At 25.0% G+C, this 136,343-nt stretch overlaps 8 protein-coding genes across 11 annotated transcripts; 4 read left to right on the plus strand and 4 right to left on the minus strand.

Moving 5' to 3' along the window:
- The first annotated feature begins 10,936 nt into the window (after positions 1-10,936).
- LOC145834839 (uncharacterized) lies at positions 10,937-16,232 on the plus strand. Its single transcript, XM_082942353.1, has 5 exons — positions 10,937-11,139; positions 12,570-12,764; positions 13,237-13,445; positions 13,748-13,871; positions 15,507-16,232. The coding sequence occupies exons 1-5, from the start codon at positions 10,946-10,948 to the stop codon at positions 15,670-15,672; spliced, it is 888 nt and encodes a 295-aa protein (XP_082798479.1). The 5' UTR covers positions 10,937-10,945; the 3' UTR covers positions 15,673-16,232.
- A 4,959-nt stretch (positions 16,233-21,191) lies between these two features.
- On the minus strand, positions 21,192-45,255 carry LOC145833370 (tyrosine-protein kinase receptor Tie-1-like). Its single transcript, XM_082940548.1, has 12 exons — positions 45,236-45,255; positions 38,706-38,851; positions 38,005-38,151; positions 37,217-37,326; positions 31,049-31,266; positions 26,751-26,892; positions 26,284-26,364; positions 23,561-23,674; positions 23,091-23,275; positions 22,854-22,991; positions 21,512-21,617; positions 21,192-21,263 (listed from the first exon to the last, which is right to left on the minus strand). Exons 1-12 carry the CDS (start codon positions 45,253-45,255, stop codon positions 21,192-21,194), a joined length of 1,479 nt encoding a protein of 492 aa, XP_082796674.1.
- A 5,675-nt stretch (positions 45,256-50,930) lies between these two features.
- On the plus strand, positions 50,931-54,006 carry LOC145833802 (engulfment and cell motility protein 1-like). Its single transcript, XM_082940992.1, has one exon. It carries the CDS (start codon positions 50,939-50,941, stop codon positions 53,240-53,242), a length of 2,304 nt encoding a protein of 767 aa, XP_082797118.1. The 5' UTR covers positions 50,931-50,938; the 3' UTR covers positions 53,243-54,006.
- A 752-nt stretch (positions 54,007-54,758) lies between these two features.
- LOC145834307 (mitochondrial nicotinamide adenine dinucleotide transporter SLC25A51-like) lies at positions 54,759-56,019 on the plus strand. Its single transcript, XM_082941706.1, has one exon. It carries the CDS (start codon positions 54,795-54,797, stop codon positions 55,611-55,613), a length of 819 nt encoding a protein of 272 aa, XP_082797832.1. The 5' UTR covers positions 54,759-54,794; the 3' UTR covers positions 55,614-56,019.
- An 8,494-nt stretch (positions 56,020-64,513) lies between these two features.
- Positions 64,514-70,580, minus strand: LOC145834480 (uncharacterized). Its single transcript, XM_082941918.1, has 8 exons — positions 70,464-70,580; positions 69,938-70,080; positions 69,306-69,471; positions 68,215-68,301; positions 67,652-67,771; positions 67,323-67,406; positions 67,003-67,125; positions 64,514-65,280 (listed from the first exon to the last, which is right to left on the minus strand). The coding sequence occupies exons 1-8, from the start codon at positions 70,494-70,496 to the stop codon at positions 65,137-65,139; spliced, it is 900 nt and encodes a 299-aa protein (XP_082798044.1). The 5' UTR covers positions 70,497-70,580; the 3' UTR covers positions 64,514-65,136.
- A 7,199-nt stretch (positions 70,581-77,779) lies between these two features.
- Positions 77,780-89,196, minus strand: LOC145833743 (RNA-binding protein FXR1-like). Of its 4 annotated transcripts, none has more exons than XM_082940908.1 (15): positions 89,139-89,196; positions 88,124-88,176; positions 86,494-86,599; positions 84,634-84,851; positions 84,320-84,536; positions 82,950-83,064; positions 81,808-81,996; positions 80,503-80,651; positions 80,173-80,314; positions 79,876-80,085; positions 79,584-79,682; positions 79,271-79,342; positions 78,976-79,026; positions 78,791-78,828; positions 77,780-78,257 (listed from the first exon to the last, which is right to left on the minus strand). In XM_082940908.1, exons 1-15 carry the CDS (start codon positions 89,181-89,183, stop codon positions 78,186-78,188), a joined length of 1,776 nt encoding a protein of 591 aa, XP_082797034.1. In that variant the 5' UTR covers positions 89,184-89,196; the 3' UTR covers positions 77,780-78,185. The 4 variants fall into 4 exon arrangements, with proteins under 4 accessions (XP_082797034.1, XP_082797033.1, XP_082797036.1 ...); XM_082940907.1 differs by having other exon boundaries at positions 77,780-78,260; XM_082940910.1 differs by lacking the exon at positions 78,976-79,026.
- Positions 89,197-89,287: 91 nt separating this feature from the next.
- LOC145834347 (protein PRRC1-like) lies at positions 89,288-90,766 on the minus strand. Its single transcript, XM_082941758.1, has one exon. It carries the CDS (start codon positions 90,714-90,716, stop codon positions 89,931-89,933), a length of 786 nt encoding a protein of 261 aa, XP_082797884.1. The 5' UTR covers positions 90,717-90,766; the 3' UTR covers positions 89,288-89,930.
- A 21,176-nt stretch (positions 90,767-111,942) lies between these two features.
- LOC145834487 (NADH dehydrogenase [ubiquinone] 1 alpha subcomplex subunit 13-like) lies at positions 111,943-116,673 on the plus strand. The gene is made up of 3 exons (XM_082941925.1): positions 111,943-112,125; positions 112,287-112,462; positions 116,272-116,673. Exons 1-3 carry the CDS (start codon positions 111,943-111,945, stop codon positions 116,393-116,395), a joined length of 483 nt encoding a protein of 160 aa, XP_082798051.1. The 3' UTR covers positions 116,396-116,673.
- The last annotated feature ends 19,670 nt before the right edge of the window (positions 116,674-136,343 follow it).

A 136,343-nucleotide genomic window follows, 5' to 3' on the forward strand; every position in this document is an offset into this window, starting at 1 on the left:
GTGTTATGCTATAAATATGTACTTTGTGAAAAAACACTAAGTATGCTCATCCCATTCGCGACTAGCAAGTCTTGATTTCGTTCTCTTTTGTCAATCAAAACAAAATCGATAAAATGCTTAAATGCACAGGCAGACTTGCGGATTGCTACGTTTTGAGAAAGTCTTGTGCAATAAACAGGACAAAAGAGTTACTAAATTTAAAATGGATTTTAAATTGAATTCTTAATCTTTTCAATATAGTATTGTATAAACAGAAATTTATTTTTTTGTTAAATACCTTGTGAGTTTTTGCCAAACAACGTGTCATTAAAGTTTTTTTCATTAATATATAAAATTAGTTTTTTAGTTTTGTTTACGTTAGTTAAAAAAAAATTGTTTAAGGATAAATTAGTTATTATTTCGTTTGATTAAAAGGTAATTAAAAAAAATTGTAGATAGGGCATTAGAATTTCAAGTGATAAGCTCAAAACTTGCTTGACATTCAGAAAGCATTGATCGTTGCAAAGGGGAGAGTGGGTTCTGATGTTTTCTACCTTGGAAAAAATAAATAAAATTTGTTTTACTACAGTTTGTTGTATTTTTTAGTTTCCATATATTTATTTTTTATGAATATAGTACAGTACACTATCAAAATTAACTGTATTTGTTAAAAATTTTCATCGTTTTATTTCAAATTATTCTTAGAAAATTTATTGCAACTATTGCAAGGGGTGTGAGAACAAATTTAAATAATTTATGGGTGCGGGGCATCAAAAAGGTTAGGAACCATTGTTTTAAAGGGTGTATATAATGCAACAGTCGGAGATATAGAATACATTGGTTCTACGGGAGTTTCTTTCAAAACAGGATGACAACAGTACAGGTACAGCATTCTCAAGAAATTACAAGCAAAAGCCCTGGCTAAATTCACTATATCAAATAACATCGAATTCTCCAAAATTAAAGGGCAAATGCTATTTAAAATCAACTGCTCAGTACCCAGAAAGACAGATAATTGCTTTATCTGCAATCTAGAAAGAATGACCATTGCTAAAGCGGATAGAGTCAAAGCACTTAATGTAAGAAAATAACTAACTTCTACATGTTCCATTTTAGATCTAGTTATTTTTTGTTTATTGTTGTAAATTCTTGTTTATTATACCATCCTCAGTACTATTTATTATTTTTAGTTTATTTATGTATGAGTATTTACCTAGCTTTCATTATGTTTTCTTGTACAGATTTTATCATTCTTGTAATTAGTTTGTGAATAAACTCAACCAAGAAAGATATATTTATTTATGATAAAATCTTATTTAAATAGATTAGCAGTAAAGGCCTCTAAACGATTGTTAATGGAACATGTAGGTTCAAATGGATAAACTAAATAACGATAGAATGGTACAAGCTTTACTTACGCAGAGAAATACGCCTGATCCAAGATGCAAACTATCCCCTGCACAGATCCTTTTGGGACGAAATTTAAAGGACTCATTGCCTTACACCAGGAAGAGTGTTATGGTTTACAATAAGCCGCAGATCTTAAACATTTGGTGAAAGCATAGAAGAAAAAAGAAGAAGCTCTTAGGTCTCGTTATGTTAAGTCTCTCGAAAATTTAAGTGAGCACACAAGATCATTGCCACCACTGAATTGCGGTGATCATGTCATGATACAGAATCAAGCAGGTAACTTCCCTAACAAGTGGGAGAAAAGTGGTATAATAGTATAGCTGAATGACTATCATCAGTATGTTGTCAAGATTGATGGATCAGGTCGCTTAACTGTACGTAATCGCAAGTTTTTAAGAAAATTTAATCCTCCTGTTTGCAAATCTAGAAATAGTATCCCTTATCTATCAGAAAAGCAAACATACCACTGCAGAAGTTTGTCTTTTCTAACAATGATGAGAGAAGATATTCCAAGGAAAGTTTTGATGGTGTGCGCTCCCAGAAAGGAATACGTTTCAAAGCTGGAGATAACTTTGACAAGATTTGCAAAACAAAACCAGCTACCTCCATTTCACCTGAGGAATCAAATTGCATGGATGAAAGCTAATCCTCTACAAATCAGAAAAATGGCGTATTGTCTCGTTTGGACCCTAATGATAAATATAGGGTATCTAAAAGAAATTTTGTTGACGATGGAGTGTTTCCAGAGAACGAACTGCGTCGTTCCGGTCGTGTAAGAACCTTGAGAAAGATTCATGATGCCGAAAGTGGTACATACAAACCTGTTTAAACTGCTGTTTAAATTAATGGTTTTGATCAATTGTATCTATGTTAAATGTAACATTTTAGTGGTTTTAGTTCTTTTTGAGTTTTTTTTCGTTGATTTTAGCACAGAAAACTGTATTTAAGTTTGCAATTTTTGTAAATGATATGTTTTGTTAGCTAAACGTGTCGTTTAATCTCCTTCGTAGATAAAGTATGGGGGATATGTATAAGTATTTACCTAGCTTTCATTATGTTTTGTTGTACAGATTTTATCATTCTTGTAATTAGCTTGTGAATAAACTCAACCATTAATGATATATTTATTTAATTTATAAGTACTTTTTTATTTTGTCGAGTGTTTTTGCTTATTTTTTATTTTACATTTAATTAATTTCCCTTATATTTACTTAAGTACATAACTACAATGACTATTAAGCTCTTATGTATTGACTAATCTAATTTATACAGTTTTTTAACGTAGGTAGTAAATAAAAAAACAAAGTTTTGTACTTCGAAATTACAATTAGGCTATAAGTTTAAAAATTACTAATTACGAGTGATTTATTTTAGTGTATATTATCTTTATTTTGTTTAAAAATTGATTTTTTTTATTGATCCTTTTAATTACTCTTAATTACTAAGTCGGGGGTCGGGAAAATTTTTTTTTTTAAATGTAGCTCGCGAAGAGTTTTTTATGAAAATTGAACGTAACTTATAAAAGACTGCTGACTCCTGAACTGATGTACATAAGCTTTTTATTTATTTTTTAATAAAGTTTTTGATAATTTGATTATTTTTAGCAGACTCAGACACTCTTTTTAGAAGAATTTTTAATTTTCAATGTTCGATAAAAAAAACTATATGAAATTAAAAACAAAATAACTATTCAACAAGATATACTTGATATAAGAAGCTATTTTTTAATAAGATTTAATACTAAACAAAAATTGGATCAAAATGCCTAATAATGTGGTTACAAGCATTGAATGCATTGTAAAAGCTCTTATAAAAAAAAAAAAAACTCTTGTACTGCTAAGAATCAAGATTATGATAATGTTAAAAATAAAAAATATAACTATTAAAAAAAAATTTCTTAGTTACTTAAAACTTATATTTTAAACTTATTGTATCAATACCTCAAAGAATAGTCCAAGTTCTTAGAAGATACAAAATGCCCATGTAGATCTAATTAATAAAATTATGATGATGCTAAAATACTGTATTTATTTAAGATTTATTTGAAGATATATGAACAACAAAATTATTAAAATTTGAATTGTCAGATTCAAATTGTCCGAATTCGAATAGTGTGGTGTGCCAGGGACACCTCATGGAATTGAGCATTAGAGCAGATGCTCTTGTAAAAAATTAATAAAAACTTATTATATAACTGTTAATTTTTCTAAGTAAACTTTTACTTACAAAAAAATTGTTGTAATAGAAATATTTTATCTTGCTCAATTAGGTTTAATAAATATCAAATTGAGGTGTTTTTATATAAAACAAATTTAAATGTAAATTTACTGCAATCCATAACCTGCCACTTGGCTAGCTTTAAAAATCTGAGAATAGTTTGCATAAAATAAAACAAGATTTATAAAAAAAATTGTGTTATATTGGTATATGTTTAGGTATGATTGGTTTTAAGATATGGCTAAAGATTTTTTAAAATTATAAAAATAATATATATAAAATAAATTTTGTTAGATATATGCAAAATATTTACATATTATTGAAGCTGCTCATAGTAAAATGTATAAAATTATAGTTGCGAATTTGCTCTTAATTAAATTCTATAGTAACTGTTTACAATCTTCTTTTTATTTTTTATACTACAGTATTTTTATTTTTTACTGAAACAAAAGAAAGCACTTAACATAATTGGTTCAAAGACCAGTGTACAAAAAACCTTTTGGTTACTAGTTGTACACCACTTACTTCAAACAATTTAATCTTGTCTAGGACTGAGTACTAAGTATTTTTACCAAATACAAAGTATGGAATGTACAGCTACAATATTAAAAAAAAGTTTTTGAAATTTTTAGAATTAAGAGTATGGTGTGATAAGACAAGGTTTTTTATGCATATATATTAAATGCAGATAAGATGTGGTTTTATTCAAATTTGGTTCAAATAACCAAAGCAGAGCCACATAATTAACAAACACTAGTTTTACATATACTTTGGACTTCATTTTTTATGAATTACAAAACACAGGGTTGCCAAAAAGCTGGAATCCTAGAAAAACCTGGAATTTGACAATTTAGGTAAAAAATGTGGAATTTGAGAAATTTTGAACAAAAAATACTAAATAACCTTAAAAGACCTTAAACTTTTAGGAATTTTTACTTATGAAGTAGTGAGATTTTGATTAGATACAAAAAATCAATCTTTTAGAACAGGGTTTCCCAAAGTGGACGGTATTGCCCCCCTGGGAGCAATTTTAGTAAGTCGGGGGCAATAACTATTAAAGGGGGGGAGTCATTTTTGAAACTTTGGGCAGTCATAAAATTTTGAAACTTACAATATTCTTGAGTTTCAGATGAAGAGCAAAAAAAAAGTTTTAGGTGTTTTTAAATGGTAGTTTTTTGAGTAGTCTTGTTTGAGGGGCCATAGCCTTTTTAACTTTGGTTAGGGGGCCATTTAAAAAAAAGTTTGGGAAACTCTGATGTATATATAACTTATCATAAATTTTCTTTTATAAAAAAATACATTTTAAGTAGCTTTACAGCATCTTTCCAATGTTGTTATACTATTTAAGACAGTTTTTTGCTTAAATTTAAATTTAAACTAAAAATGGACCAAAAACTTTTTTTTTTAACTTGGAGGATACTCAGAAAACCTGGAAAAATATTCAAAAAACCTTTGGCAACCCTGAGTACAGTATATTATTTAACTTTGTGTGGCTTGATAGTGTAGGAGTCCTAATAAAACTCTCTGATATCAACTTTGCAAGATTAATGCCCAGTCGTAAACTCATAATCAAAAAAAGCAAGTTTTTTTCAGAAAATGTATTTATATGAGGTGAAAATAAAGAATAAAACTTTAAGTAATATGACATAATTATCTATAAGTTGAGTTTTTTTTAGTGTGTGTGCTGACCACTTGGTTTGAACTTGCCGTTTCAACTCAGATTGTTTTTCAAGTCATCATTTGTGCTTCTAGACCAGGGGTCGGCAGGCAGTGGGTGGTCGCGGGCCAAATTTAAAGTTTACGAAGTCCTCGCGGGCCGCAGTTTTAGTTTTGGTGACATTTGAATAATCTTTTGGTTTTAGTTTTAGTCACACGAGAGAAAAGTTTTACTTTTATTCACCTTATCATTTTAAATGACTTTTAGTCATACATAGAATGCTTATTTTAATAAACATTTATTAGAATAAAATTTACATTGACAAATATACTTAAGTGTTAATAACTATGTACTTTCATAAGCATTAATAAGTTAAACTTAATACTTTTGTAACTTTATTAACAACCTAACTCTTTACAAAAAACAAATTTGAAAGAATATTTATGGGTTACTTTTCTATATGTGTTATACTATTAACCCCTTTTTTCTTATTTCTAAGAATATTTACTTCAAAAAATGTTTTTGCGTGTTAAATAGTTTACATTCATTAAAAAAATTAGTAATTAGTTAACTTAATAAAATTAATACCTGTTTGTATTCCAGAAAGCTAAAACAAATTCTTTAATATAATTAATTCTCGAATACTTAAATAAAACATCTTATTAGTAACTAGTATTTTACATAGTTGCCACTTAAAAAGCAAAAATGTCTGAGTTGTATCAAACCAGCCTAAGTTTATTAAAAGTTGAAAAAACTAATAAATCGTTGTTAATTAAGCTTAAATACCTAGTATAAATATCATCATCATCAAAATGTACACATAGTGTAAGAAAACAAGAAAAAACTACAATTAGTAAACTACACTACAATCATAAAAACTATTCTGGGAATTAAAAGATTTCTTTAAAGTGTTTGAAACAAAAGTTTCACACAAACCTAAGTTTTTAAGCTTTTAAAATAGCCTGTTTGTGTAGCAACCCAGTTAAAACAAAGTTCACAGCATAAAGAAATAACGAAAGTTATTAACAGTAAATAAATTACATGCCGAAAAAACTTACAAGTCAGCTGGAATGGACAATTAAGTTTCTTAAACAATTTTAACAAAAGTATTAAACTTTATTGAGTCATTAGCGAAATAGAAAAACTTATTTTTTATTAAGCATTATAGCAATTCTTCATCTGCAATAAAAATATTGCATTTAAAAATATTAATTACAAAATATAAGACGAGAGACAAAAATAAAAAAAAAGTTAATTAGGAGTTATTGCGAGAAACGATAAAAAAACAAATCATCAAAATCAGTTCCAATAAAGCACACGATTATCTTTAGTAACAACAGAATTATCAGAAAAAAATTGTTAAGGAAAGTTATAAAGGAGCAAAATTTATTATTTAAAATGAGATACCTTTTATAATTGAAAACTTTTTTAAAGAATTTATGTTGGTAGTAATGAAAAACTTTTGTTTATTTCTTCAATGACAACAAAAGGTCGTATTTAGGAAATGCATTAAGGTATTAAAGTCGCATAAATCAAATTAAGACTTTAATCAATATGTTAACAAGAGAACACTGATAGAAAAATTATTGCTCATCTGAGAATTTTATTAGAGATGTTTTACTAACTTTGACATTTTAGTAGAATTTCTTGGTTTAGTTCCAACACGAAGCACAACAATCAGTGAAGTTTTACAAGTAAAGCTGCAATGCACCAATACAAAGGTTTTAGAAGTACAATTCCTTCTTTTTATTTTATTATAAAGTTTAATTAAAGTTTACAATGTGTTTTAAAAATATATCAATATTAAAAAACACTGTTAAGCTACTTAAGTATATTTCTTAATAAAGAAATGTTTATTTGCTAAATTTTTTGTGTCAAATCGAAATATCATTACTTTACATTAAAAAATTGTTTGAAATTCCAGGTTTATTCAAAAAATCTCAAATTCAATTTTTTTTCCAGAACTTTTAAAATTAATTTTCAAGTTCAAAGCTTTTCCGGGATTCAAGTTTTTTTAGCAACACTGATTGTTCACACTTATATGTACACAATAATATAAATAATATATTGAATTATATCAGCTGCAAGACTTAAAATTTAACATATATTATAACTTTAAGTAACACTGTGGATTGAGCAAAACATACATCATAAGTTTAATTTGCCACTTTTTCAAGCAAAAAGCCAGCCTAAGTCAACAAAAACATTTATGATATTTTTGTATACAAAATACAGTTCTAGCCAAAAACTTATAAAATTACTTAGTTGGCTTAAGATTTGAAGTCTACAAATAGCGATAGTCTAAGTGTGTGTCAATGTTTAGTTGTTTCTTAGCTTGAATTTGAACTATTTTGATTAACAGTGTACGACCTTGATAAATTTACCATCCCTAAGTCTAGTTTATATTAATTAGGTAGCTCCAATAATCAGCAAATGTGTGTATTGATATGCAAGGCATAAAAGTTAACTTAGTTTTACAAAAACAATGTTTGAAAAATGAAAATGTATACCTAACAAAAACTATATTAATTTATATCATATATACTGTTTTAAATATGACTGTACAAATTTAGATGATACATGTAGAAACAACAATGTTAGATAATTATGCATAAACTAAACTTAGACTAACTAAAGCATTAAATAAAAAGTGGTTTAAAATATGAGCATCTTTCTAAGTTGGTGTGCATTTAAATTAATTTAAGTGCAAAGAAAACTTCTAAAAAATTAAAATGTTTCAAAAGCAAAATTAAAAAAAACCTTATTTCTTATTACTATGTTATTTTAAATGTTTTTACACTAAAATATAACATTTAACAATTAAAAAATCTATAAAAGAAACTTAAGTATAAAAAACAGTGAAAAAGAATATCTAAGCTATAAAGAAATGACACTTTAGTTAATTACTGTGAATTACTTTTGTACAAAAAAAGGAAAACACTTGAATTTAGTTTATTTAATAAATAGATATTATATAACTAACTTATTAAGTTCAACCACTCTTTACACTGTTTTTTCAGATAATTACTTGCTGTTGTAAAAAAGAATTTATTATGAAACTCAGAAAAATATCCTGTTAAAATGCTAATTTGTATTTTTCACATTTTTAAACTAAAGCAGTAATTTCTTCTAACTATTTTTAAATATTATACAGACTTAAAACCAAACTAATCAAATTAAATCGAGTTACCGAAAAAAATTTAAATTGAAACATATTTTTGCTCAGCGGGCCACATTTACATGCTCGCGGGCCACAAAATTTTCTTTCGCGGGCCGCATTCCATTCAAAAAAATAACGTGCTCACGGGCCGCAGATTTACCCTTCGCGGGCCGCAATTGGCCTGCGGGCCGCAGTTTGCCGACCCCTGTTCTAGACCATCAGGACACACTAAATTTTTAAATACAATTTACATTTTAAAGTTTATGTTTTTTTGGTAATATGTTATAGAAATATTTAATTAAAAAAAAGCTGTCTAGTAACAAGGCTGCCACACACTCAATCAGGCTACTCAGGGTGGATAGCTGTCAAATTTGCAGCAGCGTACAAAATTGTACAAGGGGACAAAATTGCACAAAGATATTTTTGCACAAAGATATAGTTGCACAAAGATACATTTGCACAAAAAAAAGGTCACTTTTGCACAAGCACACAATTTTGTGCGGAGAAATTTTGGCATGGTTTTTTTTTAATCTTATTTATTTATTTTTTCTTCTATCACTGTTACCCCTAACCCTTACCCTCCGTCGGTAGGTTTTTTTTATTTATTAGTTTCTATTTTTAATATTTATTTTATATTTTTTACTATCACTGTTACCCCTAACCCTTACCCTTGGTCGGTAGTTTTTTTTTATTATTATTTTACTTACCGATTTGTTTATTTTTTTTTTTAAGTTTTTATTAGTTATTTTTAAATTTTTTATTTTTACTATCACTGTTACCCCTAACCCTCGGTCAGTAACTTTTTTTTTTTAATTATATGTAGTTTTTTTTTCGGTTAGTTTTAATTTTACTTTTTTTTTTTCTTGTAAAAAAATGTAACTCGTGCAAAATTGACCCTTGGTGCAATTTTGTTCCCTTCCCTAGTGCAAATTTAGTTTTGTGCACTCATGCAATTTTGTTCTTGTGCAGTTTAGTCCCATTGTGCAATTTAGTAATCTTGTGAAATTTTGTTGTCGTGCAATTTAGACCTGTTCCCACTCAGAATAGCTTAGGCTGTTATTCAATCAAGGTTGCCACACATTCAGAGAAACTCTGGGTATTTTGACTTTTTTTTAAACTCAGGATGACTCAGGGCTTTTTTGATTTTTTATAAAAATCTCATGATAGTTTTTAGATTATCTATAATCTCAGGGAACATTTTTTATTGATCTAGAATGAGATTTAGTTGAACCAGTTTTATATTTTGTTATTTCATATACCCAATTTTGTCTAAAAACATGATTTTTATTGATTTTGTAATGCTTATGTAATTTTTTTAGCCTTGCAGCTAGCTCTTTACTGTTCTTAGAATTAACATTTTAGTTTTTGTTTTAAATCTGAAATTATTATTTATCATGATTTGAGTTTATGTTGAACAGAAATACTTTAGAGATATTAAAGTTTAACTATGCTAAAATTTTTAATATACATTATAATTTTAGTTACTTATTCAAAAAATTTTATTGTTTTATACATTCTTAATTCATAGATAAAGTTGTTTTTATAACTTACATGTACTAGTTTTTAGTTAAAAAACTAAAAAATGAGTTTAGACTAGTATTGTCTAATCTTTGAAAACAGTATTTCTCATAAGTTTAGTGAACATCTAATGCAGAAGCATACACATGCAATCTTCATTTTAATTATTAAGAAGAAAACTGAACATGAGGTATAAGTATTATATGCGCCTGAGAAAAAAAAAACAATTTGAAAACAAAAACTCACGTTAACTCAGGTCAGTTTTTGTTCACTCAGGAATTTTTTTTGAGTCAAAGAGTGGCAACTCTGTAAATGTTTCTATAACATTGTACTAAAAAAGCAACATAATTTTTTTCAAATGTACAGTGTATCATCAAACTCAACTTATATATTATTTAGTAATTTTTTTCAAAGTTTTTGAATATATTTAAATTTGTTCCAAATAAGGTACTTTTTCTTAGGAAAATGAGACTAATGTAAAATCAGTGTTTGTTTTAATATTTAACTATACACTACACATATATAAATATAAAAAAATCATAAAATTTTTTGTAACAAGTTTGTTCCACTGTAAAATTAAGTTTGTAAAATTGTACTAGCTTATCAGTCACTTTATTAAATAAAGCAAATGTATTTCAACATTATCTAAACAAAAAGAAGTTTATAAATGTATTTAATATATTTTAAGTATAACTTTATATTGAAAGTTGTCATAATTCTTCATGCAAGTTTTGTTGCTTAGGTAAGTATTTATTTTAAATAAAAAAACTACTTATTTCAAAATTTCTGCCAGCTGTTTCAACGCTAATAACGTCAGGTATCAAAACATGTAATATTATATATATAAAAAATGTTTATATAGAAGAAATTTAAGGTTATGTTTATATAACAGCTGTCATCAATATTGAAATAAGTTGTTTTTTATTTTATAATATATTAAACTGCTATACATATATGTGTTTATGTTTCACAACCAACAATAAATGCACAGGAATTAGCTTAATATGACAAATCTTTTTTTTCTTAAGCTTTGTTTGGTATTTTTGACTGTTCAAGTTTCCAAAGCTTCAGAAGTAGCTACAGAGCTAAGTATAAACCCAACTATTGTTGTAAAATCACAAGACTTCAGAAATACTCAAACAACAAAATCATGTATCCTTGCTTACTTAAACATGACTTTATTGTTAGAACTCCATAAGTAAGCTGTTTTTAAATACTTTTATAGTTTTCAAACTTAATAGTTCAAAAACTTGATTAGTGAACAATTTTTAGTTAAAAGTTTAGCTATAATTGTAAGTTTTTTCTAAAATAAAGCCACAGGTACAATCAGTTTTATCCTAAATTAATTAAATTAGATTTTTATAGAAAACTTACAATATCCACTTAATTTTTGTTTTTACATGTGTAAAATTGTATTGTGATTAATCTAAGAATTAATTATTTTGTATAAAAAAAAAAACTTTTTAAATGTTTATTTTTAGAATTGAGAGAGATTTTTTAAGCATAACTAGTAATATAAAAATAAAAAAGATTCAATTTACTTATGAGATACAATATTTTTGCAAAAAGTAAGTTTCCTTAAAAGCATACAATATGCAACATTTTCTTGTTATTTTCTTTTAAATTTAATTTTTAATTTAACTTCTATATCTTTTTAGACTTACCTAGTGAGCTGAGATTTCATAAAATATTACTTGAATAGTTTAAATTTAATAAGATAGAATTTAAAAAGTTTAATAGTTCTCACAGTTTTTTTAGTTTTTTTTATTAAAACTGATTTTAAGAAACTTTAAACATTTAAAAACTAAAAAATAATAACAACAGGGTTGCCATAAAACCTGGAATTAGACAATTTAGTCTAAAAAACCTGAAATTTGAGAAGTTAAATAAAAAAACTGGAGTTTTTAAAAATTTTAACATGTTCAATAGTAAAATTTTGATTTGACACAAAAAAAATATCATATAGATAAGAAAAATTTTGTCATCATCAACATTCTTTTTATTAAAAAACACATTTAAAGTAGCTTTACACTATCTTCTAAATGTTTTTATACTATTTAACTAACTTTCTTACCTTTAACTTAACTCTAAACTAAAAATAGACCCAAAAATGTGTACTTTTAAAAACCTGGAGGAAGTTATGAAAACTTGAAGAAAATTTTCCAAAAACAAATAGCAACCCTGATACAAATATATTACTAAAATTTCTGATATATGTTCAAAAATTAAAAAAGAAATTGTCTTTTTGTTTACATCTTCAACAAGATACCCATTGTGCTGTTCAGTTTTGGTCCCATGTTTCTTAAAAACAACTTTGATGTTGTAGAGCTAAAAAGGTATCTAGTAGCTAAGATAAAAATCTTCCAAGTAAATTTTTTTTTTTTAAAGAAGGCCTATGTGGCCTTAAAATTTTGTTTTAGTATTTATCTGTTTATGAATTTGAGTGTACTGCCTATTTATCTTTTTATATAACACTTGAATAGATTGCCTACAGTTTTATTTGCATTCAATTAGTTTTTATAATAGTTAGTTTACATAATTTATCAATACTTTAAGTGTCATGCTTATGTATTTATTATACCATTAAAATAAATGAAAAAAAATAAGAAAAAAACTTTTTATTTTTAGAAATGGAAAACCTACATCAATTATTACGCACAATTTAACTGAAGAAGACCAGTCAACAGTCTCAACTAAGGGCAGTTATTGTGAACAAGATTTTAAGTCTCTTCTTGTATTGAACTTCCGTTATTCTCAAATGAGTATTTTGTTTGAAAGAGAAGAAATAAAAACTAACCATAAAGAAGCCAGTTACTGTGACGGGTGTGTTTTGTGTCTGAAATTGTTAAACTAGAATAAACAACAATTTTAAAATGCTAAATTGAAACTAACAACATTTTTATATTTTTAATTAGTAACGTAGTTTGATAGAGTTCTAAAATAAATATAAGTATTACAAAAAATAGATGATGTAAAGAAGTTATGCATAATTTCGTGTTTTATATTTTTAACTACAGGAATGTAGAAGTAATTTTTTTTTTTTTATAGAATCAATAAAACTTTATTATTTTATTCTGTTATAAATTTCACTCATGTTTATTTTAGGATTTTAGTTTCGATAAAGCTTAAAAATAAGATTAATACACTACATTACAATTAAACATTAATTTAATTTAAGCATCAGAGTTGTTTTTCTTTGAAACTACAAAGCTTCTCTGAGTCACTCAAAGTAGGAGAACATTTAAGATATTAGTTACTATATATATTGAACCTGGTTTTATATGTTTTTATTTAGATGTGCTGATGGAAAGTGGAATATACCAGAAGTATTGATAAAAGTGCCAGATTTAAATAAGTTGCCTGGATATATGAGCAACAAAACCGGCGAAAAACTAGAGTTAGTTGCAACAGCTAGCAGTAATGATTTCAGTGATGAAGCTGGAACTTTAAAGGGAAAAGGTGTAGCGGTTAAAAGGTCTTATTTTTGCAGCAATCTCATTACAGGTAATCCTAAGATTTGTAATTTAAGACTTTTTAAACAAAATTATACCTAGTAAAAGTAATTTACTTCATTTAGTGCTGTGTTCTTCACATTTTCTTACATACTGAAAGAAAACAGTTTTTTGAATCTAAAAGTCACTAATAAGGGATAAATCTGTTAACAAGAAAAAGGCATTTGTTCTAATACATCTTTGAATAAACTTAAACACTTATATAAACATGACTGAGTTTAGTCTAGTACTTTGCAAAACTAAGTAGATTACTAGAAAGAAAAAAGAGAATATTATGTATCAAATATAAAACAGTGCCTATGAAAACGCAGAAGTTAGATGAATATGAAGTCACTGCTACTTTGCAACTGCATGCTTTTAAGGTACAGCCGTTTTTGGTTGGCAAAACTGAAAAGTTTGCACATCCTCAATTTTGCAAGTTAGTTATTACTAGTATTTTTTATTAGCTGATAAGTTTAATTTAGATATTTAAATAGTACAAAACCACAAGTATTTATAAGAATTACTGATCATTGAAGTGATAACTATGTGCCTATATAAACTTTTAAATTAAATCAATTATTTTCTATATAAGTTTATAAAAATTAGTTATCTATGTTTTTAAATATCTAGATATAAATTTTGAAGACTTTCTTTTATATTTAGGTTATTTAGTTTTGACATTGTAAAAGTTTATAAATATTGAAAACAATTTTTTTTTATTCTATTATCAGAAAGGATTTTGTTGTATTTAAAAACCATTTTCAACTTAAAATCACTAACTCTTACATTTAAACAAGATTTATATATTGAATATAACGCTTAAATTAGTCCAGGACACAGTAGTTTTTTTATTTGTAATTTTTTTATGGCATCACTAATTAAAAAATATCAAATGATTGTTTAGAAAAAACTACAAGTTTTTATTGCACAACATATATTTTGTGTGTAATAAATATGTTATGCAATAAAAATTTGTAGAATTTTCTAAACAATCATTTTATTTTTTTCAATTAAGATTTTCAATTAACTTTACATTTAAATAAATTTAACTAGTACTTTTAATTTTATGCTTTTGAATTGTACTTAAAACGGTTATAAAAAAGCAATCTGAAAAAGAAAAACCGAAAATAAGCAGACAAGTAGCCGCAAATGGAATGATTTCTTTATTTACAATATATTAACTTACTTTCGGTTTTAAATTTAGTTTAAACAGATTGCTTTTTTATAGTCTTGTATAATTACGTTGAAAAAATTAAAATGATTAAAAAGTTAGGTAGTTTTTTATTAATTATTTATACTTTTTTCTCTCTATTTTAGTGTTTTATTTAGAGTTTTTTTGCTGTTACTAAGGATTTCAGATTAGTTTTGTAATTTTGTTTTATTGTTTTTCATATGACAAAAACAAGAATTGAGTTAAAGCCACCAAAATCAAGTAAACTCAACTATAAAAAAAGTTTCGAGCTTTTCAGCAGTCTAATTATTAATTAAGCTGTCTAAACATACTAATTAAGTTACAAATTAACAGTGCTATTCCAGCATACCACATAGTAGTTGGTCCAGTAGTATTCATGATAGCTTATATGCTAGCTACTCAGATTTATACAAGTTTTCATTATAAAGAGGAACCATTGAAATATACAAAGCAGTTAGAAGACACAGCAGTGTCATCAGATTTGTACGAAGTCTAAAGTAAAGTTAGAATATTTTTAAAATAGTTTTGAGAATTCAGATAGAAGTTTAGTGACCAAAAAAGATGTTTAGTATTTTAGAGTTTGCTTTTTAGTTTATGACAGAATAATATGAATTTATTTTATAGTTCGGAAGTGCTCTTTACAGTTAAAAAGTCTGCACTTTTCGATGCTGGTTTAAAAAAATATATTATTATTATGTTTATTTTATACAATTGTGCTAAATTTGAAGCTTAAGAGCTTTATGAAAATTAAAAGTTCTAATTTTTTTTATTACGACTAGTTTCAATAAATAAAAAATATTTATACTGTTAGAATTTAAATAACTAATTATGTTAATACTGTTTCAAATTTTTTCAATTAAAAATTAATTTCATTAACAGTGTGGATCGCTTATCTCACTTGTTGATAATATTCGTTCCTATATGTTACTTTGCTGTGTTTCTCATCATCAGTAAGTACAATTTTAAGCCTAATTGCAAACCGCGTAATGCAAGGAATCACTGTGAACAAATGCAATCGCTTCAAGATAATGCTGAAGTTTGTTAATTTAAATAAGTTTTCAAAGTTTCAAAAAACATTCACAATAGAATAACCGTTGTTATTATCAAAGCTGTTTTTATTTTTGTTTGCTCTCTCAAACTAAATTACTCTTTGTTTTTTATAAGTTTAATGATTTAGTTTTATTATAAAATTTAAACTAGTTTATCAGCTCATTTTTCACATTTACTTCCACATTTTTAACACGTGAATTATAAGTTTGAAACATGAAAATCAAATTCAAATTCTCGAACTTAACTATAACTTGCATAACTAGTTTTCATTAACCAAGGGTTTTATAGTTTATACTTTTTCTGTGTAATAAAAAAATAATTGTTATTTACATCACATGAAAATACTTAAGCTGCAGTTTTATATTTTGCATTATATTTTTGAGCCGAATTGTATTCTTAAAGAATTCTAAAATTCTTTATGTGTTTTGTAGTTTATATACTCAGATATTCCTATTTTGAAATACAATCGTAACATGTTTGTCTGCTAAACAATCATATTTTTTTCAATATAAATTAAATTCAATACTGTTCTTTCTAACTAATTTAAGAATAAAAGCTTGTATATTTTGCACAGACTTCTCGTAAATCCGTTTTTTATTTTAAACTATATTTATTATTTTTATAAGTTATAAAGTATAAAATGTTTTTGTAATACTTAAGCATATAAACTTAAGACTAATATAAGCTTGAGTAAAATTTCATAAAGATGTTTCTTAATTCATTACTATTTTATAATTTTTATATTTATTTGTTTGCATAAAGCTTTAATAAAATTTGTAATTTTGGTGGTTTGCTGTAGTTAACAATCTTTATTTTGTTCTAAAAAAAATTTTTATGAAAATTGTTGAACCGCAAAGACATGAAAAGTCTCAAGTAAAAAAATTGCAACTAAAACATAATTCATGTTTATTATACTGTTTATGATCAACTTATTAAATATTAAAAAAATTAAAAAGTTTTTCTTTTCAAAAATTGTAAAGTGATGTATTAGTTATAATAAATTAAAGTATTCGATATTAATAACAAATAATTATATTTTTATTAGTTTTTTGTTGTTTTAACTGTTTATATAACAATTTTACTACAAATATTTTTCTCAGTTGTACTCGCTGTTTTTAATATCCTATTGAGTCAAAATGATATAACAACAGTTCAAACATTTAAAAAGTAAAATAAAATTATTGCTCAAAACTAAAGTAGTTTCACTATACGTATTATGTTGTAAATTTTTATAAGAATTAATTGTTTTTGGTTCATCTTGATGTAATTACTACGTTTTTTTAAAAATTATGATCTTTGTTCGTATACTTCTATTATTAAAAATTATATTTTAAAATAAATAGTGTTTTTGTGGTAAAAACAAAATAATTTAATATTGCCTTTTTTAGATATAAGAATATGTAAAGTTTTTAAATTTATAGCTTTGTTATAGTTTTTAAACTATGTAAACGCATAAATTCAAAGTATTTATTTTAGTTTAGTTTGGTAACAGAAACTTCTTGAGTTGATAGAAAAAATCCTTTAGCATTTTTGTGGTAGATTTAATTTGAAAATTTATTATTTTGTTGGAAACTTTTCAGTTAACAATAGCTTAGATTTCTCTAAATAGATAAGTTCTTAAAGTCATTTTGTTTTAATGCAACTAACTTTAAAATTTATATTAAATATACGTTGCTGCCGCCAAATTTATTAGTTTTATTTAACTGTTTTAAAGTAAGAATTTAAAACTGAAAATACGAAGTTTTAAGTTTAAGCATAACAAATGTGTAGATATGAAAAGTTAAAAAATCAACAAACTATATTAAAATAAAAAACAATTAATATCACAAAATATATACTTTTTGTTTTTGTGCATATTTTTTTTCTTGTTTAAAAAATTCATAATCAAAGTTTTGTCAAAATATATAGCTATTTTGAGAAACCATGATAAGTATATTTTGATTTTATAATTTTCAAACATTTCTTTTTATGTGATTTAAAAAGTACTAACTTAATTCATATTTTTTATTCGGTTTTACATAATACTAAGTGTTTTTACTGTTAGCATAAGACTGATATGCTTATTTAGATTTTTCTTTGACAAATGTCTAACTTGAAATTCATTATTGATATTGTTTTTAACTTTTATCCAATGTTATCGTTAGTGCTTTGCTTAGTAATATAGTTTAATTTTTGTTAATTTAGTTATTTTATATAACGTAACACTTTATATGAAGTTTATTTTTAACCAGAAAAAGATTGTTTTAAATTTAAAGTCTTTTCCCTATGGACGGTATAAATTTTTCATGTAGCAAAATTAATAAAAAAACTAAGCTTTCTTTTAACAAAAAAGCTTTAAAAATTAAATAAAAGAGAAATCTTTTGTTCTCAACTTTTAGTGTAAATACTTTGAAATTACCTGTGAAAATCTATTCTAGCCCGCAATACAAGTAATTTAAAATAAATAATACAAGCATGATTGAAGTTTGAACCAGTTAATTAACAGCCATTTCGGTTTAAAATTTGCTGAGTTTGGTACGAAATAAATAAGCTATTCTTGTGAAAAATCAGTTGTTAAAAGTATGATAGTTAAAATTTGTTTTAATCACTTTTTAAATTGTAAATGGTACAAAAAAGGCCTAAATTTGTTAATTAAAAAATTAAATTATATGCTAGTGATTTTGAGTATTTCTAAATTAGCTTGTGGTAAATTTTTTTTCTACATACGTCGAAAATTTATAACAGGATGTAGTTTCGTGTAAGAGGGTAGGGCATTTTTGTTTTATGCTAAAAAAAGAGTTTATTTGTTAGTGAAATTCTAAAAATACCTAGGAAAACACTAAATCAAAATTTAAGTACTTAAAAAAAACGTTATTTCAACTACTCCTAATGTTTACCAACTACTAATAGTTATAGTATCCGAACGCCCCTCCTTAAAATATTCACGTATTACATCATCAACTTTATAAACATTTTTTTTCAAGATCAAAGCTTCTAAGTATTTTTAATTAGTTAGCCTTAAAGTTTGTTTTGACTAAGGGTAATATGTTTTTTATTAGTGTTTTTATAAATATCTGTAAACCTTAATATTTTATGCATTTTTATAACGTATTAAGTTTTTGTTTATTTTTAAATGCAAAAAAAAACATGTATTTTTAGTTTTGACTTCTTTATTTTAATGAAAATTTTTACTTAAGTGTCTACTATGGTAAAAATTAGACTTCGTTTACTCTTCATGTGTCTTCTGTTTTAACTGGCTTAGGTTTTGATGCCGGAGTAAAACGTTTCACAATAAACAACAACAATTTATTGTAGAATATACTCAGTATAGTAAGTAACTTAACTTTATTATAATAAATCCATTTAGTTTGAATGTATTAAAAAGTTAGTCTATACCGAGGTATCCAAAACAACTTTCTTAATCGCTCCTCAGCACAAAAAAATCTCCTTTTATTAAATATCGACCATTTGCTGTTTATTTACCCATTTAATTTTTCAGTACCTCACTAACTATTACTTCATGATAGCCCAAATCTCCAATAAAGGTGCGATTTTACTTACTTTGCGAAACCCTAATCTATTATTAACCTATAAGTTCAATGTCAACAAAGACATGTGAGTACGTTGTACAAAAGTAGTATTTATTTTACAACTTCTAAGCTATGTAGGACGGTCTCTAAACTACAGTAACCTCTCGCATCTTTACGTACTCGTGACGTTACGCACTCTCGTTTAGTTACGCATTTTAGAATTCTAAGACATTTAAAAATTAAAATTTTAATTGAAAAAAAAGGGATGATTTTTAATGAGATTAATACTTTTGTTTTTTTTGTTTGTGTTTTCCATAAGGAGCCTATTGTACTCAATGGCTTTGACCTTTATAGCTTAAGTGTCTTTACACCCCTCCTTTTATACCTTTAAATAAATAAAAATTTTCAATTCCTCAAATTCTTATGGAATGAAATTTCATTCCTACTCAAAAAATTTATTAAATATATTTTTAATACAATGCAAGACAAGCTTATCCTTACGTGGGCAAAGGTCAAATTAAAAAAAAGTTGTAGTGACATAAACAATTTTTTTTAAACAGTGTTCTTATATTTTATATACTTTTGTTTAAAAGAAGAAATCCATTACAGCACCAAATGCATATTTTTGTAAAAGGCTATAAAAACAAATTTTAATATAGACACCACACCATTTCTTAATTGTAAACAAATGCTTAATTATAAAATTAATTTGCTAAGTAGAATAGAATATAAATGTAAAGTATCAAATAAGTCACATTTAGATAAAAATATAATTAGTAAAAATTTTCTACAAGTATTATTATTTTATACAAATTTAAATCCTTCTTTTTTTTTATATATGTTTAGTTTAATTTTTTGTTTTCATATTTATAAATAAAGTAAACAAATTTGTAAAAGTGGGAAAGTCCCCAGTTTGCTATTAACTAGAAGCAATATCAAAAAGCGGCCATTATAGTAAGTATATTTGGAACCTCTCGTATCTTTACGCACTTTTTCTATGAACACAATGTGCGTAAATAAGCGAGAGGTTAATGTACATCTAAATGAAATATTTTTTAAATCCAACTAATTTTTATAGTTTATTTGTTCATGTTTATTAAAGTATGTAGAGTATAGTAGGTAGAATAATTTATAAAACATCTTAAAATATTCAAGAGAACAAAAGTTTTCTTACCTTAAAGTTTAAAAACTCTCTAAAGAGCGCAGTGAGATTTAATAATCTGTGTAAGAGAAACTAAAATTTTGTAATAAAAAACTAAGAAAACTTCAAAAAAAATGGAATTAAAATATTTTTTTTACAAAACTAAAACTTCGATATATATACATATTTAATTAATGAAAAACCTAATTTAGTTTTTAAGGTTTTTATTGCTAGCCAATAAGCGTAAAATGTATTAGCGTTGATAATAATACTTTAGTATTAAAGTACTTTAGCAAAAACTGTAATAAATTTTACATTAAAAACTAAATCCTTACAATTTGTGAAGTTTTTGTACTGTGAGTTATTTTTGAACGAAACAAAAGTTATTCACGTTTATACAAGTGATTGAAAAAACCTCTACAAAGTTAGAACTGTTTTAGTGTGTATCATTTATTGATAAGTTCTTGAATAAATGTTTTCTACTTATAAACTTGAATATAGAGTATTTTAATTACTTACAAAACTATTTGTTTGTAATAAGAAGCAAAGGAAACTTGTAGATTGTAGAAAAAAGAGTTTATATACTTAAAGTAAAGTTCTTTAAAAGTTGGTATTTAAGATAATTCTTTTTTTTTTAATTTACAAATTAGCTTCCTGTTCTTGAAATATTACTTAATTTAAATATACATATATAAACAATAGTATTTACAAATACAATTTTACATTACAATTATTAGGGATATATTTACATGAAAAAACTACTGCAAAAGTTTTTAAATAACTCAATTTGTCTTTATAATTGGTATACGCACCTACACATTCTTATAAAAATACAAGGAGTTATAGTCTTTACTGTAGCCTTTTCTATGCTTGCTCTTCATTAACGTCTATACTCGCAAAGTTAAAGTCTTCAAAAATAGCAAGGTTCACATAATTCTGAAATTTTTCGTGAAGTTTTTCAATTTTATTTAAATTTTGTCTTTACTGATAAGTTTAATATTAATATATGTTTATTGATAGAAAATAAATACATATTTAATATCATTATATGTAAAATAAATATTTTTTTACTAAAAAGTTATTTTTTCACGGATTGAAATTAATCAAAAACAAGCCTTATTCATTGTACAATAATAAACTTTTAAGAAAACTACAAAATCATACAACTTTTTATAAAAGCTAACATGAGTGCTTTTGGTGTCAATGATTCTTTCTAGCGCAACGTTAAGTTGAAAAAATGAAGGTCGATCAAATGGGCGATCTTTCCAACATTTACACATTATAGTGTAGCTGTAAAATTTTGTAACAAAATTTTTAAAACATAAGCTGATATGAAAAATATTTAGTATGAATCAAAGAAATCAATTCTAATAAAAAAACTCTAATTATTGAACTTTTTTTCAAATTTGTATACCTAGTACGAACTTATTTAAGTTCTCAAAAAACAGGACTAAAATAAACTGTTGGACCATCAAAAACAATATATGTGACTTTCTTTAACCTAGTTAGTCCTCATAAGAATACATTAGGCCGAAAAATTGTCCCAATGAATCGTCTATTAAACCGTTGCTAAGCACTTTCGTACTATAGCTCCAGTTTGTGGGTCAATAAGAAAAAAATACACAACTCATATTTTTTTTATTTTTTTGTGATTAGTGGTCAAAAAACAAGATCTTAGCGCATTTATAGCTTAAATCTTAATTTATAAATTCTGTTTAGAACAGATATTATGGCGCGAGAAAGGTTTGTGCATAGATCAAACTATGGTGTCTAAAAAATAGAGAAAAAAAATTTAATAACTAGTTTTGCTTAAAAGTATTTTACTCCTTTTTCCATAGTTTAAAAGTGTATTTAAAGAAAATGTTTAATAAGTTTATAAGCAGTTTAATTTTTTTTTGAATTTTTAGCAAAAGTAAATAAAAATTCACTTTTTATTGTTATTAACCTAATAAACGTTAAATAATTAAAGTACATACTTTGCAAAAAATTGCGGAGATTATATGTATATACTTAAAAAAGCAACAGATTTAGAAGATATTTTTGTAAAAAAAAGTTATAAAACAGTCTGATATAATCTATAAATTTATAATTTAATAATAAATAACATAAATATATACTTAATTTTTTTTTTAATTTAGCATGTTTCATAAGTTAATAGAAAATAATCTTTTTTGTTATCAAAAACTTATATTTACTAACACTTACAAGCTGTTAGAGCAAAAAAATTTTAAAGTAAAGTAGCAAAAAAAAAGTAAGGAAGTCTGTTAATTTTTGCTTTAGTAGGAATTTATTTTACACAAAATTTCACTCCCTACTTCCATTTAAATGCGTAGCCTGATTTGGGCCCACTGTGGAAAACTTTTAAAATACAAAACGTTTATTATACTTTACAGTAAAAGTTTTGATGTACATAACTGCGTAAAATGTTATTTCAATTTAAAGTGAAAAGATCTAAGCTTCTAGCTATAAAACTAAAAGTAAGTTAAAAAAAAAACTAATGACTTTTCATATTTTATAACTACTAACAGCTGGTCGTTACAATTTTGAGGTTTCTGCATTCGGTAACCAGTAGGAAGCCGTTCGTATAGCTCGGCGCACGACATGCCACAGTAAGGTGTTCCACCCAAACTAACTATTTCCCATAGCAATACACCGTAGCTCCACCTTGCAATTGATTTAAGTTTTCACTTTGTTACTTTAGATTATTGTTTTATGAATTTATGTTATATGTTCTACACAAGATTTGAATACTTGTAAACTCACACGTCCGATTTCGAAGTGTACACATTGTAATTTAAACTTTCTATAGCCATCCAGCGAATAGGTAGTCTAGAAGCTGTTTGTTTTACATAAATTCCTTCACCTCTGCTCAAGCCAAAGTCAGCCACCTTACAAACGAGGTCATCTCCTAAGAGGATATTTCTAGCTGCTAGATCACGATGGATAATCTGAAAATAGTTAAAGTTTATCTTTTTATACTCTTTGAAGCTTTAGAAGTAGAATATATAAAATACTCATTAAAAAAAAGCAAACTCGTTGATATGATTGTAAGGTTTGTAATATGTTTTACGATTAAATACTATATAGTTTATTTAACGCCAAAAAAGACGCTTAAAGTATTTGGTCCTAAGAACTGGTGTACGAAGAACCTTTCGGTTATCGAGTTGCACATCACAGATACCTTTTAACGTCATGTGCAGGACAATAATGATAACTTTAAACTTAAACAAAACCTGTTTATCGCTTAGATAGCTCATTCCTTGAGCAACTTCATAAGCAAACTGTAGAATTTGAGATTGTGAAAGTTTTGTGTAAGTTCCAAGAGTTACTGCTTCTGTTGAGTCTACCTAATTTAAGTATATTTTTGCGCAAAGTGGTAAATTATGCATGTATACTTGGATTATGAATATTTTTACCAAAAGACCTACCAAAAAATGATAAAGAAAAAAAAAACATGTATTTCTAAAACTTTGAGGTTTAATTAAACCATAGTTTTTCTTACTAGTCTACTTCTTCTTAGATACTGCAGCAAATTTCCATGACTACAATACTCTGTACACAGAAACATGTTACCATCGTGCTCACAAGCACCAACTAGCGACAACACATTCTTATGCTTTCCTATTTTAATCATTGTTTCCAGTTCAGTGGCAAAATCACGTCGATCCTCTAACGTACAACCTTCTGTAGAAACAATAAAAACTTTAACAACTTTATACATTAGCTAGCATTTAAAATGTCGGAAAGCAGAATTGCTATTTTAGTTGCATTTAATTCATAAAAACTACTCGAGCATTAAATTTTAAGCTTTAACAAACTTTTATTAAGTATTTAGTGTTTATCCGCAAGCAACCCTCTATTTCGCGCAACCCTACTGGAAAGTATAATTGTATGCTTTTAATAATCAAGCTACTTTTAAATCTTTGTTAGTAAAACACGACTAGCTATTTTGCATTACCTTTGCTATTAGTTTATAAAACTTTTTAGAGCCATCAGTTTGAATACAAAGTAATCATAAATTTGTTACTTCTTATTTGTTATGTTCTTTAGAAAAAAAAACTCTTTATTGTAATAAAAAATAGTATTTATAAATGATTAAAAATTCTACTCTCAAATTATGTGTACTTTCGATATACGCAAATAAAGTAGTTACTTACTTATAAAAAACAAGTGAATACTAATTAGTCTTCATCTATTTTACAAAATTTTTAAAGTATCGGAAACAATACTCTGAACACTTTTATTGCACATACTTTTTAATTTGTAGTATTAAAATAAAATTGTTTATCTAATACACAATCAGCTTCCAAACTCAAGACAAAAAAAAACTGCTGTTTTAATGTTGAACTGCTTGTTTTAATGAATTTGAAACTAAGAATAGTTGAAAATCGCTTTCTGTTTTTAAAACTTACATGAAATTTTTAAACAGTACAGTTTTTATATATTACTCAAAATACTTTAAGAAATTCTACCTTACGAAATATGACTTACCATTAAGATTAATAAAACTTAAATACTTAAACAGCAATATATTTTTTATTGAACGGTAAAACAAAGGCGCTCAAAAAGTTTAATCTATGAACCTGGTGTACAAAGGAACCTTTTGGTTATGGAGTCGTACACCACGTTGTTAAAAATAATAAGGTTTTATAGAAACGATTAGCTGTTATGTAATAAATTTTACAACTTATTTATACAGATATTACTTTTTTAGATGTATAAAGAGTTAAGTTGCATTAAGTTTATTTTTATCAAAACAAAAAAACTTATAAATTTTTTTAGCTTGACGACCGAGATGTTATTTTGACCATACTTTTTAGCGTCGACTTTTTTATCGTGTTCAAAAAACTTTTTTTTTTAAGTTACCAAAACAAACTTGTATTTTTATTAAGCACCAACAGTTACGCTTTTTTAATGTTTGTTTTTAACAAAGACCTAACCTTCGTTTACCATCTGACACTTTAAATAAATTAATCTAGGAACCAAAGTAAACTTTAATAATTATTTACGATTAACATTTTTGTTTAATATGAAACAGTTCTTACTTATAATGAATAGAAAATGTAAAAAATTAATCATAAAATCCAAATAAAAATCAGTTCTCAATTATTTATTTTATTAGTTCGTAGATGTTGGTTATACTAAAACATATTGCTATGCTATTTTTGGTAAGTTTATATGAAACACTTTGAGATTTAGTTAAGTTTTTTTAAGGTTAATTTTTCTAGTAATAAAGATCTAAAAAAATTTTTCATTTAAAAAGTTTTCTAATAGTATGAACTATGAAGCTAATAAAAAGCTTTTCCTGTATCAAAAAAAAAACATTATTTTTAAAACTACTAAATGAAAGAAACGATGAAAGCATTAGTATTCTTATTTGTAGTACAATTAACTACTAATTTTCTTTCTTAATGCAAAATAAAAAAGAATAAATAAAAAACTAGTTACCAATAAAATTAATTAGAAATGCAGAAGTATATTTATGAAAAATTACAAGTTAAAATATCAGCACAAACTGACTTTTACTTGTACCTTTTTTTTATTTGGATATTTTTTTAGTGTATGTCCATAGGGACTTTAAATCATATTTTACTTGTTTTTCTATAAAGTATATTTCGGTACTAGTTGTATGTAAATAGCGTGAATTTTAAAAACCAAACGTCTATTTTATTCAAATAAAGTTATTACTCTATCAATAATTGAACTTATTTTTTTGACACAAAATCGTTTTAATAACTTAATTTCCAGGATTTAATACTATTTAAATAGAACATATATTCAATAGTTAACTTCATTTAAAAAAGTAGTTTAATTTTAAAGTCCTTTATTTTTTCAAAGTAATTTTTTAGATTGCTAATAAGTTTCAAAGTAAATAAAAAGTCTATTTTTTACCTTTTAATGTCTTCACAGCACTCGGTATTATTTTTTTGTTTTTTTGTATGACAGCTTTAACAACTTCGCCAAAGTTTCCCTCACCGAGAGGAATATCTTCGAACAAAATATCTCGCCATTGTACTATTATATCCTCAGGTACGTACTGAAAATAAAATGGTTATTGGATCTTTAATTTTATTTAAAATAAATACAGAATTTTCTTTTCCATACTTAAAGAAAAAAATAGTTTTTCATTTACTTTTAGTGAACTTTTTTGTACTTAAAAAGCCTTAAATTAATTATTTTTAATAAAATTTTGTTTAAGTATATATAAGTTTTAAAGTTTTAATGTTAAAGTTTAGTTTTTTTATTATTAAAACATAAAAATTAATTTATACAAACAACACAATTTTTAATGTTTAAAACTAATTAAAAAAAAACTTCACAGTAATTAATAAACTTATTTTGGTAAAAACTAAAGAAAAACAAGTTAATTATTTGGCTTAAAAACAAGCCAAATATAAAGCTAGTTTTTAAAACTATGTTTACCTGACAACTGTTGGAATCAAGAGAACCCATCGTACTGTTTTTAAATGGCAGAGAAGAGTTGTAAGTCGACCCATTGTAGTTTGTTGACAGAGTATCTAAGCGCAAGTGAGTACCAGGGCGGTGGGATTCACTGCAGTAATGTCTGTTGTGATGTTAATAAAAACAGTTGACAAAAAACTATTAATTTAGAGTTTATTTATGCAAAAGCTGTTTACATGCAAAAAGCAACGTGCTTTTTAGTTGTAAACTTGATTTTTAGTACACAGTAGTCCTCTGATCATTTAAAGAACGTTTAACATCTCTGACGCAAAAATTTTTTTTATGGTATATCAAGCCCACCGGCCAAAAAAGTTGCCCAACCTTAGTCTGAACCCAAAAAAAACATGCAAGTTTAAAAAAGCTCTGTATTATTGTTTTATAAATTATTCATCTTTGAAAAACTAATAATATTAGGTTTAATATGACAGTTAGTTGTACTTGTAGAGTTTTTAAAATGCAAAATATCAGCTGATGACAAAATATTTTTCAATTTAAAGTATAGAAGTTGTGAATCTTTACAAGATTAATGAATTTTATTAGGCCTGTTTTTAATTTTCAAGGTTGGAAAATAAAGTAGTTTGTACAAACATCTAAGTAAAGGTTAGTGTAATAGCATGAAACATCATATAGTTTTATGTAAACTTTTGCTATTCAAAAACATTCTGCACTTTAATACAGATTCTTTTAATTAAGCTTTAAGAAAATTAAAACTATTACAAACTAGTTTCTTTAAATCTTAGCGTCTAGAGCAGGGTTTCCCAAACTCATTTACTAAATCGCCCCCTTTTGAGTAACTTGAAAAAAAATCGCCCCCCACGATTTTACAAAGTAAATTTTCTTTTGAGTACAAACTTTTGAGCTAAAAAAAGTTGTGTTCGAAATGTAATTTGGTCTTGTACTTCTCATGCACGCACTTTTGTGTTCAAAGTACTTTACAGGGCTTGAGAAAATAATTTACAGTTATTTTCTTAGAAGCCCAGTAAAGTGTATTAAAATAATTAATTATTAAAAAGCCTTGAGTAATCTGTAATCAATCCTGTTTAAATATGATCTGTTTTGAAACTATTGAAACTTTTAGGTCAGTGGTGGACAACTTTTGTAGTCAGCAATTCATATTTACTAAAAAATATTTTCTATTTTCAACTCGTTAGAAAATGTAATTGCGGGCTGCATGATTTAGAAAAATTACAAATAAGAAAGTTAAAAAACTCGAGCAAAATTGTAATAAAATAATTTAGTATTATTGTGATGTAGGAAATACTTTTGTGAACTGAAAACGAAATGAAAGCGTATATCAAAATATTAAATATCAAAAAACTAAATTTTATTTATTTTGCACAAGTAGTTTTCAATTTACTTAGCGGGTCGAAATTCGACTGGATCTGCGACTGGATCTGAGCCGTACGTTATCCACCTAAAATCTTAACTTAAACCTGACATTTTAATAATTTCTCATATAACAAATTTCGGACATTAAGAAGTTAATACTAAGTAACTTATTTAAGCCGCAAAAAATAATTAAATTACTTTATAAATAGGCTTTTTTAAAATATCTATACCAGAGATTAAAAAACTATAAAAGAATTAATAGTTTCTTCTACACATAATGAAATAAATCTTAAATTTTTTTTTTCTGATCTAGTTAAATGAAGTTTGACCGACTGGTTGATTATCTCACATGAAAAGTGGCTTCATCAACTGCTTCAGTTAATGCAGTAGATTTACTAATTTCAATGCTAAGATATATTGTAAGCAAGTTAGTTGTAAAGTTAAAAATTTAATTTTAAACTTTTTAAACTACTATTTGTTTTGTAGTAGATTACCATGAAATAGCATTTGACTTTGAATAATCTTTAGGGAACTAAACCTTAATTCTAACAATTTTTTTTAATTTAAATTCAAAAAAGAACATCCAATGTTTTACAGGTAATTCTGAGAACAGAAAGTAATCAATTAAAAAAACTTTTAGCTAGGTTTAAATTTTGTTTTGTAACTGTAGCAGTCTTTTTGATGGCTTATTTAATTCTGTTTAAAAAGTTTTTTTTTTCTAGCTTTTAGCTTACAATAATTTAACAGAGGAAAATAGTGAAAAACTAAAAGCTAGTGTTGAAATATTAAAATAAACTAAGTATGTTCTAATTGCTAATAAATATTGAATTAACATAAAACAAAAAACAGTTGTATTAATAGTTTAAAACTCCTTATATTATAATAAACTTTTGAAAAATAATAAATCAAGTTAGAAAATAAAATTGTGTTTAAGAAACTTTTAAATGAAAAAGAAGAAGTCATTTCAAATAGAGACCTCAAATTTATACTCTTTTAAAACTAAAAACATCTTTATAGAAATAAAAACTTTAATGGTTGTCAAAATATTACAATCAGATAATAATTTTATAGTAATATAAGTTGTATACAGATTAAACTAGTAATAACAAAAACCTGTCAAATAGAGGTCTTTCAAACAAATATTTTAATCACTATGCTAAAAAAAGTTTTAGTGTAATGTAAAACAACGATTATCAAATACAAAATTAACCATGTCAAAATAAAATTATTAAAATCCTTAAAACATAAACCATTTAATAAATATAGTAGACTTCCGCTTGAGTTTGCATTTTGAAAAAAATCATTAAAGTACAAACATAAAAAAATTATTACCATATTTTTTTTACAAAATGACAAATTTCAATATGTTATATGCAATGATGTTAAGAATAAACATGAAATCCACAAAAACATAAAACAAACCTTCATAAAAAAAAAGATCTATATAAGCTATTAAATATTATATATTTTTTGTTTTATTAATATTTAGTTAGTAATAGACTTTACTTTAGTTAAATTTAAGAAAATATAAATTTGCACTTTTTTTTGGTAAAAAGTGCGAACTCAAGAGGAAGTCTACCGTAAATAATATTTATTAGGCATTATTCAAACCTGTTGCAGAATAAATAGCTTAATAAAGTTGTTATTATAAAAAGACTACTCAAATTCAATACAAACCAGGTTAAATAAAAAATACTTCAAAAGATCAAATAAAATTAAAAAACTTTCATAAAATAATGTTTGTTACTGAAGTCTAATATAATGTGAAGGATGAGGATTATGACTGCTTGCAAGTTTTTCTAATCTGATTCTTAATTAGTAAAATAGAGCCTTAAGTCACCTCCTTTATAAATATCTAGATTAGACATTTTGCTCAAGATGTTGATAACTGAACTGAAAGCTTTTTCAACAACATAGCTAGAAGGAAAAGCTATAAACAACAATCTTAATTCCTCTAAAATGATTGGATACTTTTGCCTTAGTTTTTGTTGAGTCCAAAATCTTTCATATCGTTCTTCTGAAAAACTTACTTTAAGTTCAAGGTCAGTTTGTAAGTCTTAGAAGGTTTCCTATAAGTCGTTTACTTCAAAAGTATTTGCCTCGAAAGGATCGTTACTTTTATCTATTTGATAGCTTTTTTGTGTCAAATCTAAACTTTACTACTTAATATGTTAAAATTGTTAATAATTCTAGATGATTTCCAGGAATTTTTTTGCTTTAATTATCAAATTCTAGGTTTTTCCAGGTTTCTAGGTAAATTGGCAACCCTGTATAGTTTTATTTCTTAGTCTAACTTAGTGACTTTTCAAAAAGCATCTGGAAATATCATGAGGTGATAGTTAGTAATAAATAACATAGATTTTTGCAAACCATTTGTAACCCCAAATAATATATATGTCAGGTTATAAAATAGTGAGAGGGATTCCAATCGTCTATGATATATGTAATTGTTAAATATGGAAATATATAAATGAAAGTATAGTATTTACTTGAAAGTAGGAGTCATAAGCACTAGATTTTTTTTCTTTTATTTTCATAAATAAAATAAATTTTTTTGTTTAAGCTTTACCTCAGTGTCAAATAATAAATAGCAAGCTAAAAATATTAATTTAGCAAGAAAAAAAGTAAAAATCTTATGACAACCCAAAATTTTTAAATCGCCCCCTTTTCGCCCCCTTACTAGTTATCGTCCACCCTTTCGCCCCCTTACTAATTATCGCCCCCCAAAATACTAAAATCGCCCCCAGGGGGGCGATATCGCCCACTTTGGGAAACCCTGGTCTAGAGCTTATTAAAATCAGTTTGGGTACTTTCAATTAACTTTTTTCTGAAATATTTACCTTTAAATAATAAACTAATGCTTTAAAACAAAAAACAAGTACATATTTCTTGATAATATTTTTTCACTGTTAATTCTGTAACTAACGAACTTGTAAACAAATACAGAAAATCCTATCAAGCAGAGAATAGCGATGCAGCCGAGGACAAGAGCAATCCACTGGTACTTGTCCATATCTTCCGTGTTAACCTTCATCGGGTTAGTTTGAAACTTGACTGTCGGGTTGTTAGAGCTGGGGAGGGGATTTGAGTTTCGAAGTCTGATAACTGCTTGGTACTTTCGACCGGGTTCTAGTCCATACACCGTTCTCTGTATTCAGTTGTTTTATTAGCAAACATTTTAAGATATTTTTATACTTAAAAAGATACGAATAAAAAATTAAGTATTATATAACATTTGGTAGTAGCTTATTTTTTAGATTTAAATTTTTTTTACAACGTTTGAATTTTAAAGCTTCTTTGTTTACAATTTTAAACAGTTTTAAGACAGTGCATGTTTTAAAAAGCAAAAAAAAAGTAAGTTATTTAAGCCACTGGAAGAAGATAAATAAAACTTTAAGTATCAAGCAATATAAAAAGTCTGAATAATGCGACAATTTTTATAAGTAACAAAATTTATAGTTCTAGTTTTGTATATTTTCAAAAAGCATGAAGTTTTAAGAGAATTCCAGGTAGGAAATAATATGATTAGTTTAAAAGTTTTGTAATGAAAGTTAGTTTTGAATTTAGCAAAAGCAACTTAACTAACTTTTTTTTTACTAGTATCAAACGAATAGTCCTGTCCGTTTATATTTATATTAACTGCAGTGACTTTATCTTGGTTATTGAAATTCCAAAAAAAAGTGGCAGAATTGGAAGTTGTCTTTGTACAATTAAATGTTGTTACTGGCCTTGGTGGTGCTACAGTTTAATTTAAGTAATTACAAGTTCTATTTTAACAAATATGATCATTTTAATTTAAATTAAAGTTATCAAAAAAATATATATTTATAATATTTTTTTATTCTAATGCAGACTTTAAAAAATATTTTACAACCAAAAGTTTTGTTTAAATTATCATTATATTTTAGGAAAATTTCTGTTAATCGTAATCAGACTTTAATCATTAGATATTAAGAAAAAATTGACTATCTATGGTAAAATGTCTTAGAAAACTATAAATATACACACTTTAATAAGCAATAACTTGCCCAATTGATAGTTCAGAAAGCTGACCTTTATTGAATTATTTATTTTACTCTTGAAAAGTAATAAAATTTTAACCTAAAAATAAAATTGCAGAAAAAACAATCATTGGAGTTGAACGTACTAACGTATTAAAGTTTTGGAATTATTTGCTATTTTACTAAGTTTAGTTATTTTTTTGTGAACAAAAAACCGTTAATTATTTTACACAATTTTTATTTATATAAAACAACAAAACAATGACACGAACATCGAAATGACAATTAGCAAGCTAAAAAAGATCAACTTAAAAAAAAAACTTTTTTAGCTTTAATACTTATTCTTAGATTTTTCAAATTTTTAGATATGTACTATTTGATTGCTTACTAACGCAACTGTGGGGTTCTTATTGTCCTCTGTTCGCTATAAGGACCTATATTTTCGGTTACAGCTGCGACTTTGAACATGTAAACTGTCTCTTCTCTCAACTGATCTAATATGATACTAGTTTTGCTTCCATTTACAATCTAGTTTAAAAAGTTAGAACTTTATGGTTTGATCATAAGGGTTATGTTATTAACACTTTTATAAAATGGCAATTTAGTTTTTGATAAAATTAAAAAAAAATTAAAGTTAAAATTCTTATTATTTACCGAAATAATTAGTTTAACTAGAATTTGTAGTATCTTAAACAAAAAATAAAACTTTTATCATCTAAAATATGTTAATTAGTTTTTACATCTAATAATTTTATTTCTAATCTATTAATTTTAAATAAAACTACTTTAACATTTAAGTTTTAAATTAAAGTGTGAAACTTAAAAAAGTGTTTTAAAGAGTTTAAATAGATAAGCTAAGTTTAATAAAATTTATGATTTTTATTCAAAACATTTACAGCTTTAAGCAACGATTTTTATGGTGCTTTATACTTTTATCTGTTTTTTAATTAACTTCCAATAAATTTTCATTCGGTTTTACTATAGTCATGACAATACGTAAATTTTATTTTTATTTAAAAACACAAAATTATAAGTTACTAAAATTTTGAGTTAAACTAAATAGGATTTTTACTAAGTATATACCATCAAGTTTTTAAGCTATATATTTTCAATCTAAGAGCAGCACATTATTTTTTAAGAGAAGCTTTGAGTAAAAGTTTATAATTTATTTAATAAATAAAAAAACCTATACACTGAAAGTAATAAATAACGAACATTATAGTACCAATTTTCAAAGTTAACTGCGCTGTTGTCGTGATATATTACTCTATATGATTTAATATTACCCCAACTTGGATCGTTTTTCACAGCTTTCCAGGTAATATTAATACCACCACCAACATTTGATGAAGACACTTTAACCTATAAAGTCTAAAGTTGAATGATATTATTTCTATAAAGCTTTAATCATAGCTTTTTAAAATAATAAAAAAGCGAACATCAGGGCTTTTACATAAAAATAATATGAAAACTGTTGCATTTTTTTGACAAAAGTTAAAATATATTAACAACTTAAATATTAAAATGATTTTTCAATACTTTAGTGAACAGTAATCAAACCTGTGTAGGACAATCGCGTGGTTTAGAGCTTTTGGTTTTAGTTTCTAATATTTTAGACCATGGACCGGGTTTTATTGTAAACGCTCTAAGCCTAAAACGGTAATCAGTATACTCTTCTAGTCTCTGCATTAGTACTTCATTTAAAACATGTTCGTATAAAATAAAGCTTTTTCTTTATATTAACTGATTTTATTGTTAACTTAAAAAATATTGACAAAAGCTAAAAAAAAATTATGGTCTTCTAACTGGAGTTTTAGTAGTAGTTTTATAAATATAAAATACTAATATTTACTGTTAAAAAGTTGCTGTACAAAAATAAAAACTAAATTTGTACAATGAGATACTACTAATTTGATTAAATGCATATTGATTTAGTCGTTATAAAAAGATATTTCAGATGTGTTTTTTTCATCTGCATAAAATAATTTGTTTTTATTTTGTATAAAGTTTTTATTATTTATTAGTTCTACGTAGAAATATTTAAAGACTTTAAAAACTTTAAAAAATGGTAAAAAAGATTTTCTGATCTTAAACTATTCGTTAACATTTGAGAAAACTAGCATGATGACTTTGACATACTGAAAAAAATATTAAAAGTAGTTTTCAAACTACTCAAAGCTTGGAAAAGCTTAGTATATTAAAAATAAAATAAAGTTTTTACAAAACTAAGAACTACTTTTTTATACTTTCAATTAGATGCACAATTTTTTTTAAGTTTTAACAACAATTTAATAATTTTAGATAATTTTCATTTGATATGTAAATTTTTTCTTTGATAAATTAAAATGTTTTATTACTACAAAGCTTTGTAAAACCATAGTTCTAATTTAAAGAAAATATTTACTAATCTTTAAAAGTTTTTCTTGTTATCTTATTATGCAACTTATCATAGTTTTTTTTTTATTTACTAAATTTTTTGTTAGCTTTCTTTGAATAAACAACGATATTAAAATTAACATACATCGTAGTTCTTATGATCAGTTAACATAGCTCGGGTAATTTTATATAAGTAACTATTTAAAATCATAAAACTTTGTAGTTGTTTGGACCTTAAATGCTAGGTAGAGTTTATAACTTTTACAAATTAATATAGTTGGTGTATCTTCTTAAACATTAAAAAATAATTTTTTTAATAAAAGTTATATACATTACTCTGATTCAACAATTTCAAAAATTTGGTAGTTTTTTTTTTATAAAGCACTTGATAATGCTTTAAAAAGTGTTGGGAAAACTATTGAAATGGATCTGAATTAATAAATACCAAAAACAAAAAATAACTTCTATGTTGCAGAATAAAAAGCTGTGTTGACACGTTTGATTCTTCCAAAATGACCATTCTTTTTCCCACATTTGTAGCTGATAATTCACAATAAACCCATTTGAACGGCAGGGTTCTCGCCATTTTATAGTCAGCTCATTAATGTCAAACTTGGTAATTCGTAAACTTAATGGAGCAGTTGGAGCTGTCAAGCGTTATTTACAAATATGCAACAAATTTGATACAGCATTAGTTATTAAAAAAAACTTAAACCAGTTATTGTTCATGTTGTTATATATAAAATAAGTAAACTGCAAGTGTCTGCAATCATAATTACGCTTAAAAAAGCTACGCATAAACTTCAATCTTGATCTTAATTGAAAAAAGAACAATTACATTCAAAATGACAGCTATCGCAGCAATAGAACTGAACAACTCAGAGACTTTAGCTAGTATATTATTCAAAAACTTTGTGAATTTTTAAGATAAAAATTTTAGTTTTTGGAATTTACAACAGTAGGTTTTAAATCTTAGCTGTTCAACAGAACGGTCATTAGCTTGTTTGCTAAACTAAATCAACAAATATTAGTTAATAAAATGTAGTACTACTTTATAAAACTTTCTAGTTATAAACTTATAATTTACAAATTTTGTTGTTTTATTTATTTATACTTAGATTTAGCAACTAGAATTAAGACGTCGGCATAAAATCAATTTAAGAAGATAAAACTTTAAAAAGATGAAGAATTATTAGCCTAGACCGTTTTAATAGTTTATGTCATATTAATTCACTAAATTACTTCTGATAAAAATACAAGTTTAACTACAAAGAAACATGAAACTAATTTAAAGCATATTTTGTGTCATAAATATACTAAAACTTTAGGTTTAATGAATAAAGTATCCAAAAAATATAGGTAATTTTTTTTTAAATATTAACTTTAATATAAACTTTAAGTAATATATATTTTTTTTCTTTACTGATACAAAAACGCTTACTTTAACCTTTTAATATTTTTAATTAAACCAAAGATTAGTTTTAGTTTTTAAATACAACTTAGTTTGATTAACTTAAAATGATAATCAAAGCATTAATATTGTTTTTTTTTTTTTTCTTTCGTTTTAGTTCAGATAAACATTGAAACTAAAAAAAAACGTTATATTTCAAAAATAAATTAAAAATTAAAAAATCAATATTTCAAAAAAAAACTTTTTTTTAGAATCTTGTTCTACACTACTTTTTACTGAATGAACAAGCTTTAAAAAAACGTTAAGTCCTTGTAAAATTGAGCTTAATTAAAAATTTTCCAAAACTGAAAACTATTTTGATGATGTTTGAAATGTTTTTTTAAATTAACTTTTAATTAAAGTTTTTTTTTGTTTTATATTTTAATCAATAAGCTTAGTTGTCGAAATCTTATTTATCCAGATACCAATGAAGAATTAATAAAAAAAAAATTAATAAGAGTTATGAATAATTTTACATATTTTTTTTACATATATAATTTAAGATCATTGTCTTTTTTCCCGACCATTGATTGGTTTATAAAGTTTGACTAAACTTATTTGTTGTACAAATGACTGTGTTAACGACCTGACTATATACAACTTTGAATAATATAAATTATTTCCTTTTGAATGTTTCTTAATCGTTATTTTTAACTCTAAATATTATAAAAATTGTAAAAACTGTATATGTAATTAATTGTAAAAACTGAAAAAAATCGTATAAAAACTACGAACTTCTATTAATGTAACTTACGTTTTAAAAACTTAAATGCTTTTATTATTTCCAACTTACTAGCTTTAACTTATTAATAAAAAATGTGTTTTTAAGATATCTTAAACAGATTGTTAAACTAAATTGAAAACTGTTGAATCAAAAGTTTTTACTATATAAAAGCAAAAAAATTATACAAAAAATTAATTAACCAGTTTGAAGCGTTGTGTTAATAATATCTTCACTATAGTATCCAGGTTCTTTGTAGTTCCAAGCACGAACTTTCATTCGATAAGTAGTGTAAGGAAGCAAATTATCAAAAGATTTTGTCAGACTACTCACGTTTGCAGATTGTGTTATTGAAAACTTAGTCTCATTTGATTTCATTGTTGACAGCTCATACTTTATATTTATTTATTATAAAATAATTTGCTTCGTTACTTAATTCTATTGAAAAGGTTGTAAGTAAGCACTTTAGAAAGTTCTAGTTAAGTTTGTTAACCTTATATAAAAAAAAACATACTAGAATTTTTTTTTATTAAAAATAACTATGATTAACTTCGAAATGGAGTATAGAGTAAGACCTAGAATTTCGAGGAAAATTCCATTTGTAAGAAATAGCTGATGATGTTACAGCAGTTGTTGTGGCTAAAGGACTAGATGGTTTCTCTGTTTTTGTATCATTTTGTAATTGTTAAGTTTTAATACTTTGTAGCTTTTATGTAATTAAATCTAAGAAAAAAAAAAGTTAACCTTATCTCTTTAGAGTATGTATATGAATTGTGTTTAGAAATTTTTTTTTTCTTTTTTCAGCATGACGAATTTTATACAAAGATTAGCTTTTTATAAATAAAACTATTCAACATTCAAAATGAACCAACGAAGTACTCCCATGGTAACTTTGACACTAGGTGAGAACATTGAATAACGGTTATTGCAGTTAACTAGTCTGATTCTCACTAAGTAAATTGCAGGAGATTTCAAGTTTTTAAGAACTGTTGAAGTCGCTCCAGTAATTGAAACAGTTTGCTTTAAACTTTGGCCTTTATAACAACAAATAATAGATAAAACAAATTGCGCTTTTATTTTAAACAAGTTTATTAGGTTCTTAGTGTTGATTGCTTAAATGTTGATGGTAAGTTTTTGTGATTTACAACAAAATAACGTTTAAATTAAGTTAATTAAAAAAAAAATACTTATATTTCAATTACTTTACTTTACTTATTTTATTGTACTGATCATTCTGTTCATTATTTTATTTAAACTTTGTTTGTAAATTCTATTATAAAATAAACGGTTAAGTTTTCATTAAATTCTTAGCTTATACACAACATTCTTTGATACAACCTGCTTGGTTGTAGACAATATTGTACTGTTTCACTGTCCCTTGTATTTCTTTCTCACTTGGAGACTTCCATGATATGTACATTTGACTTCTATCTCCATCAACAACAATTGCATACGAATGGATAATTTTCGGGAAGGTTTGTGGTGCTGTTTAAACACATACAAAGTTGCAGTCTTACTTTTGTTTTACCAAAATTTTTAAGATTTTTTTTTCAAACTAAATTAGTAAGTAATAAATTTTATAGCTATATAGATTACATAATTTACACAACAACAGCTAAAATTATAATCAGACTTATCAAAGATTATTAAAAATATTTTAAACAATAAAAAAAAAGTTCATTTATAAGTCTTCTAAAAACAGTCTTCGACCAAAAAAGTAATCTAAAGAACTAATAAACTCTTTTCAATTATCAAAATATATTTTTTATAATACAGTTAGTCATCAAAGATTTTGAAAAAAATTAAAAAACTATAAAAATGTTCTTTACAAAAATAATTCTTTAATTCATACTTTCAAGGTATAAATCTGAGTGATAAGTAATTAAACCAATAAAATTTAGTGTTTTTGTTATAATTAACAGGTCGTTAACAAAAATTGTCTTATCAATATAGTTTCTACAAATCTTTCTTCCAAATTAGTTAAAAAGTACACGAAATGGTAGTATATCAGAGTTCATATAATATTATCAAATATAAACTTCCGCAATTAGTTCGTAAGATAGCAGCAGGTCCGTGCTGGTCAGTTTTTTTAGATCCTGGTCTCAACAACATCACACAAAATTCATACTCTGTGTAAGGTTTCAGACCTTCTACAAGAGCCACTGATTTATTGTTAGTGAGCTCACTGTTGATAAAAATATTATTCAGCTAAAAGAACTATATAAAAACCTTTAAGCAGTTTGCAAACAAGTGTATAAGATCTTAAATGTATAAAACTATACTAATTAAAGTATTTGATTATTTATAAATCATTTAATATTTTTCAATTAGTTATTTAAGAGTCATACTCTTTGGTAAAATTAGAAAAAAGCACACTACCAAAAAGTGCAAAGAATTTGATAACTACTAAACTTTTAGCAAATTACTTATAAGCTTTGAATATGATGTTTTACTTTTCTAATTGTTTTTTTAATAAAGAACTTAAGCCTTAAATGTTTTATAAATTTATCTACATTTAAAAGTTTTTGATAAAGATAATTATGTTTTACTTAAAAAATTTTTGTTCTAAACATACACTTTTTTGTAGTTTTATAGTTTTTTTAATGTTAAAACTGATTAAATGTTGTGAAAAATTAAACTAGCTTTTATTAAAGTTTATGCGTAGCTACTTTTTTCTTAATTCGTTTGTTAAAAGTTGGTTTATTTGACTTCGCTATGTATTTTATAAGACAAGTTTTTTAAATTTTCATTCTTTTATCTTGTCGTTAAGTTTATTATATAAGTTTCATAACATATTACTTTGTTTTGTTTATACTTTTGTCATCACGTAATTTCATTTACAGCTAAAAATAATTTATTATAAAACTCAACGTTAGCTATAAAAGTTTAAAAAAACAATTTTATGAACTTAAAATAAATTGTTTGGAGGTAGTCTGCCTTTTTTATAATTATATTTTTTTTAATAGTAGAAGTTCTATTTGAATAAGAATTTAAAATATTTATATAATAAACGAAAGATCTCTGACTTTTTTGTATAATAATTTAGACAGTTTTTTTATATGGGCTTTTTAAACCAATTTTATTAAGTTCTAAATTTTATATCATATTTTTTAACATCAGTTATACAATTTTATTTAAAACAACTATTTAAGAAGTTTTTATTTTATTTAACTACTCTTAGTTTTACGCAGCTTTAAAATTTATAAAGGCATATAAGTTTTAGCCTAACAAAAACTTTTTTGTTATTTACATTATAAGGCCTTTTTTTTTATTTAGCTTGTTTGTAAATTGTACAAAAAAAGATTTTCAAAAAAATTAATCCTTTGCATAAATAATCACATAGATTTTTAATGCATGAAAATAAATCACTTACCCAGTAAAAGAAATGTAAACTTTTTTACTACTACGAGTAAAACTTCGATAGAGTAAAGAAGTTTTAATGATGGGACCATGGCCACTGTAAGCTTTATTTAAGTTTATTTTCAGACTTGTAGATCTGTTAAATCCTGGTACAAGAAACGGTGCATTCTTAGGAACCGGTGGTACTAAAACCAGTTTTATAACATTAGAGACATAAAAAACTAAATGGATAACATTAAACTGCTGTACAACCATAATTACCTAAGAAAATTGATTTTTTTTGTTTCATATATTTACACAAAGTTACTAAGGCAATACTATTGAAGTAGAAAAAAAAACATGTTTTATGGTTGATCAGTAGCTAAATAGTATAAAAAACAAAAATTTAGACTATGAATTGTCTGTTTCATTTTTCTTTAAAATATGAAAATTGTATTTTAATTTTTGTTTTAGATATATTACAAGAAGTTTAAAAGTCTGTAACATAAAAAAAGAATTGAAAAATATAGTTTATTAAAGTATTGAACATTTAAAAAAAAAAATTTTTTAAGTAAACTTCTACGACACGAAATATCTCTGAGTAAAGTTTAAATATGCTAACTAACTATAATGAGAGCTTTAAGAAAATTGTTATACAAAAAATACTTAAAAAAAACTAATACTATTCAATAAACAAAATATAAAGCTTAGTTTATTTTAAATGTATGAGTAAAAATTCAAAAACAAACATAATATTGTGAAGTTGAAACTTTTGACAATATTTGTATTATCAACGTTCCAGTGAATGAAGTAAGGACCAGGAATTTGTGAGTCAACAGGAATTATAAAGTGCGAAACAGTAAAGTTACTGTTTATTTTTGTAAGTGGGAGTACTTTCTCATCGCTTATACTCGACTGTTTGTAAGTATTGACATCAATTTTTGATAATAAAATTTTTACATTAAATATTACTTCTTAACTTTATACAAAATTTTGAATTCTAGTAACCTAAAAAACGTAAAATTTCAAATACACTTAAGTAACAATATTTTATTTTAGAAATTTAAATCAAATATAAGCTATATTCATATAATTAATTAAACTTTTACAGTGTTGAAATCTAGTTTGCTAAAGTAAAACGGAGCTGTTTATAATTTGAAAGATATAAAGTCTATAAACTTTATAGTTTTAGTATTTGAAATTTGCAAATGAAAACTGTAAAGGTTTTTTGAAGTTAATTCTCATTATTTTAATTGAGTTTTAGCTAAAACTTTAAAAAACTTATCAAGAAATAAAATAATTAAACAAAAAAAGTTCTGTAACTAAAATAGTTATATATAGTTTTATACTTTAAAAACTAGGAAAGCAGTTATTACATTAAAAATAAAAAATTAAAATTTTTAAGAACAGAATGTAAAAAATAAAAAAAAATTAATCTCTAGGGTATATATAATAAATAATTAACTAAACATATTTTAGGCAGTTTAAAAACTAAAAGCCTAGTCTTTTAATCTAAAACAATAGCATAAAATTGCTTGAAAGAAAAACTTAATTTTTAGTAAAGAAATTTTTAACAAACAAATTTTTTTTTGATTAATGGATATAAGTATAGGTTCACAGTTTCGGTTAAAATTAAAAACAAACCGTTAAGTATATTTCACCATGCAAAATTCTTCTATTGACTTTGACTTCTACTTTTGCTTCAGTTCCAGGATTTACCTCAATTTTTAAATATAATTTTATTTATTTTGAAAGCAGAGCGTTTATTAAAAAAATAAGCTTTTACTTAAATGTGTGGTTTAAAGAAAACTTTATCATTAAGTTAAAATAATTTAAAAATATTTCTTTTTTTTAAAGACTTTAATTATTTATATTAAGAGTATCAAAGCAAGCTCACTTTAAAAAGTAGTTTAATTCTATTGGGTTTTTATTATTTATACTACGAGTATTAAAGCAAGCTCACTTTAAAAAGTAAATTAATTCTATTGGGTTTTTATGAACTGTTTTAAAACGGGTAGCTGTCTAATTTGCAGGAGCGTACAAAATTGAAGACAAAATTGCACGAGGGGTCAAAATTGCACGAGTGCACAAAATTGCACGAAGATACTTTTTCACGAAAACTAATTTGCACAAGGGCATAAAATTTCACGAAGATAAAATTGCACTAAGATACTTTTGCACAAAGGGTCACTTTTGCACGAAGACACTTTTGCACGAGCAAAAAATTTTTCACGGAGACATTTTAGCACGGGTTATTTTTAAATTTCTGTATTATTACTATTTTATTAATATTTTTTTTTAGTTAAGCATTTTTCTTTTTCTACTATCACTGTTACCCCTAACCCTTACTCTCGGCCGGTAAGTTATTATTTATTCTTTTTATTTTATTATCTTATTTTATTTTTTATTGCATTTTTGTTTACTTTTTAATTTTTTTTATCATTACTATTACCAACCCTTACCCTCGGTCGGTAGCTTTTTTTTTAGTATTTTTTTAATTTTATTTTTAATAAATTTTTTTATTAGTTTCTAACTTTTTCTTAATTTTTACTATCACTGTTACTCTTAACCCTTACCTTCGATCAGCAACGTTTTTTTCTTTTTTTTTAATTAAATATTTTATTTTTATTTTTTGTTTTTGTTTTTTTATTTTTCTTTCTCTGTATTTGATTACTCTAGTGCAAAAATGTAACTCGTGCAAAATTGACCCATGGTGCAAAATCGTCTTCGTGCAATTTTGTGCACTCGCGCAATTTAGTCCCCTGTTGCAATTGAGTAGCCTCGTGAAATTTTATCTTCGTGCAATTTAGGCCCGTTCCCTTTAAAACAACTACTTTTACATACTTACCATTAAAGTCTTTTTGTTGATTACAATTCTTGGAGAGTTAGTTTTTTCATTTTCGTTCGTTTGAGTTGTATGCGACACAAAAAATACAGAAATGATGACTAAACATTGAAAAAAAGACATTTTTAACGAACTATGTTGTTTGTCTTCAAATTTTTAAAGAAATTCATGACTAAAATTGAAAAATCTGTAACAAACAACAAATAAATAAGTCTTATAGTATAACCCATTTGTTATTTGATAATTTAAAAACTACAGAAAAACTAAACTAACAATTTTTTTTGTTATACTACCGTATATAATTATCTTTACAAAAGTGAATAATGATTTTAATTTTAAATTTAGCTGTACGTAAATGTATATGACAAATAAATTTGTAAATTCTAAATTATCAATAGTTTTATATGAAGTTTAGAAATTCATGCCACACCGTTTTAATTTTATAAAACAAGTTATTTTTCAAAACGTCAAAAGTTAGAATAGTTTTTACACGAATTTAAACATTTAAAAATTAATAAATCAAAAAAACTCTGCAAAAGGCCCCTTTTCAATTTTCAATTCTAATATTGTAACATAAAGCTCAAGCTGTGTTAAACTACTGAATTAAATTTATATCACAGTAATTTGGCTAGGATTTAGTGTAGTTTGTTGAATATTTTGAACCTTTTTAGAAAATAACTAAAACATAAAATTTATTTTTGAAAAATTAAAGTTCATTACTTCAAGAGGTTTTGCGTAGGGTCTCATAAGTCCTGAGAAAGGATCTTTAACAATATGCTTTTAACAGTAAACATTGTTTAAATATAAATTACCATTAAATTAAAAAATTTAAACTAGTAGTGACTATCTGATTAATACTTTTAAATGCTTTTATTAACTTTACTTTTATTATTTAAATCTAACAGATATTTTATTTGCTTTTACCTGTTATAATTTTTTTCATTTATGTTGTGAAATATATATAACACCTTTAAAAATTCACTAGTATCCATAAAAAAAGTCAACATAGTTACATAAGTAAATTCAATTCTACTAGTACCAATCACTAAACCAATAAAATCTAATAAATACTTTTTTAAGATTTTAAACATAAGGTTTTCAACATTTATAAAGAGCGACGAAAATGTCTTTATATTAAAATTACTTAAATTACGCAGGTTTGAGCTTTTATTTTATACAACTTTAAACATAATAAGTAAAACAAAAAATAATAATTTTAATTCAGTTCAAGCTTTCAACCATAAACTTATTTTTATTAAGACTTTAAATTTACTGATTTAAAATGAAGAAAAGATGACGAACTTAATAATAGGAAGCACGTCATGAGCAATCGATTACTTTTAAATTTCTTGGTGAATATAATGCTTTTCGAGTATCTTAAATTCTAAAACTTTCAATAACAAAGTTGCAACGTAAATAGTTCAATTTTTAACTAACTTCAGCAGGTGAAAACAGAACACTAAACTTTAAAAAATTTGAAAATGAAAAGAACTTGACCAAAGCATTATAAAATGAGTCGTTAATATTTAACGGAATACATTTATCAAATATTTTTATAAAACTTTGTAATATTCTAGTCTCAAACAAGTGAAGCCTTTTAGTTTAAAAATGAGAAAAAAAAACAACCTTGTCCTGTGTAAATTAAAAACTAAAGTAAACGTTAATGATATCAAAAATTTGTGGCGTTTTTCTATCAATTTTTTAAGCACTATTTGTTTAATTAAATGTAGCAGAAACTTATAGGAATTAAATGTTAATTATAAAACAAAGTTGTTACTTTAGTACTTTATGTACTTTAAAAAGTTGTAGTAAGTAAAATCCTTTTAACATTTTTTACATTTTAGCAAAGTTTTTTATTAAATAGTACAAACATTAACATATATGTTAGATATAAAGAAACTTGCGACGTATAAGTTTATTCTAAGAAATTAAACAAAACCAAAATAAAAACAGAACAAGTGCTACAACGTTTTCACACGGCTTTATATTTATATTTCCTGTGTATGGTTTCACTTAAGTGCTATTTTCAGCTTCTGTTAAACTGATGTGTATAATTAAGATTTATACAGTTTTTATGTAAATTTCTTTTTCAAACCATACCAAAGATTTTAAATTTTGAATTAATCAATCAAGTATCTAATTAATTTTGATTTAAAATTCAATGCTGAAAAGATTTGTGAAGAACTTTCAAAATTCTCTTGTTTCGTATAGTTTGAAAAAGTCAGCATTTCTTACCTAAATTATTTATTTAGGTACATTTAAATGCTTCTAATTAATTAAACAGTTAATAGTTGTAATACCCAACCCGATGAAGAAATTGACACTCAAGAGTTTGGTCAAATGACCTGATGCATAGAAAGACCTTTCAGTCATCGATCGACACACCACTTATTTACTTTAGCCATTTTGAACTATAAAAGCATAGTATTTTAAAATAAAACACATAAACTTAACGAATAAAAAAAAATAGTTGATAAAAATACAAACTATTAAATTTTAATTAAAATAATTTAAATTAGGGAATACATGGTAGTTAAATAATATGCTTATAATAACAAAATCAGGCGTATTAACTTGTTATAAATTGTGAACATATAGACAAAGTAAATTTGTATACTTATATTTGCTACAAGATATATACAGCTCATTAATTATTCAATAATTGCACAATTTATACTAATTTTAATTTCTTAAATCATTATCAACTTGTTAGTTCTTTGACTGTATCGTTTGTTGTTTTTGATAAACTAGAAAAAAAAAATATAGTTCAACATACTGTTTAAATTATAATTGCAAAAATTAGTTGATAAAGTGAAAATATATAAATCTTTATTTGTATAAAAGACAGTTATTAAACAAGCTTAGGCATAACTAAATTTAAAACATTAGTATAGATAAAAATAAATTGTAAGTAAAAATACTAAAATCAATATAATTTGAAATTTATAAAGACTTGAGTTCGAATCACAAAAACTAACATGACAGTAAAAATTCTTCCGACTTAATTTAGAAAAAAAAACTTATAATTTAAGATGATATATCAGCAGGGGAGGCTTAAGTTTTTTTAGGTTGGGTCGTTTGTAAGAAAGCAAAAAGTAACTTTTAAAAAACCTTCTAAAAAAACGATTCATTGTTTACTGTGTAGTCGTTTTATTTGTTCATTTATATTTAAAGTTACTATTTATTGTAAAAATAAATATAGAATTATTGACTACATTTGTTTTAGTTAAATATATTTTTTAATTCGATATTAAGTTTTTATATTTACAGTTCATTCAAATGTAATGCCATTTTAGTTGTAAACTATTTTTGGCATAACTTAAGTACCGCTTTGTAACTTTATTAAAAATTGGATTTTAACTTAATTTAGATTTATATAAATTTACTTAATAAATATGTTTAGTTTTAAGTACAGGTGGTAAGTAGCTGAATAAAAGTTAAAGATTTTATCATTGTTATTATTAAAGGTAATGCTATATGGATTACATATGAAAAGTTTTAAGAGAATGTTGGAATGTCACTCTAATATTAAGGCTGATGAGTAGTTTAAATATCTAGTCAGTTTTAATTGAACTAAAAAAAAGTTTAAACATCTTGCTAAGAAGGATACGGAAATCTACTTCAAAACAATATAATTTTCAAAAACTACTCTCTAAAAAAAGTGCTACCTGTTTACATTTTGTAATATTTACATTTAAAACTACAACATTAGCAAAAAAGCACAATCAAGTCTAGTATTATTTAAACTTAACAAATTTTTTAAACAAGAAAAATGTTCTAAAATGATCAAGTTGAAAAAAAAAGTTTCATACGATCGATTTTATAATGTCCGAGTTAAATATCAACGTCCGAGATCTTGTTGAAATTTATTGAGTTAAACATGATCGAGTTTAATATGATCGATTTAGAAAAGTTAAAGTTTAAAATGATCAAGTTCGAATAAATCGCTAGTTAGAAATAATCTGATCTGCTCCTAAAGTTAAAATAAGTATACTTCTTGAACCTAGAATAACTTTATTTATTTGTTGTGTCACTAAAATGTTTCTCTTTTTAACTAGAAATCTCCCAAGATCGCCTTGGTTTTGAAAGTTGTTAGGGAATTCATTTTAAAGTTAATATTTCGAAAAGTTAGTGATTTTTGTCCATGTTGATTACATTTAGGTAATAAAAATCTAAACATTGCTATACTTTATAAAATTCAGATGTAAAGATAATGGTGTTAAAAAATTAAGTATAATTAAAATTTCTGAAACTAGGTTTTAGATAGAGTTTAGAATAATTTTAAGTACATACCTACTAACAATAAATGTTTGGACATTCTTCAAAAAATTAATAAAGTTTATTGTTTTTGTAATAAACTAAGTAGATAAAGGATATAAATACTTAAACACTAAAAATATATAGTTTTATAAACTTACTTTTTGTATTATGTTTCTTAAGTTTGTAGTTACAATAAACAACACCAATTTATACAAATGCTAAATTTTGTTTTAATTTTTATCGTAATTTTTTATTTTAGAATGATCATAAGATGTTATAATAAACCTTATAAAATATATGAAAAATTAGCGGAATATTTCTATTGATTATTATAAAGTTTGCTTCATTCATTGCTTATAACAAGATCTGTTTTAAAACACGGAATATTAGTTTAAAAAAAAGTGTTTTATACTATTCAGTAAGGTTTAAAGAAAATATAAAAGCTTCAGAAGACAAGTTGCTGTTTTTTAATTGGTTATAGTTATTTTTTTTTTAGTTTGCTATCTAGGAAAAAAACATTAAACTGATTATTTTAAAGATATTCTTAATGATAATTAGCTAGATAAATAATGCTATTAATGTTAATATAAGTTTGTGTTAATCTATCAAAAGGCATTCTATAAAAATTAAAATTTTAGAAATAACTTTAATTTTATCATAAAATTTGAAATATTTTTATTTTATTTATTTATTTTTTCTGTGTATCAACTTCCATAATAGAAGATTTTAAAATTATGTTCATTTAGACTTTTAAATTATCTTTTTTTTTTGTACTTTTAATAAAAGTTATTTTATTCAATATTAGTTACACGAAGTATTTTAGAATAACAGAAATAAAAATTTTTTGTTTAAGATATAAAAATTATACGTTTTTTTAGACTATGATTAAAAAAATTTGTACTAAGAACAAAAAAATTTTAAGTAAGAAAAAAAAGGTTGTTAACGTTAAGTTTTTTGCTCTATTGATATAAACTTAATTGTTAATTTATAACAATACTCTATTTACTAACCATATATAAAACTTTACAGTTTTACTTGTCCGTTTTATTTTCTATAAACTGTAATTGAACAATCTTTAAGTATACTACTTTCGTAGTATAGTTCTATCACTAATAAGAACATTAATTACATGTTTTTTGGTGAAATTATTTAAAAAAAAGTATAAGAAAATCAGATTTTATCTTTTTTTTTTTTAAACTTTAAATTTATTATTATTATTTTTGTTTACTGCTGAAACTCTATTTTTATATTTAATGTAGTTCTTGAATGTAAAACAAAAATTTCCCCATTTTGTAATAAACTTCGCCCTTCTTTGTGTTTACTATCTAATAAAAGCCAGCTGCATTTAGTGAAAAATAATTAAAAAATTTAAAGAGGTCTAGCCAAACACTTTTTCAAACAAGGCCACAACGTATTTTTTAGCTTTAATAAAAAATAAGGAGTATGATCTTGTTCTCTTTTAGACTAAAATGTTTTACCAGTTATATGTTTGTTTCATTACATATCTGCTGTCATATGTATTTTTTTAAGTAAACCATTGAAAATTATTTTGACCTACAAAGAACTTTTTCCTTTAAAATTACCCTTAATGAGTTTTCTTTGGTAAATCTGAGTCACTGTTTATAAAAGGCTACTGACCCTACTATTGAAATAACAAGTTTAGTTGTTAGCATGCTTAAATATGTTATTTAAGTTGAATTGAATATAGAGTTTATTTATGTATTTACTCAAGATGGCTACTTAAAATAGATTTTGATAATAATTAAAAAAACTTTGAAATTCAAACTATGAAAAAACTTGGAGTTTTGAAACATCCTTATATGTAAAATAACCAAATTTAGATAAGGAATAACTATGATATAGAACAAAAAATTCTATATAGTTGTATATATTTACTTTTAACCACATTTAATGTAAAATTGCACTTTTTTTAGGTTATATTATGTAGGAAAATATATTTTTGAAATTAGTTTACTTTTCTACTAAAAAGTGACAAGAAAATTATAATAACAAAAACCTTAAAGAAAATCAGAAAACCTCTAAAAAATTACTAAAACACCAGTGGCCGCCCTGATTACTTATTTTTGGCAGTAGTAGTTTTTTAAATTGGGTTCACGAAGTGGCTGTAGTAGTTTTTATAAAGGATGCTTATATAATTTTTTTAGCAAAAATTTATAAATTTTTAACTATAAAATTAGTTAATGTATATAATTCACAAAAACCTTCATTATTACTCTATCATAATATTTATTAGATTTTTAGATTCTAAATTTTTTTAAACATGTTTAATAAACTTTAGCTTAACTGAGGAATATATGAGATAAAAAAATCTCATATTCGAAACAGCTGTATAAAACTTTTGTTTATAATACAAAATAAGTATTTAGCTCTAATTTAACTAGTTGAACACTATTGACCAAAACTTTTCAAAAAACTATTAGTATATTTAATTTTAATTAATTTTTAATTTATTATTAATTTAAGATATATTAAAATTGTGTTTACAAAACAAACAGTTTGCAGCTGGATGACCAAAAGGTTTTTTCAACCATAAATCATAACCATAATTATGAGCCTTTTTATTTTCTTTCTTTATATCATTTATTGTATGTACTGTTTACCAAAACCATTTAGTAACTCTATGAAAAGTTTTTTAAATCAAACCATCTTTCAATACAGTTCAAAACTATAAAAGTTTAATTTAGTTTTTAAACATTATGAGAATGATAAATTGGTTATTACCTAACTAGGTAATTTTTCTAAACTTTAAAAAAAATCAAAAAACTATTCAAAAATCCCGGACACCCTGGTAATGAAATCTAAGTTTATGACTTAAATACTGAAGTTTGGGTTAGATTGATCACAAACAAGGGTATATAAATAGAATTTAACATATTACATGGTTGCAACACATTCAAGCTAAAATGTGCGTTAAAAAAAACTAAATTTAGTTTGTTATACACAGGTGGCTTTTTATGACCTTATTATAAGGTTTGTTTCTAACTAGAATTTTCTATACTTGGGCTGTGTCAGCCTGTGTGACCAAATATAGAGGAAGCCACCTTTAAATTTTCAGTTGGAAAAACTTTTACATGTGGCAAATATCACAATAAAACCATATGCTATTTATAAATGATTTGAAAAATGAAGAGCAAAGATATTTCAAATTTTCTGATAAGACCTCTTTGTAAATTATATATTCTACACATTTTAAGAAAATTTAATAAAAGTTTCATGGAAGCAATTTTTGATTTTCTCAAAAAAAAGAAAGTTAATGAAAAATATTTTAAAAATGAAAAAAAATATCTATGAAACTTTAATTAAAGTTTCTTAAAATGTCTAGAATCATTTTTAAAATGTGTAGAATGTTTTTTTTTTGATAATTGCTACATGTAGAAAAATTCCTACTAAAAATTTAAAGATCAAATTTTAAAGGTTCCACACAATTTACATAGGGGTTGTTTTCAGAAAAATTGACTTTGCATTGCTCTCCACTTTGTCAAACCATCTAAAATTTAGCACATGGTGTTTTTGTGATATTTGCCATATATACAATTTTTCCAGCTGAAATTCAAAGGTCATCATTTTTATAAGAACCCTCCCAGTGCCCACTAATTTCCAAACTTGAACAGATTTATCTCAGAAGTATTTTTTTTTATGAGAAAGCAGTAAAAAGCATCTGATGGCTCATTTAAAAATATGCTATATCTACTAACTTAAGATAACTAACTACATAATGACATACTAACTACATATGTTTATGTTTAGATATTTATATTCTTAATTTTTTAATCTTTGATATTTTCCTTTTTAGGTTTAGTCTACAAAATGAACAAACAAAATACTAATGGCTTACTAGCAACACCTAACCAATCAAAACGCCTGTCAACATCAGATGGTAAGTTTGGTGGTGTTCAAATCAAAGTTGCTGTAGAAAATCCAAATTCACAGTCTAAAGATGTTTTTAAAGTTGCTATTGAGGTCAACTATAATCAGCATTTGTATGAACTTAATAAGCAAGACAGCCTTTTAATTAATATACTTGACTTTTGTAAAAGACACCACATTGCCAATCCTGAGAAGTATGCCCTTAAAAATGATGACACAAAGCTATACATAACAGAGTCAAACAGATTCTCTTTAAGAGATGGTTTACTTTTGAAGTTGGTTCTTTCACCTAGTAACATGGTCAGTGATATTTTACAAGGTTTAAAACCAGGTAACGGTGATAATAAGAGAGCAACTGCAATAAGTAATCTTATTAAAGAGTCAAAGGATCCTACCTTCTCTGAAGTTTTTATAAGAAATGGTGGACTTAAGTATCTTGTAGATCAAGTAGAGAGTGGAAAATTACCAAAAGAAGACATAAGGTATATTTTATCTGTTATTCTAGAAATTATTGAACAAAACCTTATAGATCTTGATTTGGTTTTTACTTCTAAGTTTGTAAAGTATGTTTCTGGTTTAATAACAAATGAAATAACTGGACTTAATGTTGAAAATAGTGACAAACTAAAAACTTCAATTCTATCTCTCAGTCTTGGAATAGTTGAAGTAGTTGTTATTAACAGTAAAAATCTGTTTTCTGCTGTTGCAGAAGAAATAAAAATACCTGTACTAGTATCCCATTTGCATAATTCAGATGTTGATGTTCAACAAGCAACTGTTGCATTAATAAACGGAATACTGTTGAAATCAAGCACTCATAATTCTAAACTTGGTGGAATAAATCAGATACTAGACTCAATGGTGCAAAAACAGTTCAGAACAATAATAAAAAACAACATAATAAGAAGTGGCAACCGACTAAACACTGAAATGACTCATCAGTTGTATGTACTTCAGTGTCTCACTATAAACACTATGGAACAACGTATGCAAACAAAAATAACCTCTCAAATGTTTTCTGAAACAAAAAATTTGCATGATATTTATTTACTTGCATGTGATTCAATTAATCAAGAGCTCCCTAAAAAGCAGTCTAATGCAATAAGTTTTGATACTAAAAACTTGCGTAAGTTAGGTTTTACTAATTTAAGTAAGCCCTTACAAGATTTTGAGGAAACACCGCCAGGTCTACTAAGTTTAGATTTTATGCATCATTTTGCTTTTAGACAAACAGACGTTTTTAATAAACTGATTCTTGAAAATAACTCCAGAGAAGAAAAGCTTAGTTTTCCCTTTGTAAAATCTTCAATTTATATCACAAAAGTTTTGTGCAACCTTTTAAAAATTGGAAATAAACCTACAGAGGTTGGAAATGAGTTCCATGCTATGCTATTTAGTCATGATCATCCTGTTAAGGAACTGTTTTGTCTTTGCATTGTTCTTTTCATGAAAACCTGGAAAGAAATGAATGCTATTAAGGAAGACTTTCAAAAAGTATTAGATGTAGTGGAGTCACAAATAAAAAGTAGTCTAGAAGTAAAGCCACAGACACTAGAACAATTTCGTCAAAAGCTTCCTTCATACTCTGATATTTTAAAAAAGAGAGAGCAAGAGCTTGCAGACAAAGAAGATGAATATTCAAAGTCTGCTTCTGTGAAAAGCTTACGTAAGAAGTTAGAGCTCACTATACTTTCAACAATAAAGAGTAACAGAATGTGCACATTGCGAAAAGGAACATTGTTCCATAAGATAGATAGGAAGCGGAGGGAACATAAAAACTTCTGGAGATGCAGACTTTCAGAAAACGGGAAATACTTGCAGTATGGTGATGCTAAAGACAATGCAAAAGATGATATTTCACAGTCTGACATTCTTCCTGAAAACATTGCTTTGAGCAACATTTCTCAAATTATAACAGACAGACAACATCAAGTTTACAAAAACATGAAAAACTTCAAAGTTAACAATAGTGAGTATCTTTTTTCACTAGTTTACAATAACAATGAGCTTATCCATTTCCTTGCTCCTAACATGTCAGTGTGTGCAGACTGGATTGATGGTCTGAAAGCTTTACGCAGAGAACCAATGGACAGCTGGAAGTTCAAACAAGACTATGAAACTCTGATGCGTATGGATGTTAAATTACAGCTTTTAGAACTTGAAGGTGTTAAAATTCCTGACAAGTCACCTAGTATTCCAAAAACTCTTCCTAAAGACTACAAGTTTGCTCTTACAAACTTTTAAATGTAAAGTAATTAACTGTTTTGTTCTATTCCTACAAGTTTGTTTTTTATGCAAGCCATTTTAAAAAAGTTTACATTATAAGCTTGTTTTAAATTCCTAAATTATTAAGTTTTATATAAAGTATTGATTGTTTTAAAAAATGGATTTTTTGCTTTATCATGTGTTTTTAGCTGCTTTTTAAAGTTAAAGCTTTGTAACCAATTTATTCGTTTTTCTTTTAAAAATCGTGTAATTTTATCAAAAAACTAAATTTGTATATGTCATATATTTTTTTCACTTAGCTTTTATTGTTTTTGCCTTAAAATCGTCATTATGTTTGTATACGTCTTAAAAAGAATGTTATCAAATAAAGAGCGCACATAATCTTAGTAGTGTGCATAGTTTTTTTTTGCCAGTTTCTATTTTTTTTTCAATTAATCAGAACAGTTCTATTTAGGCTTTCAGGGCACAAAGTTTATATAAATCTAGACAATTAGTATATGGTAAGACTAGTTTTAATGAAAATAAATAAACGATTTAAAATATAATAATAAAAAAACAGCTAGTTTAAAGCTTTCTTAAACGTAAACAGCTTGTTGTTATTTTAGTAAGTGTTCTATAACTTGTATTTAAAAAAATTTATATTATACTCGTGACCTTAAAATTGACTTTTTTTTTTTTTCATTATGCTGCTATCTTTTTTTCAGTGTTTATTATTTTTATAACTGTATGATTCGTAGCGAATATATAGTCTTTAAAGTTTTGAAACTTTACACTCTGTTTTATTAAGCAAATAATATCAATACGTAATTTTTGGCTTCTAAGTTAAATTAATTTCTAACAGAATAGTTTACGTATAAGGAATATATCAGTTCAAGCTTAGTTTGTAAAAGCTAATTTTGATGTAGAAGTTAAATAAATTGTTTTTTCAAACTTTTTTGTTGTATATTTAAATAAAAGATAAATAATTTCTGCAAACAAAAATTTTTGTAATTATTAGACGATTTACTTGGTTGATTTTTCGAAAAAGCTAAACACATTAAATATAAAGATTATGGCTTGTTTAGTTTTTAGAATTCTTATACTTTAGACCATGTATTAATTAATTAAATTAAAACACCGAATTTTACTGCAACACCAAATTATTTATTTTTATTAATATTTTTACTCTATTACAAATTTAAAAGTCGAAAATTTAAGTTAGTATACCTATCTAATCAATGTTTACAAACTAAAATCAAACAAATACGCCGAAAATGTTACTTTTTTATTAGTTCAGACACTACTAAAATAGTTACTGTACTGTAATAAAAGAATCTTTTTTTATTAACATCGTGTTTTATATATATATCAGTCTAGTTTTTAGTATGTATCTAAAATATTAAAAAAATAAGAATACTTTTAATCGAATCTCGATGTTTACAAATATCTTCAATAGTATTCATAACAAGCATAATTTAGTTCCTTACCATATTAACATTTCATTTTTGCGCTAAAAGCTGACAACAAAATAAACTTGCTCATTTTTCATGTTGTATTGTAATCAGAACGAAAAGGAAACAATGAAAATGCAATGAGTGGAAGGTTAGTGAGCGACAGTACGGTGCACTTCATATGCGGCGGAGGTTCTTCCGTGGTCAACATCGTGCTCACCTTCCCCATCAACAAGCTCATGTTCAGGCAGCAGTTGCACGGAAGCACCACCATGCGCGCGCTCAAGCAGCTTTCGAGGGAAGGGGCGTTCACGCTGTACAGGGGACTGCTTCCACCGCTCATACAAAAGTCAGCTTCCGTTTCCATCATGTTTGGAAATTTCAATTTCTTTTCCAAATCCCTCCGCGAAAACTTAAACTTTGGGAAATTTTCCTCCACGCTGTGTGCTTCTTGCATCGCTGGTTCGGTTGAAACGTTGCTCACGCCGTTCGAGCGAATACAGACTTTACTACAAGATCCGAAGCACAATCTGGTTTACAGAAACACCAATGATGCCTTTACAAAAGTTGTGCGTGATTACGGTGTGAGGGAACTTTACAGGGGAGCCACGCCAATAATATACAGAAACACTTCATCAAATGTGATGTTCTTTGGGTTGAGAGAGTTTGTAGAAAACAATGGTGCCAGCGCAACTAGTCATTTTATTTCCGGTGCTTTAATCGGAGCAATATGCTCAACCATCGTTTACCCTATCAATGTAGTGAAGACTCGAATGCAATCAGGTGTGGGTGGGGAAATGACAAGCTTCAAAGACACTTTCACGATTGTGTTCAACGACAGAAATCGTAGCTGGCGAAAAGTTTATAGAGGTTTGCACTTAAACTTGATTAGATCAGCTCTGAGCTGGGGTATTATAAATGCAGCCTATGAGAAATTGCTTAATTTCTTTAAGGAATAGCATTAGGATAAGTTTTATTAGAAAATTTAACATTTTTTCAATTTATTTATTTTTAGCCTTTAAATTTTATTAGCTAGTAAACGTTTTTATGAAATTTTATTTTTGTTTTACTTAAACCTTAAGTTACATCAAGTTTATTTTTTCTATGGTTAGTTGTTTTACAAAAATAAGTACACATTAAACTAAAAAATGTTTTATTAAAAAGTTTTTATACTTTAAATCAAAAAGATATATTTAATTTCTATAAACTATTACAGTCAGAATTAAACACTAGCTCAAAATTACCTAGTTTAAATTTAAGGCTGCGAAATTTTACCTGTGTGCATTCTTTATCTTAAAATTTTATTAATTTTCATGAGTTTGTGCTTTAGTTTTTTAATAAATTATAGTGTTTTGTTCAATTTATGCGAAGTATTCTTGAACTATCAGCAATTTGGTTTTTAACAAAATTTATACAAAATATTATATTTCTTGTAAATTAAGTTACAGTTTATCTACGAAATTCAAATTGGAAAACTTATTTTTTGTTTAGTTTATTATCTGTGTTTAAAAAATTGGCTTGGGATTTTAGTAATAGTCAGGAAGAATACATGTTTTACAAAAATAGAATTTGTTTTGTTTGTGACTTTTCCTAAGAACGATACTTTTATCTTTAACAACTTTATAGTAGTAGTGTCTATACGTTTTTAAATACTTTTTACCTCTAAGATTTTACAAAGGTTTTTAAAGTTTTAGACAACAATACAAGAAAGGTGCAAATATCTGATTTATTCACAACAATTGATCTATAGACTAATGTTAATCTTAAACAATTACATATATCACAAAAAATCATTCATCCGTAAATAAAAGTAAATTGTTATTTTTATTTAATTAAAATTTTACTGGATTTTTTGTTTACTTTGTAAAGTTAAATAAAAACTAAAATAACTTAAACTTTTTGGAATTTTTAAATAATAATTAGAAATATTGAACACAAAACATATTAATTGACAAACGCAAAACGCATGACATAATAAAAACCTAGTTTACAAAAATCTAGTTATAGAAACGATTGTCTGATTAGCTTATTTGGTTTTTTTAATTCATCAATAGAAGTATTCCTGTGTCTGTAACTTCCCATGAGTTCTGATCTTATATACAACCTCTTTTTACTTGCAAAATCGGTAGTTCTTCTTTTAAACAAAACCTACGTATATTTTTGCCTGGTCTAGACTTGTTTTCTAAGTATATTTTTCTCTTAATTGAAATAATTGTTTTGAATAAATATGATATTTTCATGTTTATGTATTGTATTTAGCTATTTACTCGTTGTAAAGATTGTATGTTGTAAAACAAATACACTCAATTAAAGTTTTAACTTGTAATTGTAAAAATAAATACATTTTTGTTAAACTTTAAATTAAAAAAAGCTTTGAAAATTTAAATATTTAAAACATCAATGGAATAAGTTGTCCGATAGCTCTAGATTTCATAAACAAAATTTTTAAACTAAATACAAAAAATCTAGTTTTAAATTTGTTAGACTTTTAGTACTAACTTCGTGTCTACATATTCTTACGGTTTGCCCATTAAAGATAGCTTTATGAAGCTGGACTATAAGGCAGACTTAGATAGATTTGAATAAAATATTGTAAATGATTAATAAGTATTGTTTATACAATAGTTTTGAATATTCATCATATGAGAATTTTTATTTTATATAGGCTTAACAAATATTTTGAATTTTCTACGCTCAAAAAAATACTATAGAGAATGTGAACTACAATGGTAATCTCAAAAGCGAAATAATATATTTTTTAAGAATGCTTAGATGTTACTAAAAAGTAGTAGTGGGAAACTTGATTATGAAATAAAATTTTTTCTTAAGGTTTTAACGAAATGTAATGGAAGTATTTATGCTTATATTAGTATAAAATTTTTTTATTACAAAGCTAAAAATGAAACAATTAATCTCTATAGTTTATTATGTTTTAATTTAGACATGTAGTAACTAGTTATTGTTGAACATAATAATGTTTTTTTTGTAATGCTAATGGCATTTTCTCTTTTTTGAGAGAGCATATTTGTATAAAAGCTCACTCTACGCTCGAACTAGGCTTTATGTTTTGGCTGCGTAGCCGTAAGCTTTGAGCCGTTGCGGCTTTTCGCTGCACTTAGTTGTAAATGGTTTAATCTTTAAATAGCGAATTTAGTTCGCTTCTATATTGCTTTATGGGTTTAGTTTAAACGAACGCTTAGTTTTCAGCTTCTTTGATTCATGTATTTAAGAATTGATAATTTGATTTATTAGTTTTATGTTGTACAGTATTTTATCATCTTTTCGTTTCGCAATTTCATTGTAAATACAATTGATCACCACAGACTCGAATTACGTTTAACATTAGTATAAGTTATTTATTTATTAAACCTTTAGTAAATAATAAGTAAATCATATTAGTTTATTCATCAAATACGCTTTAAGCGTTAGCTTGGGGACATCTATTATACAAGTTAAAGCGCACGTTGCGTTATAAACCAGGCCCCTAACATTGTTTAAGTAGAACACTCCCCGTTAGCGATATTTTAAATGATACAAATTTTTTAAGTAACTTATTTTTTATGTTTATGTGTCAACCATTCGATTGAGCAACGTTTATCACAGAGAATTTTAAAAGCCGTCATTAGGACCCTACGCAATCAGGCCACAGATATTAATAATTTTAATCCTTTTAAAATAAATTAATATCGACATTTTTTGAGTCTTATCCTGTGTTATATAGTTCAAGCAAAGTACAAAAACAGTTATAAGATAACTTTTTCTTACTTAGTCTGTTGTCGTTGCCAACAGTTCTATAAGGTTCCTTGATATTTTCAAAATTTTTGAAGCGGTTTAAGTGTTGTATAAATTTTATAAAAGTTTTTTAAGCCTAGTACTGTATAGCTTTACATAAACTTTTATAAATACTACTAATACATTTATTACAACTTAGTTTAAAGTATTTATTTAAGACAGGGGTTGGCAGATTCTATGAGGAGCAGGCTAAGGTATTTATGATTTTTTTACTTAGACTTCATGAACTTTACTAAATGTATATAAAATAAGATGTGTGATTAAATAAACATAAATTACAAAGCAGTTGACTCATAATTTAAGAAAAATTATATTTGTAAATTATTAAGATTATTTAAAAGTTTGAACTCGTTTACTTTTTTTTTCTTAAAAGGTTGTCCTGGACTTAAGTTTTTGTTTTGCGGAACATATGCTACCACTAGTTTAAGGCATAAGCTTTTTTTTTTTTTTTTTTTAAAGTAAAATGTGTGCTTTAACATTGGTACTTTGTTTTAAAGTTTCGTAAAATTAATGTTAATATCTTTAAAAAGTTTTTGGTTTGTACATTTCAAAGTAAGCCTTTAAATTTATTAGTGTGTTTTTTAGGTGTTTTTTCATTTATTTTAAGATTTTTAAACAAATTGTTGTGTTTTCAAAAAAAAATTATTTAATTAATTTTTTATACTCTATTTGTATCTAATAAATGTAATTTTTATACTTACTTAATGTGATTTTTTTTGTTTTTGTTTTAATTTAACGTGTAGTTAACAACATTTTAAGAAAAATCATTCAGAAATATCGAAAATTTTGTATAAACTTTTTTTTTCTAGAAAATTATTATTTTTCTATAACTTATAAATCGTAAAATCTAAGCCTATAGTTATAATTGTAAATTTTAAAAACATAAAATAGCAAAAAGTTGAAATAAAAACAGAAAACACCACCATAGAGTTTTTTATGATTAATATAATCTTTTGCGAATAATATTTAATCAAATCGTCAAGAAAGTTTCGAGTTTTTTAATATGCTTTCTGACCTCTAATGTTTGAAAAGCTTACATCGCATTGGTTCAGTCTAGATTGTAGAAAGTTGTAATATGTTTTTGTTCTGTTCATTGTTTTTGGTTTTATCAGTCAACAACTTATTCTAATAGCAAGCATTTGTTTTAGTTGATGAAAATTAATAACAATTTTGTACAATGTATCAATAAAGTTTAATTAGTTAATTTTCAAACATATTTCCTTAATACCTTATTTCGTTTAAAATAATAATAAATAGAATTGTTTACTGATAGAATATAAATTTTAAAACATTTAAGATTATAAAGGAAATTTTAATACACAATTCAATGAAATTTTATGTGTCTTTGATGTCAGATAATCTCGACTATTTTATTATAAGTCAAGGTATAATTCTAAAAAAATATTTTACATCTATCATATTTTTTACAGTTTTTTTTACTTATTTATTTTAAAATTTAAAATTTGATAAGTTAAAGCATCTAGAATTTTCTATAATGTATAACTTTATGTACTACTTTTTTTTTTGAAAATTAAAACAAGTTTAATATGGTTTAGTGTAAGACTTTAGTCAGCTTTTATTTATTATTTAAATGTTTTTTAGTCATATAAACTTTTCAAAAATTAAATTATAGCTAAAATTGCTGATAAAAACGGAAATTGATAATAACTTACCGATTGGTGTTATTATATTTTATAAATAAACTAATATTATTAGTTTATTGAACGACAAAAATTACGCTCAAAATATTTGGTCCCAGGACCTGATGTACGAAGAACCTTTCGGTTATTGAGTCATACACCACAGATACCTAATAACGTCTTGTCAAGGACGTAAGTATTTTAATAGATAATAAATATTCTAGATGTATGTTATGTCCTTTGTTAATGATTTTTTTCTAAAAGGTAAAATTTAATACCTAGATAATTATTTACAGTAGTGAAATTGACAGTTTGCATAGAATCTTTAAAAGTTAGACAAGTTTTAATATTTTTTTCTTTTTAACTGTTGTACTATATACTGTGTTTTTTTTTGCGAAAATTTTAAAGCGTAACGTTCTATTTTTCAATTTGTTTTTTGTTAGAACTAATTTACTCATGTAAATTTATTTCCTGGACAAGACATTAGACTGCATTCTTAGAATATGACTCGATAACGATTTTTTTTTGGTACAACAGGTCCATAAACCAAATTTTTAGAATGTTGTTCTATCGTTTAATAAGCAATTATACTAAATTTATTGTGTCATTAGTAATTTTTGTTAAGGTTTTAAAAAACTTACACTTTTTAATATAAGGTGAAAAAAAAAATACAATAAAACGTTTGATGTCTTTTAATGTTATATGTATAACTTTTTTGTTTTAAAAATCAAGCATCTCTAAAATAACTTTTTTAAATTGTCATTTGAATTATCTAAGTACCTGTTTTATTTTTTTTATTTGGAAAATTTCTAAAACCAAACATTTGAATAAATACTTATACTTTTCGGGTTGTTTTGAATTAGTAAAAGATCTTCAGTAAAACTTTAATTTTAAAAAAATCTCGTTTTTTTTAACCTGACAAGCTTTCTATCAATAAATTTTATAAAAAACCTACCTGTACTAAAAATGTATATGGTCTTCAAATCCAGCATGCATTTTAGAATATGACATAGTTAGTACTTTTGTTAACAAAAAAAATTATTATTTCCTAAATTTATAAACAACTTTATGTTTTTACAATAAAAATAATGATGCTTGTTTAAAACCTAGCTTAGTTATAAAGACAGCAAAGACAGCTACTTACATATAAACTTGATAGTTGCAAATTATTCTCAAACCTTGCTTTAATGTCAAGATGTATTTCGTAATAATTATAAGCAATTTTGTACAAGTTATTTTTTTGAACTTAAATTATAGGAGACATCTTCTGTACTTGAATTTTAAGTAAAGTTTAATTTTTAAAATTTGATTTAAAATGTTATACTTAAACAATTTTAGTTAGTGTTTTTGATAGCCAAATTTTAAGCTCATTTTAGTTTTTACTTATTACGGACAAAAAAAAAAAAAATTACTATTGATGCCAATATTCGGAGAATTTTAATGTATTTTTAAAAACATACACTTAAATATTTCTTTTATAAACCAAGTTTTTAAATAAATCTACATGACTTTATCTTTTTTTAAGTAATTCTTTAATGATGTGTAACCATAATTATAGACCACTAGAAAGACTTAAAACTTTGTAAAACTAAAAAAATAGTCTAATATCAACACTTTTTTAATATATTTTATCGTTGTGTTTTATTTTATCTTAAAAACAGTTGAAGATCGTATCTTTATAAGTACAGCAAGTTTAGTTTCTGTTGGTAGTGTGACTTTTCTAAATTCCAGAATCTTTCTTAGAATTATAAAACTTAAATTTAGAAAAATTTATGATACAATAACTTTTTTAATACTTTTTGCTTTTTTTTTCATTATAACTATGACCTTATTTACAACTTCAATAATTTGTTACTTTTTATTGTTTTTTTTTGTAGTGGAAAAGGACGAAACGCTTTAAACATTTACTAAAGAATAAAAGCTAAACTTTTTGTTATGTTTTAATTTGACCTAAGTTGATTTTTAAATCAATTTTTAAGATTTCGCGACATAGATATTTATCATTTTGTAACAAACTTCGATACAATACCTGTATGCAGTGTAAAAAGAATCTATATTGTAAATTTTTTTTTTTTGTAAAATACAATTATTGTAAAACTTATATTTATTTTTGCTTCCCTGCTTTTTGTTGTTGCTGCGTAAAACTTATCAGGCTAAAATTATGTTAAAAAATATTTTTTTGTAAAGGATTTTTTTTTTAGATACCTAGTTGCTATTGCGTGAAAATTGTTAGGTTACCTTTAAGATTTTATATAAAAGTTTTGCAAGCATTGATATAATAAAATTTCAGAAAAAAAAATCCTATTCAAAGTTTAGCATCTTATAGTCCTACTGCGTGCTTAATAAAACATATATTTTAAAAAATATTTGAAAACAATATGTAAAATAAATCTATTATAAACTGAAATAGTTAGACCTTTCTTTGAATGTATTAAAAATAAGAAGAAAAATAAGAAGAAAATAAGAAGAAAAATTCAAAATTAATGTCCCTATATTTCATCGTTGAACAAAATAAAATTAATCATCGGCCAGCGAAATAAAAACAAAGCTCAATGTAAAAGCTAAAGGAACATGTAAATAACATGTACTAGAAAAATAACTCAGAAATAAAAAGAGTACAATAAAACTATATTTTAAATAAACTGGTTTTTACACAAAACTTTGACTTTATAAAACCATTAAATAGCTTATCATATTTTATAAACAACACTTAAAAGATATTAGAAGCATTACTATTGACTTGAAGAAAAACCATATTTTCGAATAGTTCGGCCAGCCAAAGCTAAGTTAATGTCCTATCTATTTTTATGTTGTACATTTTTGGTTTAATTTCTCAATTTTGACCTGAACTCTCATATTTAATCTAATTCTTATCTTTGATCTGTTGATATGCCTGGTTATAGACAAAATCAGCTAGTTTAAAATAGGTTTTTTTCAAAGTTTTACACTCAATCTAAGAACAAAATATATAGTGATTCTATCAAAATAAAACGATTAGTTCAAACAAGTTCTGTTTTTTTTTAACTTGTTGTGGCAGAAGAGTTATTGAACGTCTAAAAAAGTACAAACAAAATAAGTTGTTTCATGGACTTGCGTTGTTTTACTTACTTATATTAAAGATTCAAACTTTGCAAACATAAAGTGTACTAACAAAAAATGTTTACCGTCAGTTTTTATCAGTTTAGAATAGGGCATAACTATAAAGAAGCCGAAAGTAAACTTAAAATGCGTTAAAGAGAAAAATATATCTTAAAAATATTTTTAAACGCACACGTTTTACAACGACTCAGGTTATTTTTCAGCTAAGTCTTAAAGTTTATCGAGCATCCGTTCCAACACGCGACCGGCAAGTTACATGTGAGTGACAACCCTGATAACATATAAAGTAATAACAACTTTCTGACACATTTAATTGTCTATATTTTTTATTGTATTTATAAATACTTTTTTGCTGTTGTTTTTAGAAAATGTTATAGTTTACAAAATAATTAATCAAAAAGCTAACAAAATTCAGACGCCTTTCTTTTATATGTGGTTTAGGACAATGCTAAAACACTACATTGATAAAAATTTAGTAATATTTCAGGAAACATAAATTTATAGAGAAACCAAAGTTTTTAACATTAATTTTATATAAATAACATTTGTTTTAACTATATTTCAGAACTTGGATTCCTCAAAATAATCATGTTTAAAAATACTTTGGCAATTAAGTATACAAAAATATATTTCCTGTTTTAAAAAACTGTTAGATATTAAAGTGTTTTTTTAACTAGTAAAGTTGCACAATTTTAATGCGAAAAGTTTTTAAACTACTTACTACAAAAACATTAATTAAAAAAGTCAGGTTATATTTGCTTTTAAAATAAACTTAAGTACTTTTTATTGCTCTTTTGAGAAGGGTTTCCTAAAATCATTTTCATAAACGCTCCCTTTTTTAGAATTCGCCACTTTACTAGTTAATTAAATAGCCATTTACTTTTGCGTCACCTTACTAATTTCCGCCAACCTGTAGCTAAAATCGCCATGTTAGGGTTAATGTTGTCCAATTTAAGAAAAAAAATTTCAGAAGACTTTTCTCATCAATGAAAAATAATATTATTAGAATATTATATCCGGTACAACTGGAACACTGACTAGCATAAGATTAGTGTGACTTTTTATTTACCCCTAGTCCTTTTTAAGCTTAAAACTTCTTATTCAGTATTAAAAAAAAAAATTGATTAAAAAATTCCAAAAAAAAAAAATAATTACCCACGAGGATTAACTTTTTTTTTTGATGCCATAAAGCTTAAACGCAAAAAAAAAACAGAAACTTCAAACGTTGTTGTTCTAAATTACTATTTTAAACGTTAAAAAAGTTAAAGAATTTGGTTTTTGTAGTTTAGTTAATACTTTAAAATTTTAACAAAATATTATATAACCAGTTGTACAATAATTTTTAATTTTCAAAGACCACTGATGTGCGAAATTTTACTTTGTTTCGAAAATATGTGTAACACAATTTCACATTTTTCCAAGTATAAACGGATCTTTACAGATTCTCTCAAGTTATTTATAATTTTAAGCGGAGACGCTGTTACTATATTTTTAAAAAATGTTTTATAATTACTACACTTAAAAAAACATTATAAAACTACATAAAAACTATTATTTTTAGATAAAACAACAAATTGATAATTTTTTTTTTTAAGTTAAAAAAAGATATAATATCATACACAAACAATAAACTTTGATAATAATAATAGTATTATTTCAATAAGGTATGAAACAGTAAAGCGCCATAAAAATGATTTTTGATTTAAATAATTTCGATCAAAAAAGCAGTACGAAACTATAATTGCAATATGAGTATAAGATAATTCTGAAAAAAAAACTTAGTCATTCATAAACAAATTTCAAGAAAAAAAAAAGTAGAGTTTTATAAGACTGCTACACAATTGAATGATGATGAATATGTCAGGGTGTAGAATATTTTTTCTGAATATGCTGCGAAAATGCAAACAAAAGACAGGAGCGTACTGCATAAAACATCCTGCAGAACATTTCTCTAAAACTGATGCTTGTCAAACAAATACTCGCCAAGTCCCTGGTGGTTCTTGGTCATTCCCATAACTGTGTTTGTGTGATCTTGAAGCGTTTTCATGGACTCCTGGATCTTGAAAACTAGATCATGGCCAATATACTCGGCTAGCTGAATAAAGTATTTAAGAAAATTATAGTCCATTGATTTGCTTTAACTTAAAATCATTCTAACTGATTCACTAAAATATTTTCAAGATTTCTTTAATTTACCTAATAGAGCAAAGCAAACATTAAGATAAAAGGTGTGCTACCTTAGGGAAACTTGAAAAAATGTGAATAAATTTTTGAGTAAATTAAAAGTTTATTTATTTTCTTAACTGTAATTCATTCTGTTTGTAAAAAGTGAATAAAAAAAGGCGTTGGAAATATTTTTTATTCAACTTTTTTCAAGTTTAAAAGAAGAAAACTATAAAGTGCAAACATTTTTAAAATTTTACTGACATAAATTAAATTTTATTTTTTTATTATAGCATAGATGTTAAAAGAAATATCTTCAAAATAAAAACAACTAAACAGTTCAATGTTCAGCCTACAATTCATTAAAGTTGCATAACAATTGTCAATTCGTTGCAAATGTATTTATTTGCTAACAAACTAATGTTTGTTTTGCACAAATAAAACTTATATTTTAAATTAAACTGTTGAACATTTTTTAAATACACAGCGTTTTATCGATTTAAAAACTAACTTTATAAATATAAGCTAAACGGTATGACAAAATTTTTCTTTACTGCCTTTAAAAATATCATAAATGTGGGTTTAAAATATGTATCTTTTAATTTGTATAAGATAGTTAAAATTTTTACACAATGCTTCCTATAGAAATTTGATGGCTTTCCTTAAATTATTTAAACCATATAAGGAGCATACTAGACACTTTGAAAAATACAATATTGGTTGATAAGAGGGATGGATATAAGGCACTTTTACTATAATTTGAAATTATTTAAAAGCTATTAAATTTAATAAAAGTTTAAATTTACCGTGTTTTGCAATCAAACTAATTTTTGAGATATAAAGTACAAGTCGCAGATTTCTATAGCTACCCTAGGGAAGGACCAAATTATAAAAGCAATAAAAAACTGTATTATTAAAGTATTCGTTTTTTATTCTTCTACACCTTTAAGCTTTTGTTCTACAATTTTTTCACATTATTATTAACAATTTCTTAATAATAAACAATAACATTGTAAGAATTTATTAAGTTTTTAGTAAAAACTTTTTATTCTTGATAAAAAAAACAATTACTCTTTACTTTTGGCCTTTTTATTAAATTGTTACAATACTTTCTCTTAAAATTCAAAACAATCCCAAAATTTCAGTTTAGTTGCTAAAAAATTGAATAAAGAAGATGATGTTTAGTGAAATTTCCAAATTCTGAGACAATTGACATAAAAAAGATGTTTTAATTTGGTTGAACCTCTTAAACATTCTACTAAACTGACTATATTAAAATGGTGAATTAACATTTTTAAGTTATGTAATAAATATTTTATTATATATTATTTGAGCTTTTAACTAAGGGTCAACGTTTTTTTTAAATACTTGAAACCCTTTAAATAGGAGAACACATCCTTTATGCTACCAAACATGCTAACTTTTGATTAAAGGGGTTGTATAAGGGCTTGAAAATCAAAGAAAGAGTACTATGAACATAAGGAGTGTAAACTATTTTTATAAACTTTAAAAGATATTAATCCATCACTTTAAGAATTATTAAGTAATTCTTGAGAATTTGTACAAAACTAATAGTCGTAAATAAATATATAACGTTAAGTAACTACAAATTATTTTTATAAAAAAAACTTAATTTAATAAGTTAAAAAATAACCTCACTATCTCCAAATCCATCTGCAATTTCAACAATTTTGGTCAGTTCACTTAACAATTTTGCCTCATTTGTAAATGCATAATCCAAAGACTCTTTGATATTCTTTTTACCTAATGTTTCCACCTACAAAGCAAGATTTTTAATAAAATCAGAGTAGTAAAGTTAGATAAAAAAAACTGTCCTTTGTGAAATTAAATACAAGTTTAGTTTTTCAACTATGAATATGCTATTTTTGACTCATTACATACAAAAATAAAAAACAACAAAACACAGTCAAGTTCTAATAATAAAACTTAGGTCTAATAAAAGTTAAAACTAACTACTACATGATGTTTTAACCCACTCTTCGAAAACAATGAGCAAGAATAGTCCATGTGAGCTTCTGGTTTCATTGATGTTGTTGCCTGTAACGTAAAATAAACTTTTTTAAATATGATAATCAAAACAGATTTGTATGCATGTACTTAACCTGGTTTAACATGTTTAAACTTTAAAATTTTTCATAGCACTAATTAAGCTCATCAGTTACTAAACAAATACCATCAAGTATATCAAGCTTAAAAAAAGGAGCTGATTTAAAAAAACTAATTAGAACAAAACAACTAAAACAATCTTATTTAAAAGAAAAGAAAATAAAACAAAAACCAACATATTTTTGTAGCACGTATGTAATTACTTCATCCCTGATATTCTGAACAAACTCCTGTTTTGCTTTAAAGAAATTCGCAACATTTGGAAGATAGTTGTCAAAGCTCAAAAAATTATGCTTCTGTAATTTTTTGTTTTATTAAATTTTAGTTTATTTATATGGTTGAAAAACCAGAATAAATTGAAATATTTACAACTGTTTGAGATATAAACATATAATCATAACTTTTGTTAAGAACTAAACACAAATAGTTTTAAATTTAATTAAAAATAATAAACAAAATAATTTTTTTTATAAATGATTGAATTAATTTTATTAGTAATAAATAAAAACATTAAGAAATTGAAAAATAAAATATTAACATTTGTACTATTTTAAATACCAGGCAAACAATTTGGACTAATATTAAAAAACTTTATACTTTGATTTAAAAAAGTATTTATCTAGTAATAGTACATTTTGTTTTGTAAATAACTATTTTCAGTACACTATTCAGGGTGTAATAAAACAAAATTTTAAATTATTTTTTAAATCATCTGTCTAATTGCTTTAAAAAAACAAACCAGGTAAAGATATTCGTATGAATCTGACATAAGCTGTCTCACTACTTTTGTTGCCAATCTGTGTATTGGAATTTCGTCCATATGGTGCTGTTTTTAAAAAATAAAAATATGAGCTACTTATAATTTAAATGTCATCTAGATTATTTGGTTTATTTTATTATTCTATTTAAAATTACTTGTTGAACTACATAAAATCTTAATATAGTATACCAATTAAGGTATCTATTAAAACATACAATTTCTAAACAATTAAAAGTTTTGTTACAAATCAGTTCTTAAATGCTACGAAAATATAAAAGTATTTTGTTGGAAATTAGGTACAGTAATATGTAATTTTTAAGTATTTTAGGTTTTAGCTTTTTCTTTTAACTTGTGTACTTTTGGTTTTAAGTGTAAAAATTCTAGTGTGAAATTATAATCAGTTCTCAACTTGGTTTCAAGCAATAGATACAAATATTATATTTTAAGGAAGTCTGTAATAAAATAATGTTTAACTCTACAAGAGATCTTCAGTTGTAGTTAAAATTTCATTCAGTAGAATTCAGTTTATTTGTAAGACTACATCATAAATAACTCCTTAAAAATATTTTAAATATTAGCAATGTAAAATAAACAAAAATAGACTATACCCTTATCTTGGATAGTTGTATTTCGCACAACTATTGAGATCTAACGCTTACATTATGACAGTAGACTAGGAGTCAGCAAAGTACGCCAGGACTCATTTAATATTTTATTTCAACTAATTTAATATACTTTTTTGTTCAAAGAAGTTAGTGAAAAATATTTTTTTTTTAAGTACAGTAAAATTGTTCATTTTTTGACATGCAAATCCTGCAGTAAGCAATTGAAACTGGTGGCTTAATTCAAAAAAACAAAAACATTTAAGCTAAATATTGAAAATAGAGGTAATAGTATAAAAAAGTTCAACTTATAACTAAGTTTTTAAAAAATTTAAATAACTGAAAAAAATGCACACAAAACATTAAGTCAATACTTTTTTCAATAACAAAATTATTTTGTAAAAAAAATAAAAGTGACCTAAAATATCTTAACAATTAAAGAATATATAAATATTTTGAACAACTTACCTCAGACCTTACAACTTTAGTTGATGTAGTCTCACCTCCCACAATGTAAGACAACTCAAATATGTAGGAATCTTTTGGTCCACGTTTCGGAGCTTTAAACTGGGCAAATTTTTCAGTTTTGTTTACCCACAAATCTTCTAGTTTTAAATAAGCAAATTCCTCTTCACTAAGAAAATTAGTTTTATTTTAATAACAACCTTTGAAAAAAATAATAGTAAAATTAAAATTTAGTAAACAAATTTTGAAAATTGTTCATGTCTTTATTTATATTAAACTTTCTTTAAGTATAACCTTATATATTGTTTATTTTGGTAAGATATTTAAATAGTATTTCAATATTTCATGTAAATAACCCAAAAATTTAAGTAATCTTTATAAAACAATAACTTAAAGATATATAGTTTGGTAAAGTTTAACATATCTTGTGGTTATTACATAGAGTATACAAATAGTGTTTTAATAAGAAATGATATATGTTTTTAAAAATATGAAAAAAATTATATACTTAACACTTTTTTGCATATCTATTATAATAAAATGTAAAGTGTTTATTTAATTCAATCTTATTAATACAAAATAGAAAGTTACATTTTTTGATACAAAATATTCTTTCTAAATTAACTTATACAAACCAGGTAACATCGCCACTATTGCAAATCCATTGGCCATCATCAGACAGAGAACTATCACCAAGATTAACTGTAAACTGCTCCTCTTTCCTATCAATGCCATTACACATTTTTGAAGTTAGCAGTACGTCATGACCCATACATACCTATAAATATAAAAGTTTACTTCAGTAAAAATAGCCTTAAAATAAGTTGATTTAAATATTTTACAAACAATATTTATTCTTGTAAGTGCTAAAAATTTTTAATAACTTTTAAAAGGTTAACTATAACTAAGTCAAACTTTATAAAAAATATAAAAACTTTTAAGCATTTTATATTTAAAAATATATCCCTGAATATAATTGAATTTAGCTAATGTAGGTAAACTAAAAAAAATTCTCCAGATTTTTTTTTATAAAAAGTAAATGTTACTGAAAACATCAAACATCAACTTTGATAGTATATATTTCAATTTTAATCTTAAAACTTAAAGTTTTTTATAAAAAATATTAGTGAAACTAAAATGTTAATATTAATTAAAAAATACCTTTAAAATTGCCAAAATTAACAAAATCTTCATTTTGATTGTTTAAATCTGTTGAGATTAACAACTTTATTCGTATTGTAAGAAAATGAAAAAAAATTCCAAACTTTACAATTAACTCCTTTTTATCAATAAAATAACTAATTCTAGGCTAGCTTTTAAAACAGTAGTCAGCAAGTTAGACCTGCTAAGCAGAAATGTATTGTCTTTTTAGCTTTAAAATAATTAGTTTAATGAAGAAATATGTACAGCCTGGAATCAATATTAATTGACGAAGAACGACTTAAGTTAAATACGCAAACAGCATTAAATAAAAAAGCAAAAATATTAAGAATCTATTAATTAAAATACATTTACTTAAGTTTTACTTGCTAAACTCTAAAGTTTGTATTATTTGAATTTATTCATGCATCATAATTTGAACTTACATTTTAAGTTTTTTACTAAGCAAAACTTTTCATATTCATTTAACATTTACCACTTGAAAATGAAACTCATACAGTTTTGAAAACGTTTGTGAAATAAAATAAAAATGAGCAATCTCTATATACTAAGATGCAAATGGTATATAAAATCGTTTAAAAACCTTCCTATAATAGTACAAAATATAAATAAATTCTGATGTTACTTTCTTTTTGATCCAAATAAGCAAGTAAAAAACTATAAGTAGTAAAATAGGTAAGCATTAGAAAAAAGAATTTGTAACAAATTAGTCTTAGTTTTTTAAAAGTTTTGTAGTTAATAAATGTTTCTTCTCTTTCTAATTAGTAGTATGTTAATTTTATACACATCAAAAAACTAACTGAGCTTAATTGTAAGTAAGTTACTTTACTACTTGAATGATATTTTAAAGTTAAGTTTTTAGCAAACTATCAAAAGATAAAAGCTATTTTATTTTTAAAGTAAATTTTAAATATGTGTCACCATTGGGCTTTGATCTTGCAAGGTTTAGGTAAAGTTTGCAATACTGTCATTAGGACCCCTATGCCAGCAGGCAACCAAATATGTTTTATCAACTTTAAAATTATAAAAATTTTATGTAAAAACTAAATAAAAATATTTTTTTGTTTAATTTTTACATAAAATTTTTTTTTTTAATATTTTTAAATCTGTTCTGACAGAATTTTTTAAATATTGCAAGGAAAATTTCCTGAAAATTTGAGGTTTTCGTCTCAAAAAACGTAGGAGGATATATATTTTTAGTGATTTCTAGTTGTTTGCAGTTTTAGTTTGCGCCTCCCATAAGGAACCTATTGTTGCCTCAGACTTTGACCGGCTATATCTCAAAAATTAATTTGATATTTTTAAATCTGTAAAAAGCATCTTGTAGCTTAGTAAAAACTATATAAAATAAGATCAAAAACTAAAAAAGGGTGTTCACCCCCCTATGCCCTTAACTAAATTTAAAAACTGATTATCTATTTTGATGGCTTAACTTTTACATGTTATTAATAAATTTTATGATTTTTTAACTACTTGATTTGTAGAATACTTAAAAGCAAACAAATTCTTAAACTTTTAAATAAAAACATACATTAATGTATGAAGTGATATATTTTAAACTCAGAAATGCACTTTTAAATAAAAAATTAACTTTTTGAAATAAAGATTAACACTTTTTTGTACATGTCTAAAATGCAGATTTTGATTTTATAATTTTTATTTCTATGACTCACTATGTCTTTTTTACATAGATTTAAGTTTTACCTTAACAAGTAATAAAATTTTTAGTAATTCTAACATTTTCAAAAAGTAATAAACTTAAACTGATATAGATAAGGCCTTTTTGCCAGAATAAATACTAACTGTAAATTTAGTTCAACACTAACAACTTAAAATAATGTTTACTGTTTTATTTACTTTACTTTAAACAAGACCTTATAGAGTATTTACCAAAGTAAAGTTCATGTGAGCTTTATTATTGCTACAGCTGATAACATGTCACATGATTTCAACAACTAACCAATAGTATATCAAATAGTTACCTAACTTAAAACTTTTAAGGCTTGTTGCAATTAGTTATGCGAAGTACACTTAAGTTATATGTTTGTAATGTTATTCCAAACTAAAAAGTATCTATTTTTTTTATAGTACTTAATATATATTTCTTTACTTATGGTTTTATTTCAACTTTCCGTCAATAGTGCTCGATAAATAAAATGTGAGCTAAATATTTAATTATACAATTAAGGACAGTTTTTTACAATTGTTTCATATATCAGATATAAATATCTTACATGTATGTGGTATTTATTAGTGTGAGAACTAGTTATTGTAACCGAGTAATCTACATAAAAAAAATGTATTAGAAAATACTAAATATTTCTACTCTTTTGTACTTATAAGCACATAGATCTGTAGATTTTTTTAGAATAGGTTATGCTCTATAGTTAATGCTTATACTCATGTTTGTTTTTACGTATATAAAAGGAAACATATGTTATTTTAGCAATTTTGCCACTTTTTTCTTTTTGTTTTATTATTGACCTTTTTATTGCACTTTTCAGGGTTGCTCTGGTAGAGAGAGCAACAAGAAAATGTGAACGTACGTGATCATAAAAATCGAAGTCTTGTGACGGTGTGGTCACCAGTCACCACACCGTCTCTGTCACTGTGGTGCCCATGGTACACTATGGTTTTCATAGTTAGTATTGACTGTAATGGGTTTAAAAAAGTGCATATAATTTTTCCTTTTAAAACTAATTTCTTTATTTAATTTAAGCAAAAAAAAATATTTATAATGATCTTAAAGTTTAATTTCATTAAAGTTCTAATTAAAACTTGTTAAAGTTATTTACAAAATATATGGTGTGAGGTTCGATGACCGAAAGGTCTTTCTCCTTACCAATTCATTGACCACAGTTGTGAGCGTTCGATATTTTATTTTTTTCTCATACATGAAATTACTGTAAAAACTCTCGTTTATTGTTAAATAAAAAATGTATATATGAATGCGTGTAAAGCTCTCTAAAGTGACTACATTTGTATAATTATAAATATTTTTCGCAAAAAATGTTTTTACAACTAATTGGAGGAGAAACCGCTTAAAGCCTACAAGCAAATTTTAAATGGTATGTTCTTTTATTTTTATCAATTCTCTTATAAATAAGTTAACTTAATTCTTTTTAAATCAATTGTTTTTTTTTGTAACTTTTACCTCTAAAAATTGTTATCTTTTTGTAAAAAAAACTCAAATTAAATTATTAAAATACTACAAACAAAGAAGGACAATCATTAATCAACAATTTTAAATCTTAAAACCCCAAAAAAAAAGTTTAGTTACTCTTAATTTTATACTGCTATTGTAGGATTTATACTTTCTAATAGAATATAGATAAATATCCGACTTTTAGCTTTTCTGTTTTTTGATCCCTCTGTTTTATCCTTAGAATCGGATTGCAACTGAATATCACCAACAAAGAGTGTAAAATATTGATACATACTGGTCTTACCACCATGTACTTTATCCTCAGCCAGCGCAGGCTTCGCTCGCTTTACCATGTTTTTAGGATGGGCAAAGAGCAAGTAGCAAAGTTTCTGCTGTATAGTTAGTGATTGGCAAACGCAACTACATTTTATATACGTCTGCAAATGGGACTTAGAGAGCTTAGATATTATCATTGATTTAAGGAGTGAGCTTGCTGATAATTGCGATAAATTGCAACCTTATAAATACAAAAGGCTAATATAGTAGGAACAAGAACACTTGATTAAATTAAAGCAGGCGAAAGTAGAGAAATCAATATTTCATTTTATTTATTTATTTTTATCTGTTTTAAATAATTATTTTGTTGATAATTTTTTTGTATCACTGTTGTAAGACTTTTTACTTTTGTGTATTCTGTACATATTTGATCTTTTTAAATCGCAATACTAATATTATCATGTTATACAAAAATTTGATAAGTAATAAAACTTATATTTATGACATTCTTTATGTAAATAATGATCTATAATTTAATCTATAATACAACATTTAGAACTATTCATAATTTGCAGTACAAATTTTTAATTAATTTATTAATGCAGTGTGCATGTAAACCTTCACAACAGGTTAACATATAATAAATAACTCAGAATGCTTTAACAGTTTGGTTACAAAATAATACTATTGTCCTGGAAATGACTTAAAACTGTATCCTGGTGTATGACCTGATAACCGAAAGGTTTTTTCGTACATCAGGTCCTTGGACCAAATATTTGAGCGCTTTTTTTTCGTTCAATAAACAATATTGTTAGTGCTTGAAAACGATGTAATAAACTGGTTCAAATAGCTATTCTAATTTGAAATATCGTTTGTTATCGTAATATATTATAGTTGTTTTGCAACTTCTCACTAACTCACTTAAAAATATTGTTGTCTTAATGTAGCCAGAATCTTTAGTATGACTTAAATCTAAGTCCTAGAAATTTAGGTCTATATAACCTAATACTAAGTGTTAAAGCAATTGTTACGGCTAGTTTCAAACGTTCGACTGAAAAGTAAGAAACACAAAGATTTAATTAAAGTCAAGCTATGAGCAGTAATCAAATCTTTTTTTGAGTAATAATAGCACTGTACCCTTTTCAATAAGTAAAAGTAGTTCCCCCATATCAGGATTAAAAGGTGACATTTTTGTTTCCATATCGGGTGATGTTAGTTTGACACATTTAAACATATGATTCGGATGTGTTTCGGCTCCATTAATAACAAAAAAAAATTGAAAACGAAAAAAAAATTTGAAAAAAAAAACTCTGCACCCCAAAAAATTAACTTGAACCCCAAAAATCACATAGTTTTTGATTTTTGACATAAGTAGTAATAAAGTCACTTTTACATATTTAAGACTTCTAATTTATATCTTAAATTAAAGCTTATACTTAGACGTACATTTAAAGATAATTCAACTGTTCTTGATGTATTATGACATCATAATCATACAAAATATGCAAGTTTTGTCTGTAAAATGGTGCTTTTTTAAAAATTATAAAGCATAGCTGGTTGCTTAATCTAACTAACTATTTTTATTGTAAAATGAAATTTTGTAGGTATACTTACTTACCTTTAGAATTTAGGTGATGTGGTAAAGTATTAGTAGGATATTTGATGTCGTAATTTTTTTAGCTGTAAACGTTTAAAAAAACCTTAAATAACTTTTCAATTTGCATTACATCAAAATATTAAAAAGTTTTAAAAAATTCATGGAATATAATGTTGTATGGCATTAAAAATTAAGTTGAAAATTTCAAAATAAAGACTATAACAAAGATTTAAAGATCATTGCAAATTAAAACGAACATTGCACTGTATCATTCAGTATTAACAATAACACTTGACATAACTGCAAAATGATTAATACTTTTAAAAATAATACTATAAAGTAACTATTACATGATATCTAAAATCTAATGGACTGTCCGTTTGAAATAATAAAGTGAACATAATATTTATTAAGATACAAAAAACTATCACTCAAGTGTCTTTAAAAGACGTATTTTGATTAGCCAACTAAGTACCGCTTGAATCAATCAACAACTCTTTAAGAACTAGTCTGACGTACAAGCACAAATATGTTAGTCTATTACATTAGTTCAGGGTTGCTACTGATTTTTGGAAAACTTTCTCCTGGTTTTCAAAATTTCGTCCAGGGTTTGGTCTATTTTTAGTTTTAAGTTAAATTAAAAAACTGTATTAAATAGTATAACAACATCGAAAAATACTGTAAAGTTACTTTAAATTTGTTTATTATTATAAAAAAAATTGATGATGACAAAAAGTTTTTATCTGTATGATAATTTTTTTATGTCGTAGCAAAATTTCACTACTAAAAATGTGAAGATTGTTCAAAATTCCAAGTCTTTCTTAAAGTTAATCTAATTTCACGTTTTTTGGCCTAAATTGACAAGTTCCAGGTTTATCACGGATACCAGGTTTTGTGGCAACTTATTTTTGTAGTTTAGTTTTATCAAAAATATTTTTTGAAACTATACCTATGCTGTTTTTTTTTTTTTTTCTCTTCACATTTACTTATTTTAGGAAGTTTTTTTTTGGATCTATTTACTTGATAATACTTCAAAGTCATTTGATGGGATTTTTTTTTAAATTTATTTATAAAAAAACTGAATAGTGTTTTGCAATAAGTAAACCAAACTATTAATGAAATGCTTTAAAACTTCATAACTGTTTATTGTAGTAACTATGCTTTTTTAAGTAATGTTGCTATTTTTTTAAGTTTAAACAATAGCTCTTAAACGAGAGTTGATTCAAAGTAAACTTAGTCATTTTAATAATGAACTACTGAAATAAAAAGCAGGAACCTTCTCGTCTGCAGTCCATTTTCAACGGAAATATTTTCGTGGATTAAAATTGTTTTATAAAAAGACCATGCTGGCAGTTTAAAATTTTTTTACTACATACAATAAAAGCAAATTGTAGTGAAGTGATCATTAAATAAGCACTAATTTGTATTAAAAACTTCACTTTAAGGGCATTATTTATATTTTACAAAAGAGTCAATTGTGCTGATTTTGCATGAGTAGTTTTTTTAATAGACCTAATCCGAGCCGTACGTTACCTTTACTTTGATGGTAGTTATACAATTTTGCACGATTAACATAATAAGGAACAAAAATATTGCTGAAGTTTTCATCTGCTAAGGTCTTAGTTTAAACACCTTATTTTTCAAACTTTAATTAATCGAATTTGTTATATCACTTATCTATTTGCTCAAATACTTAATAACTGAATTAATGAAAGATTTAAACTAGACCTAATTAGTTAATATTTTAATGAAAAAGATATAACTTCTAAGAAAATTTTTCTCGATTACAACTGTTTAAATCATCGATGCGAATGTTCACTGGCACATGTTATAATACTTAAGTAATTCATGCGTAAACACTAAATACTTCAAAACTGCTGCACAGTAGTAAGTAGTACTGAGCTTTTAAAATTAAGAACATATATCAAACTATTTAACTTACACATTTTAATTCTGTTATTGTTGTTACATGAAATTATAGCAAAGTGAAACAGAAATTAGATAAATAAATTTGGTTTATACTTATTATTCAGGAGGTAACTTTTATAATACTTAATTGCTTTCACTTCCTCTACACTTGACAGCTTAATAACTTATGTTATTAATTATCATTATAACTTAAAAGCTTACATCTTGGTTATTTAATAAAAACTTCTTGGTTAGATTTTGGTTTTTCAGTGTTTTTTTTGCAAAACTTAACGATTTGAAAATTGTACATTTACTCAACATATATTTATTACTTGTTTCAATATACATAACAAATAACAAGGAGTTCCAATTGTGAAATTTATAGTGTGAATCAGTTCATGCGATATAAAAGAAATAAAAAAAGTTGGATATATGCGGAAAGCCCATGGGCAAAACAAGTTTCTGTTTCGGGGAATACCACCCGCTCATCAGCTACGCTGGGGCCAAACACAGTAGAAATATTTTGATAAGTACATCTTCACACAAACTTACTTTCTTTGCTTAATTTCTAGTCAGACTTTAGTACAGAGACGACTTATGATTTAACCAAAACAGAACGTAAGTTGATAAACAAAACAAAACAGTTTTAAACTATGCTAAAAACAAACTAAAAATACAGAAATTAAATACAAAAAAGCATTTGCAGGTACAAAAATCGAAGCACACTTATGAATGAAGTACCGTAATGAAATTTTCCTAACTAAAAGCAAGCATAAATACAATTTCTTTATACAGATCACTTGCTGGACTTTTTATCTGCAATTTGAGGGGATTCACCGTTTTTTGATGGCTTGGCTTGGTTGGAGTTCTGCTAAATATTTATGCATTTAAATATTTAGTTCTTTAAAAAACATATATACTCATAACTTATGGCCGTTATTCAAAGGGGGTTTGTAATTCTAATTTTTTATCTGTTTGAACAAATACTTAAAATAGCAGTGTCGAAAATTTGTTGAGTATACTATATTTTTACTCTTCTTTGTTAGTATTTATCCTTAACAGTTTTATGATTGTTTTTCTTTAAACTTTCTTTTAAGTATATTAATATTAGTAATAATTACTTAACCTTTTATGTTAAACAATAGAATCGGAAAATTTAAAAAATATCTAATGTGCTAATTTATTTTAAATTTATGCACAAGTTGTAAAAAATAAATTAGACAAATGAGATTATAGCTTAAGTTTAATATTTAGACATCAAATACAAAAAAAAATGTTTTAAAATTATCAAAGAGTTGTTGAAAAATATTTGCTAGCTTATTTTTTTGTTTTTAACCAAACTTTCGATATAAGCCAACTTTTTTTTTAATAAACTAACAGATGTTTTATAAACATACTAACCTTTTTGTCTGAAGTTTTTTGCTTTTTGTCCAAAGTTTCTGAAAAATTTACATGCTTATTTTAAATTAATAAATAAATAAAAATAAACAAAAATCAAATCTTAATCTTTAAGCAAAAACTAAAACGCTTGAATATTATTAGTACAACTAATAATCAATTTATGAAAAAAATTAAATAGTACTAACTTTCAGAACTTTTATCGAGTAATTGTGGAAAATCGGCTTCACTTGTGAAGTCTGTAATTTTTTTTAACCTTTTTTTATTCTAGCTCAGCTAAATCACTTAACTTGAAATAAACTTAAAATTACAAAAGCAATAACACAATATATTAATTTATATCAAAAATATAATTAATTATAAAAAAAGAAGCGACCAATTATTCATAAATTAATACCAGTTGTTTTGTTTAAATTTTTCTACTACTAAGATATATAGTTAAAAATTACTTTAGTATAAATACTACATCAACTAACAACATACCAATATTTTTGTCACCATTATTTCCAGCTTTTTGGTTACTTTGTGTATTTTTGTTACCACGCATCCTACGCCCTTAATTTTATAAAAATTATATCGAACTTTTAAAATATGCAGAGATATTTTATTACATGTGCAAATAACGAAAATTAATATTATCGTTAATAGAATTCAAGTAGACTTAATACAACGTTAAAGCTATGATATTATTAAAATTTGTTTAATTCATTGTCCTCAAACTCATTAAGTTTCTTTAGTTTACTGTCTAAACATATTTTTATTAAAACAAATGCATGAATGAAAACTGGCTGCTTACTGTTATATTTTCCACCTCTCTTTCCTTCAGATCTGTCCATAACACCCTCTTGAGGTTCATCATGGTTTAAAACATTAAAGGGATTGTAGTTCGAATCTCCTAGAACGATAATAAAATTTAAAAATTTTAGTCTTTTTGTTAGTTGAAAATAGTTTTGTTACAAAACTAAATATTTAATACTGTTAAAAAGTCAAACAATTTTGAATTTAGCTATAATATGATAAATCATATATATTTTTAAACAACTACTTTTAAATAAATTTAATGATACTTTAATGTTTTTATTAATAACTTTGACTTCTGTTGTTGCCACGGCCTCTGTTATTCCCACCACGATTAGAAGGGCGTTGCGTGTTACCATGGTTACCGTTCATATCTTGCTGGTAACCACCCCTGCCCCTTCCATTGTTACCCCGGTAAAAGCCTCTTCTTCCATTTCCCTTTTGTCGAATGCTTTCTGCCTCGCTCCCGGAAAGGTCTGAAACATCCGTGCTGTAGTATCCTAGTGTAACGTTCGTTTGTGTGATATGATAAACAAATTTTAATTATAACCTTAAAAATATACAAAATAAAATTCTTATTGATTTACCTTGCTTTCCACCTCGGTATCTTTCTCTGCCAACAGGTCTGCTGCTACTAATAGAATTTGAACTTTGGTAACCTCCATCTACGTTCAGCTTTTTGATCTTGTTGTTCAATTCTAATAGTTCTAATCTGTTCTTTTCCACTTCCTAGTAATGACACGTAAAATTTTAGAAAAAGTATCGCATGGTAAATTATACAAAGTGAAATTTGAGTACGTTTCAAAAAATTTCAGCTATATGTTTAAACCTTTAGAAACTATAAATGCATCAACATATTTTCAAAAATTAAAAGAAATTTTGTTTTCATTAAAACATTTTCATTAAGTTTCAAATACCTTGAGGTAATTTATGTGGTAACTGAGAAGGGCAAATACGCTTTCAATAGAGTGTGAAGTTCCAATAAATCTGAATGGTACATTACCATCTTCCTTTAGCTCTTCCTTTGGCAAATCTTCATCCCCTATCACCCGCACTCTCATCACACCTAATTTAATTAATCAATTATTTAGATTTTAAGTAAGCATCTATGTTAATCAAAATTTGCAACTATAATAGTAGACTTTTAGAAATAAGAAGTAAATTTGTTACATGACAACAATAAATACTTTTTGTATTAATACGGTCACCAAACAACACGATCAAATCCGCACGTTCTACAAATTTGTAACCAGAAAACTTAGTATGTGGTACCTTGAAAAGATGAGTTTCTACTAAAGAATACTTTCTTACTTTTCCCTTTAAATCAAATTAAAACTTGAAAATTATGTTGTGTAAAATACTGTTACTTCGTATGCCGCGAAGCTGCACACCGTTAACGTCAAGAATGCGCAGTTATACGGCAGAAGTTATAAGTAGCTTTACACTTTAGCTTTAAAAATAAGCTGAGTTGTAATCAAATTTATAAACAATTTAAGTACTATAAATTAAATTGGATAATTTGAATATACAATTTTTTTTACTGTTTTAATAACTTGTAATATAATAGAACCGTTTTAAATGACGTTTCTAAAAATTAAAATCAACATAATTAATAAAAACTATAAGTAAATATGAGAAGAAGAAAAATGTTTGCAAAATCCCTGTAATTTAACTAAAAATGATTACCATACACTTATTTTTTACAAAAAACTAAAACTTATGTTTTATAAAACAATTTAAAAAGCTAAGTAATTTTATGTATTATTTAATAAATAAAGAACGTCACATTTTGTTACTAAAATTTATAAACAATATCTAGAGACATGCTTTTAATATTTGCAGCAAAGTAAATTTTGATGAATTAATATAATATTTATTCTAATAACTTAGGTTAAGATAAAACTGTTAAGATTAATAATAATAACTAATTATTATTAATTTAAAGTTAAACCCTTAATTTTTGGAAAAAAGTATTTACTGATGCGGCCTCATAGTACACAGCAGGTAACATGTTCTATTTAATTTATTATCATTTCATTTGAGTTCCTATAATTTAAGTGTTTTTCAATTATACCTATACTTTGTACTTTTTTTACAGTGTGTTTTCTAATAACTTTAAAAGTCAGTATAAATAGTATAATTTTTTTCATTTCTTTATTGAATTTTCCATACAAATAGCACATAGTAGCGAGCTGCTAAGATTTTTATAAAACAAAACAAACCAGACTTGTCGATGATGTCTTGTATGGTTATACCCTTCTTACCAATGACCTTACCAACTAAACTTCTAGGAACAAGGAACTCATCTTCTCTAAACTCTAAAAGTTTTCTGGCTTGTGTGCAAGCATCTAAACTTTCTCCATATATTGTGAACTCATGCGTATCATCATTTATCACTATGTCTTTCACACCTGTTGGGAATATTAGATTTTTGCTATACGTTCAACAGATTTGTGAATTTTGTACAAGTTTTATTTCAATTGAATACTTTTAAGATTACAATTTAATTTGATTTATTTCAAAACATCTTCTATTTAAAACATTTTCAGCAGATAATTTTTTCTTTTTTAATTTTTTTGCATGCCTATCTTATTAAGGGCATAGGGGGGGGTAAACACCCTTTTTTGGTTTTTTATCTTATTTTATATAGTTTTTCCTAAGCTACAAGATGCTTTTTACAGATTTAAAAAATTCAAAGTAACTTTTGAGATATAGCCGGTCAAAGTCGGAGCCGACAATAGGTTCCTTATGGGAGGCGCAAACTAAAACGGCAAAAATAGACTATTTCACTAAAAATCTATCTTCTCCTACGTTTTTTGAGATAACTACCTCAAACTTTTAGGAAGTGTTCTTTGATATATTTAGAAAATTCTGTCGGAAGGAATTTTTAAAAAAATAAAAAATAAAAAAATTATATAAAAAATAAACAAAAAAAACAGTTTTTTTTTTGTTTTTTTATTATAAATTTTTTTTTTTATAATTTTTTTTAAATTCCTTCCGACAGAATTTTCTAAATACTGCAAGGAACATTTCCTGAAAATTTGAGGTAGTTATCTCAAAAAACGTAGGAGGAGATAGATTTTTAGTGATTTCTAGTTATTTGCCGTTTTAGTTTGCGCTTCTCATAAGGAACCTATTGTTGGCTCCGACTTTGACCGGCTATATCTCAAAAATTATTTTGAATTTTTTAAATCTGTAAAAAGCATCTTGTAGCTTAGTAAAAACTATATAAAATAAGATCAAAAACCAAAAAAGGGTGTTTACCCCCCCCTATGCCCTTAACTTTTAACCCTTTGCTTTGTATAAAAACTTAATTTAAACTGTAAAAAATTTAAATTATTTTTTAATTCACTACAACTTAAACCTTTAATTTGTCTCGCAGCTTGAATATTTGCTCCATTAGCACCAATGGCAAGACCCATTAGAGGTGCATCAACTACAAATGAAACCATATTTGAATTTTTTAGTTCTTTTGTTACCTAAAATAAGATTTATTATTAAAATGCGATGGTCAATTTAAACAACTTAAAATTTAGTATAATATTGATAATAAAAACCTTATTTATAGGAGGCTATCTATTTAAAAAAGCTTTAACCTATATACTTTTCAATCATTTTTTTAGTTTCAATGTGATAATGATAAGAAAGATTTTCTCAAGAAAATTATTATGCCTCTTACTATTATGCAAATTACTTCGTTATTTAAAAATTTATCTTAAGTCCAATTAAAAATTTAATTAAAAAAATTATTTTTTAACTTTGCTGCTGCTTTTTTGTTTTGACAAATTGAAAATTAGTTTTGATCGGCTTATAGAGCTGGCGTTCAACTAATAACTTATTACTATGACGTAAGAAAGAGACAGCAGTGTATTTTATTAGTAAAAGTGACATCACTTTTGCTTATCATGATGAAGAGCAGACACGGCAAATACAAGTATTCATTTAGTTGTTTTTATATTCAATTAAGTTAATTTTTCATGTCTAATTACCATAATATTAATCCATTGTCCTACATTTTAGGGCACACGTATACATAAAAATATATATAAAAGAAGCTTAAATGTTTAAAAATACGTTGTACCTTTAATGTATATTTACTACTTTTAATTACACATATATACAAATATATACAAATTAAAATGAATATAAGAATAACAAAATAATAAAAAAAATTCAATATTTTCAACTTATATTATATTCTTCAATAGTAGTAAGCATAACTATGTACTATTAAACGAATGTTGTAATTGTGTTTAAATAGTTGTTTCTATATTTTTTTCTTTAAATTTCAAGTTACAAACTTCATATCTTTTATAAGAGATATGTGAATAAAAATAACATTCGGAGTTAACAGTTTATATATTAAAGACAGTATGACGTGTACGATTATAAAATTTTAGTTTACTTAACGTAAATTAGAGTTTTTTTATATAATTAAATATAAGTAGGTTTTAATCCTTTTTAGTTGGCTATGATGTCTAACAAATTTTTTGTTTTACTCAGTAAAAAAACTTACATAAGTAGTTTTATTATACAATTTCAGTAATATTGATTTAAATCTGCATTTTACGAAACAAGTGCCACTTAACACAATCACACTTAAACTATGTTTAATAACAAAAAAAATAACGAGCTACGAATAAAAGTATTTATCTAATTCGTTTTCAATATTAAGTTTTTAACAATAATAAAAGTAAATAGTTCAATCAACAATAGTATCAATCATCATTTTACTTTAAGTTGTTCCGTAGCTTCCTTAACTTTTTGCATCATAGACTTTTTTGTTTTAATGGATTTAAAGTGCATATCAGACACAACATTTATCTGGCTAAGTTGAGAACTGTCCCGACAAAAAACTTCTAATTGGTGTGAGTCCTTGTTGTATCTAGTGAACAGTATTGTCTTGAAACTATTTTCCAAATCGCTATGTGCATTTCCGTGCTCTGCACAACTGTAAAAGTGATAGAATACTTTAATTTAAATAGACTACAAAATAAATAACTACAAATAATATATTTTTAGCTACTAATACAGTATTTTAAACTTACTAATCCCACAAATCGTCAGGAACATCAAACACCGTTTTACAGACTGGGCTTTGGGCAAATGTAGGTTGATTGTTGCATGGTCTTAGCCTGTCAACAGTCACAATCTCTGTGTGGTTAGGATTTATCAAGTAAGATATAACAATATCACTATCTTTCAGTATTCTTACAGTAGCCTGCCACCAACCACCTGGTTCCATATCATTAGCTCTAGTATTAACCTGTATAAAGTTATTTTATATTAGCTATTCTAATCTTAGTAAAAACAACAGTATTTATAAAACTACTGAAAAATAATTAACAATCTTAATCTTATCATTTTAATAATTAACTATTATGGAGTATTTAACACAAACGATTATGTGTAGTTCTAGAATAAGCAATACCTCAATCTAAATTATTTAAGCTTTATTATGTAGAAAAAACTTGTAAACAAAGTTTTAGATCATCAGGGTTTTGAACGCAAAGTTTTGCAAATGCAGACTGACATTCCTTGATTTCACTAAGGCCATAAGGGGGTAGCCATGTTTTTTACAAGTTAATCTAATATTATAGAATTTTACTAAGGTTGAAGTTGACATTCCTTGATTTCATTAACAATTGTCGATTGGCGCTCAATCGAGCTTAAAACCATATAAAACTATGTTTGTAGCTTACTAGTTTGGTTGTAATGGCTTAGACTGTAAAGAGTAGTACACTTTTTTTTCAATTTCAAACTTTACCACCCTCAGGGTTGCCAAAAGTTTTTGGCAAATCTTCTCCAGGTTTTCAAAATTTCCTCCCGGTTTTTAAAAGTACACAAATTTCAATATACTTTTAGTTTTAAGTTATGTTTAAGATAAGAAACTGTGTTAAATAATATAAAAACATTGAAAAGATACTGTCAAGCTACTTTAAATGTTTTTTTAATAAAAAATTTTTTGATGATGCCAAAAAATGTTATCTATATGATATATTTTTTGTGTCAAATTAAAATTTACTACTTAAGATGTTTAAATTATTAAAACTCCAGGTTTTTTAGCCTAAATTGTCATTCCAGGTTTTTCCAGTTTTTTTTGGCAACCCTGAATATCATAAAGTATTACTGACTAGTTACTGTTTAATAAAAACCAGGACATAATTCAATAAAATTAATTTAATTCAAGCTGTTCTCATCTGTACAATACAAAGCTAACATGAGATAAGATTTTTTAACTTATATAGTAAGAAAGAAATCATTAAGAAGTCCTGTAACTGCTATAAACATATTTACTATTCTTTTATAGTACGCCAAAACACAGAGAGCTGATCTGGAAAAATCAAAAGCTTATTTAGAAAAATATTTACAATTTATTATCTATTTAAAATAAAAATAACAAGTTCCTAAATTTCGTTTAGAAATTCAGAATCATTCTTGCTCTTGTACTGACAAATGTTGACATTTTACAAATATTACCAAAAAAAAAAGATTTAGTCTTTAGTGTATAGACCCTGATTATACTTTCAAACATAATAAATCTTTGAGGTAAGCTATTGGTATTTTAGAATAGATATAGTTTAACAACACTTGTGCTTTCTTTACATTTTATCTGGAAATTACATTAGCTCACAATGTTCAATTTAAGTTAGGAATAAATGTGAGTTTGACGTAGATCGTTTTAAGTATTTTACCTTATCTATCTTTAACAATATTTTTGTTTATTTTAGTCTTAAATTTTTTTTCAAGTTTGTACAAAATCTATGACTAAAAAACTTACTAAGCCTTGCTGTATAAACAAATATATTAAATTAAATTGTAGTAAACAATAAGTCAAAAGTTTTAAAAAAAAATTATTTACTGTTTTGAAATTACAATAAAAATTACAAATTTTAGGATATACATACTTCAACAGTCATGTTTTCTCGAAGATCTTCCAGCTCAAGGGCCTTGGTGTTGGAATTAGGAGCTGGACGAGCATCTTTCAGATCAATTTCTCGTTCTTGCTGCCAACTTAAAGAGATTTTATAGTTTAAAAAAAAAAATTTTTTTATTGTTCATTATGTTTTTATAGATATACTTAGCAACCCTAACTTGTCTCTAACTTATTCGTTTGATTTTAGTCTAAATTAAGATAAATACAGACTTGGTTTTTTTAAATACAATGAGAAGAAGTCAACATGACAATTTTATATTTTAAGTAGTAAAAAAAAGAAGACTTTCAGAAAATAAAAATATCAGGGTTTCCACAGATCAAGCTGAAAAAAAAAATTCTGACTTTTTGATCAAATCTTAATCAAAACCAATTTAAAAAATATAAAAACAGACTTGAAATTATTTTAACCTATTAATCTTAATTTTATACAGATTAAAACAACAGTTTTTTTGCTGGATTCAATCAAATAACTTCTATTGCATCATTTAAACCATCTGTGTACGATGTCAACGATGTACATGCAATAAACAGCTGAATAAGCAATAAACTTCTATCTCTACCACATAGTAAATACACACATGAGAGCATATAAGATTTTAAACTATTCCAAAAATTCAATTGGACCCTGAAAAAATAAGACTTTCAAAAGATAATTTTTTGAAAGTAACATTAGCAAAATTCAGTTTATAATGATGATAAAATTTCTTATTAAGAGTATGTTTATATCAAACTTTCTAACTTTTATCTTTTCTTTTTCTGACTTTTCCTGACTTTGTGGCAACCTTGAAATATACTCTTAAGCAACTGAAATTAATGAAACTAGTTTTTTAATTTACAATTGGTCAGTTTTGTCTTTTTAACTTGAGATGTTTTTTCACTAAAGAAATCTATATGTCAAGGTTTGATAGTAAATATGTATATAAAATAAATTAACTTATTATCAACTTTTCCAAAAAACTTAATAACACTCATGACAAAATTATTCAAGCATCACTGCTATTTCAGTTATTTTTAAATTATGTTAAAATATAGTTTTTATTTTAAAAACAGTATACCGTTTTATTTAATGAACTACCACTTGACGTTTTAAAATATTTTGATATTTTAATGTTTATATTTTTTGCTTTTGTACTTAATTTACTTATTCGTGTTCAAAATAAAGAATGATAAACTTTCGTTACTAATATTTTAACTTTATGTTATATAATTTGCAGAAAGAGTTTTTTTTATCTCAGTCATTAGGGACAACGTAGAAATTTATACATATCATAGTTACATAATGAAGGTTGTAAACATTAAAAAAACCAACAAATTTTGTTTTAAATTAGTCTTTATTTACATCAACTTTAATTACTTAAGTTTATTACAATTCTTTTATTTTTAATTTAATTGTTTTTAATTAAAATCATAAGAGAGGTTAAAAAAATGGTATTTGTATTCAGCTTACAAAATTAACTTTTATAACTACAACATTAAATGCTTATAAAGTATAAAAAAAATATCCAAACAACGTTGGATATGTAATTTTTATTAATTTAAGTTCATAAACAACTATTTTAACTTTAACACACAAAAAAAAATTAAAAACAGTTTCTACTTACTTGTTCTCAAAACTCACAATAATTCCATTTCCAGTTACATCTTTAAGGTGGGCCTGTTTAATTTTTTATATTGCGGACTTTATTATAACCTTTTTAATGTCCTAGTGAATATGAATTTATTTAGATATATAACAATGGAAACTACTTCTTGAAAATTCCTTAAACAATTTTACAACTAAATTATATTATTTCATTTGCTGCTGTGTTTGACGTCTATAACAACTTTATTCTCCTGCATTTTTCAGCATAATTCATAAAGTAAGACAAGACAGGTAATTAAATTATAATAAATAAAAAATTACTTTTAGCTTATCAAATGCTTGATAATGTTATCAATCAATTATAAAGCTATTAAAAACCTATTTTATTAAAATACAACTAGTTTTTAATTTTCTGCTTAAAAAACATATTGTGATTTAAGTCATATACATCACTTTTATTTTGCATTTAATTATCTTTATCAGAATCAGCATTTAAAAGCCAAGCTAAAAATTTCTGACAATAATTTTAACAATTAAAAACAAAGAATAACAAAGATGAATTTGGCTTTAAATAAAAATTAAATTTAAAACAGCTTTTATATTTTATTTTATATATAAGTATATCAAGGTACTCTTAAACTTTTTAGTTTTTTTTTGAGTGACTTGAAAGCAATTTAGTCTTTTAGCTTTTTTCATTGAGACTTATTAAATAATTCACAAAAACTAATAAACAAAATATCAAAAAAAAAATTTGGAAAACAAATGAAGATATATTAACCTTTAGTTTCAAAAATTTTTACTGATAATCTCAATTTCAATGTACACTACTGAGAAAAGGTGCACACTTTGAGAAAAACTACAACATATAACAGTTTACACGGGGAAATATTTAAACATACCACTACCAGTTATATAATATGTTAGTATCAGTTATAAGTTTATAATAATACTTTTTTATTTATTCCATTTAAGGACTTCATAGCAAGTCTAAACTTTAATTACCTAATTGATAAAAAGGATATACTAAAACATACTTTGTAATATGCGCTGTTACCTCCTTTAACCTCAATATCCATCATTAATTAGCCTTCTGTAAAAAGTTGTCAGTATTAACATGAAACTTTGTTAGTGATTGTTATAAAATTGAGTATAAAATGTTTTGAAACCATTCACAATAAATTAGTAGACACTTTTATTGATTAATGCTAACACTTAGTAAAGATGCATAAAAACAACATTTGTAGTGATGAATAACAATATTAGGCAAGTAAAGCAGTTATTTAATATATAAATCAAATACCTAACATAATAATGCAAAACAAAAATAATTGACATTAGATATTTAACTCAAGAATTGCACTTCAACAAAAAGTGATTATTGGAAGCTTTGGTCTACTAAAAAATAAAATAGATGATTTGCTAACTTACAAGTTTTAAAAGTTTAATTTCAAATGTTTTGATATTAAAAACGTTTAGTGCATTTCTTGACAAAATAAAATATTTTAATTTATTCATAACACTGGCACTACTATTTTGCGTAGTTATTACTCAACTATCTTCTAAAAATATTTTAACAATTTATTTAAAATATACTATTATTTAAGATATGTCTTATGTTTATCTATATTTACTAGATCTGTTAATTTTTAAGGCCACAAACCATTTAAAACATTAAAATCACTTTTTTTTTATTACAGTTTTAAAATAAAAGCAACATTTTGAAATTTTGGACTGAAAAAAGGTTTACTCATATAGTTCAAAAATAGTAGAGTTTATAAGTATTGATTATAAATTAATTTTTAAGCTATAACTATGTGTTAAATATTTTAAACATTTTCTCCACAATCTGATTCAGTAGGAAGCTTTCTTTTGTAAAGCTCAGCAAGTGTGATAGCAGAGTTATAGATTATTTCTCTTTTAGAAGTTCCTGCAAGTACCTGTTGCCAATTATCAGGTGATATCCAATTAACTTTTTTCTGAACTGCTTCACCTACAGTTACACTTAAACCAGACCACTTTAAGTCATAGTTATCCGAAGTCCCATCATGCATTAGTTTTATAATATCATTTTCAACAGGAATGGCTGTTGTAAATACCTTTAATTGAATACTGAATTCAGAGTCCTCAAGCAAGAGACAACCAAGACTATACCATTGATCAGGAAATTGCTCATTGACAAAAAATACAACTGAAATTTTAACCTTATGATCATTACTTAGCTTCTTTATTCTTTCTTGACAACTTTTTACAGCAGCCAAATATCCAACAGGCTGGGCGGCAGTGTTTGCTTCTGTTTTAACGCCTTGTAGTTTTACATTACCAAAGACTTGCTGAAATGCTTCCCTTACTGCACAACAAACAACTTGATTGTCAGTTGTTACAGTTATGTCAAGTCCTTTGTATATGTAGCCTTTCATCCCTGGATCCAATGTAACAATAACCTTGTCTACACCTTTTTTAGTGTTTGTAACTAATTTTTTTACATACTGATTTTTAGAAGCTGATTTAATCCAATCCCAAACTCCACCTTTTCCTATTTCCTGAAGTAGATCGTTATTTTCTACAGGTTTTTCTAATACAGCTTCTTCTTCTTTTACTTCATCCATATTCATTGGTTTTAATTTGAGTTGTTATTGGAATGTTACAAGCTTAAAAGTTAATATTTTACTGCAATAACATATTTAATAGAATTAAAAACCTTTTTATGTATATTTGAAATGAAAAGGTAAAGGATTATAATTTAGTTCAATAGTTAAAGAAGGAATCTTAAAGGTTTTTTTTCAACATATTCTATAACATATATTTTTAAAGCTAATGCCTTTAGCTAAAAAAGTAATTGTGGGGTGATAAAACTTGATATATGGATACAGATATGCTTTTAATAAAAAAACAAGACCTCTAACATATAATTTTTTTGAATTTATTGATTTTATAGGTTTTGTTACATAAAAAATAATAACAATTTCAGATTTTGTTTCATAATTTTATTATCAAAAATTATTATTAAAAATTAATAATTATAGATCATTATTTACAAAATTAAATTGTTTTTCAATTTTTAAGATATGTCAATTTTGTAAAAACTTCTGTAAATTTGCATATGATTATAGACCACAACTTTTTGTCAACCTTTTGTTAAACTTAAGATTGTCTCACGGCATATGAAAGTCCAGGCTTCTGCTCTGCTGACTTTAGCAGATGTATTTGTTGATTTTTTAATTGATAAGAATTTATTTATTTTTACTTACTAGACTGCAGAGCACAAGCATCAATGACAGTCCACATGAAATTCTACAACCTTAAACTTAAGCATTTTTATTTTTGTCTGGTAAATCAGGACTGAATTGGTCAAATGAGTTCTAATGAAAACAAAACCAGGATGCAGTATTAAACTGTTTTTAGTAAATGTGCAATAAGTCTAGTGGGGATTGAATGATGGTGTAAAAAATACCTGAGCTTTGGACTACTAGTTAAGTTAGCTATTTAAAAGTTTATATGATAGAGTATATTACATCATGTACAGCCACTGGTTTTTTTAATTAAGCAGGTTTAATTTTCTTCAAGGTTTTTGGAAGTACTTATTTTCTTGTACTCTTAGTAAAAAAATCAAGTTTAAGGTAAAAAAAGTGTATTTTATGTTCTTTTTAAGGTAATTAAAATATGCTGTAATGCTACTTTTAATGAATTTTATAATATTAAAAACTCATTAAATTTTTTTGTGTATAACAGTGACTTTGTATCATATCTAGATTTTATAAATTTGCATGCCAAAAACTGCATGACTACAGGTTTTTATCAAAAAATAACAAATTCCAAGTTATTCCAGGTTAAACGGCCACCCTAATTAAATTTAATATTATTGCTAAGATAAAAAATAGTATACAAGTATGTAAACACTCTATTGTTCAAAATTATCAACATTAAAATTTAGGTGCATAAAAGGCATGTATAATATTTTTTAACTTAACCTGTTTACAATTTACAGAGTTGCTATACTTCAGGAAAAAAAACTAACTTGATTACATCAAATTAGTATGAATTTATTAGAAAATTGAAAGAAAAGTTGTATAAGTAAAAACTGAAAAACATTACACTTCATCAGGGTTGATCACATAATACCATAAGGATTACAACACAATTTGAAAACAAAAAATGGTAATTACCCAGCATGATGCCTCAGCAGAATAGAGTCAAAACTATTTAGTTATATTCATATTTATTCAAATTAATTTTAGACTATGCATAATTTTAGAATGTGAGTCTTAATATGATGCTGCCAGAACAATTTCAAAAAAATAAAGACCTAAAGTTGTATTGGAGTTGCTCATTATGTAAATATATGTCAGATTGTGATAAGTCACAAGAGGAATTGTGATACAATGTAATGACAGCATACTTTCTTTTTAATTTTCTGTGTAGAATGTTTTTTGAAAATTACAATTTTTCCATCTTTATTAGAAACTAAAACAAGTTTCTGATTATAATAAAATAAATTTAAATATTTTCACTTATTGTTCAGTTTTTTTTTGTTGTATACTATTAAAATAAAAAAAATTATCTAACAGTTAAATACAAAGTACGTTTATCTTATGCTAAAAAGTAATTAGAAAGTATTGATACAGTTAGTTGAACCTAGACAAAATAAAAACTCAGTCAATTTTTCTACGTAAATCAATAGGCCGACTTGTCTTTTTAATAACAGTATTTGTTGGAAAAAAATTCATCTGATAGTTATAAAAACATAAAATATTTATTGTTTAAACTCTGAAGAACATACATGTAAAGTTTTAAAGCTTAAAAGTGATTACTAAGTATCAAAACAGTTATTTGAACCTAGACATGAACTGTTTTACCAGTATCAGATACCAGAAATGCTGCTAACTTCCTGCTAATGTCTGATATTTTGAAAATATGTTATAACTAGTCCGAACAAACAGTATAGTACAAAAAAGTCTGAATTAGCTAATAGTTAGTTTTTTTTAACTTTAAACTATCATGAATTAATAATATTTATCATATTTATCATAATAATAACTATCATGAATATTTTTAAATTGTGACTGACTGATGAGTCCTAATAAGGACGAAACCGGTCTCAGTCTACCGAAACTTGTGGTCTGATGATCGAATTGGCATGATCAACCCTTTTATCATGAATTAGACTGAATGTTTGGCAACCTTGATTTTGACATCTTAACTAATTTAAATCAAAATTTATAAAATTAAAAAAATAAATTATAAGGCTTATAAACATAAAAATCAATAAATCTACAGTTAACTTGTTAAACCTTTATTATCATATGAATTGTTTAACTAACACATTTTAAGCCATTAGATTAGAAATAAGTTAAGTTTTACTCTCGAAATCTTTTTTTATAGCAAAATTTTTTAAGCATTTATGTTTTTTTGTAGTTAAATAATTTTATTACAGTTTGTATATAACAAATAATTGAGTTATTTTAGTTCAAACAATAAATTTTGATAAATTAATTATTAAGGTCATACTTGTTTCCTATAGTTTAGTCATATATTGTTAACTTTTATACCAGCCTCAACATTCTTAACAGTCAAAATAAGTAAATAACTAAGGTAGAAGAGACTGCAGATGTAATCTTTAAAATTTTCCTATACAACAGGGGTTGACAGTCTTTCACAAGCCGCAAACCAATTTTCTTTAAAAATTACTCTCAGGCCGCTTTGTATAAATAAAGTCTTTGTGAGCTACAGTTTTTATAAATATCTTCATTAATTGCTACAAAACCACCACTACTTTAAACTAAAAATGTTATAAAGTAAGCAACAAAGAGCATTAGTATATGTTAAGTGTTTAATTTAGAGTTTAATTATAAGTTTTTACCACTAAAACCTCTGTTTATCTGTTTATAAGGTTTTAAAAAAGTATGTTTTTTGGCATGAAAGTAAGATAAGTCAAAGGCTATATTTTGGCTAAAATTGGCCACATTTAGCCCACACAACACAGTTTGTTGACCCTTTTATAGAAGATGTAATCTAAGTTAGAAAGACTCTTCACTAAAAATATATTTAGTTTTTTGTTAACTAGTTTTTTTAATAAATTCATACTTAAGTCTTAAATTTTATTTTTACTTTTACAAAAATAACTTAGTCATTTAAGAGAAAGTCCTATTTTTAAGGTTTATATTTTAATTGAAGTCTTATAATTTCCCAGAAAACTTTTATTGTTGCAAGAGGTGGAGTGTGAGACTGATGTTATTTTACCATAAAAAAAAAAATATTTATAGTTAATTTTTTATAAAGGTTAATAAATGAATGTTTTTAAATTGTTAGTATTTTCCTTGAAAACTTTAGCTCAAAGATAAGTAAGATTTTTAGTAAATTAAAATTCAATTATAAACATATCATTTTGCAGAAGTGTGAACATTCATATAATACTATAGAATATTTAAATAACTGTTTAAAAAAAAGTTTTTTATTAGTTATATAAACACTTGAAGTTCATTTAGAAAATAATTGATATATGCTCATCTATAAACAGTTGAAACATCTATGTAGATAATATTTACTAGATATTACCAGACAACTGAAATTATTTAAAATCATAAATTGATAAAACAACAGTTTTGTTTGAATGTTGAATAGTGACAAAGTATTTAGATTGCTTAATTTATTGATGTCATGATGACATCAGAAGTCAGAACCAACAGAGAAAACGGTACGGTACTATCCGAATACGTAACAAAATAAAAAAGCGATATAAGAATAAATATAATAGCTTCATGACGCTTTCCTGGTAGAGTACTATTTAAATTGTCACAGTGTGTGTTTGTATTATGGTTTTTAAACTATTCATAAACATACATGACAGTTTACAATTAATTTTGTTTATTATTTTGTTTAATATCATATTTCTTTGGAGTGTTTATTAACGATTTCAAATAATATTTTACCAATTATACGGATTAGCAGAAGGGTTGGTTAGAGTGTATAACTTTTGTAAACTTTGTTTGTTTGTTTTATTTTTAGCTTTGACGTTTTTATTTTCAGTGTATTTTAGCGTATATTTGAAGTTTGAAATCCTTAAAGCGTAGATAGTAAGCAAAATGGTTGTTAAATGTCATAAAGCTGTATGAATATTTTAAAAGTCATAATAAAAACACGCAATAAAAAGTTTTAAATAATACTAAACAAATAAATCTGAAGATAAAAATAAAACCGCTAAAATTTCAACCTGTAACTGCCGTTCTAAAATTTTATATATTCTAAATAAAAACTGCTCAATACAAAATGCAATCTACAAAACAACCATATCACCAAAAAAAAAACCGAAAACCATTTTGGATCTGCCTGTGGTACTCTAAAAACATATAGTACAACTACAACAAAAGGTTTGAAGTATATAAAGAAAACGGAACAAAGCTGTCTAAACATATTTAGTTTACAAAACAACAACAACATAGAATACAACATTAAATGAACATTCTTCACCATATCGGGGAGATAAAAACTTTTACTATACATAAACATACTTTTATATTCTATTTATATTTTGTATTATATATATCTACAGTACTTGCAATCTTGAGATGCAGGAGATAGCTAGAGTTAACAGGAGGTACAACTTGAACAAGAGGCTTGAATCATTTGCTCTAAAAATAAAGACAAATCAAAAACTCTACTTCAAAACTTAAATTACTATTGGTTAAATTATTTGTATTTGTAAATAAAAATCGTGTTTCTAAAGTAATTTTTTTCATGCTAAATTTGCTTTCATTTTTAATTTTTAATATAAATACCTATTACTATAAGCTAATATTCCAAATAGCTATTAGTTTAAAACATTACGTTAATTTTAGGCAAAACTTTTTAATTTAACTGCAACAAAATTACGTCATATTGTTAAAAGCCAGTTTAAAAGTTCTATAAATTTATAAAATTAAATTTTTAAAGTATAAATTTTCTTCCATTTAAAGATTTTAACTATAAAAACATGATACTATAAGCCAATATCCAAAACACTTGTTAGTTTAAAACGATACGTTAATTTAAATAATATTTTTTCATGAAGTTAAAATAGTACTGCAAGATAATTACGCTATGATATTATAAGAGACTTAACAATTTCTTAACTTTCCCTCCAAAATTCAAAAAATTACATCTTAAAATAAAACTTAAAAATTAAGTGGTAAAAAGTCATGTTTAAATTTGTACATAAAGACACCTATTTCGTATTTAAACAAGTTTAAATGTTTAAGATTAGATTTCTTGTTTGTTGGTATTTTACTTTTTTATCCTACCTTTTATGATATACATATCTAAGAGCTTTATTTATAAGTAAATTGATTTCGTTATGTCTATTTTCATTTGCTCTGCCCGAACACAACAGACCGTATCTAATGTGACTCATAAAGAATGATTTAATTACTAGATACAAGTATTTATAAAAAAAAAGTATCTCATTTTATATAAAACACCAATAGTTTTTGATGACTTAGTTATAAATTTTTCTACATGTTCTATCCGTTAATTACTACTAATAATGATAGTAATAATTATTATACTATAGTATCAGAGTTGGTAAAAATGTTAATAGTTGTCATGCCAATTGAGCACTAAAGCGTATAAACTTTTCTTTGTTTTATGTTATTAATTTCGTGCTTGAATAAATACAACACTACTTTTAATCAAGCCTGCTTAAATTTTCATAACTGTTTACTTCGTTTAGAATTGCTTTATTTATTTTTGTGTTCTCTAAAACTTTTGTTTTTCTGAATAGAAAGCACGCACTTTAATATGTCAACATTTAACTTAAGCTTGTTTACGATAAGCCAATCTGAAATTTTAATAAGTTTCTGTATACATAAGGCACTGTCTGGTATACATGTGTTTTATTTAAGAGTTGTATATAGTATTGTGTATCCAGAAAAGTTTAAATTGGACTTCAAAACATTAAGGTTTATTTTAGAAAATTACTTTACTTCTATATTAGTAGACTGGTTTGTAACCGTACACTTTGATGTTAAATAAGCAACAGTGAACAAAAGACTAAACTCCAAAACATAAGTAGAAAAAGACGATGAAAATCTAATTGAAAAGTATTAAGATAACTTTTAGTAATCTAACATAAAAAATGTAAAATAAAGATAATTAAAGTATCAATTTTTTTTTACCATTTAAAATATAAGTGATAACACAAGAATTTTAACAGTAATCTAGTGGTCGCAGTATTTGGAAAAGTTTTTTTTTGCATTTTTTGAAATTTCATATGATTTGGCAACTATCTATTAATGCAATGAAGCCACAAGCTATCAAATTGTAATAAAAATAAAACCTTAATTATTTTTTTAAAACTATTTTTTGGTTTTTTTTTTTGCCTGTAAATTAACTCCTTCTAAGTAATAAGTATGTAATTATAGATAAGACTAACTATGTAAAAAGTTGCAAAGATGTAAAATACATTTATTGTTGCTTGTTTAAATGAAAGTTATTAAACTGCAAAATTTTAAAGGCTTTTAGTAAAGACTCCAGAACTAATTTAAAAAATATCTTGATAATATTTACCAAAATTTTATATTTTTTATCTAACTATTGAGTAAATAATTTACATAAAACTTTTTAACAATAATTTAATACATGATACTATAAAACATATAAAATTAATAAAGTCGTAAAATATAACAATTTGTAGAATTTCTTGCAGATCGAAAAAGCTTATACCATTCCAAATAAAAGCAAAAATTTTTGTTATTTCTACTTAAATATTTAGATTATGAATTTAGTTTTAGAAAACTATGAAAGAATGTGCAACTTTCCACACAGGAATAAGTTCACTATTTCTCTAAAAAAAAAAAAAAAGAAAATATATCAAAACTTAAAACATTGGCGACTTAATACAGCTGCAGTTATAATGATTTTTTCCTTCTAACATAATTTGAAACACTTCCGAGTTCCGACCGTACTTGCTTTTCTATATTGAATGTAACACTTTTCCCAAGGTTATTTCTTTTGAAAACAGTAATTTTGTTTCCTACTGACAAACACTTTATATCTCTAGACCATTAACAGAATCTGGACATTCTATTTTGTATGCAAAATCAAACAGTCCACAAGATTTACTTTGACTAATTACGTAAAGCTTGTTTCCGATTCAGATTCCGATCAGTGAGTCGTGATTGTATTTTTTTCCGTCATGCAAAGAATTGTAGCGTTGGAAGCGTGATCATAAGCTTCAATTTTGTTAGTAGGAAGAAAACCTTGTTCTTAAATGCTACCTCCGGTAACTACAAAATTTCTGCAAAATAGTGAGCACGCAGCTTTTATCTGACATCTCTGCTTTTTCTTCTTAGGTATCAGAGTAGAGAATGTAGATTGTCAATATTCTACTTTTTGCATGCCATCAGCCTACTATGATTGTATTTTCCATAAAGGTGCACATGCAATGATAGTTTATATGTTCTTTTTTATACCTAAACTTTTCTTATCAACCAATTGTTTTGTCAATGTTGAATACGAATACATAAAGTTAGATCTAACTAAATGAATGACTCCGTTTATAAGAGTACTTTTGTAAATACAAGAATATAGTTCCTATAAGCAATCAACAAGTCGTATGTATTTAGCTTTTTTTATTAATTGCATTTTATATGTATCTTTTACTTTCCCTGCATTTTAAAAACTAGCTGTAATATGCTGACAATTTTTTTAAGCAAACTTGTGAAAGCAATGGTAAATGAATTTGTTTTATCAGTTCCTTGAAAAATTTACCTCTTTGATTGTTATTTTGTTTTATCACATAACAGCAATTACAAGTTGCATTTCTGTTGTTATGTCTAGTTCTGTACTCTATAAAACTTTTCTGAACGAATCAAAACTTAATTTGAAATGATTTTTGTTAGCAAAAAAATACAGAACCATCTTTCAATGCATTTAAAGGCACAAATTTGAAAACATAGTAAATAAAAAAGCTTTGATACTTTAAAATTACATAAAGCATTTTGTACATTAACTAAAAAGATAATACATTTTCAACTTTTTTCAAACCGTAAGAGTTGAACATGTTGCAAGTTCTTATCAATTCAAATTTTACTCTATTTTTCAATTTCTTCTTTTCTGTTTGTAAAGCAACAAAAATAAGTTAAGTTAATACTATATATCTAGAGTGAAGTAGTTAATGTTCAAATTAGATATTAAGTTTTAATAGTTATATTAAAATTGACTAATGTATAAATTTGTTTTCTTAACACAAACATTTGTTATAAATTTTCAATAAGTTATATACTGTAAACCTCTTGATTCTACTGATTGCATTATATTATAAAATTTAAATTTTTCATCCGAAGGTCGGATTCCGAACTATTGCTTCTACATCTCTTATAACTTGTCTGGGATATTTAAATCCATCTAATGGGTTGAAGCCGCTTTTTAATAGGGCCTCATTGTAAGGATGTTTAGCAGATAATTTGCAAAGGCGTTTATGAACCATGGGGCTGATCGCATTTCTTATGGATTTTCGATGTTTCAATTGATTGTGGATGTATATAATTCTACTGTTCGGTTTTCTGAAGGGTTTGTATGTGGCTTATCTTAAAGACGTTGAGGTATCAAGAAAATCGGTTTCAAACAAACCTTTTTCAATAGTTATTTTGAATCCGTTGGTGTTGAATATTTCTCTGATCTTTTTTGATGTACGTTGTTGTTCAAAATTTGAGGCTTGATTATGATGAATGTAGAGCACTCATACATGTAATAAGTATACATGTAATTTAATATCAAAAATATAAAATTTGTTAACATTAAAAAAAATAAAAAACTTTAATTTTATAAAATTAATTATAATCAGTAATGTTTATAAAGTAAACTAAAAGTTTATAACTTATTGCCATAGTTTGAAAATGTAATAAATCTAGCGAAGTTTCTCAAATTTGATATCAAAAAGAGATCCCAGATGCATTTCGTTTTGACACTTTCTCCTAGCTTTTGTAGTTACAAACTTTTGATTAAAATAAAACATAAAAAATAAAATACGCTTGAGTAAACAGCCAAAATTAGTGAGTTTAGACTTCTGTCAAGTACGTCATCAAATACCTAGTTTTATTAATTAATTCAAAAAGATTAGAAGCAGACTTGTTTAAATGCAATATTTTTATGGTAATTGGGCGCTGGAGCGTTAAAAACTTTGTTTGTTTGACATAAAAACTATACGCTCGTGTAAATGAAATAATAAATTTTTACAAGTAAGATAAGAACTAAGAACTTTGAAAACAGAATAACATATACATATATATATACATATATATCACAGATGTTCTTGTGCTAAAACTTTATTTCAACTAACGGCGTTTCACTGCTCTCAAATAAATTTAAGAACAGATCTACGGAGTCTCAAAAAGCTCTAAGAATATAGCCTATTCTTAGAGCTTTTTGAGACTCCGTAGATCTGTTCTTAAATTTATTTGAGAGCAGTGAAACGCCGTTAGTTGAAATAAAGTTTTAGCACAAGAACATCTGTGATATACATTCCGATAAGCTTAGCTTATCAGGATCTCCAGGATTTAACGCCTTATAACGTTACATCTTATATACATATATACATATGTATATATACAATTAATAATATAAGAACTACAGTCTCATTGGCATAGAAGCCAAATGTAGCTGAAACGCGGAAAATTTGTTAAAAAATGAGCTATTTTCCACAATAGCTGTTAGCTTAGCATAAACCTCTTTTAACCTAAATTTTTATTTTTGTAGCAGATCGGCCTTACGGGGCGCCATGTAAACGTAAAGGGGAATCCCGTTATACAAAACATTTTGAAAAATAATTTATCTAAGATTATAAACTGTAGTAACAATGCTTGTAACTACAAGTTGTAAGGTTTAAAATAATAAATTTAAACTGTGACAAGTTAAATCATTGTAAAAGGTTCTAAAGGAACACTGCTCTTCAAATAAAGTAAATTTGGAAATATTTAAAAAATGCTCATGCTCATAACTTTTATAAAAAAAATCATCAGTATTAAAAAGCCAATTTTTAGTATGTTTTAAAATTTCAATTAGTTATATATATTTTTCATTTTTTCAGATAAAAAATTAAATAACTTATTTAAATGTTAGTTTAAACTTATTAAAATTTTTTCATATTGTTTTACGAAAATAAGACGAAATAAGACTTTCAGCAAAATAGTAAGCTTAGTAAGTTGTTTATGAAACATTGCCAAATCCTTAATTACACTAAAAATACAAATTTTTAAATTTACAAACTGCTCAATTTAATGTTAAGAAGCAAAATAGAGGAGGGTGGAGTAAATCTGATGGTTGTCTACCATAAAAAATTAAAATATCCTAGAAATAAAATAATAAATTGTGATTAAAGTCTTAGAATACTTATAGATTTTTATCAAAAAGTTTTCTTTTTATTTAAATTTTTGTATTCTATTTTATATATTTGAATGTTATAATGAATTTTCAAATGCTTTATTTAAATTTCAAATTTTATGATTTCATTCAAGTAATATAGTTTATAACCAAAACATTACTATATTCTAATTACTATTTATTCAAACATAAGTTTATCATTTTTTCAAAAACAAAAATAAGGTTTAACATTTTTTTTTAGTTTTTAGAAATGTCTCTTTGACTTAATTTTTGCACATTTTTGCTGGTCACTCTTTACTCAAAAAAACAACAGATTGAGTCTTAATGAAATTGGTAAATAAGATTTCTTGTAACAATCTATCTGCAAATTTTAATTTAATTATGTCTTGCATTAAAAAGTCTAGGACTGTTTGTACAGTAGCCATATACAAAGTAGCCTACAAATGTGCATAATTGTGTTAACCATTGAAATGATGAAATTGGTTAACCTGTGTTATTAAATTAGTCCAGTTTTATAAGCTAACTCTTATTAAAAATATCTTTGAAGACTCTCCTTTTGTAACAACTAAATATTTTAACTGTATACTTATTAATTATTCAAGAATTATCTAAATGACTTTAGACTAGTAAAAAACACTTTACCTATTATTTTAGAACTTAACAGTTATATAATATTTTCTTTTTAATATTTATCATTTTATTTACTCTTTTTAGCTCTTCTTTGATTTCTTAAATAAGTTCTTCTGTTATTTGATAAATATTTTTGTTACAATTTTGGTTTTGATAAATTATGTTTTACAAGAATTCTAGAAGTTATGATTTTATAGCTTAAGTTTAGAAGTGTACAAATTTTTCTAAAAACAGCTGTGTTTAAATCAAAACTAAATAATGTCTTTTATTCACTAAAAACAATTAATCAAGTATTATGTAAAATAATCAGAGTTTACAGAAATATAAAATTTAAGTTTTGAATTAAATTTATTTCCTTGATTAGAACCTAAAGTACATTTAAAAATTTTACGTTTTGTTTTTTTCTAAAGTTTTTATATATTTATTTAAATACATTAGAAAAAAATTACTCAATTAAAAATAATATTTTGAAGCTTATGTTAAACTCAAATTCACTTAACTTAAAATTTAAAAAGTTACATACTAAGCAAATATTTTAAATTTAAAATCCAAACTTAAACAGCAGTGTGAACTCAAATTTTGCAAATTTAAGCGACTGTGCGAACTCAAAAAACACGAACCTAACTGATAGACTTCTGCGTTTGAAAATTTTAGGTATGAACAAAAAACTGCAAGCAACTCTCAAATCAGTTAAAGAATGATACCGGAATTTGTACTTTAAGTTTGCAAGAATTATTCTTTTAGTATTTTAGTATAAAGAAGTTATTTTCCGTAAACTGAAAGTTAATAAGAATAGCACTATAGTATAGTGTTTTAGTTGTAGACTAATTCATTTACTGAAATTCAAAAAAAGCCAAACTTAGCTCTTGGGCGATACTTAACGGTTAAAAATCTGTATATGTCAATTTTCCAATACAAGTTGAATGAGGGCAAAAATAGCAGAAAAATTCTGGCAACTATGCTCATTGGTTACGCTTTAAACAAAAAGTAGAATAAAGTGATAGGCACTATTTTTCAAAAAACTGCCTTAAGTGTTTTATGGTTGTTTTAAAAGTATCGGATATCGATGTAAATAGTTTCAAATTTAGAATATAAAACCTTATATAATGAATCAAAGTTGTAAATTAGTACATCCCGCAAAATTTTTATTGTTTTCAATGCAATTTAGTCTGAAAAATGAAATCTGTGGCTAGAAACTTGCAAGCTCGTACTGCATATTTGTCTTACAAAACTTTGCGTCCACTTACTTATAATTAAAGTTTATTTGATTTTGCTTTAGAAGTATGCATTTTGATTTATTTTAAGTCCCTTGAGAAAAAATATAAAATTACTAAGTGTAAAAGTGTGAAATTAAATTTATTTGATTTCTTAAGGTATTTCTTCTTAGATAAAATTTTAATTTGTTCAGTGATTTCGTTTAAATTTTACTGTAAATTAGTAATCAAAGCTAATTAATATATAACAAATAATTAAATATAAAATTAAATCAGGTTTTCGCTAGCATACATTTTATTTTTGCTTTTATAAATAAAATTACCTATTTTCATAATATTTGTTTTAAAAATTCTATATTTATGTTTTTTTTTTACAATGAATTATTTTTAGGTTTCTACTTATAATGTTTAATTTACTCTGGTTTGGATGTCAGGTTTTAAAAAGGTTAGTTTGACCTGTTGAAGTATTTATTTTAGCTTTTTAAAAATATTAGAAATTATTATGACTTAATTTCTATCTTTTGATTAATGTTACGTTAGAACTATTGACCTTTGGTTTTCAAGCTCTTTTGCTTTAAATTACTATTCTTTAATTGTTATTTTTTACTTTGATTTTTTAGTTATACTGCTACATAGCGCTACTACTGATAACAACAATTTAAGTCATTTATTTGTAGTATTAAACTATTTTGAAAATCTTTAAGATGTCCTACAGCTACAATGGTTATATATGACTTCAACTACCTTTTGCAACTTTCATTTGAAAAAAACTACTCACCAAGCTTAGTAAAATTAACACTTGATGTATTATATTTCTATAAGTTTTTTTCATAATTTTTAATTTTATTTATTTATATAATTGGAATTAATTGTTGAAAGAAGTTTTAAAGACTGTTATTTTTTTTTAACAATTGTATTGTATTAAGTGATGTTTAAGTTTTTGCAAATTATTACCAAAATGATATATTTGTTTGAAAAATGTTCTTCTAATCTACTGTTAATTTTTCAAAGACACAGGTAATATTGAATTATCACAATATTTTTTAAATAAACCAGAACTGTGTAAGCAGAAAGAGTTTGACTATAAGGTTTTCTTATATGTTTAAAAGTGTCTTTGGTCAATTTTAAAAAAAGTTTCCTTGGTTATTTTATTTACTTAAGAGTGTGTTTGTGTGTGTTAAAATTTTGTTTTCTTTTGTAATTTAAAAAGTTTGTTTTTTGATATTTTTGCCATTTAATATTGTATTCTTAAATGTAGGTTAAAACTACCTAAAAAAACCTGGAACTTGATATTTTTTTCAAAAATAAGAATCTAGACTTTTGATTAAAGTTATTTAATTATTGAATTTAAAACAACTTAACATCTAAAATAATTGTTTTCAGATTACTAAATGTTTATATAAAAAAAAAATCAGTTGTAGAGTGAAGAGTAAGTCTGATGTTTTTCTACCAAAAATAAAAATATAAAACACATTTTAAGAAGCATTTTAGTATCTTTTCAGTAATTTACATACAGGTTTGGTGTTGTGGCAACCAGTAGAGTCTAAAAATTCACCAACATCTAAAGCAAATTACCCCTCTTATTAGTATTTATCTTCAATTTTTTCTTGAAACTTTATGAAAGACTCATCTTACTTTCAATTTGATTTTATTAGGTAAATATTTATATTTTTATCATAAACTCAAAATTTTAAATTATCCCTATAACAAAGATTTTAATTTCATTTTGAACGCTAAGTCTGATTTTCTATTAAAAAGAAGCAAAGAGTATATTTGATACTTTTAAAAACCTGGAAGAAAATTGGTACACTTGGAAGTCAAAAAACCTGTGGCCACCCTGTATAATTGTCCAAAATTTGATGGAGTCATCAAAACCTGAGTTGTTTAAACCTTAGAAACATTAAAAAGATTCAATTATTATAATAAATGTAATAATATAAACTTTTTAATTTATAAAACCAAATCTCAGAATGCAAAACTTTATGACATATTTGTATAACTCTACATAAATTAAAAACACTTTGTTAGATAATTTATAAAATTTTTAGTGGTAATTTAAATTGCTGTGTAGAAGATGGTGTATGGCTCCTAATGACAGCTTTAAAAATTCTCTGAGATATTGCAAGATCAAAATTACATATACAAAAAAGAATTTATAATTTAATAATGATGTCCTATTAAAAAAATATTATCAAAAAATAGTATCTTAAAAAAAAAACTACATTTATAGATATTATTAGTTGACCTGTTGCAGAGAAAAAACATTTTAATAGTCAGTACACACTACTCCTTTATTTAGTTATTTTGAGCCATAATATGTTTCCCACTTAACTGACTCCCTTGATATTTTTAAATAGTTGCAGTTTTACAAGAAAAAGCACTTAGATTCCCCTTGGTCAAAATTGAAAAGCGTATAAAAAAGCACTAGTTTTCACTTTTTTGCCTTTAGTTGACCAATTTTTTATATAAGAAGAATTTATTTAAGTGACTAAAAATAATATTTATCCATTTAAAAGCATTCAAAAGACTTATGATATTTTGAATTATAAAATTGATCTACTAGAACTCTGCTTGTACTTCTATTTAAAAAGTGTTTATTTCATTTGCTATTAGTTGTATTATTATAGAACTATTTAAAGTGTTCATAAAACTTTTTTTAGAGTTGTTTTAAGGTTACCTACAAACAAAACTTTTTCAAATTGTGCTAGAGTATTGTATAAATTTCCTAAAAAAATAAATTATAAATCTAAGACTACATTACATTGTTTTTAACTACATAGGAAATTGTTCATTATAGAATATGTTCATTTTGTAATAAATTATATTACATTAATTTTAAGGTTATTTTGTTTAAAAAAACAACAAAAGGTTTTAAAGTTGAGTAAATTTAAGGATGTAAGGTAAAACTTTTTTCTTTCAGTGTTAATACGGTACTAAGATCAATTATGACTCATTAGTTATAAAAATTCAATTTTTAATAAAACTTGAAAAATTAAATATTGAAAAGTTTTTTTAAAGTCTTTTCACACACAGTCTTTAAACATATTGCTTAAGTTTTAACTTTTGTTTCAAATTATTTATAATAAGATTAAGCCTTTCAGAAGGCTCATTGATTTTATTCTATTACATTGACAAGCTAGATTGCGCCTCCTCTAAATTTATAACTGTTAATAGCAATGCCTTTTGTTTTGTTATCATAGATACTATAAACTAATTAAAATGTTCACAAATACTTAAAAATCAAACTTTATCTTAAAACAAAAAGTTAAATATGATACTATTACATGATAGGGTTGCCTCACCCTTAGTCTAGTAACTAGACTCTAGTTTATATTTTTTTAATTTCAGGCTTACTCAGGCTTGTCCAATTTTTTTCTAGCTAGTTTGATAAGTTTTATATTTTTTAATAGTTTTAAGTTGGTGTAGAATAACTAAAAGTCTGTTTATATAGAGTATAATGCTTTTAAAAACTTTGAAGATATACACTTTTTTGTAAAAAGTTTTTAATACAATCGTATGACCCATAATTTTTACACCTCCAATTTTCTCCAATGTTAAAAAATTCACTAAAAATCTGCCTTTTTATGCATTATTGAGCTAGAGACCTCAAAATTTTAGGAAACATTCCTTAAATATTTTAAAAGACTTAAAATGTTGAATTTTTAAAGATTTCAAAAACTACTCTTTTAGATAATAATTATTTTTTAAATTAGAAATTCCAACATTTGAAAGATTTAAATATTAGTAATGGACTTACTGTGAAAATTAGTAGAAGATTAATTAAAAAAGAAAAAATACATTTTTGCAAAATAGATTTTTTTCCGCGTTTTTGATTTATGCCTTTCATTAGGAACCTTTTGAGCTCACCAATTTTGTTTGCTTATTATATCTCAAAAGTTAATCAGAATTTTATTAAGATGTTTAAGTTGTCTTATAGCTATGATAAAAGTGTACGAAAATAGATCAACTTGTAAAAAACTAGATGGAGCTTCCCTATGCCCTTAATTGTTTATATAATATAACTCAAATTTTTTTTTTGTAACATAAGATACAAAAGTTTTAGTTTTACAGCATGAATTTAATTAAAGTAACAAAATATAAGTTTAAGTTTTTCAATATTTGTTTTTGTAAAAGTAATGTTATATTGAAGACTATTTTGATTAGTTAGCATTTGTGGTTAAAGGAATGGGTTTAATATATTTTTGGAATCGCTTTCCAATAATTACAATCATAGGGGGTGAGGCACTTTAACTATATCTTGTTTTAAGGTCTGTAACTCAGCAAGCAGTTGCTTTTTAACGTTTTATAAAATAAATATTAGTTTTTTGAGATACAAAGGTACAAAGTTGTGCAGTCTAAAGGCATAAGAAGGGTCAGAGTTGCCACTCGGTCAGGAAAAGTCAGGAAATCAAGAAAAGTCAGGAAAAAATGGGGGGTTTTGAAAAAAAGTCAGGAAATTTAATAAAATTAAAAAAAAAAAGATTTTGTCAGTTTAAATTTACAAAATTCCTTGCTTTCCAAAGCCTTCAAATGGTAAAAATTAATTAAAAGTCCTTTAAAGTCAGAAAAAAATTCCAAAATTTTTCTAGAAATTTACAAAAATATTTAATTTTGTTTCCAAGGCCTTCACCTGGTATAAATTAGTAGAATATCTTTTAAAAAACTTTTTAAAAGTTCCTTATATGTCGTTTGTTTATTTAGATACATTTATGCTAGGAAATGCTAAAAAATTGTGTCTTTTTTCAGACAAGCTGTGTTTATAAGGTAATAATACAAGTATTTTGCTGATAGAGCTGTTTATTACAAACATCAATCATACACAGATGGTTTAAGTGATGTACTGGAAGTTTGATGATAGTATTCAGCAAAAAACTGTTGTTTTTAACCTGTATTAAAATTAGATTGAAAGCTTTATATAGTTTCAAGTGTTAGATTATGTTTATTAGAATAAGTTTAATTTAAGAGCTTGATTTAGAAAAGTCAGGAAAATTTTGGTAAAAAGTCAGGAAAAGTCAGGAAATTTTTCTCAGCTTGATCAGTGGCAACCATGAAGGGTAAATAACTTATTTTGCAATTTGATCTTATTTTGTTGAGTTTTAACTAAGCTACAAGTTGCTTTTTACAGAATTTTAAAGTTGTTAATAGTTTTTGACATATAGCTGGTAAAAATTGGGGACTACATTAGGTTCCTTATGGGAGGCACAAGCTAAAATAACAAATAACTAGAAATCACTAAAAATTTATCTCCTACGTTTTTGAGATTATAACCTCAAGTTTTAAGAAAGTCTTCTTTTCAATATTTAGAAAATTTTGTTGTAACAAAGTAAAAAAACTAAAATATAAAATCTTTGTAACAAAATAATATTTTATTTTATTTATTTTTTTCATAGAATTTTTTTTTTTTTTATAAGTTTTGTTACAACAGAATTTTCTAAATGATGCAAGTAAAACTTTCTGAAAGATTGGGTAATTATCTTAAAAAACATAGGAAGATATAGATTTTTAGTGAAATAGTCTTTTTTCACCTTTTTAGTTTGCACCTCCCATAAGAAACATTTTGAAGTCTCTGACCTTGACATTCATTTAGAATTGATTGAATTCATTGATTTAGAATTTTAAAAATATATAACAAGCAATTTGTTATTATATTGTTTGTTATTAAATTATGTTAGTTACTTATTGTAAAAAAATTTGGATCTTTTTCTATGACCATACTAAATTTTCTTGACACAGTAAAATTAGTATTTTTTTTTTGCATAAACAAATGTAAAAAAAAACATGAAAATAAGTTAATTCTTTGCATTAAAAGAAATAAAATCAGACAGAAATTTAAATGACTAAAAACTTAGAAGAAGATTCAAGACTTAAAAGAATAATTTATTTTTATGGTAGTAGTTTTGTTTTCTTTATCTAGTTTTTGTCCTAAATAAAAGACTAACCAATCTATTCATCTTTTATATTTCTATGTATAAATTTGTGCTTTTATTAAGTCCTTTTGTTATTATTTGGTGTTTTTAGGCATTTAAACCTATTAACACCAATTTTTCAGCTTTTGGCTCATACAGTGCTTCTTTGCTAATCTGGCCAAGTTGGGCAAGATTTTTTTTCTGGATTTGCCTTTGGCTGGATAAGAACAAAATATCGCTTTTTTTACAAATTATCTACCTTAGTTATATTATGAATGTATATAACAAAACATACTATAAAATATCTGTTAATTTATTTTACTTTACTCAAAGAAAAAAGAATTAAAACAGACAAAACTAAACAAAACAAAATTTTATAAGTTCAAAATTAATGGAAAAAAAAAACTACACTGTTAACACTTTAACAAAATTAAGATTTTTTTTGAAAAAAGAAAGAATGGAAGATTGTTTTACAGTGCTTTCTCGTTTCTTAGCAGAAATTCACGAAATTGGATGAGTTTTGACACATCTTCAGGTGTGGCTTCTGGTTGGCAACGATAGTAAGCTAAGTAATCGTCCATTTTCTGCATGGCTTCAGCATGAGAAAATGGACACTTAGAAGGCTGGGAAACACCAATTTCATCTTCAAAAACTTCAACAGCCTCTTTTTTGTTATCCTCAGTAACCAGTTCAACAATTCCTTGCTCGTCCATATGCTCATATCCAGGACCATTGCAACTCATCCATCTTTTAATATCATCTTCTGTAAATGTGATATTTAATCTCGCAAATTGCTGTACAAACTTGTTGAGTTTTTTCTGAAGGGTCTATGTTTTGTATGGAAGAGCTTTGCTGTAATGGCATTAATTTCTTCCATGAGTTTCTAATGGAAGAAGGCTTTACCATACCCAAAGCAGATGAAACGGTGTTGACAACTTTTGTCATGTCAATTCTTTTAAAAAAATCTTCAATTGTGAAAGTTGATTGCGATATAAGATCTCTAAGAATCGACTTTCTATAAACCCTTTTTATGGACTCAAGTACACCTTGATCCATTGGTTGTACAAGTGAAGTAACCTTTGGAGGCAGAAACTTTGCAGTGATTTTTCCATCAGCTGATACAAGTTCGTCCTCACTAGGATGAGCAGAACAATTGTCAAGGAACAAAGTTGCCTTCTTTTCTTGCCCAAGTTCACTTAGTCTTTGTTTTGTTTCGGGAACAAAACAGTTAAAAAACCAATCGCAAAAAATGTCTGGATTGACCCAAGCATTTTTTTGACTACGATAGACAAGTGGCAGCGCTTCCTTGTTGAGGTTACGGAAACAACGCGGGTTTTTAGCCTTTCGAATTAACGATAATGGTAGCTTTATTGTGCCACTTGCATTAGCACATGCGTTTATTGTTACCCTGTCCTTTGCTTTCTTTGTTCCATCTGGCCGGTCGTTAACTGAAGCTAATGTATGACCAGGCAACATTCTGAAGTATAACCCAGTTTCATCGCAGTTAAAAATTTGGTGTTCAGAATAGCCTTCAGTTATGACAGAAAACTCATTTATGAATCTATTAGCAGCTGAACTATCTGCACTTAATTTTTTGCCACATATTTTAAGATTACGCAAGCCAAATCTTCTGCAAAACCTCCATTGAAACCCGTACTTGCTGAAAAGGGCCTTGAGTGTTTACCGTAAATTAAACAATGGAACTCGGAGGCTTTTTCTAATAGTATTGGGCCAGTTATTGGACAACCCCTTTCACATTCCTGACAAAACCAAGTGTAAAGGGCGCTGTCTAGCATGTCAAAGACGCCTCCCTCTACTTTATTTGCTGTTTTAGCAGCTCCAATTAGTCCCAACTCCTCCTATTTGGCTTTAAACTTTTTGAACTTTTCTTCGCCTCTCAAAATGTCATTTAAAGTTGACTTAACAATGTTAAACTGGCTCATTATAACAGCTTTAGGCACATTATTGTTTGCCATTTCGCAAACTTTTAACTTGTTTTCAATTGTTAGTTGAATGCGTTTTCGTTTCTTTGCTGTCTTATCCATTTTTTAACCAGATATGTTGATTGTAGTATATTAAAGTGTAACTTGCTTAGCGAAGACAGAAAAATTGCAAATGAATAATAAACAGGTTTGTTACAACTGAGCGGGAAAAGTATGAAAAAAAACTTAAGATTATACAAATGATACTTTATTATGAAGTAACAATATATTGCTTGCTTACTTATAAAACGTAAATTTAATACTTTTTCGAAGTAAAATGAAATTAAACGCTAAAAACGCTAAAGTAAATAAGTTGACTTCTCGACTAAAACCGGCCGGATTAGCAAGGAACCAAATTAGCGAGGACCAGATTAGCGAGGAAGCACTGTACTACTTTCAAACTTTATCATAAACTCAGGCTGACTTGGCTAGTTTTTGGTCACTCAGGCTGCATTTGTTGCTCCAAAGAAGGGTAAACCTGTTAATACTTAAATCAAAAATTGTCTAGGTTGAAAAAAATCTAAATTATTCTGTAACTGAGAAAGTTAGTTTCTCTTTTTAATAGTTTATAACTAAAAAAAGTTACTTTTTAAACTAAATTTAAGTATTGTTACTTACTGAATAATTTTTTTGTTTAAACATTTAATTAAAAGCTATGTAATTATAAAAGCCCTATTTAAGTTTGACTTTAATTCAAACAAACTGTAATTGAAATTTTATCTCACCTACAACATCTTAAAAGTTAGTACTTTACAGATGTCTAGTGTTAAATATAAGCAAGATTTGCCACCAAAAGGTGGTTACGGACCACTACCTTACAAAAGAAATTTGAAACCACTCAGGTTATCTGGATATTCACTTCTTGGTGTTGTTGGTGGTATTACTTATTTTGGCTTTCAGTGGTCACGTGCACAACTAAATGTTAATATGGCTAACAAAGTAAGTTGAAGTATTTATACAAAATTATACAATGATTTATACAAAATCTTAAATTAAGCTTTTGTATAAATCATTTATTTTTTTAAATTTACTTCAGTTGTTATATACATAGCAAAAAAAACTTGTAATGCTATTTTCAATGTATAATATATGTTTTTTAGTATGAAGATGATCAAGCTTGGACATCGTTAGAGCCACTGTTAGAGGCAGAACATGATCGTAGATTATTAAGATGGTCAAAAGAGAAAATTGAAAGTGAAGCTCTTAATATTGTGGGAGCTGGTTATGACCCTGAATATTTACCTGGTAGCAATGAAGTCATGAATAATAAACAAATGTAATGTTTTTTTTTATATTGTGTGCTTTACATTACAAAGTAGTTAATGTAACAGTATTATTATTATTGAAAAGTATTTCTAGTAAAGTAAAATTATACTAGCATAATTAGTCTTGGTTAGCTGTTTAGATAAAAAGTTAAGTTAAATACTTAGATTGATTTTCAAGGATAGTGATTTGAAGTTCTTACTTAAGCACAAAATAGATGCTCAAGTCTTTTCAAAATAAAAACTGACAGTGGCTGAAAAAAAAAGTCTGATCTGTGAAGTATATTTTATAAAGTATAAAGCTTGTATTTAAATATTGATAAATTGTAAATTTTCTAAAAAAGTCCTATGCAATGGTTAGTTAGTTATCTAAATGCTTTAAAATTGTATATATATTTTACTTGAAGATTTTTTAATCAAAGAACCTCTGATTTTTAAGAATCTTAAACCTTCAAAAAAAAATTTTATATATCAGGGTTGACATACAATCAGACTACTTAGGATAAACCAGACTAGTTTGAAATTTTTGAAAAGCTTTGGCTGACTCAGACTAGTATGGATATTTTCCTAAATATCTTACTAACTTTTTTAACTTGAGGTCTTTTTTTTAAACTGTGTTTTTATTACATCCTTTTCTTATCATTCTGGCATTTTTGGGCATTTAAGTTTGTTTAACTTTTTTTTTCAGTTTATAGTTCATTTTTTATCTTTCTAATTTTTATCATCAGTTCAGGCTGATTTCGGCTAGCTTGGTGTAACTTAGTCAATCAGACTGACTTTTGTCATCCTTAATTCAATATTCAAAATTTTCAGATAATTTGAAAACTAAAAAAAAATATTCAGAGAACATTACTTAATCATTGACTAATATTTTTTTTATTGAAATAGTCTTTTTTTTACCATCTTTGCAGATTGTATTGAATTTAAATAGTTAAATCCAGTGTGTTACAAAAGCTATGTTGAATTTTTTGAACTTAAAAACCTATCTAGTACTAAAGATAAAAGTCTATAGAGTAAGATACACTTGTGAAATATTTTAAGAAACTTTCTATGGCCATAATCACAATTGATCGAAAGCTTAAATGGTTCTAACAGTATTAAATTAATTTATTACATGAAAACTAAAACAAATTAAAATGTTTAAACAAAAATTTAAAGTATAATTTTTTTTAACCTAAATTTGGATTTTTATACTGAACTTTTATATTATATTAAAATTTTTGTTATCTATTTTTTCTACTTTTAATATTCTTTTAATGAAATAACTTTATAGTTAAACTATACTTTTATTATTGTTATTGTTGATGTTATTATTATTATATCTTCATTTTATTTGTTTAATTAATTATATAGTTTTTGAAAAAAAAAACTAACAAACTTTTATTTAAGTAATAAGATATTTTTTAAATTGGAAAAATTGTTTGTAAAAGGTCTTTGACAAACACATGCTTATTTTTATTTCTAAAAAATGTTATAAAATTACTTTTATTCTGGTTATAATAATTATTAAGTTAGATTTTAATATTTTAAAATTGTATTCATAAAGAATCTGATTTATATTTGATAAAGTATCTAATAATTAAAGCTTTAATATTATATTGCAGTTAGTTATTGTAATTTTTAAAATCAATAAAGTAAATACTGATATTTTATTTGCTATAAATCTAAATTTAACTATTTTTGAAATATATAATACTTAATTTTTGCTGTAAGTTAGAAGTATTTCTTATATTTGTTTCTATTTAAACATATGCATTTAAAAAAGTCACGCTCATATTATAAGTATTTCAGATTTTGTGATAAATATATTTAATTGTTATAGTTTTGATTTTAAAACAACTTTTATTTTAAGCTAGTTACAGAACATTTTATAAGGTTGCCACAAAACCTAGAATCCTGGAAAAACCGGAATTTGAGAAATTTCATATTTAGAATTTTGAGAAACAAAATTCACTAAAAAAAACTAGAAATTTAAATAATTTTTACATATTAAATTTTGAAATTTCGATACGACACAAATATTCTACCATATAGATAAAAAAATGTTTCATGATCAATTTTTTGTTATTAAAAAACATATTCAAAGTAGCTTTACAGTAATTTTTCAATGTTTTTATACTATTTAACAAATTTTTTGCCTTAAACTTAAAATAAAATGCACCCAAAAACAAGTACTTTTAAAAACCTGGAAAAATTTTGAAACCTGGATAAAATTTGTTAAAAATCAGTGGCAACCCTATATATATGTTTTGAAATATTTTAAAATAAAACTTGTATAACAAAGTTTAACTTAAAAACTGTCTATCACATGTATGTTAGGGTGCATCTGTTGCCCCTTAAAAATAAAATTTTTGGAAATTTGCTTTGTAAAATTTTTTGACGTTGGGAATTCAAATGAATAGACAGCACAAAAAAAAAAGCTTCCTAGCTTTTAACCTCTTAGAACAAATTACTTTTGAAAATTTTGCTTTATACCGGTATATTTAATGAGGGGTAAAAAGAATATTTCATTAAAAAAATATTTTATCCTACGTTTTTTGAGATAATTACCTGAAACGGTTAGGAAATGTTCCTTGCCATATTTAGAAAATTCTGTATAAACAAAAATTAAAAAAAAAGTATTTTATGCAAAAATAACAAAAAAATTCAGTTATTTTTTTTATAATTTTAATATTTTTAAACTTAGTTAATACAAAATTTTCTAAATATGGGAAGGAACATTTTCTAACCGTTTCAGGTAATTATCTCAAAAAACCGTAGGAGAAAATAATTTTTTAGTTAAATAGTCTTTTTTCCCCTTATTAAATATACCTGTATTATACAAAATTTTTAAAAGTACTTTGCTCCAACGGGTTTAAAGCTAGGAAGCTAATTATTTTTGTGCTTTCTCTTCATGCGATTTCCCAACGTCAAAAATTTTACTCAGTAAAATTCCTAGGTCGGGGCAACAGATGCACCCTAATGTATATATTATTATTCAACTCTGAGTTTGATTTAACTGATGTATTGCAAAAATTGTAAATATACAGGTTTTAAAGTATTTTTGAAATGGTTAGTTTAAATAAAATAAAATATATATTATTAAACTCTGTCAACTCGTAACTACATAAATAAAACTAATTTTTATATTACTTGTAAAAAAATATTCATTTATCTATGGTTAGTAAGATTTGTTTATTATAATCAAATATTTAAGAATATACTTTTGATATTAAGGTAATAAGAGGATAAAAGACTACTTTTCGTGTCTTTTTTAATTTATGACTGAATTATTAGTTGCTTATCACAGTTTTTTTTAATGCAAAGTAACTTGAAATATGAGCTACCAAAGTTTGAGAGTTGCTAAAGTTCTTTATTGAAGGCGAAAAAAGGTTCATTTCACTTAAAAAATATCCTCTTCATCTTTTAAGCAAATGTTCTTAAATTTTCTCAGTCCAATCTTCATAATTTAGGAAAGTGTGTCACAAGGAATTTTTAACTCTTTTATTTACTTTAAAATCTATGGCTAGGTTGGACCGTATCCGGCATTTGGATCTAACATACCACTAATTGAAAGTTTTATATTTTTGATAAATGAATTTTAATTCATACTTTAATACGGTTTAATTTAAGAGCCAATGTTATTTTTAGTAAAAAACTGTTGGAACTCACAATGGCCTTAAATTTTAAGTAAAAGTCTTAGTAGTTTCACTAAGTAAAGTTTTGTAGATTTAGCTTTTTAAATATCATTTAAATTTATTTTAGACTAAAATTAGTGCCATTAATTTTTATTCTGATTAATATTTAATTGTTTTCACTGATTTTATGAGTTAACTAAAAACAGGTTTGTAGCACCTATAAGAACTCCAGAAAATGCTTCAGGAACATCAGCAAATGGTGAGTCCAAATTATCTGAATCTCTTAAATGGTACTATACCAGGTTCGAAAATCTTGTCTGTGGACCCTAAATTAATCGAAGATTTTTTTGTAATTATGTTTTTTTTAGGGTGATTTGTAATTTTTGCTACAATAAATTTAATACCTAAAAAGCTTTTTAAATATCAATAAAAAATAATTTACACTATCCGGTTTTTTTTTGTTAAGGTCAGTAAAAACACGTTCTTTTTCTAGGAAGTTTTATGAAATTCAAATAAACTTATACAGTTGTTAAGCTTTTTATTTTATTAAAAATTATCTTACTGCAATAAATAATATCAAAAATGAAAAAAAGGTTTTTATGTTTTTTTTTGTTTTAGGAATGCTTTCCTAATTAATTTTGGTACTCTATGGATATAGGACTCGTTTTAGTCAAACTTAGAAAGTATTTAAACTTTTAGACAATGTTTAGTTATGCTTTTTACAGTCTTAATAATGATAAAAATATAGTTTTCTTAAAATTTATTGGTTTTTAATAAACTTTTAGGATTTATAATAAAAACAAATGTTTAAGCACTGCTTTGGTTTATTACCGGTTTCGGTGGGCCTTAGCCGACCTTTTCAAATAATTTCAAAACAGTAAATAACATTTAGACATTGGCAGTAATACTTACTGCCAATGTCTAAATGTTATTTACTGTTTTGAAATTATTTGAAAAGGTCGGCTAAGGCTCACCGAAACCGGTAATAAACCAAAGCAGTGCTTAAACATTTGTTTTTATTATATTTAGCTCTTTACATTGTGTAAGTTGAGCACTTTTTTTGAAGTCAATTTCAATAATACTTTTAGGATTTAAAAATATATACCGTTATTTTTCTGTTGAATGTAAAAGTAGTAGTTATCTTATATTTTAGTCTAGCAGTAATTTTATTAATAAGAAAAACATATTTCCATAAAAGAATAAAAAGTTCAAGGTTTAAAGTTTTTAAATGCTTTACTGAACTTCTTTTAAGTTTTCAGAAAATTGGACTCCTAATTACTGTTCATTGAGTATTTATTATGTATTTATATATAGTTGCTTAAACCAAAAAAGTTGAAGAAATAGTTGAATCATTTGAATTTGTTATGTACTATAAATGATTTTTTATAAAATTTTAACTTTGAAAAACTAGTATTTGGTTTACTCTGTATTTAATGTAATTTTTCTCTGTAGATACCTTTTCCCTGATTCAACTATTTAAAGTTTTGCTTAACATAGTTTTAGTAAAACTTAATCCAAAAAATTAGAATTATCTTTAAAATTACAATAATGACAAAAATAAAAATCTTCTATACAAAAATTGGTACATCTTAAGTATTAACCATTTTTTAAACTTAATTGTATTAAAATACTCACGTGAAACTTAAGAAATATTATAAACTTTAATTTAATAATTTTAATTGATACTTCCACAACTAATCTAAGACTCCATAAACGATTTTTTATTATGTTAGTCAAACACTAAGACTAGTTTGAATTAAAATAAACCCCGGCTGGTTATCATTATTTTCTTGTTTTAATAAATAAAACGCTAACGAAAATAAATTTTATTGAACCCATGATAATTTATAGATCTCAAGTTATTTTTTGTCATTTGGACTAGCTTGTTACGTGGAAAGTGGCAACTATGTATTATATGACTCTGAAATGTTTGCATTAAAAAAATAGACTTAAATTTGTGTTATTCTTTATGAAGTTTCCCTTTAACTTAATATATATTAACTATGAATAAAAAATAAAGGTAGAAACCATTAAAATTATATTTTGTAGTTTATTATTACTTATGCTTGGGTGATTTTAATACAATTATCAAACAAAACGTAGAATTTAATGATAAGTTTATTTTGTTATTAAAAGCAAAGTTTTCTTTAACATAGAATAAAACTATAGCTATAGACACGATTAAATTCTCTTGTACATATTTTATAAAACTAGTAATTATAACTAGGTAGCAAAATATAATTAGAAAATTCTGGTAAAAAATCAAACATTTACACTTTTATTTGATCAATAATTTTCGGACTTTGTTATAACACTTATTTAGTAGTCAGCAGGGACGTAGCTAGCTCAAAAAAGTTACGAATACGCAAAAAAAAAAATCAAGAATCACGTGTAATGACGTCATAGCGGGAATAGAGTAGTTTTAACAACCTTTAATTTTATTTGAAAATGTGCAGTTTTATTAAAAATTTAAAATAAATTGAATGTTGAAGTATAATGAATAACTGAATACAAGGCAATTTGTACTGCTCTTGACCCCCTACAATTTTCTATGTGTTTCAACTTTTATGAACCTATAAAACCTTTCATTTGAAATAAAGATATTAATTAAGAATTTAATTTTAATAGTATTACTGGCAGGCCTAAAATATATAACTTTGAAAACAGTTTCCCCAATTCAGAAAAAAAATTACAAAAATTGTTGTTTTTATTAGATAAAAATCATATACTTTAGGAGTTGAATAAAAAACAAAGAGATATAAAATAAAAAAGTTCACAACATTAGATAAAATTCAGATGTACAATTACTTAATTATTGTCAACAATAATTCATAAAGAAATGAAGAGTACACGTCTTTGTAAATGTTAATTTTAGCTTTGGCAGCATAAATATTTAAGCTGTAAAAAAGAATGAAACATTTACTTAACTAAAAAAAAAATGTTAAATAAAAGCTGTAAAAAAGAATCAAACTTTTTTTTTACAAAACAAATTTGTTAAATAAAACAACTAAGTTAAATAACCACAAACTTTGGATATTAAACATCAATATTTCCAGATACAGTTTAAAACATAAATAAATAAATTCAAACATAAAGATTTCAAAACATAAAATAAATTATTTTTTTTATTTTTTTAAACTTGTTAAGAATTAATAATACAACTATACACTTGTTAAAATAAATAGTATTAACTTATTCTTTTAAATCTTAGATTGAAAAATTTATAATAAAAACTTATTTTAAAACCATTTATTAAACAATGATTAAAAAATTAAACTTTTAATATTTAATTTAAAATTTATTAAATTAAATTTAATTAAAGAATTTAATATTTACTAAATTTTATTAATAATTTTTCCCATGATTTTTCACAAAAGCTATCCCTTTGGTAATAAATTTTTAATTATGGCTTAAGTTTATTAATATTAATTGAAGGATAACTTTCAGAAACATTACTAAAAAACTCACCTAACTGCACTTCAGAACAACTTTTGTAAAAATATTTTCTAAATATTTGAATTGCCACCATATGACCTGTCTCAACATTTTCAAATCTTTAAAACAAGTTTTAATTAAAAAATAAAGTTCTAAAATACAATAAAAAAAACTATAATTTGTTTATATTAATCTTGAAAAAATAAAAACTTTAACTTACCTAAGCATTTATAAAATCTTTAAAACAAGTTTTTATTAAAAAATAAAGTTCTAAAATAAAAAAAAAACTATAATTTGTTTATATTATTCTCGAAAAAATGTTTATATTATTTAGTTTTTCAGTTTGTCTTCTTGTTGCAAGCTATATGTATTATGGTGTTATTTTTTCTCATTTAATAGATTCTAATCTTCTTGATAAAACTGGAAATGATATTATCATCACATTTTCAAAAGTTTTTCATTTTTGTATATTTGTCAACCACAGGGATTTAATCTTAAAACATTCAACTCAGAGAGTCAATTTGATTTAAAACAAAAATTAATTCTTCATGTTAGTTTACTTTGAGGTTCATCTACTTTAAAATTTATCTTGTTATATATCTTCTATCTGTATAGGTTTACTATCATTTCTAACTCGCTATCATTTCTAACCTGATCACTTCTAACCCAATCACTTCTAACCCGATCATTTCTAACCCGATCATTTCTAACCCGATCACTTCTAACCCGATCACTTCTAACCCGATCACTTCTAACCCGATCACTTCTAACCCGATCACTTCTAACCCGATCATTTCTAACCCGATCACTTCTAACCCGATCATTTCTAACCCGATAACTTCTAACCCGATCATTTCTAACCCGATCACTTCTAACCCGATCACTTCTAAACCGGTCATTTCTAACAAGATCATTTCTAACCCGATCATTTCTAACCCGATTTAACCCAATCATTTCTAACCCGATCATTTCTAACCCGATCGTTTCTAACCTGATCATTTCTAACCCGATCATATCTAACCTGATCATTTTTAACCTGATCATATATAAATCGATCTTTTCTAACCCGATCTAACCCGACAAATATTAACCTGATCTATATAAATATATTTGTTTATTATTGTTTTAAAATAAGGATTCGTTTTAAAAACAAATTAATCTCAACAAAGTTGTTTTTTTAATTAAATTTAGTTAGTTTTGTTTAAAATAAAACTTAATTTTCAGATAGTGCTGTTAAAATTTAATTTTTGATATTCTTTGCTATTGGAAGTTTGTTATCCTACGCTAGACCCAGGCATCAAAACCTGGCCAGTTAAACTGAATGCCACATAACAAAGTGACGCAAATTTATATACCTTAAAATCAAAAACTATAGTTTTATTTAATATTTATAGATTAACAGCAAAATAATTTAACACTTTTGTATAATACTAATTGACTTATTTATGATTTGAAGAAGAAGGTTTTTAACAAATTTAGTTTTAACTTCTGAATAAGCAAGTTTAACATCAATTCTTTCATCGATCAGTGAGTTCCAATAAAACCAAACATAGCTGCACAATCTTTCAATTTAGAATTAACTTCCACTTTCTTTCCAACAAAAAACCTTCACTTAAAAATTCAGCAACACATATTGAGATGATTTAGTAAATTATTTCAATGATTTTAGTGCAGCAATCAGCAAAACAGTCTGAATTACGCTTTTTTTCATTAAAAGAAGGTTCATGGTTACTTTTATAAAATTCTTTTAGAACATACTAGAATGTCAGAATTCAAACAAATTACATAAGTAATAAAAATTATTTTTGTTCAAAAATCAACCGGATATACACATCCTGACTTTTAGAGTTATGTTCTGTACATTTGTGCAACCGTTTTGTATTTGATTGTTTTCTTATCAAATATTTTTGTCGCTTTGCCAAAGCATAATCGAAACAATTAAAATAAACATTATTGGAATTAAGGTACAGACAATTCTAAAAAAAAATAAAAAAATTAAGTGCATTGACTGACCACTAAATTTAAAGTCCAAAGCACATTATGAACACAGATTAAAAAAACATCTATCGAAAATATTGAAAAACCTTGTATTATTTACAGAGGAAAGGCGCTGCTAACAGTATCAAACTATAGAGTTACCCAAGTTCTACATAGTATATCAATGGTTTATTTTCGTTAGGTTTATAAATCAATGGTTTATTTTCGTGGTAATTAATTATTTAAATAAAGTTAAAATGGATTATTTATTAACTGTAGTTAATTAATTTTAAAAAGCATTACGAAAATTCTAGGTCTTCTGTCTTCTAAAGATTAAGTATTAAGTTTTGATAGTCGTCAATGTAAGAAATATAATGAGTTTTGCAGCCATTAAAGACTACTCCGTACTTTTTCTTTGAAGGGATTTTATATGGTTAGTATACATTTTTTAATTATAGAGACCAGATTGGCAAGTTGCATTCAAATTTAAGGCGAATTTATATAAAATACAATTTTTTAAGAATATTAATATCAGTATATATGAAACTCGAAATAATACAGTTAATAAAATTTAGTAATCGTAATTAGTGTGGTGGTTTTATTTAAATTATTATTAAAAATTCTAAGTTCTTAAAACGAAAGTGTATACTGTTTAAATAGTTAAAAGTAGAGGTAGACGTTTTTCAATATTTAGAACCCGTCATTTACTAGAACTTAAATTTAATTTTCTTTCTTTTAGCCAATGGTAATTTATATTTAAAGATTTAATAAGATATATTAAATAATAAACTTAACTATAAAAGTTAAGTGTCGAAAACTTATTGTTTTGATTTTTTTTCTTTCAAAATATGATGTATATAAAGAAAAACAAATTTACATTTATCATGAGAATTTAAAAGTTTTCAAAATTTAAAATTGCAAAAACAGCTACTTACGATTAATAGTAGAAACTTCTTAAAAAATTTGTTGATATCTTTTAAAAGTTATTGTATTACAGGTTTCCAAAAACACAAGAACTTTAAACTCTTCAGCGAAAATTAAATATGAAATATGAGTATTATTGTATTAAAGTTACTTGATTAATTTATATATTTTTAAAATTTATAATAAAATAATAAAATTTGTTTGTATTGTGAAACTCTAATATAGGTTTCTAGAAAATTAGAGGTGCAAAAATTGTTTTTAGAAATATAGAGGTGCAAAAAAAAAAAAAAACACCGTGAATAAAGTCAATAGATTTCAAGCTGACTTTACTGTAATGAATAAAAAGTAAATATGTTGCGTGTAATAATCGTCTGAAAAAATAGTTGATTAAAGGAAACAAAAAACTTGATGTAGTTTTTATAAACTTTTGCTTCTAGTTATACTTAATTTAACTGTAATTAATTTATTAATCTATTTTAAAATGTTTTTCAGTACTTATTTCGTTTATACTTACGTTATTTCAACTGTTCATAATGAAGTAAACTTTAAAGAATTTTTGTCTTTTAAAGAACTAATTTAAGTTGTAATTAAAACATTTTGTATGTTATATAGATTTAAGTGAAGGTTTTAAAGAAGATTACCTGGGTGAGATTTGATTAACCTCGGACTTGTTTTACAAATAAACATTTTTGTTTAATTGTTAGTGACTTTTTTTTTGCTCAATCGACGTAATATACTTTTGCAGTTTGTTATACAACATAACTGTTTAAATATCTAGGTTATACCTAAAATTTAGGCTTTTACACTTAATATAACAAAAGTATTTAATTTCTACTAGTGTTTGTTTAAACTCCATTATCTTAATAGGCCTATGTAAGTTGTATAACAATTTGTCAAAGTTATTAAAATGAAACTTAAAAATAACCAACTATAAATCGCTAGTACATTAGTCAGCAATAATACAACATTTACAACAGACTTACATTGTAGTTTTTGGACCGTAATATAAAGGTTTTTGTATCTGAATATTATAACTGTCAATATTATCTGAATATTAAAATTTGCTTATGTTAAAATTATTATAGTCACGTGAATTATTATAAGATCCAACTTAAATATAGTTATAAGTGCTTACTTTAAAATCCTACAAAGAATAGTTCAAAATATTGTAAAGTAAACGATTTAGTGAGTTGTATATTATTTACGAAAAACGGCTGTTAAAGTAGATTCAAAAAACAAAAAAATATTAAATAATGAAAAAAAATTAAAATTATGTGTAGGGTGAAATATTAAAAAAATAAGGCGATAAAAGTAACTTATGTTTAGTTAATACTAAAGGTAAAATTCATACTAACAATGTTTTTTTACGTAACACATTAAAATCATAATGTTTTAAAGAAACTAAGAAAAAAATACTTTAATATTTTTATAAGACTAGTTAGTTTTCGAAGCAATCTATATTAAAATTAAGAAATATGATAAACAAGTAGAATGGGTTAGAAACGATCAGGTTAGAAGTGATCGGGTTAGAAGTGATCGGGTTAGAAGTGATCGGGTTAGAAATGATCGGGTTAGAAATGATTGGGTTGAATCGGGTTAGAAATGATCAGGTTAGAAATGATCTTGTTTGAAATGATCAGGTTAGAAGTGATTGGGTTAGAAGCATAGTTGCCAGAATTTTTCGGCTATTTTTGCCCTCATTCAACTTGTATAGGAAAATTGACATATACAGATTTTTAACCGTTAAGTATCGCCCAAGAGCTAAGTTTGGCTTTCTTTGAATTTCAGTAAATGAATTACTCTACAACTAGAACACTATACTATAGTTCTATTCTTATTAACTTTCAGTTTACGGAAAATAACTTCTTTATACTAAAATACTAAAAGAATAATTCTTGCAAACTTAAAGTACAAATTCCGGTATCATTCTTTAGCTGATTTAAAAGTTGCTTGCAGTTTTTTGTTCATACTTAAAATTTTCAAATGCAGAAGTCTATCAGTTAGCTTCGTGTTTTTTGAGTTCGCACAGTCGGTTAAATTTGAAAATATTGAGTTTGCACTGCTGTTTAAGTTTGGATTTTAATTTAAAATATTTGCTTAGTATGTTACTTTTTCAATTTTAAGTTAAGTGAATTTGAGTTTAACATAAGCTTCAAAATATTATTTTGAATTGAGTAATTTTTTTCTAATGTATTTAAACAAATATATAAAAACTTTAGAAAAAAAACGAAACGTAAAACTTTTAAATGTACTTTAGGTTCTAATCAAGGAAATAAATTTAATTCAAAACTTAAATTTTATATTTCTGTAAACTCAGTCTCAAAATAACAGTAATAAACACTTTTATTTGAAAAAAAGTAAATTATAAGATTGTTTTTCAATTTTTACTAAAAGACGATTCTTTTAAAAGTCTTTAAATGAAATTGTACTTAATGTTTGGATTATGATTTTTTTTTTAATAATTTACAGTAACTTCAAAATATGTAACCTTTTTGTAATAAATGTTGGTTTAAATTTTAACTATAATAATGGATAAAAGCATCTTTTTATTATTAATAGATTAATTTATAAAATACAGTAACTAAGTATTGAACTCTAACATTTATATAGTTTTAGACTTTTATACTGAACACAAAGTGAAATTTAGTAAGTGTACTTAATGAAAAGGTTATTTATCAGTCTTATAATAAATATTATAAAAAAAACTCTTTAGTTTATTTAGTTTGCATATATTCCTACAGTGAACAGAATTTTTGGATAACTTTAGAAAAACAAATGATATCTTTTCTAATAATTGGACGTATACAAATTCGGTGCATTTACCTATAGGATACAGAAAACTTTTAAATGTAAAAAAATCATTAGCTTAAATTTTAATTTTTGTAGCTAATTCAAGTATTTTTTCCAGTACTTGAAATATATTAAGTTATTTGTTGAAAAAATTTGCGTTAAATTAGCTAAAAAGAAAATATTAAAAACTAAAGCTTTATCATAGTCAACATATAAAAAATACAAATAATAAAAACAAATCAAAGTAATTGCAGAAACTATTAATTGCAGAAATTGTAAATAGTTCACTGTCTAAAATCCAGCAAAACTATTTACATAACTAAAAAACACCTTAAAAAACATCTTATAAACAGTAAAACTTATTTTACAATAACTTTACAATATAAAACACCTAGAAGAACTTATTTCAAATTTTATGCTGGTCTTTTAATCTTTTTTGTTCATCATAATAATGAAAAACAAAAGGATCAAAGCTATTAGAATTAAATTGCTTCTAGTGGTACTTCTTAAAAATAAACTATAAAAATAGTTGGTAATAATTTAAGCTTCATAACTAACTGTTTTATGTCATTATTTTAGGTATTAATTTGAAAAATTAATAAGAAAAAGGTCGAAAAACATCAAATAATCTACTGTGAAATTAAAAAGACTAATCAAATTGATTTAAGATATTTTCTACATTATTTTTTCTTAAAAGGTAGTTTTCAAATAAAAAGTAGAGCTTACTTTTGTAGTTTCAAAATTTCATTTCTATAAAAGCTTTTGTGATAAAATAATTATGAATAACTTTAAATTTAGTATAAAGAAAATTGATAAAAAGATACAGCTTAAAGTGCATTTTAAGATCTGATCAAAAATAATGAATATCAAAATGTTCTATTAAAAACAAAACTTCCAAGGTACGAGGTAAAAATTTCACTTAGTTTTAAGCATCTGAACGAAAATATCGGTTTAATAAAAACACAAATTGAATTTAAAAATATTTTTAAATGTTACATAAGCATGGTTTATACAACTAATTTGTTTAAGCATTTCTAAAAAACTAGTAAATCAGAAAATCAACAAGACAAATAAGTTTTAACAAAACCAACAATTCATAAGTCGACACACTGAATAAAAAACTGTTTACTATTTCTAAAATTTTTAATAAAGTTTGTATACTAAGTTAGTAAATTTTTACATTTAAAGTAAAAATAGACTAAATAGACTAAAACTAAATAAACTCTTATTTAATAATATTAATTAGAAAAAAACATCAGTAATAATATTGTAGATTGTAAAGTTGGCTTAAAACTTAAAGAAACTCTAAAGCAATTAAAACAAATTGCTTTAAACAGTAACTGTTTTTATTTTTAAGCCACTTAATTATTTTTTTCTGATTAAAGAATAACACTCAAATTGAATAATACCACACAAGGAGGAATTTTCTATTGAAACTATTAATTTTTTCACATACATCACTTTAAAAAGTTAACTGCTACAGTATATAACTTTTAAAATGTTTTTCTTTTAATAAACATGACTATAAATAATAACCAGAAATATATGTTTTTGTTCGAAATTAAATAAATTTAAAAGATCTAATAAAACAAAAAAATATTTTTTGAATACATTTTAATTGAAAAAGAAGTAGTTTATATAATTACTAAAGTTGTTTTACAAAACAGTTAGTGATAAAACTATTAGTTTTATAACTTCAAAAAACACAAGAACAACATTTTGTGAACATATTTAACACAACTAAATTTACTTAAGTGCAAAAGTTGTTACATAAAACTGTTAGTAATAAAATAATAAATTTATACTAAACTAATTAAAAATTAAAAGAGTTAAAATTTTTTTTTTATTAATCTGAAAAAACATTTAAAACAAATTACTTCAAGTTACTCTAGCAGTGGAAATTAAACAATTAAAATTGCAAACAATTAGAAAATGAAATAACTGGCATATAACAAAGATTTATTTATTTATAGTTACAAAACATATACCTTTATATATATTTATTTAAAACTAATTTAAAATTTTTCTTCTAGTTCAAATGTTTATCTAAATCATTTTATTTTTATCATTGTAAATTTAAAATTTGGTAAATATTTTAAAAATTATTGTGCTCTCAATTTTAAACAGTTATATTTCAAAATTTGTTTAATAAATTAAATAAACGGTAAATAAACAACATAAAATTTAGTTAAAAATCTACAAAGTAAGATCAAGCTCTACATTGTTTTAAAATTCTTTAGCACCTATTAAACTTCAATTCAACTGATAGTATTCATGAAGTAATACTAAAGTTAACCAAAAATAAAAATTACAGTTCTTTTGATCAGAAAATTGTATTACATGACACAAAGCAAGAGCAAATTATAACAAAAATAAAGCACTTTGAGTATTTCTAATCTCCAATGTTTACTTGAACTTAAATTAGCATTCTAATAAAAATCTTTATACAAAAGTTTTAAAATTTGTTGATTTTTGAGTAAATTTATATCTAAGTTTAATTGATAATTTTATGTTTTTCTTCATTGCAAAAAAAAAAATTTTTTTAATTCAAGGTTTTTTGCTTTTAGAACATAAGAAAAGTTTGTAAATTAGTTAAAACTTATTACTACAAAAGCTTTGTTTCACATATGTTTGTATTTGAAACTTTTTACAGAGAAGTAGAATTTCAAAAACTTGTTTATCACTCAAAAATAATTTTTAAAATATTTGAAAATCCATTGTAGTTAAATATAATATTATTATACATTTAAAAACGAAGAGTTAGAAAAACAATATAGTTATTATGAGGTGGAAAAATTGGAATCATACTTTTATTTAAGTTGAAAAAAAAACTTTAGAAAGGTAAAAAACTTTTTTTTTTAAACTAACTTAAAGACCAAAGTAACTTTTTAATTAGGGAAGATGGTCTAAGAATAAATAAATAGATAAATTACAAACACTGATGAGTTATTTAGAATAAATGAAATATTAAAACAAAACTAACTTAAAGAGATGAGTGCTCCTGGGACAATTAAAATCCTACTTGTTTTACAACTTTGACAGGCACTATCAAATTGAAACATTCTCTCGAAATCTTAACTAACTTTTTGCAGTTAGCTTTACTAAAATCAGTGCTTCAAGTGATATGAATTCCTGTTAAGTCAAAAAAGTTTTTTTTAAATAGGTTGAACTAGAACAAACACATTTAATACTAAACAAAAAATATCATTAAAAGTAGAAAGCTATAAAATTTATTCAAGTATAAAACATTAAAAATTGATCAATTTGTACAAATATTTTAATTAAAAAGTTAAAAAAAATATAAAACAACTTTGATACAAATACATTTTATCAAACTTAATAGATTACTAAAAATAATTGTATATTTACTGATAATACTTTTATCATGTTTATAAAATGTTCGAATATAATTTAATTGGATTTAAATTGCTTTTATATGCAAAAAAATGTACGTGTAGTATATTATTGTTCAATATTAAACATTTTTATTAAATAAAAACTGTGGACTTTAATACTTTGGAAGAAACAATCTCTCAGTAAAAAAAATTATAAAAGTATTGTTATATAAATATGTCATTTGTGGCCTGTGAACAAAATTAATTATGTAAGCTTAAATGTAGCAAATTTTTCCTTTTTAAAAAAAGAAAATAAGTTGAAAAAACCTAAAATTTTTATCAAAATTAAGGCCAACATCAACTGCTAAAAAATACCTTAGAAGCTTTTATATAAAAACTATTTTAGGTTTTTTGATTTCTTTGGTTTAGTGTTAAAAGTGTCAGAATTCTTTGAAAAATTGAAAACAAATAGTGCATATTTTCTCAATTTAAAACTTATAATCTTTTGAAAACTTCATTGATGATTTATGGTAATATACTACAAAGTATTTCTAAAAAAGAATATTTCAACTGCTGGGTGCTGAAATATCTTCATTTTTTTATGTTTTAGCAAATATGATAAAAATTTTATATACAATCATTAGGAAATTAACTAATTTTAGGTTTATACAAGCAACATCCTGATGCCTATTTGCACTTTTTTTTTTTGAAAAAATATCAAATAAAACAAATTAAGTTAAAAAATTTAAGTTTTTAAATAACTTTTTGTATTTTCTAATACAATTTCAACAAAGTTTAAGAAAAATGCTAAAAAAGTTTCTCTAAAATAGCCTTACAGAAATTTTTTTCTAACATTCTGCAAGAAATTTTTGTCAAAACTATTAAGAATTCGGAGTAGTTTTCAAACTGTATAGGCAAAAACTAGTTGGATTTAAACTTATATAACTTCTTAATTACTTCAAGCAGAAAAACAACGAAACCAATTTTAAAACAAAAAAATCAAACTTTGTTAAACTATGTTTAACACTTTGTACAACTTTTTTTTTCAGCAAGATTACTTTATTATAACCAATGGCCGCTTTAACCCGTTTTCAGCTTACTGTGTTCAGGTAAAGTTTATACAAAATTATAATATTTTAGAAAAGAAGCATGCATAATCTAGTCCATTTATGAAAAAAATAATGAATAAAACCTGTTACTGAAGTTTTAATCATGAATATCTATGAAAACTACATGCTAATAGTAAAGCAGTAAGAAAATTGATTTAGTTATTTTTAAAATTAGGAAATGCAAACAAATTTTAATAAAAGTATCAAGGGCATAGGGGGGTTAAACACTTTTTTCACATTTCGATCTTATTTTATTGAGTTTTTAAGCTACAAGATGGTTTTTACTGATTTTAATTATAAAAAACAATTTTTGAGATACATCAGGTCAAAGTGGGAGGCAACAATAGGTTCCTTTTGGAAGGGGCAAACTAAAACAGCAAAAAAAGACTACTTCACTAAAAATCTATATTCTCCTACGTTTTTTGAGATAAATACCTCAAACTTTCAGGATATGTTGTTTAAAGTACTTTAAAAATTTGTCAGAAAGAATGTTTTTAAAATTAAAAAAAAATAAACAAAAAACAAACAGTTTTTTTTTAGTTGATTTGTCACAAATTTTTTTTTATTTGTTTAAATTCTCTTCCGACACAATTTTTTTAAAATTGCAAGGAGCATATTCTGAAAGTTTGTGGCATTTATCTCGAAAAACGTAGAAGAAGTTAGATTTTTAGTGAAGTAGTCTTTTTTTGCTGTTTTAGTTTGCCCCTCCCAAAAGGAACCTATTGTTGCTTTCCAATATGACCTGCTATATCTCAAAAAGTAATTTGATCTTTTTAAATTTGTAAAAAGCAACTTGGAGCTTAGTTAAAATTCAATATTATAAGACTAAATTGAAAAATGGTGATCTACATCCTTATGCCCTTAACATGTTTTTAATTGTTATTCAGAATTTTTGGTAGGATGAATAGTTAAAACTAACTTTTTTCAAATGTTGGCTAGTATTAGCATGGTATTTAAGACTTGAGCATTTCGCATTTAATCTCTTCTTACAATATCTATACCTTACGTGGTATGAACTAGAAAAATCAGGCATAATCCAGTCTATTAGTAAAATAATATTCTGTATTTAATAGATAAGTCTTATTTATGTAAAGCAATAATCAACTACCTTTAAACTCAGGAACAGATTTCCATTTCGAAGTGTATTTTTGTTTATTCTTCCTAGTAGGTGCTACAATTTCGACTGTTATCATTTTTAACCAGCTGTGACAAATAAATGTTTTAGTGCTTTATATTAAATAGGCTGTTATAAAGTTAATTATCATAAAATAACAAATAATTTTTTTTTAGTATTTTGGATTAAATAAATCTTTGGAATAATAATTGTACATATTTTTTACTAATATTGTTCCTTTTTTTAAATTAATCAATTTAAAGTTCTTGAATTAAATGCCTATTTCAATATTTTGTTTTTAATTTTATTTTAATTCCATTTATTTGTTCAAATTTTTTTTCAGATTTGTTAACAACAACTGAGGATCTCCTATATGCAAATATAGGAGTAAAACATTGTTTTGTTAGTAATAAGGTATTAAAATAAAAATTAAATATTTTTTTTACTTAATACTTAATAAAAATTCATTAGTTAGTTAGATAGATGTTTTTCCCACTTTTTAAACAACTTACAAATGTATACTTTGCTTTTAACTATTCTAACTACTAAGTTGAAGTAGTTATAATTTAGCTGAGTTAATAATAATCGGAATTGCCACTCTTTGAGGCAAAATAGTCAGCCTGTGTTACCTGAGACTAGTTAGAGTTTATAATAAAATAGAAACAAAACGTTTTTGTTAGCAAATTTTTGAATAAAAATAATACTAATTAAGTTTAAATACAAAAAGATACCTAAATAATTACAGAAGAACTTTAAAAATCAATATTTGTAAGAAATAAGAAATAATTAAGGCATAAAAACTGGTATGAGATACTTTAAAATCAACACTAGCATGAGATTTCAAAAAAGTTCATACTAGCCTAAGAGTGCCACACACAGTATGTATCTGAAACTTTTTTTTAACTGAATATATCTTAAAAGTTAATTGAAACTGTTTTTGGTTGTATAAAAAATCTTACTATAGACTTTATGGATGATACTATGAAAAAACTAATCTACTGATGTGAAATTTCTACATAATACAAACAAATTTTAAAACTGAAACATTAATTTTTAGCACAATCATTTTATCTAAAGTCCACCACAAAAATTAATGTACATTTTCATTGACTATTTGAATGCTTTAAAAGACATAATTTTATTTTTTGCTCATATATTGTAGGATATGGGAAATGTAAGCTGAAAACTTTTTTAATGAAGCAAATCCATCAAATTTTTTTAATGAATATTTTATTAAAACTGTTCCTAATGATTTCTTTTTGTAACAATTAGATGATTAAGATCAATTATTTAACTACCATTTTAATATACTTATTACACAATATTTTTTTTAAATATTTTTAGTATTATTTTACATAATACTTTGTTATTTTTTTTTAGTGAATAAAAGACATTGTTTAGATTTTGATTTAAACACAGCTGTTTTTAGAAAAATTTGTACACTTCTAAACTAAGCTATAAAATCATAACTTCTAGAATTCTTGAAAAACATGATTTATGAAAACCATAATTGAAACAAAATTATTTATCAAATAACAGAAGAACTTATTTAAGAAGTCGAAGAAGAGCTAAATAGAGTAAATAAAGTGTTAAATATTAAAAAGAAAACATTATATAGCTGTTAATTTCTAAAATAATACTTAAAATGTATTTTACTAGTCTAAAATCATTTAGCTAATTTTTGAATAATTAATAAGTATACAGTTAAAATATTTAGTTGTTACAAAAGGGGAGTCTTTAAAGATATTTTTAATAAGAGTTAGCTTATAAAACTGGACTAACTTATTAAGAAATGTTAACCATTTTTATTATTTTAATGGTTAACACAGTTATGCACATTTGTAGGCTACTTTGTATATGGCTACTATACAAACAGTCCTAGACTTTAAAAATGTGTGGCATTATTAAATTAAATTTTGCAGATAGGTTGTTTCAAGAAATCTTATTTACCCATTTCATTAAGACTCAATCTGTTGTTTTTTTTTTTTTTTGAGTAAATAGTGACCAGCAAAAAGGTGCAAAAATTAAGTCAAAGAGACATTTCTAAAAATTAAAAAAAAAATTAAACCTTATTTTTGTTTTCGAAAAAATGATAAACTTATGTTTGAATAAATAGTAATTTGAAATTTAATCAAGTCATTTAAAAATTTCATTATAACATTCAAATATATAAAATAAATACAAAAATTAAACTACAAAGAAAATGTTTTGATAAAAATTTTCAAATATTTTAAGACTTTAATCACAAATTATTATTTTATTTCTAGGATATTTTAATTTTTTATGGTAGACAACCATCAGATTTACTTCACCCTCTATTTTGCTTCTTAACATTAGATTGAACACTTTGTAAATTAAAAAATTTGTATTTTCAGTGTAATTAAGGATTTGGCATTGTTTCATAAACAACTTACTAAGCTTAATATTTTGCTGAATATATTTCGTCTTATTTTCGTTAAACAATATAAAAAAGTTTAAATAAGTATAAATTAACATTTAAATACATTATTTAATTTTCTACCTGAAAAAATGAAAAATATATATAACTAATTGAAATTTTAAAACATACTAAAAATTGGCTTTTTAATGCTGATGATTTTTTTTATAAAAGTTATGAGCATGAGCATTTTTTAAATATTTCCAAATTTAATTTATTTAAAGAGCAGTGTTCCTTTAGAAATTTTTATAATGTTTTAACTTGTCACAGTTTAAATTTATTATTTTAAACCTTAAAACTTGTAGTTACAAGCATTGTTACTACAGTTTATAAACTTTGATAAATTATTTTTCAAAATGTTTTGTACAACGGGATTCCCCTTTACGTTTATGTGACGCCCCTTGAGGCCGTTCTGCTATAAAAGTCAAAATTTAGGTTAAAAGAGGTTTATGCTAAGCTAACAGCTATTGTGGAAAATAGCTCATTTTTTAACAAATTTTCCGCGTTTCAGCTACATTTGGCTTCTATGGTTAGAAGTGATCGGGTTAGAAGTAATCGAGTTAGAAGTGATCGGGTTAGAAATGATCGGGTTAGAAGTGATCGGGTTAGAAATGATCGGTTTAAAAGTGATCGGGTTAGAAGTGAACGGGTTAGAAATGATCGGGTTAGAAGTGATCGGGTTAGAAATGATCGGGTTATAAGTGATCGGGTTAGAATTGATCGGGTTAGAAATGATCGGGTTAGAAGTGATCGGGTTAGAAGTGATCGGGTTAGAAGTGATCGGGTTAGAAGTGATCGGGTTAGAAATGATCGGGTTAGAAGTGATCGGGTTAGAAATGATCGGGTTAGAAGTGAACGGGTTAGAAATTATAGCGGGTTAGAAATGATCGGCTCCCATCTGTATATGCTCTTTTGCAACTCAAAAATAAATATAAATTTCGAAAAAATTTTAAGTTCTTTCTGACTAACCACAAACATTTCAATAGTACAAGATCCTCTCTCACACATTTTTTTTATTCTCTCACATCATTTAAACCAAATCTACAGCTTTTAAATGGATTTTTTTTACAATATCTTGCTATTTGATAACAGAAAGCTACACCAAGCTCACCAAACTATTTGCATACCATTTAGATGTATTCAATGTGTTCAGTATTTACGACACTAAAAGTGCTAGAGAGTACAGTTAATGTAATAACTATCTCTCAGAACAGAAGTGCAAAACAGTATAAGCGAATAGTTAAAGCTAAAGAAACAAGGTCTTAAAAGCTGAATAATCGAATCAATGCGAGTTTTTTCGCACAAATGTTTACGTTTCTGTAGATTTGCAGAAACGTACCAAGCTACGTGCCTGGTAGTCAGCATTAAGTGATAATTTATTATCATTATACCACATTAAAGAAAGTAATAGTAATAACTTACGTATAAAAATAATTATATTAACTAATGGGCTTACAACTGGAGATACGGAATAGTTAGCATATTTCTTTGACAGTTGGTGAACAAAAAAATACTTATAGCTCTAACTAATTTTTTTTTGCCAACTTACACTATATCAGATGGCGTGAGATCATTTTAAGGTTTTTTTGCTTAAATAAAATTTGGATAACTGTAAGATTATAAAATCAACCCTGAAAGAAAAAAAAAAAAGTAATTGTTTTATTTTTTTCATAGTTTGCAATATATATTTAAAAACTTTGATTAATAAGTCTAATTATTAATCTAATCAAACAAACTTTGCAAAAATAGGACAAAATAATGAAAAGCATGTGATCTTTTAGCTTTTTTAGTCCTCCATCCTGTAACTATTTAAAGCTTGTGAAATAATAACAGTGTGATGTGAGCCTATAATATGCACATACATTTTACTAAAACTAACAGATAATGTTGGGTACCAGGGGCGTAGCGTGGGGAGGGACGCTGGCGCATGCGTGCCACCCAAAAAAGAAAAATAAAAAAGTAAAAAAAAATGTAATATCTTTATTCTTTATTGTTTATTTTTTCTGATTAATTTGCCGTTTTTCAACTAAGTTTTACTAGTATTTGAAAAGTAAAACGAAATTTCAAATACCAATTAGTGACAAGTTAGGGAAATCACCCAGTATACTGATTCGGTGCGTAATTTCAAATGTGCACCAATGTTGATGAAAAACTCCATAAGGAAAAATTTTATAACTTCATTAACTTCATAAGAATTTACACTCAAACAGTACGCAACCAGTTAGTGCACCGCAGTAGTATAATATTATGAGAGAATTTTCTACAAGGACAAATGCTAACATTTTGTTAGCAAACCATAAAGCTAAACCTGTTTTATAGTGATAATGATTCAAGAATAAACAAATAGTAGTAAAAATAGCAATTAATAACTGCTAATAAAATAAAAATAAATTGATAATAAGAACAAAAAATATTAACAACATAATTTAAAAGATAAATAACAAAAAAAAATTAAAATTAAAACAAATAATAAATAAACAGTTCATACTGTGATTGCAGTTTTAATCTCACTGTACAAAAAGTATTCTTTAAATTACCCTAAACTTAAAATTTTTATTAAAAGTAGTTTCTTTTTTTATTAAGATAACAAACAAATCAAACTTTGCTATTCTATCAGCCATAAAGTTTAAAAATTAATCAATTTTTGTAGCTAGTTATTTTAAAATTTCTTCAGTCACATCATGAATAATATTATAGCAACTTGTAAAACAGATTTTTTACAATCAATATTTAGTCTTAAAGACTTAATTGATTAATTTTAAATTTAAATTTATTTAATTTTAAATCAAGTTTAAATGGTATTTAAAAAAAATTTCTTTCTACCCACTGTTTGTAGTATTTAAAAAATGCTATTCCCTAAAGATCATAGAAAAACCGATTTCAAGATAAATGAAAAGCTATATTTCTTGTGAATTTTTAAAAGCATGGAAAAGGTTGACCTTCAAAAATTTATCTTTTAAACTTTTTGTTTTGTATCAGAAACATTTAGTAAAATCTTTCCACACACTCAGGATAACTCAAGATTCTATGAAGTTTTGGAAAACTTTAGTATGACTCAGTTAAAACTAGGATAACTTTTTTAGTTTCTTATAAAATTAAGTATTTTTAAGCTCAGGCTGACTAAGGATATATTTGTTTTTTTGTTTACTCAGGGTAG

The sequence above is a fragment of the Thalia democratica genome, chromosome 4 (assembly GCF_965202585.1).
Source record: "Thalia democratica chromosome 4, ktThaDemo2.hap1.1, whole genome shotgun sequence".
Lineage (NCBI taxonomy): Eukaryota > Metazoa > Chordata > Thaliacea > Salpida > Salpidae > Thalia > Thalia democratica.

Bases quoted from the DNA above. Each gene is read 5' to 3' on its own strand.
- LOC145834839 (XM_082942353.1), top strand. From the start codon at position 10,946: ATGACAAATCTTTTTTTTCTTAAGCTTTGTTTGGTATTTTTGACTGTT. The intron at 13,446-13,747 runs GTAATCCTAAGA...AATATAAAACAG, and splicing joins TTGCAGCAATCTCATTACAG to TGCCTATGAAAACGCAGAAG. The intron at 13,872-15,506 runs GTTAGTTATTAC...TTTCATTAACAG, and splicing joins GCACATCCTCAATTTTGCAA to TGTGGATCGCTTATCTCACT.
- LOC145833370 (XM_082940548.1), bottom strand. From the start codon at position 45,255: ATGGCTAAAGTAAATAAGTG. The intron at 31,267-37,216 runs GTTAATCATAGT...AACTGAATACAG, and splicing joins ACTCTATACTCCATTTCGAA to AGAACGGTGTATGGACTAGA. The intron at 21,264-21,511 runs GTTAGCTTTTAT...GAAAAATTTCAG, and splicing joins TTGACACCAAAAGCACTCAT to AATTATGTGAACCTTGCTAT.
- LOC145833802 (XM_082940992.1), top strand. From the start codon at position 50,939: ATGAACAAACAAAATACTAATGGCTTACTAGCAACACCTAACCAATCA.
- LOC145834307 (XM_082941706.1), top strand. From the start codon at position 54,795: ATGAGTGGAAGGTTAGTGAGCGACAGTACGGTGCACTTCATATGCGGC.
- LOC145834480 (XM_082941918.1), bottom strand. From the start codon at position 70,496: ATGAAGATTTTGTTAATTTTGGCAATTTTAAAG. The intron at 69,472-69,937 runs GTTTGTATAAGT...TAATTTTCTTAG, and splicing joins AATAGTGGCGATGTTACCTG to TGAAGAGGAATTTGCTTATT. The intron at 65,281-67,002 runs GTTATTTTTTAA...TACTTTATTCAG, and splicing joins ATGGATTTGGAGATAGTGAG to CTAGCCGAGTATATTGGCCA.
- LOC145833743 (XM_082940907.1), bottom strand. From the start codon at position 89,183: ATGATGGATATTGAGGTTAAAGGAGGTAACAGCGCATATTACAAA. The intron at 88,177-89,138 runs GTATGTTTTAGT...AAAATTAAACAG, and splicing joins GTAACAGCGCATATTACAAA to GCCCACCTTAAAGATGTAAC. The intron at 79,683-79,875 runs GTTATTAATAAA...TTATCGTTCTAG, and splicing joins TGGCAACAACAGAAGTCAAA to GAGATTCGAACTACAATCCC.
- LOC145834347 (XM_082941758.1), bottom strand. From the start codon at position 90,716: ATGAATATGGATGAAGTAAAAGAAGAAGAAGCTGTATTAGAAAAACCT.
- LOC145834487 (XM_082941925.1), top strand. From the start codon at position 111,943: ATGTCTAGTGTTAAATATAAGCAAGATTTGCCACCAAAAGGTGGTTAC. The intron at 112,126-112,286 runs GTAAGTTGAAGT...TATGTTTTTTAG, and splicing joins ATGTTAATATGGCTAACAAA to TATGAAGATGATCAAGCTTG. The intron at 112,463-116,271 runs GTAATGTTTTTT...AACTAAAAACAG, and splicing joins GTCATGAATAATAAACAAAT to GTTTGTAGCACCTATAAGAA.